The sequence below is a fragment of the Salvelinus fontinalis genome, chromosome 11 (genome assembly GCF_029448725.1).
Source record: "Salvelinus fontinalis isolate EN_2023a chromosome 11, ASM2944872v1, whole genome shotgun sequence".
In the NCBI taxonomy this organism is placed as follows: Eukaryota; Metazoa; Chordata; class Actinopteri; order Salmoniformes; family Salmonidae; genus Salvelinus; species Salvelinus fontinalis.
The window spans coordinates 27,448,360-27,570,255 of record NC_074675.1 but is presented as its reverse complement, the minus strand read 5'-3'; the positions used below and the strand labels follow the sequence as shown (position 1 = coordinate 27,570,255).

The window sequence follows — 121,896 nt, the reverse complement described above, 5'->3', positions numbered from 1 at the left end:
CAGCCGCGAAGCGGTAGGCCACACAAGCTCATCGAACGGGACCGCCGAGTGCTGAAGCGGTGCTAAAGTGCGTAGTGCTAAAAATAGTCTGTCCTCAGTTGCAACACTCACTGCCAAGTTCTAAACTGCCTCTGGAAGCAACGTCAGCAGAATAACTGTTCGTTGCGGGCTTCATGAAATGGGTTTCCATGCTCGAGAAGCCGCACACACAAGCCTAAGATCACCATGGGCAATGCCAAGCGTCGGCTGGAGTGGTGTAAAGCTCGCCGCCATTGGACTCTGGAGCAGTGGAAACGTGTTTCTGGAGTGACGAATCACGCTTCACCATCTGGCAGTCCGACGGACGAATCTGGGTTTGGCGAATGCCAGGAGAACGCTACCTGCCCGACTGCATAGTGCCAAATGTAAAGTTTGGTGGAGGACAAATAATGGTCTGGGGCTATTTTTCATAGTTCAGGCTTGCTCCTTAGTTCCAGTGAAGGTAAATCTTAATGCTACAGCATACAATAACATTCTAGACGATTCTGTGCTTCCAACTTTGTGGCAACAGTTTGGGGAAGGGCCTTTCCTGTTTCAGCATGACAATGCCCCCATGCACAAAGTGAAGTCCATACAGAAATGGTTTGTCAAGATCGATGTGGAAGAACTTGACTTGCCTGCACAAAGCCCTGACCTCAACCTCATCTAATACCTTTGTGATGAATTGGAACACTGACTGCAAGCCAGGCCTAGTTGCCCAACATCAGTGCCTGACCTCACTAAAGCTCTTGTGGCTGAATGGAAGCAAGTCCCTGCAGCAATGTTCCAACATCTACTGGAGGCTGTTATAGCAGCAAAAGGGGGACCAACTCCATATTAATGCCCATGATTTTGGAATGAGATGTTAGACGAGGAGGTGTCCACCTACTTTTGGACATGTAGTGTGTCTGTAGTCAATTCAATTGTACTAGTAATTTTCAGAGGTTATACAACAAAATAAGAAAACTGAAGAAAGAAAATCTCCCAATAAAAGAAAGTATTTATTCAGCTATTACAGTTAAATTCTACATAAAGTCAGAATTAATTGTCTGTTGTTTAAATTATATAATCAATCATGACCTCGAAGGTCTCCAGCTAAGCCTGTATTGTCTGGTAAACGCATATTTGTGTTTTACAGAAAGATTGTTGGACAAGACTAAACCACTTTACCTGTTTCTAAACCATGACCCTTTCTTTACATGACCACAACTTCTACTTTAAAACCTATATGCACACAAAATTCATAAGCATGGTCTGCTGGATTGGCATGGCATTGATGTGCTTCTATAGTCTAGAGACTATGGATGTAAACTGTCCAGGGTTACTGTCAATTCCATCAATTCCGGAGACTAAATGAAATTCCAATTCAAGAATAAAAAAAATATTTATTTTCAAATAGGATTTTCCTGAACTGACCCCAACCCACCTCCACCACCATACAGAAACGTATTAACATTATTCATTATAAAACAAAACAGTAGCTTAATAAATACAATTATGAATAATTAAAAAAGAATATGCAATGTGCCTAAAGACCCAGATCTGTTGAATGAATTAGAAAAGCTATAGGCTATGATCTAAAATGCTATAGAGCATATATCAATTCCCTATAACCTATACTCATATAATATAGTTTATCATGTGTGCTTGTTGTACCGCATTCGTGGACAGATGCTTATTCTAAACCGGATTAATTAAAAAAAGTGTCCCCTAAAGATTGATTAATAAAATCAGAAAGGGATTGAACCCATGAAGCAGGATTATATAATACCGTGTCCCCGAGTAACACTGCCGTCCATCACCCTGCCTCCAGAGACGTTTCAAAAAAACGATCCTGACCCGTGGACGGACCGGGGTGGCGGAGGATAGGTCTACGGTATGAGTGTCCACTTTAATTAAAAGGCGATTACTTTTGTCGGGAGCGTTGAGAGGATGCTTAGCAACTTTGCCAAACATGCATCTCGGAAATTTCACCGTGGGCAAATGGAAGCGGGCGCCGGGTATGTGATACAGATACAGATTGCCAAGGCCTAAGCACGGTAGCTCTGGCGCTCAGATTCAAACCTCATTAAAATCAGAGTATACACTATAGCTGTGAAGCGGTCTGTCATCTATAACCCATACATGTTATGAGCCAGGGTGCATCCATCCACCAGGATTAAAGAACAACAACAAACAAAAAAACACATCTGAATACAACTACTTAGGTTTGGGTTAGGCCTATCTAAAATATACTCACAATTTACCGAAGACCTATAATAATTTGTTGACAAACTGTAAACTAAAACTATACGTAAGAGTCAAATATAGATGTTTTTAAACCAAACATTTTTTCACATTATTATAAACACAACAATAATATGTCACTATTCTACTATTCCAATTATCAAGTGATTGGTTATAGAAAAGTTATTGATTATGTATCACTTCATTATATTTAGGTGATTTAACTTTCTGGTAAATACCAACCAGGCCAAATGGGTCAAAAAAACGCTTGATTACACACAATTTCCTCATCTCTTCTCTTCTCTTCCCCACATCCTCCTCCCTGTCCTTTGGCCTGTAATGGATTTCCCCCGGCCGGCCAATCATGCAGATCAGACCAATTAAATATCTTTGTTGTTAGCTTCCCAATCATCCTGACAGTCAATGTATCCCTAGGCTAAAACAAACAATCTGATCAGGCTGTCACCTCTATACACATTACCCCCCGCTAAGTGGCTAATGACTGCGAGGCGCATAATCCCTCTCAAAACATCTACAAAGATGCTAATTGTTTCTATCTATAAATACAGGTTGACTCCTGGCGTTCTTTCGTTCTTTCTTTCTTTAGCCTACTAGAACCGACCGAACTCCAGGAAGTGCCTGGCTCCGACGCGACTGTTGTCAAATATAGCATCACTTGCCAATACCGGGAAAAGACAGGAGAAACAACTTACATAAGGAACTCGCTGCCAATCAGATTTATTTTTACTACAAAACTATATTTGATTCAACTAAACATCCGCATCACTGGGAGGCTCACTGGGACGTGGTGCGTAAAAGGACAATTCACGCACCAGACAATTGGAATAATATGACCATTGGCCATGTCCATTTAGCTGAACCAACATTTATTTTTTAGACATATGATAATATAGACTATTTTATTTGTTGACAAAGTCTGAGAAGAACGAAAAAGGGGAAAGATGTTCCCTTTGCCTATGTTCACCCCGGAACAAGTGGCTCGGGTGTGCGAGAACCTCGAGGAGACCGGCGACATCGAGCGCCTGGGGCGGTTCTTATGGTCCCTGCCTGATGCTGTCCCTGGCTCCGCCGGGGAGGCTCTCAACCGCCACGAGTCAGTGATGCGCGCCCGGGCGCTGGTCGCCTTCCACGGAGGAAACTTCGAGGCGCTTTACCAGATCCTCCAGAGTCACCGCTTTACACGCGAGTCTCACGCCAAACTCCAAGATCTGTGGCTGGACGCGCATTATCGCGAGGCAGAGCGGCTCCGGGGCCGTCCCCTGGGACCGGTGGAGAAGTACCGTATCCGGAAGAAGTTCCCACTGCCTCGCACCATCTGGGACGGCGAACAGAAGACGCACTGCTTTAAGGTGAGACACCAAGCTGTAAGTATGATTCTTTCGCACCATACCTATAGTTACGCACCTTCATCATACATATGCCTATATACACTAACTGGCTATAACTAATATCTGACTGTAACCAATAATGTATGTAGCCTACTGGGCTGACTCACTGTTAATTGTTCATTTGTAAAACATTTTGAAATTCTTACACTGAAACATCTGTCGTTCTGCCCCTGAACAAGGCAGTTAACCCACTGTTCCTTGGGCGTCATTGTAAATAAGAATTTGTTCTTAACTGACTTGCCTAGTTAAATAAAGGTTAAACTAAACAAAAAAATCGGAAATAACTTCAGATGGTCCCATTATGGCACCTTGGCATATCAAGTCCCCAATAGTTCCTGAACGCTTCAGTTGCTAATGACACTGAGTCACTGACAAGGGTTCTCTCTTTTTCTCCAGTCCTGATCTCTGTTTACTCAGACTATAGATAATAAGGTCAATACCCTCCTGCAAGGTTAGGTTAGACATAGTAAAAGTTTTTCACATAAGAGGCTGTGTTTCCCTATTTCTATAGGGAAACACATTAATGCAATGGTGTTTCCCACAGAGATCCTGTTAAATGATGTTCTAATATGTCATTTTATAGCGTTTCACTTTCTACCATTCACTGCTTTGAGTTTGATGGCAAAGTTCGATGGCAAAGTTTCAAACAGGACATATCTTGTCTGTAGTAATATGGCTGCACATGTCACTTCCTTTACTGAGAGACAGACCAATACACGATTGTCTACAGTCTCTCTGCTGAACCACTGGCAATATGCATTAGCGTCTTTGTGTGGATTCACAAAACAAAAAAACATCACCGACCTTATGAATTACAGGAAAATGTTATAGCCAAGAAACAAGCGATGTCCGCCAAATCAAGACTCAATAGGCTACACAAAATATATATTTGTTTTTTAAAGTATTTTCATAAAAAAAAAAAAAAATCTACATCTCAGCATGTAAATGACATAGGTGAGAAGAGTTGCTTCTCCTCTTCAACCTTAGCCTGTGTAACAATCTTTTTGTGACAACAATCCATTCTTCATACGACACAGAGTACAAGGAGGGGAACTGTTAGCACAAAACAGGTCTAGATTTCAGGCTACTTCAACCTGCAGTAATCCTGTGGTTAAAGAGCTCCATAAGAGCATGGTGAATGGGGACTGTGCTGCTATAGGCTGTGGGCTATAGTGCATGTGTTCTGTCCCAAATGGCACTCTATTCCCTATATAGTGCACTACTTTTGACTCAAGCTCTATGGGCCCTGGTCAAAAGTAGTGACTACATTGGGAATAGGGTGCCGTTTGGGATGCAGCTATATAGTGCACTACTTTTGACTCAAGCTCTATGGGCCCTGGTCAAAAGTAGTGACTACATTGGGAATAGGGTGCCGTTTGGGATGCAGACACAGAGGGAGTCAGTTTGCAACAGTATAAACCTTGTGTGTCAGGGACCACCTGTGGCGGTATAAGCCAAGCTCCCTTTTACTCTGGAGTTTCTACCAGAGCAATCACATAGCCTGGGATAGAATAGAATAACTTTATTTTCCTGCAAAGGAACTTCTTTTTGGAGTGGTTCAGAGAAATAAGTAACGTAAACGTTGGAGGTTATGCTACACAGTAGACCTAGCTACTAGGCTACACTCGGTTACACAAATAACAGAGGACAGGACAACGATAATACAACGTCAAACAAAGTTTAAAAAAAGAAGTGCCACTCTCCTTGGTGCTGGATGGCCAGTGTCTTTGATATTGCTTAGGAGGCGATTCCACTGAATACCGGAACCTTTCACTATTGAAGTGAAACAGTAGTGAAACAGAGAGGTATTCCGTTTTGGATCCCGCCCAGGTTACTGTAGCAGTCAACATCACTCCAACGCAAAGGTCTGTGGAACCAAGCTGGCAATCATTAGGTCTAGGGGGAAATGTTGGGCGTAACAGTGTGTTACCTTTTGGATGTCAGTATAGACATCATCAGTTATCTTTGGAAAACAAAAAACACAGGCATAAGGCATCCCTATTCATGTTAGCGAAATGCACTTCAACCAACAAAATCACTATTAAATGCATATGAAATCACTTGCATCAGAGCAGGGAATAGGTAATTTTAGAAGATACAGTAGCTACACACAGCACAAAAAAGATTGTGACTGACTAAGTAGCCCTAGACTTAACCCTGGGCAGATACACACTTTGAGCAGGTCACATTTCCACAGAAACAACCTATGTCACTCTCTGGCCCAGGATGTTGTTGACAATATTGAATGGTTAATGTCTGTGCAAGACCATTAGGTGAAGGGTCTGAGGCTGAGCACTGACTTTTGCTATAGATAGTACAGTAGGTCAAGTGGAGTTTAGTTAATGTCCCAACTCCCCCGTTACATTCCCCTCTTGTGGTAGAGTCAGGTACTGCAGGCAAATCATCTTGCGGCCCCACAAAGTATAAACCTCTACTAATCGTAAGGCATCTAGCCCTCTCTCCAGTACTAAGCCCTTTTATCCTGAGCCAATATACAGTATAACATCTTTATGTTAATAATGTAGATTATAGTTATTATCCCTTAAATCCATTTAATACGATTCTTTTCAGCATGGCTTAGGTCCCCTGCAGGAAATCGTCTCTTAACAATATCAATGGAGTAGCCTAATGAAATATATCACACCCATATGCTGCATATGTCATTTCTGATTGTGAAATATATAGATTATTAGGAACACTGTTGGTCACATGAAGCAGGGAACTGACCATTGTTGTGTCCTTCATGTCTCCAAGGAGAGAACTCGTAGCCTGCTCAGGGAGTGGTACCTCCAGGACCCCTACCCAAACCCGTCCAGGAAACGGCACCTGGCCCAGGCAACGGGACTCACGCCCACGCAGGTCGGCAACTGGTTCAAGAACCGACGCCAGAGAGACAGGGCCGCGTCGGCAAAGAACAGGTACGTCAAGACTCAAGTCAAGGCAAGAGAGGAGGTTACTCAGCTTGAACCTTTGACTTGCTGTGTCTTGTTGAAGATGTTCTGAATTCTAAACTGAAAAATGAAGCAATTTATCAAAAGACTGCTTTTTCAGTGTGAGCCAATTGTTTATTGTTTTACCTCAAGACAAAAGCGCCACGATTAGTCACAGAGTGTACCACTTAGGTAACACTTCAACCAACCATGTGTCTCTAAAACTAACTTCACGATCTCCTTCTCCCTGTTCCCAGACTGCAGCAGGACCCCACCCACCTGCCTTCCGGATGCTCCCCTGAGGGTTCTGTCCAGGAGCACCACGCCCACCACCCCCGCCTGCTGGCTGCATCCCCCTGTCACCCGGGCAGCCCCGAGGCCAGCGACTGCAGCACTGGCACCGGCCCCCGGGGCACCGGAGCCTCCACCCCCGACATCTCCGTCAGCAGCGACAGCGAGTTTGAATCCTGAGGTCGGATCATTGAGCGCAGCTGGAGAGAGGCTCTAATTGGTTGAGTCCTCAAGAAAGATGCTATAATTGGTTTTCAGCCAGGAAGCCCCGGCCCCACAGATATAGAGACAATATAGACACTGTAGAAGTACTATCTGTCTGTGAGTTGGGATTGAACACTTTGACAAAAGACTTGATATGGACACTTGATGTGGTTGCTAGTGGAAGAATGGGGAGGGGTGGTGGGTTGGGGATTGGACCATCCACAAACACATGCACTTAAAATGCACCATCGCACATGACTGTGAGGTACACGGTTATTTACAGTGCCTTGCAAAAGTATTCACTCCCCTTGGCGTTTTTCCTATTTTGTTGCATTACAACCTGTAATTTAAATAGATTTTTATTTGGATTTCATGTAATGGACATACACAAAATAGTCCAAATTGGTGAAGTGAAATGAAAAAAAATACAAAAAAATGGAAAAGTGGTGCGTGCATATGTATTCACCCCCTTTGCTATGAAGCCCCTAAATAAGATCTGGTGCAACCAATTACATTCAGAAGTCACAGAATTAGTTAAATAAAGTCCACCTGTGTGCAATCTAAGCGTCACATGATCTGTCACATGATCTCAGTATGTATACACCTGTTCTGAAAGGCCCCAGAGTCTGCAACACCCCTAAGCAAGGGGCACCACCAAGAAAGCGGCACTATGAAGACCAAGGAGCTCTCCAAACAGTTCAGGGACAAAGTTGTGGAGAAGTACAGATCAGGGTTGGGTTATAAAAAATATCCCAAACTTTGAACATCCCACTGAGCACCATTAATCCATTATTAAAAAACGGAAAGAATATGGCACCACAACAAACCTGCCAAGAGAGGGCCGCCCACCAAAACTCATGGACCAGGCAAGAAGGGCATTAATCAGAGAGGCAACAAAGAGACAAAAGATATGCAAATCTCCATAGCGGAGATTGGAGTATCTGTCCATAGGACCACTTTAAGCCGTACACTCCACAGAGCTGGGCTTTACGGAAGAGTGGTCAGAAAAAAGCAATTGCTTAAAAAAGAAAATAAGCAAACCCGTTTGGTGTTCGCCAATAGGCATGTGGGAGACTCCCCAAACATATGGAAGAAGGTACTTTGGTCAGATAAGACTAAAATTGAGCTTTTTGGCCATCAAGGAAAACGCTATGTCTGGGGCAAACCCAACACCTCTCATCACACAGAGAACACCATCCCCACAGTGAAGCATGGTAGTGGCAACATCATGCTGTGGGGGTGTTGTTCATCGTCATGGATTGGGAAACTTGTCAGAATTTAAGGAATGACGGATGGAGCTAAATACAGGGAAATTCTTGAGGGAGACCTGTTTCAGTCTTCCATAGATTTGAGACTGGGACGAAGGTTCACCTTCCAGCAGGACAAAGACCCTAAGCATACTGCTGAAGCAACACTCGAGTGGTTCAAGGGGAAACATTTAAATGTCTTGGAATGGCCTAGTCAAAGCCCAGACCTCAATCCAATTGAGAATCTGTCATATGACTTAAAGATTGCTGTACACCAGTGATCCCATCCAACTTGAAGGAGCTAGAGCAGTTTTGCCTTGAACAATAGGCAAAAATCCCAGTGGCTAGATGTGCCAAGCTTATAGAGACATACCCCAAGAGACTTGCAGCTGTAATTACTGCAAAAGGTGACTCTACAAAGTATTGACTTTGGGGGGGGGGGGGGGGGGGGGGTGAATAGGTATGCACGCTCAAGTCCTCCACTTTTTTGTCTTATTTCTTGTCTGTTTCACAATGAAAAATATTTTGCATCTTCAAAGTGGTAGGCATGTTGTGTAAATGAAATGATACAAACCCCCCCAAAATCTATTTTAATTATAGGTTGTAAGGCAACAAAATAGGAAAAATGCAAAGGAGGTTGAATACTTTCGCAAGCCACTGTAGTACTTTATGACTGTGCTGCTGACTTGTACAAAGAACTATCAACTACAATTCTCTGTCCTGTAGATTTGGGCTAGACCGTGGGTAGTCAGTCAGTCAGTCAGTCAGTCAGGAGCAATAACATATTCTATAACAGCAAGAACTATTCTCAGGCACATTATTTATAGAAATACTATACATAGTCACAGTCTTAGAGTTAGAGTAAATACCAAACCTGAATTATAATATCATATGTTTTGACCGGTTTCAACTCATAGAGGGTCTATTTTTTAGTAGTCTATCATTGAGTACTAGCTTTAATCCCGTTTCTTAATTTGCCCCTTACAATGAACAATGCCTTCGGTAGGCTGTTGGTTTCTTACATGAGCAGTCGTTAGTCAACTCAGAACTGCTTATGATCAGTGATTGGAACAGACAGGTCTGCATTTCTCCTCATAGGCCTACACGTCACTGCCTTAAAAAGGAACAACAGATTCCCATTCTACTTTCATTCCGTGGGTATCATAGTTCTGTGGGCATCACAGCCACACGGAACTCTTGTAAGTTCCACTTCCATTTAGCCACCGTTGTAAACCATTACTGTTCCCGAAAGCTAACAGAACAACAAATAGACTTCGGCTCCAGACAATGTTGTTAAGTATGGAAAAGAGATCCCACGTCATCACCACACATTTGCATTTAGATTAGATAGTTTAACATTCTTCTTCTGTTATGACAATGTAACAACTGTATAACTATGCTGCTTTGTATGATGTGTCCAAAACGTCCCCATTATAATACTATTCAAACCTGGTATATTCTTTAGACTGTTGAATGAGGCATCATTCAGTGTGTGGAATCCTCTGCACTGCTCTCTCTATAGATGTACTTCATACATGCATGGCCTTTCAGAGCAAAACAGTAAGTGAGTGAATGGGAGAGGAATGACATGAAACTACGAAATATAAAAGCAAGATCGATTAGCCTACGGGTGAACGTGAAGCACAACTCCTCGATGTGCCTATAAACCTTTGAGGACAGCATAACGACCTGGTTCATATATATATGACTGTTGCATCTTTGTATGTATACCCATATTAATATCGCCAAACAATACATTGTTGTGCGATGTATTCATTGGAAAATAAGTATTTTGTAGAAATGTGTCTGGTTGTGTATGAATTTGGAATCAATGAAACAATGTTGATCCAAACCTGATGTCGAAGTCTGCACGAACGAGGCGTTTAAAGGTGAAAATGAGCGAATATTGGACAGTGATCAAGAGGATGAAGCCATAGGTTGTTTGTTTGTTTGTTTGGGAGGACGATTCATATGCGCTTGGTTTGACGGCATCATCCTCTGACTTCACTTTTTAATAATTTAACAATTAGAGTTGATTTGTGACCAACAATTAGACAGTGAGATTGACACATAGCCTACCTGTAGACCTACGCCAATTCCTTGTCTTTTCTCCTGCCCCCACTAGTCTCGACCCCGCCCACACTTCACGTTATTGAAGGAAGAAGAATTTGCTGCAGTCACTCGTATTTTGCATTTTGCAAGAATCTTTCCCCGTATGCTTAGAAATAAATTAAGTGTTGCTTAATTGGACTAGCCCGCCTGCGTTGAGAGCCCCAACGGGAGGGAATATATAGAGGTACCTTCACTCAGCATCAGTGGAACATGGACAGCGAGGGCAGAAAGGTTGTCGTCTGTGACAATGGCACAGGGGTGAGTGAACATGTCGACAGAACGTTGTTTTAATTACTTGAATTGTTTTATCACTACCCCACCGAGTAAAACAACAATTTAACAACATGCAAGAAGTAATGTAGGTGTGTGACGCTATATCTTAATCAATTGTATTTGTCCCTGACCCCCCCCCCCCCAAAAAAAAAGCATGTCAGCTAACAATTTTCAGATTGGTAAATTAATCTAGACAGTTATCTTAACTTGTAGTAATCATGGCCGAATCCTGACCGGGCAATCAGGGCACGTGCCCAGGGTCCCAGACCTCCAGGGGGCCCTCACTGATTTTGTTAGTCACTCTCACTCAGATATCATTCATATGGAATAAGTAATGGAAAAATGTGTAGAATTGCAGGAAATGTGCTGTAAAACTGCAAACATTTCTCTCCACACCATGGCAAATTGGGTAGAATGGCTGGAAATTCTCTTTAAAAATTAAGTATCTTGGTAGGATTGCAGGAAATTTGTTATGACATTGAAATCAATTATCTCCCTCCGCCCCATGGCAATATGTGTAGCACTGCAGAAAACCTATTTTAAAACAGCAAAAATGTATCTCTGCCCCACGGTAAAATAAGTAGAATTGCATGAAGTCTGTTATACAGTTGCAACCATATCTCACTTAGGGCCCCTAAAATGCTGTGTTGTGTATTGATAACAGCACAGTTAAGTTATTTTCTAATATCCTGCTACAAAGTTGCAACATTTAATTCATAAATGTGGTAACAGAGAGTCACTTAAAACAGTATAATGTAGAAGCTTATGTAGAATGCTGCTCTCTGCGCAGGTAGTAGGTTGGGGTGTGGGTCTGTTATGAGTGCACATCTGTCTGGACTTGTCACAGCCGACTCCTCTTATTCACACAAACTGCCATATATGGTGGTGATGTGTTGGAGTGAGCTGTTATTGGAGGGGAAGCAGGAAAGGAACACAACCCAATCCTTTCTGTGATAATTCTCAATTCCTCATGCTTCTTGCTTCTTGAGTTCATCTGCACGAAACAAATGGATATTGAAAGACCCTTTAAACTTCATGTCCTGCAGAAGTACAACATAGATTTATGAGCTACAAGAGTTTACTTGCCCAGCCTCCACACTTGCGGCTGGTGCTAGTGATTGGAATAGAGGTCTAGGCGGGACTGATTTCTTAATCCCGCTCCCGCCCGCAACCGCAGTTTTTAATGCTGCACCCGCCCACTCTCTCTGGCTTTATGTCCGACTCCCACCTGCTCCCGCAAGAACTGGCCCCGAACCCAACCTAAATCGCGCAATGTTATTTTAGGTGTGTGACGCAGCTCGTTTGGCAGCTATTGTCCCAGCAATTGTGCGCCCTATAGGTAATAAACACATCAGCAGAAATAATCTAAGAAATAGGTTAGATTAAATGACCAGAGATTATCACGTGGCCCATTATCTCGCATGTCCAAGAGGATATGTTAGGCTACTGAACTTGAAGCAGCAAGAATGATGACAGCGGACACTTGCACTTTCTCTTGAGCTACATATACGATATAGCCTACATTTTAGGAGAGGGACTATTTGTAGGTAGAGACAAATACATGGGCAATTAATATTTAGCCTATTGAAAAGGAAAAGGCGCGACGCTCGCTCACCATGGTATGCGCAGGTTGCGCCTTTTCCTTTTCAGTGATGGTCATATTTTTGGATTGCACCTCGAATCACGTTCGTTGTCCGCCAACCACTTCTTTCCATTATCAATATTTATTTACAGACACTGTAGTAAACTATAGCATAATACTATTTAAGTCAATTTCCTTGGAAAGATAACAGCCACGTGATTCTCTGCCCATGCATACACTGTAAACCCCAATGTGCTGTCATTACAATGTTGGGGGGAGGAAACCAGTTGCACTTAAGTGAATACAGTTACTTAAAGTGATTTTGTAGTCATTACCGATAGAGTCATTATGACACTGTAAGGGGTCCAGATTTGAGTTGTATCAGTTTATTTTTTGGGCCACAGCTCCAATATACTTTCCCAGTATGCCTTGCCTTTTCGAGTGAATTGTAGTTACCACCAATGACTGTATTTGGTAATGACATAAACTAGGTTTCCATCCAATTGGCTACAGATTTTCATGCGAATATTCTAAAATCTGCATAGAAACAATATACCCATTTTCACACCTGGGATGTGTTTTCATCAAATTAACGTGTTGCATATAAAAGGCTGTGAGTGATGATGTAGTGCACATAAAACATTTCTTTTGCTGTTAAATTCCCATTTACTGATTAAAAATTCAAAACTAAATGAGTTTCTATCATATTTTCCCAAAATGTTGCGTTTTAACTGCATTTTGGTATTGGCACGAGCCAACAATTTGCATATAGCCTACAGTGCAGGTATAGGCTACATGATGATATTGTAATGACCCGGCTGGGTCATAAAGGGAAAAGAGACGGACTCTAGGTGTGCAGGTCAGAACACAGGTTTATTCATAAACTGGGCTATTGTTCCGGCCACAACCCACGCCGCTAAATGCCGAACGTACACAATGTTAACCTGTCGGGTCAAGAGTCACTCTCATAGGAACAGATCAAGGCACGAACAGAAGAGAGAGAACAATGAGACAGTAATCCCTATTTATGCATTTCCAAATCCCGCGGTATTACCCATCATACCCCCCCAACCTTTCCATCTGTCCTGACATATTCAACCCCTGCTAGTAGCCATGAGAACCATAACACACCCACAAACACAGAACACAATACCGGGTCGTTACATAGCCCCCCCCTTTCTAAACCCTAGCCCCTAGGGTTACTCAACAAAATCCTTAAAACGACCCGGAGGTCGCATCAGTCTCTTGGGCCTCCCCGTGACTCTCAGCGGTGGCCCCCCAGAACGCTCCTCTGCCCCAATGTCATTTCCAGCGCCCTCCGAAGAAGCAGCCCCCTCCCCAGGCTCAGGTTGTGCTAGAGTCTCCTCGTTAGACTGTTCCCGTGGGCTCACATCAGAGCCCTCACTCCCATTCCCTACCGTTTTCCTCCCTCTGTAGGGTGCCAATCGATCCCGGTGGACCACCACCTTCCTGCTCCGTGGGGGAACCTCCACCCGGTACGTCACCTCCCCCACTCTCTCTATCACCAGACACGGCCCCACCCATGCACTGTCCAGCTTTGGGCACCGCCCCTTCTTGCGCGTGGGGTTGTGAAGCCACACACATTCTCCCGCTCCAAAGTGCCTCCCCCTAGCGCGCGAGTCGTAGTGGCGCTTTTGGCGCACCCCTGCGTTTTCGAGTTGCTCTCTTGCGAAGGTGTGAGCCGCTTCTAACCGGTTCTGCAGACGACACACATAGTTCGGGCCAGGCAAAACCCCGTCGTCATTATCAGGAGGGTGGCCAAACGTCAGTTCGGCTGGGGTGCGCAACTCACGACCTAACATTAGTAGTGCTGGGGAGCACGCAGTCGATTCTTGAACAGCCGACCTACATGCCATAAGAATAAACGGTAAGTGGGTGTCCCAATCTCTCTGGTGTTTTGAGGTAACGATGGCCAGCTGCTGTGCTAATGTTCTGTTAAATCTTTCCACCAGCCCATCGCTCTGCGGGTGAAGCGGAGTAGTGCGCGTCTTCTCCGCGCCTAACCGTCTACACAACTCTGAGAACACCCGTGACTCGAAGTTTCTTCCCTGGTCGCTGTGAATAGACTGTGGCACCCCAAACCGACTGATTATTCCCCCCACCAACGCATCAGCTATTGTCCCCGCCTCCTGGTCTGGGAGAGCGTAAGCCTCCGGCCACTTGGTGAAGTAGTCCATGGCGGTTAGAATCCACCTGTTACCGCTGTCTGTGGTTGGAAACGGCCCTACTATGTCTACCCCCAGTCTCTCCATGGGCTCCCCTACTGGGAATTGTTGTAGGAGGGCGTGTGACTGACCTGGAGGTCCTTTTTTAGCAGCACACTCGTCGCACTGCCTACAAAAGTCCTCAACATCCCTCCTGTGCCTTGCCCAATAGAAGCCTTTACGCATGCGCTTTAACGTTTTGGAGACCCCAAAATGCCCTGCGCCTACTCCCCCATGAAGCTGCTGTAACACGCTCCCCTGCAGCCTTTTGGGCACCACTACCTGCCACGTAATTTCTCCAGTCGCTGGCTTTTTCCACCCCCTCTGGAGCACTCCCTCAGCCACTCTAAGGACTGTGAATTTAGCCCACAGTCCTTTGGTGACTGGTGATAGAGGGGCTACTTCCCCCCACGGCGGTCGTCTTCTCTCTTCCACCCACCGCAGCACAGGACGCAGCTCTGCGTCCTCCTCCTGGCGACGCCTCCACTCCCCAACGTCCACAGCCTCAAGCTCCCGGCACTCTGTCACACTCAGCTGACTCACCGTGGCGGTGACTCCCTCCTCCCTGCACAGTTCTCTCTCTCGCTCCACCCGTTTGGCGCAGTACCCACAGCCATCCTCAGCACACGGGCGGCGGGACAAGGCGTCTGCATTGCTGTGGCGAAGGCCGGCTCTGTGCTCCACCTGGAAGTCGTAGGGTTGTAGCTCCTCCAGCCAGCGGGCAATCTGACCCTCTGGCTCCTTGAAGGAGAGAAGCCACTGCAGGGCGGAGTGATCCGTCCGGACCACAAACGGCAGGCCCCCCAGGTAGTACTTGAAATGGCGTACTGCTGCCACGACAGCCAAAAGCTCTCTCCTTGTCACGCAGTAGCGTTTTTCAGCCTTATCAAAAGTCCTGCTGTAATAAGCTACTACGTGTTCCCCATCAGGACCCCGCTGAGCCAGCACAGCCCCCAACCCCTCATTGCTTGCGTCGGTGTCCAGGATGAACGGACGGTTCGGGTCTGGTGAGGCCAGGACAGGGGCCTCCATCAGGGCCCGTTTGAGGGCCTCAAACGCCCGCTGGTGCTCTTCGGTCCACTGAAAAACAGTGTCCTCCTTGAGTAGCTGGTTCAAAGGAGCCGCTACCCCCGCAGACCCCTTCACAAACCTACGATAGTAGGATGCCAGTCCCAGGAAGCTCTTAACCTCTTTTTTTCCCCCTGGAACTGGCCACCCCCTCACAGCCTCTACTTTGTCTGGCATCGTGCTGATGCCCTCACCACCCAGCTGATGCCCCAGGAACGCCACCTCCCTTTGCATGAAATGGCACTTTCCCGGATGTAATTTTAGCCCCGCCCCCGAGATTCTCTCCAACACTCGCCTAATTGCCCCCAGTGCCCCCTCAAACGATGTGCCGTGCACCAATATGTCGTCTAGGTACACAACACACTCGTCTCTCGGAACCCCCGCCAGTACTCTGTCCATGAGCCTCTCAAAGGTGGCAGGAGCATTACAGAGCCCGAAGCACAGCACCTTGAACTGCCAATGGCCCCTATCTGTGGAGAAGGCCGTTTTTTCACGTGCCCCTGGCGAGAGGGGCACCTGCCAGTAGCCACTGCGCAGATAAAGGGAGGAGAACCACGAGGACCCTCTCACGTGGTCTAGCGACTCATCAATCCTCGGTAGGGGATAAGAGTCTTTAGTGGTGACAGAATTTAGGCCCCTGTAGTCAACACAAAACCTAAGTTTACCCCCTTTCTTAGGCACCATGACGACCGGCGCGGACCATGGGCTATCTGATGGCTCAATGAAATCAGCCCGCAACATGTCAACAATAGCTGTGTCTGCTGCTTCCCTCCTGGCAAGGGGAATACGACGGGGCCGAATTTTAATGGGTCGGGCGTCCCCAGTGTCTATTTCGTGCTGAACTAGGTGCGTTTGTCCTACCTCATCTTCCCCCCAAGCGAAGCTATCTTTAAAGTCCAACAGCAGCTGCTTTAACTGTCTCTGTTGCCCCTCATCCAGACCCTGACAGTTCTTCAGCCACACAGCCTCGACGGCGTCGATAGCTTCCTCCTTCCCCCCGCCGGGCTGATGGGTTGAAGGGGCCAGTGTGTTTTGGGCTACTGGGCTGCCTGTGCTTGCACCATGATGGGGAGTGAAGGCCGTCGCCGCCGGAGACAGCTGCTGGGATGGCACAACGACCAAGGGAGCAGCCGGGATGACCGGTGGAGTTTCTGCAAGCTTGGAGGAAGACGGAGGAACAGCCCTGCCCCCTGCTGGCCCTCCCGAAGGCGACATTCCCACTGTGGGCCCCCCCGACAGCCTCAAAGTACCTGACGCTAAGTCCAACTGAGCCCCACAGTTTTTCAAAAAGTCCATTCCCAGTATACAGGGGTCCTGCACCGCTGCTACCCACACCGGACACCCCACAGTTCTCCCCCCCACAGTCACAGATAGCTGACACTTCCCTAACATGGGGGCTAGCTCCCCCGTGACAGTCCGTAGCTGGACATGGGTCGGCTCCACCCGCACCCCAACAGGTAGTATGTCTGGTCTCACCAGGGTTACTGTAGAGCCCGTGTCGACCAGGGCCAAACATTCCACCCCCTCTACCTTGACGACGACATTGCAGAAGTCCCCAACGGTGGTACGTCCCACCACAACTACCGGACTAGGAAACACGGCGGCAGCTACACCCTGGGGGAGCAGGACCCCACCCTCTTGTCTGCGCTGCTGGGTACCTCCTTTGCTTACAGTGGGTTCGGGGGCGGGGGGGTGGGCCCGCGCTGCCCCCTGCGCGAGAACCCGTTGTCGTTTCCCTGGTGACGGGGGAATCTGCCACACTCCCGCTGAATGTGGCCAGGTTGGCCACAACCCCAGCAGACAATAGGAGTTGAGCTGACACTGCGACGTTGCCTGGAGCCCCTCTCCATGACAAGCGAAGCAGTCTTGACCAGCCCGCCCAACTCGTCAACCCACTCTGGCTTTGTGACCCCTGGCACCCCAGCCACCGCTGCTCTCACCTCTGGTTGACTGGTGACTTCCACTCTCACTCCCTCACCCCAGATCAGCTCCCTCTTCCTGGCTATCTCCACTGCAGCCTGCAGAGATGGTGGGTCCGCCATCTGAACATGCTTACCCAGTTCGGTGGAAGAGAGCGCTCTAATAAAACTGTCCCGTGCCAGCTCGTCTTGCACCCCAATCGGCATAGTTGCATAAGCCCGCCTGGTCAGGCTCAGAATACCACTTGCCAACGCCTTTAATGATTCCCCCTGAAGTCTCTTTTTGTTACACAGTTCAATACGCAGCATGTTGGGCTGCGCGTCGCTGCCGAAACGGCCCCCCAATGCCTCCACTAGCGCACCGTAGTCGCCCCTATCGCCCGGGGCTAGCGTTAGCAGGCATTCCGACGCCTCCTCCGCCAGGCTCAGGGCAAGCTGTAACGCTTTCGTCTCGTCAGACCACCTCCCGGCTCTAGCCAACAACTCGAATTGAGTGAAAAAAACTTCCCATTTACCTTGTCCATTGAACTTTGGTAGTTTAGCCGCTACCGTGGCTAATGGCAATAGGTCGCCGCCATCTCTGTTTACCTTAGCAGGCCCAGCCATTTCCGCACCCGGTGACGTCGATATCCCCGTCGCCGTGACGTCAGCTCTCGAGCGATGCGAAGGAAAACCCGCCAGTTCTGCCATCTTGCTGACTGACAATTTAACTCCCGCCATGTGGCTCTCCAGCTTCCCTACGGCAGTCGCCGCCTGACCCTCCCGACCGGGTACCCCGAGCCCACAACGGACACTTTGTCCGACTCTTCCTTAATTTTCCGCCTCGCCCCAAGCGACATGACCGTAGATGCGAGTCACGCTAAAGCCAACCCGGCCTATACTGAACAGCTAACTCGCCTAGTCACGATCCCGTAGTTCGAAAGCACTTCTGACACCAATGTAATGACCCGGCTGGGTCATAAAGGGAAAAGAGACGGACTCTAGGTGTGCAGGTCAGAACACAGGTTTATTCATAAACTGGGCTATTGTTCCGGCCACAACCCACGCCGCTAAATGCCGAACGTACACAATGTTAACCTGTCGGGTCAAGAGTCACTCTCATAGGAACAGATCAAGGCACGAACAGAAGAGAGAGAACAATGAGACAGTAATCCCTATTTATGCATTTCCAAATCCCGCGGTATTACCCATCATACCCCCCCAACCTTTCCATCTGTCCTGACATATTCAACCCCTGCTAGTAGCCATGAGAACCATAACACACCCACAAACACAGAACACAATACCGGGTCGTTACAATATTATTATAGACAAAAGACGATACTTTTTATTTGTCAAACGGCAGCCAAGCATCGATCATTATATCAACAGAGTGCAAGACGATGAGTTTATCTGAAGTTCATGATAATTTACATCTGTAGCCTAATAAACGGCATGCTTTCCCTAGTCGCAATGGGAGGACCTCACAACATGTCATCGCGTGACTCCAAGTTTACGTCGCTATGATGTTTATTATATCAATATTTGCGCATAAAAGCGTTTCCTCTGTCATTTATTGCATAATTAATTTTACTGACACAAAAAGTTCCCATAATTTATAGCATATTTTGTTTTGTCGACATTTGAAAAGTTTACTGACAAATTAGCGGTTTCCATTTTACTCACATAAAAAGGTTGAATGGAAACCTGATTGGAGACATGGTTGTTGAATTCGTTAATTTTCAGTCCTGTGGCCTTCACCAAGTGAGTTCCTAGTCAAGTGTTGTCATTATAATTAAACTCTTTATGACAATACATTACATATCTGGAACCCTGACCTGTTCACCGGACGTGCTACCTGTCCCAGACCTGCTGTTTTCAACTCTCTAGAGACAGCAGGAGCGGTAGAGATACCCTTAATGATCGGCTATGAAAAGCCAACTGACATTTACTCCTGAGGTGCTGACTTGTTGCACCCTCGACAACTACTGTGATTATTATTATTTGACCATGCTGGTCATTTATGAACATTTGAACATCTTGGCCATGTTCTGTCATAATCTCCACCCGGCACAGCCAGAAGAGGACTGGCCACCCCTCATAGCCTGGTAGCCTCATAGCCTAGGTTCCTCTCTAGGCCTTTCTAGGGAGTTTTTCCTAGCCACCGTGCTTCTACACCTGCATTGCTTGCTGTTTGGGGTTTTAGGCTGGGTTTCTGTACAGCACTTTGATATATCAGCTGATGTAAGAAGGGCTATATAAATACATTTGATTTGATTTAATATCTCATAAGGCCTTATTTTTAGGCCTAGCGTTACCTTAATACAATGGCCTGAAACTGATGGTTTACAGGCCACATCAGGTTTGCAAGTATTGTTGCAAAATTCCAGTAACTTTCCCAAAATTTCCAGATTAAAAAAAAAATCCTGGTTGAAGGATTTCCAGGAATCTTCAAACCAGGATTACTAGATAACCTGAGAAATGTAACAGAATTTTGCAACCCTACCTACAAGTCAGATTAGACTGGCTTGCAAAGTGATGTGTGATTCCTATTGGAATCTAGCCATAGTTAGGAAATTCAACAGACATTTTTATTCACCTGCAACCATAATGAGTTCCAGATTTAGGAACAGTGTGAGGAGACTACCTACGCCATTTAAACTGGAACAACCAAATCTAACTAAATGATTGGATTGGTTTAGAAACAGTCTAGTTATTTATCTTTGTGTAGCATAAGATTAATCAATCAATCACCCAATGTTACTTTCGGTTTTGAACATCAGCTTCAAACAGCTGAAAATACAATATTTTTGGTTATGGAAATTATATTTCACAGCGGTTTAGATGGTACAATGATTCTCTACACTACACTTGCTTGTTTAGTCACATACACTGAAATTAGGCGAACTATAAACATTTTAGCAACAAGGAAATGGCAGAGCAATTTCTGCATAGTGCTTCTTTAAAAAAAAAAAATTCATGTGACTTCTCAATTAGTTTTGAGTCAGTAGCACAAATATTTTAAGTAATAATGACTTTCCATTGACTTTGAGTTCAACGTACTAGAAGTATTTGAGTAAAAAAGGCCTTGGGCTTTACAGGGTAGGCAGGCTACTCTATTTAATTGAGACCACACGTATAGGCACACTTGATCTCATATGTCCAACTAGGAGAGGAGAGGTAGGCTACTGAACTTGAAGCTGCGAATGCTGAGAGTTTGTGAATAATGCGACAGAGGTGTTTCTAATACAATATTTCTGATCGCCTGCAGCATGAAAAATGTAGACCGCGCCGCAATGAACTCTGTTGGGGCATCCCGCGGGAATGATTGGAATGTATTGCACTGTCACGATTGTCTTGAGGATAATGAGTTGACCAAGGCGCAGCGTGAGAGAAATACATCTTCCTTTCATTAGACGAAGACATAACACAAAACGAAACACTCTTACAAAACAATAAACGACCGTGAAGCTATAAACGAAAGTGCACACACAAGCTACTAACGTTCAACATAGACAATTACCCACGAAAGCCTACTGTCTATGGCTGCCTTAAATATGGCTCCCAATCAGAGACAATGAATGACAGCTGTCTCTGATTGAGAACCATTCAGGCAACCATAGACTTGCCTAGACAACTATACTAAACCCAACCCCATACACTCAACAAAACCCCCTATACAATACAACCACCCAAGACGAGACAAAAACACAAACATTCCCCATGTCACACCCTGACCTAACCAAAATATTACAGAAACAAAGAATACTAAGGCCAGAGTGTGACATGCACATCTTCAGGTTATGGAATGTGTCTTGGCCAAAAAGACTTGTTAGGACATTTAAAGAAATACACTGAATAAAACACTGTACAAAAAGACCAGTCTGTTGAAAAAGTCATACATTTGTGCATTGACTGGAAATCAAAATGTGACCACAGAGAATGTCACTCATGCTAAACTTCTGCAAAATATTTTCAGTTCAACTTTAAAGGCTGACGTGTCGAACAACTGTATCAAGACAGCAATAACAATAGTGTAAAATGCATATTGAAATAGTAAATTATACATTATATTGCTGTCTATTTACCTGTGTGCTTACAACACACACAAAACATCCTGTGGTTCTTACAGTAACTTACTGGCAGCCAGTTACCAGTAAGTTACTGTAAAAAAGGTACTGTATGTTTCCGTAAATTCCAAAGAGTTTCTTTGGTACCTTTTGTACCTTTTTTTTTTACAGTAACATACTGGTAACTGGCTGCCAGTAAGTTACTGTAAGAACAACAGGATGTTTTGTGTGTGTTGTAAGCACACAAGTAAATAGACAGCAATATAATGTATAATTTACTATTTCAATATGCATTTTACACTGTTGTTATTGCTGACTTGATACAGTTGTTTGACACATCAGCCTTTAAAGTTGAACTGAAAATATTTTGCAGAAGTTTAGCATGAGGGACATTCTCTGATCACATTTTGGTTTCCACTCAATGCACAAAAATGTATGACTTTTTCAGCAGACTGGTATTTCCTTAACCTCTCATGTTGAAAGGGTATTGAACGTGTAAGCTACCAACACCATGTTTCTTTCATATTGGTTTCCATGCAGTTTGTCAAGTGTGGCTTCGCTGGCTCCAACTTCCCCGAGCACATCTTCCCTGCGTTGGTGGGTCGGCCCGTCATTCGTTCAAACACCAAGGTCGGAAACATCGAGATTAAGGTGAGGTTAATTAAAGAGACAGTTGACTTCCAGCCTAAAGATTAACCCTGACTCTTATGTGTCAAGGGAATAGTTATTCTCCAAACATGATTGCTCCTCAGCTGAGCATATTCTCCTTTGATTGTACATGACTGTAAACTCCCTCTCTGACAATCACAATATAGAGGTAATATCTCGAAGTGCCATGTCTGGAGCCTCTGTATATTTCGGAAAAATCAAAGAAATCCAAACCAACTCCCCTGGTGACCCCCCAAACCTAAACCTAGGACTTGATGGTGGGTGATGAGGCCAGTGAGTGTCGCTCCATGCTGGAGGTGTCCTACCCCATGGACAACGGCATCGTGCGCTCCTGGGAAGACATGCTTCACCTGTGGGACTACACCTTTGGCCCTGGGCGCCTCAATATCAGCCCCCCAGACTGCAAGGTCAGTTATTGTATATATGTTAGTTTAATTGAGGTACAATACAAATAAATTGCAAGAGAGACCTAGGTATGAAGTGCATTTAGTCTGTTAAACTTCCAATGTTTTTTTCTAGACTATTACGTTCTAGACATTCTATAAAACGTTAGGATTGCGTCTTTAAGTTAAAAAAAACAACAGTTTTTACATTCCTCTGCCCTCTGTGTATGTTGTGTGGTGATCAATACAGTTGAATTTGATTCAAGGTGCTGCTGACGGAACCGCCCATGAACCCCACTAAGAACCGGGAGAAGATTGCTGAGGTCATGTTCGAGACCTACCAGTTCCACGGCATCTATGTGGCCATCCAGGCCGTGCTCACACTCTATGCCCAGGGTAAGGGGAGACTAGACCCAAAGACATGGCTCTCCCTGTTATATATACTGTAAATAAGAACATACTATAGTGTAGACTTTAGCTCAACAGGATAACAGATTCTTGTGGGGGCGCAGGTTCGAACCCAGTCGGTCACCATCATACCGTCTGTTACGTGACCCTGTGTGTCCTGCCCTGTCCTGTCTCCAGGGTTACTAACGGGTGTGGTTGTGGATTCGGGTGACGGTGTGACCCACATCTGTCCCGTATACGAGGGCTTCTCTCTCCCCCATCTCACGCGCAGGCTGGACATCGCAGGGCGTGACATCACACGCTACCTCATCAAGGTGTGTACAAGGGCCGCGTCCCAAATGGCACCATATTCCCTATGCAGTACACTACTTGGGTTACCACCTGGGACGCATTCAAATGAACTTTATCGGATATATGGCAACGTTAATTCTCTCCCTCGTGTCAATCATCATGCAAAATCTTTGCAAATATATAGCCTATAGGACTAAACATTCCTCATGAACTATTTTGTAATGAAAATTACTTTCTGGGGATGAATATAAAAGACTCCTTTGTTTTTTTCCCCACCTCTGACCCATCTCTCAGCTGCTGTTGCTGCGCGGCTATGTCTTCAACCAGTCGGCGGACTTTGAGACGGTCCGCATGATGAAGGAGGAACTATGCTACGTGGGATACAACATAGATCAGGAGCAGAGACTGGCCACAGAGACCACCGTGCTAGTGGAGTCATACATAGTACCGTAGCTAACCCTATCCTCACATGTCAATTAGAGCCGAATGCTTATGAATGTGATCAATGCTCTTTTAGCTTGGGTAGCAATCTGTTTCTCTGTTAACAAATGGACTGTGGCAAGGCAACGATGTAGCAAAGTTGCAAAACTCAGAAACAATCTGACACCCAGGATAACCTCATATAAATCTCTCTACCCCGTGCCCATAGCTACTGTAAATCAGTGACATAAAATACTTCAGAAAATAAAGAGGAATGAATTTGTAATTATTCACTAACTCTCTCTCTGTTCTAGCTCCCTGATGGTCGTCAGGTGATGGTGGGAGGGGAGCGGTTTGGGGCCCCTGAGGCCCTCTTCCAGCCCCACCTCATCAACGTAGAGGGAGCCGGTGTGGCTGAGCTGCTGTTCAACACCATCCAGGCTGCTGACATAGATCTCAGGTCAGCGATACACCACCCTGCTGCTGGTCTCCATATGGTTTAATGGCTGGACATAACGCCACTAGCTAGCTTTGTCTCATACTGTATGTGTTGTAGTAAACCTTTCTATTGTGTGTTTTAATGTCGCACAAGTATGGGAGGAGGCTAGGCTATAGCTTCAGGTCAGCTATACAGTACAATACACTGTTGGCCCGTGTTAAAGTTAGAGATCTGCACAATAGTCGTTACATAGTTGTAATATATATGTGTACATATGTTTACACACATTATATATTGTCGTTACATACGTGTAGGTTATTGTAGTTGTTTGGTAGCTGTATTAAATGTATAATATAAGCCATAATATTATACATCTATAGCTGGATGACCTCAATCTCCCTCACCCACCCGTCAAATGAATGAGAACTGTTCGCACATGTTACGGTTTATGTCTGATTCCATGTTGTATGTGCCTCTCCCTCCGGAAGGTCTGACTTCTACAAGCACATTGTGCTGTCTGGAGGCACCACCATGTACCCCGGCCTTCCCTCCAGACTGGAGAGAGAGATCAAACAGCTCTACCTGGAGAGGGTGCTGCAGGGGGACACCGAGAAGCTCTCTGTAAGCACACACACATACATGCACGAACGCTTGCACACACACACACACACACACACACACACACACACACACACACACACACACACACACACACACACACACACACACACACACACAGACAGACACACACTACAATAAGTAAACCTGTGTAAATGTTGTGTTCCTTCATTTTAGTTTACCATATATCTTTCGACCCACTCCCCTTTCCCGTTACTTTCCTCCCTCTGTACAGAAGTTTAAGATCCGCATTGAGGACCCTCCACGGCGTAAACACATGGTGTTCATGGGTGGAGCAGTGTTGGCCAACATCATGAAGGATAAGGAGTCCTTCTGGCTGAGCCGGGCTGAGTACCTGGAGAAAGGCCTAAGGGTTCTGGACAAACTGGGAGGAGGCGTGAGATAAAGGGGAAATAGGGGTTAGGTAGGGTCTCACACACACAAGGTCTGGGGGTGCCGGACAAACTGGGGCGCGGCAATAGATAGAAGTCCTCGGCCGTATTGACTTGGCACAAATGGAAGAAAACGCTGTGCTCTAATGAACACGACACTGGATAAAATGGGGGGCCGGGGTCAGCTAGACTTAATACAAAACAAAGAGTATATGATACTGTGTTAAAAACTGTGATTCTGTAATTGAGAAGTGATAATGCTTTCCTGGATGCATAGGGGCCAGCCATTAGCTCGGATTAGAAATCTCTGTTATAAGTCTGTTATAAGAAGCATGACATGGAATAGCATTTTCCTCTTCGTAACGATCAACTTTCCAAGATGTCTTCATTGTCAAATTGACATATTGTATTGCATACAATACAACAATTACACAGTACAATTCCACAATAGAAGTGTGCAATTGTAATGTTTCACATTTTTACCATTTTAATTCTCACTGTGTCAAATTGAACCGTTTTGATGTAGCTCGTCATGTTGTTTCAAATGCATATGAAAAGAAATACAACTGACTTTAATCTAACTGCCAAATTGAATAAAGTGAATGTTATGGTCTTTCATGACTGAATTGCCCTTCAGTATTGGACTATATCTTTGTGTCTTTAAAGAATGTTAGTTATCACTTATTCTCGGTCACCAATCATTTGTGTAAACACAGTTGGAAAAATAGCCATATTTGTTTATTCCGACAGTGTAGAGAACATGATTAGTCAAAGATTTTGTGACCGTTGTGGTTTGAGGTTGCCAGAATCTGTCTGATATATAAGAATAGTAATTAGCTGTCTCCCAGTTCTGACTTGTAACATTTCCTCTGCATTATAACTTCATCATGATATTACTGTACATATTTTAGGCAGCAAACACTGATAAACAAAGAATAAATCATGTAACAGCACTATGAACAGATATTGCAATTTTATTGCGATTTTGTAATTCTGGACATAATACAGCAATGTGTTATACATTAAAAGAAGTAGTGAATGCCATAATGTTGCATTTTTCAACACAATTAACACATGCATCACATACGAAACCTGCAGGTTCTTTACGTAAAATTAAATCAGCATGCAATAGTCTTCAGAGAACGTGCCATTGTTCGTCTTTAAATGAACCGTCGTCCAATGAAAACTCACAAAGTAAAATATTTCACTTTCATAAACAAACTTGTGATTCATATTAAATATAACTATTCCACATTTTAAACAATTATTGTAATAATACATTATCATAAGTGTTTTTTTTTAAAATAATAACATTGAGTTGAACAGTCAGTTGACAAAGATGACCTGCAGCAGGAGTCACCATGGTAACTTTACATTCAACCAATCACCATGAGGTATAGCGTGGTCCCATTTTTATTGGCCGTTGTCACAGATTGTCTTTTCTCTGAGAAGCTCCTTTTTTCATGGAATGTTATAGCAGTTCCATAGAAACAATAATTGAAAGTAAAACATAAAAAAAGGTATTATTCTGATATATGTCCCTTTCTTATCATAAAGTGAAATTCAGTTGGTAAAACAAGGAAATATTGTGCCATTTAACAAAAGTCCTCATACATGTTGTCTATTTGTAAAGTTTAGAATATTTTCCCCCACCCTGTCAACTGTCGACAATATGTGACGAGAGATGGCAGCGTCAACATCAACAGTACCTCAGACCCAGAATCACAAAATGGCTTCATGGCGTTTGCTTGTATTGGCTCTTATTTACTCCTATATCCGTAACACTGTAAATAAGTCAAAAGAACCACGTCCAACTTAAGTTAAAGTAAAGATTATCCTTTAAGCTTCACACATTCCTATGTGTATGACTTTACTTTCTTAACTTTGGTATTGAGGTTTGGTCTTGTAAAAAATATTTATGTTGCTTGTACAGTAGCAATACTTCCAAAGGACATACTGGTAGCTAGTGGTTTAGCACCCCACCCCAACCCTCAATAACAGGGTTCCGAACATAGACATAGAATTCATTCTAATTCTATGGTTCCAACCAGGGAGCAGCAGACTGATGCACAGAAGTGATGTGAATAATAGACTACCAACCTCCCCTTTATCTAAGGCTGTATCAAGTGACACCCTATTCTCCGTATAGTGCACTACATTTGGCACCATATTCCCCATACAGTGCACTACTTTCAACCAACATGTAGTGCAGTGCACTACCTTTAAACCTCCACTATGGAATAGGGTGCCATTTGAGACTTGCCCCTTAGTCTTTAGTGTGGGCTGTAGTTATGACAACACGTCCAAGACACAACACAGCTTTTTTAATCAATCAACCAATCGAAAAACGCTGAGATCCGAGAATTACCCTTCCCTCTCTTCCTCTCTCCTTCCCTCAATCACTCCTCACACATAGACTCCCCCAGGTCCACAGCTCCCCCCCTGGTCAGCCGCCGCATCTTGCTGAAGTCGTGGTCCGTGCGGAGGTAGGAGAGAGAGGGGCCTCCCTCGCTGTGGCTGGCCAGGTCCTTAGGCTGTGCCTGGGTGGGAAGGGTCCTCATCTCCCCCCCGGACCTCCAGTAGAGGGTGTAGTCCTGGGGCTCGGAGACGGCGAAGGTGGAGGCACAGAGCTGGGCCAGGGCCTCACTGCTCTCGCCGGCTCTCCACTGCAGCGTCCGCACAGCACTGCGCCCGCCGTCCTGGAACAGTACCCGAACGCACCTCTGCAGACACACACACACACACAGAGAGAAACACACACAGGCATAAACACACACACGTATAAGCAGACACACACATACATATGAGCACCCCACCACACACAACCAAAAAAAATGCACACACACAAAATAAGTTACAAAATGTATAATCTTATTAACTCACATAAGCAGCCTTTATAACACAGCCCTCCGAGACCACACAAAGCTCAGAGAGGTTCAAAATAACAGATCATTTCCCATTCATTTGAACCAAGCTAACAAATTCAATACTGAACACAGTACATAATACACACAGGCTCAATAGGCTACTGTTCATTAACACAGCTTTACATACTGTAGGCTATATACCATCAATTCTCATTCCTCAAAATAAATCTATACCAACCACTCTCAAATAGCCTACACTGCATACAGTCTTCACTGTTTATTCAACAGTATTCATAGACATGTATAGTCTTCATATTCTACAAATTCTCTACTTTTATATCTTTACGTTAAAACACACCCACTTTAAAACGCACACACTGTAAACATACATTTAACCAGCTCCATTAAGTCATACAGTCCCTTCATCTTGACAAATATAATCCATACACTGGCACATAACTAGTATACGTGAAAGTACAATAATATACATCTCCACTAAATGTGAATACAGCGTACGATAATACACATAACACTGTCTGAATGTTCAGTACTGTTCAATGTATTACATAATTGGAGAAGCACCTACAGTACCAGCGCCATATAGCGCGCACACACACACACACGATACAGCCCCAGCAACAAGTTTCCCATTACCCACTATTATAACCATGTCATTAAACAACATTAAAAAGCAGCAACTTACAGAGTCACTGAGCTCCTCGCTGTCCGTGTGCATATTGTGTTTGCTCTCTTCAGTGGGTTTCTGCTGCTCAGTAAATTTCATGTTATCTGACCGCCCACTTCTTCATAGCACTTAGCTAGCTCACTGATCTCCCTCAGTGCCAGTACTGCAAATCTGTTGGCGGGTGTGCGTGTGTGTTATAGCTATTTGAATAGAGTGAGCAGCCCACGTGACTGAATAGCTAACCACAGTATTTGTACCATTTCATATGGTGAATGGTGGTCATCATTTGTGGACGCTTCAAATACTAGGAGAATGGTGTGTGTGTGTGTGTTAGAACTAGCAGCTATTTGAAGGGAGTGAATATACTACACGTCACTAATCAGTAATCCACTGTACTATGTTAACTGGTGAAGGGTGGTCAGAATTTAGGGAATAACAAGCACGAGGAGGGTGCGCCTGTCTGGAGTACTAGATGGGCGGGGTTTGTTCTTTTGGGACTATTCCATTGGTTCCATTGCACCAGGCATCACAATCCAGCACGGCTAAAGTATTTGAAGGAAAATGAATGCTATTTGAACCCAGGTCTGGGTGACCAGAGGGAGAGCGGACATGCTGACTCGCCCGATGGGAGAGTCTATTATTCACACCACTTCTGTGCATCGAAAAATGTCTTGGTGTCACAGGAGGTCCACTTTATCTTTGTCTGTTAAGCTGGACAAGCTTAATCAAAGTGCCCCTTTCTCCCCACTGCCTTGGATGGCGTACGGGAGGTGCGTAGGTTGAGATCTGTAATCATACAGATCTCATCCCCAGGATCCAAATCCAGTTGCTTCCCCACCTCCTCCAGTAACTTTGCCTGGTAGGCCATCAATAAAGAGGTCACGTTGAGTGCTCTGATTGATAGGGCTGAGGTTATGTACGTCTTTTGGAAAATACAGACAGAAAAGTGCTCCGTCTTTACAAAGAGGGAAGTACTAGTAGAGTGTCAATAGAACGCCATGTGGGGTGGAGGTAATCAGCCAGTGACGGCTCCACCATGGGAGTGTTGCAAAACCCCGATTCCTCCATATTGTGCATGCTAGGGGAGTCCCTAGCCAGGATCTTGCTGTTAAGGGACTCGTTCCATAAGCTCCTAGCCTCCCTGAGGCAAACTGGGACCGCAGGAAGCAGTTGCTTAACGGGGGCCATGCAGGATGGGAGTCTTTTCCCATCGTACAGGTCCCTTCTTGGGTCCTGGCCCCCTAAGGGAGCCGGCCACTCGATGCCAAGTCTGGCCGTGGCTCACTTGCAACTGCTGAGGAGCCTAAACTCCAAGCGAGGGAGATTTGCGGCTCTTCCGTCCTGGCGGCAGGGAGACCTATGGACTTGAGAGGGGAACAACAACAGTGTCTTCAACCTCAATCTCAGTCTTAAAGTTGAGGACACCCACAACATGTATCCCCGTTGTCATCCCCTAGCTCGCTTTCACGACACCATATCGTCAGACAGTGAGGGGCTCGCCCCAGCTTACCTCGGTTGTTGGGGGTTGAGCCTCAACCTCGGTTGGTGGCTGCGAGGTGAGCGAGGGGGTAGAGATAGCGGAGCATTTTAGCCTCCTGATACCCCCTCTAGTCAGGAATTTACAATGATAACAGGACTTGGGGTTGTCGAATGCTTCCTGAGCATGTTCCCTTCCGAGGAAATTGATACATAGAAGGTGAAAATCATTTTCTGCAATCATGGAGCCGCAAGCGCAAGAACGTGGGGGTTTGAGTGCTTGGCCCAGCTAGCCTTGGGATGGGGCAGCAGTAGCCATTGTATAGAACAGGGATAGCTGATGACAAGACACCTTTTGTAAAAACATGTAAGCCCTGGGCTTTTGATAGGCATAAGCTAGCTAGTAGAAGCTAGCTTATGTCATGCAGTCTCTCTCTCATCCTGGGATTTAAGGTATTACCGGCATATCACACAAGGGGGCGCTAAAACACAAGAAAAGCCCATTGGTTCTCTATTATCAGAATGCTAACAAAATTAGCACAAACTAATAGCGAAATAACTAAATGCCAACAAGCGATAACGAACATAAACTAATTGCAATGACAAGTAAATCCAACTCATAAAGTTATGCAAGCATAGCTTAGTAGCTACCAATTGTGATTTTCAGTGAGTGTGGACACTTACAAGTGAAAGTGAATCAGAGAAATTGTGCAAATTAACAAAGTTGTGATGCATGCTTTTCTGAAAGAAGAGCAGCTTGTGTACACGGAGCAGATGTGAGAAGAATGGAGGAGAAAAAATGCTAATAGGAAGCACAGGGGAAAAAATGGCAACTGTACAGATAACTCATCCAGAGATCTGTGACTTCTGGCAGAAAGATATTATAAAATATCTCATGGCAAACATTTAGTAGTGAATTCTATAGAACGCTCTAGATATAGAACACTATGTCATCGGCTCCCTCTTTGTTGTGCTGTTTACAAACAAACAAGTGACTGGCTCAACTGGACTTTAATGCAGGGGAACTTAAATCCGTTTTACCTAATTTCTACCTGCATGTTTTATGTGCAACAAGTGTCACCCAGTTCGTACCGGGTCCTGACAGAAACAGAGAGCCAAATGAACCCAGAGGCAGCCAGTTCCCAGGACCTTTTTGCCACGCTGTCCCACCATGAGGGGGCTGTCCAACGCCACGAAGCCGCTCTGGTTCAGCAAGAGATGAGGGCGATGCATCGTACAGGACCCCAGAAGGGACCTGCACGATGGGAAAAGACTCCCATCCTGCTTGGCCCCTGTTAAGCAACTGCATCCTGCGGTCCCAGTTTGCCTCAGGGAGGCTAGAAGCTTATGGGACGAGTCCCTTAACAGCAAGATCCTGGCTAGGGACTCCCCTAGCATGCACAATATGGAGGAATCCGGGTTTTGCAACACTCCCATGGTGGAGCTGTCACTGGCTGATTACCTTTATCCCACATGGCGTGCTACTGACACTATACTAGTACTTCCCTCTTTGTAAAGACGGAGCACTTTTCTGCTTGTATTTTTCTGCCTGTATTTTAGCCTTAATGGCTAGACATTCTCAACTTCTGTCGGAGATGCTGACTTCCATAAAGCAGATATCTGATCGACTTCCCTCGGCAACCGCCCCAGTACCTCAGATTCAAGTGCCCGTGGTAGTTAACCCCCTGGCTGAACCTCGTCTTCCGCCTCCCCAACGGTTCTCAGGTGATCCGAGTGCTCGTAAGGGGTTTTCACCCAATGTTCTCTCTCCTTCGAGCTGCAACCCTCGTCGTTTCCCACCGACCGGTCCAAGATCGCATATATCATCACCCTGCTGTCGGAAAAAGCCCTGGCCTGGGCTACTGCTGTGTGGGATGCTCAAAGTCCCTGCTGTGCCAGCTACTCTGCCTTTGCTGAGGAATTCAAGCGAGTGTTTCAAGGTCCTACCAGCGGCCCTGACTCAGCCAAACAGCTCCTGACTCTCCACCAAGGTCGGCGCAGCGTGACGGACTATGCCATCCAGTTCCGCACGGTGGCAGCAGCGATTGGCTGGAACGACGAGGCGCTCACAGTGTGCTTTCTGAAGGGTCTTTCCGACACCATCCAAGATGAACTGGCCACTCGGGAACCACCGGACAACCTCGAGTACCTGATCAAGTTGGCCTCGCGCATAGACCAGCGTCTGAGAGAAAGAGAACTCAACCGTAGACCTCTCGCCCTAGCTCCTATCGGTCCCAGCTCCGAGTCCCCACCTCTATCTCCGCTGGCTCCACCGGAACCCATGCAGATTGGACGCATCTCCCAGGCTGAGAGAGACCGCCAGATGAGGGAGCGATGCTGTCTATATTGCGGCAAACCGGGCCATTTCCGCTCCACGTGTCCCGGGCTCCAGGGAAACGCACTGTCCCGTGCAGGCCTGGGGGGACTGTAACGGGAAACATAACCTCCTCCCATCCGTCCAACTCCCGTCTGCTCATTCCATTCACCCTTTCCTGGGACAACCACGAGCTTCCCCTTCAAGCCTTGGTAGACTCTGGAGCTGCAGGAAACTTCATGGATGGTATCTGGGCGAAGGAGAATGGCGTCCCCTCTGAACCTCTAAGGGACCCCATGAGGGTTACTACGTTGGATGGAAGCCCTCTGGGATCTGGACTTGTCACTCGCGTCCCTACCCCCTTGCGACTTTCAGTTTCCCAACACCAGGAAGTGATGAACTTTCATCTGATCCCCTGTTCCGAGTTCCCTCTCGTCCTTGGCTACCCCTGGCTTCACAGCCATAACCCTCACATCGACTGGTCTGTGGGCACTGTCAAGCAGTGGGGTCCTACGTGCCAAGCCACTTGTATCTTCCGAGTTCCCCGAGTTCTCCTCCCGAGTCTCTAGAATCCATCGACCTGTCCCGAGTTCCCGAGAGTTACCATGACCTCAAACCGGTATTTAGCAAACAGAGGGCCACCATGCTACCACCCCATAGACCTTACGATTGCCCCATCGACCTGTTTCCGGGCACCTGCTCCCCCCAGGGGTCGGATCTTTTCCCTATCTCCTCCCGAACGAGCTGCTATGGATACCCACATCAAGGACGCTCTGGCAGCAGGCCTCATTCGTCCGTCCACCTCGCCCGCGGGAGCAGGTTTTTTCTTTGTGGCCAAAAAAGACGGTGGATCGACTACCGGGGACTCAATGCCATAACCGTCCGTAACCTGACCAACGCCCCGGCTGTGTTCCAAGCGCTCATAAATGATGTGCTTAGGGATATGCTTAACATCTTCGTGTTCGTTTACTTGGATGACATCCTCATCTTTTCGAGCTCCCTTCAAGAACACACAAAGCATGTCAGACAAGTACTCAAACGCCTCCTAGACAGCCATTTGTACGTTAAGCTGGAAAAATGTGAATTCCATTCCTCCCGAGTACAATTCCTGGGATTTGTAGTGGAACCCGGTCGAGTCCAAATGGACTCCAGGAAGGTAGGGGCGGTAGCGGATTGGCCCACCCCCAAGTCCGTTAAGGAAGTTCAGCGTTTCCTGGGCTTCACAAACTTTTACCGCAAGTTCATCAAGAACTTCAGCTTGGTGGCAGCCCCTCTCTCAGCTTTAACCAAGGGTGGCAACGCAAGGTTTCTGCGGGGAAAAGAAGCTGAGACGGCCTTCCAAGGACTCAAGCAGCGCATCCTCTCTGCTCCCACCCTGACACTACCGACTGCGGATGAACCTTTTGTGGTAGAGGTAGACATCAGAGGTTGGTGTTGGAGCTGTCCTGTCTCAGAGGGGTGAAGACAAGAAGCTCCACCCTTGCGCCTTCTTCTCACACAGGCTTACCCCCCTGAGAGGAACTACGATGTGGGGGATCGTGAACTCCTAGCGGTTAAGATGGCATTGAAGGAATGGAGACACTGGCTCGAGGGGGCTTCTCAACCGTTTCAACCGTTTCGGACCACAAAAATCTGGAGTATATCCAGCAGGCGAAGCGGTTGAACTCCAGACAAGCTCGATGGTCTCTTTTCTTCAATCGATTCCAGTTTATCCTCACCTTTCGGCCCGGGTCGAAGAATCTCAAACCGGACGCCTTGTCCCGAGTCTACGCTCCTACCATTCGAGAAGATACTGACATGCCTGTCCTTCCTGCCGCTAAGATTGTGGCCCCGATCTCGTGGCAAGTTGAGGATACCGTGAGACGAGCTCAAGCGATCCCACCATAAAATAAGACGTTTCCACTTTCGTCAAGGCCTGTCCCGTGTGCTGCCAGGGCAAATCTTCTCACCTCCGCCTTCAAGGACTCCTTCACCCTTTATCTATTCCCCACCGACCCTGGTCCCATATCTCGTTGGACTTTATTACTGGCCTTCCTCCGTCCCATGGTAATACTACTATCCTAGTCATCATCGACAGGTTCTCTAAGGCGGCCAGGTTCCTCCCCTTGACAAGTTACCTTCTGCCAAGGAAACGGCTGAGTTGGTAATTAACCATGTGTTCCGAGTTTTCGTCATTCCTCAAGATATGGTTTCCGACAGAGGTCCCCAGTTCGCCTCAAGGTTTTGGAAGGCCTTCTGCCAACTCATAGGGGCCACTGTCAGTCTATCTTCAGGGTACCACCCGGAGTCCAACAGCCAAACCGAGAGGATGAATCAAGAGCTGGAAACCGCCCTCAGATGTATGGCCTCCAACAACCCGTCCACATGGTCGTCCTTCATTGTTTGGGCCGAGTACGCGCACAACACCTTGCGCTCCTCCTCCACTGGTATGTCCCCGCACGAGAATCCGTTTGGCTATGCCCCTCCATTGTTCCCGGATCAGGAGGCAGAAGTCGGAGTGCCTTCAGCCTTGAAGTTCATCAGACGCTGTCGGCTTACGTGGAGGAAGACCCATCTTAATCTTCTGCGTTCCTCACAGCGGTACCAACGACAAGCCAACAGCCGACAAGCCTACACCCCGACAAGCCGACAAGCCTGCACCCCGGCCAGAGAGTCTGGTTCTCCACAAAAAACTTTCCGCTACGGGTGGAGTCTCGCAAGCTGTCCCAGAAATACATCGGTCCCTTTAAGGTTGCCAGGAGAGTGAACCCCGTTACATATCGCCTGCACTTACCCAGATCCCTTAGGATTAATCCCACGTTCCACATTTCCTTATTAAAACTTGTTGTTTTTTCTCCCCTTGTCCCGGCAGGCAGACCTCCCCCTCCGCCCCGTGTCATCGGAGGCCAGCCGGCTTATACCGTCCATCGGATACTGGATTCCCGCCGGGTGCAGCGGTCCTGGCAGTATCTGGTGGACTGGGAAGGCTACGGTCCCGAGGAGCGCTCCTGGGTTCCTGCCAAAGACATACTGGACCCTGACCTCATTCGACAGTTCATTGCCCTCCACCCCGAGAAAGCTGGTAGGAACGTCAGGAGCCGTTCCTAAGGGGGGGATTCTGTCAGGATTTGGCCAGGATTGTTCCGGTTTTGACCACTAGATGCCCCCTGTGTGCTTTTTTGACCCTTTTGTTTTCCCTTGTTTCCAGTTATTATTTGCACCTGTGCCTCGTTTCCCTTTAATGTATTTAAACCTGTAGTTTCCCTCAGTTCTTTGCTCTGTGTTTGAATGTTAGCACCCAGCCCTAGCGATGCTGTGAACATTTGTTGCTCCAGTTGGACTCTCTTGTGGTACTCTGCTTTTGTTCTCGTTTATTTATTTTTGATTATCTTTTGAGGCTTTTTCCTGCTGTACCTACCACTTTGTGGATTTACCTTTTGACTTGGAGGATTACCTTTTTCTCTTGGAATTACTTTTGACGTTGTGGATTTATATTTTTGCCTGAAGAACTTTCCTTTTTACTTTATTAAAACACCGCCTCAAGTACTGCTGTGTCTGCCTCATCTTCTGGGTTCTGCCGACTATTAGTGTCTCAGTTTGCTAAGTGACTGTTTCTCACACCGGAGACCCGAGTTCGTACCGGGTCCTGACAACAAGAGGTGGAAAAACTCTAGACCACCTTTACTCCACACACAGAGACGCATACAAAGCTCTCCCCTGCCCTCCATTTGGCAACTCTGACCATCATTTTATCCTCCGGATTCCTGCTTACAAGCAAATATTAAAGCAGGAAGCACCAGTAACTAGATCAATAAAAAAGTGGTCAGGTGAAGCAGATGCTAAGCTACAGGACAGTTTTGCTAGCATAGACTGGAATATATTTCCCGGGATTCTTCCGATGGCATTGAGGAGTACACCACATCAGTCACTGGCTTCATCAATAAGTGCATCGATGACATCATTCTCACAGTGACTGTACGTACATACCCCAACCAGAAGCCATGGATTACAGGCAAAATCCGCACTGAGCTAAAGGTTAGAGCTGCCACTTTCAAGGAGCGGGACTCTAACCTGGAAGCTTATAAGAAATCCCTCTATGCCCTCCGACGAACCATCAAACAGGCAAAGAGTCTCAATACAGGACTAAGATTGAATCATACTCCACCGGCTCCGAGACTCGTCAGACGTGGCAGGTCTTGCAAACTATAACAGACTACAAAGGGAAGCACATCCGAGAGCTGCCCAGTGGCACGACCCTACCAGACGAGCTAAATTACTTCTATGTTTGCTTCGAGGCATGTAACACTGAAACATACATGAGAGCACAAGCTGTTCCGGACGACTGTGTGATCACGCTCTCCGCAGACGATATGAGTAAGACCTTTAGACAGGTCAACATTCACAAGTCCGCAGGGCCAGACGGATTACCAGGTCATGTACCCTGAGCATGCCCTGACCAACTGGCAAGTGTCTTCACTGACATTTTCAACCTCTCCCTGTCTGAGTCTGTAATATCAACATGTTTCAAGCAGACCACCATAGTCTCTGTGCCCAAGAATACTAAGGCAACCTGCCTAAACGACTACCGACCCGTAGGACTCACATCTCTAGCCAAGAAGTGCTTTGAAAGGCTGAAACCCTAGACCCACTGCAATTTGCACACTGCCCCAACAGATCCACAGATGATGCAATCTCTATTGCACTCCATACTGCCCTTTCACACCTGAACAAAAGGAGCACCTATGTGAGAATGCTATTCAATGACTACAGCTCAGCGTTTAACACCATAGTGCCCTCAAAGCTCATCACTAAGCTAAGGACCCTGGGACTAAACACCTCCCTCTGCAACTGGATCCTGGACTTCCTGACGGGCCGCCCCCAGGTGGTAAGGGTTGGTTAACAACATATTCTCCAAGCTGATCCTTAACACAGGGACCCCTCAGGGGTGCGTGCTCAGTCCCCCCCTGTACTCCGTTCACTCATGACTGCATGGCCAGGCACGTCTCCAACACCATCATTAAGTTTGCCGATGACACAACAGTGGTAGGCCTGATCACCGACAACGATGAGACAGCCTGAAGGGGGAGGTCAGAGACGTGACCATGTGATGCAAGGACAACAACCTCTCCCTCAACACGATCAAGACTAAGGAGATGATTGTGGACTACAGGAAAAGGAGGACCGAGCATGCCACCATTCTCATCGACGGGGCCGTAGTGGAGCAAGTTGAAAGCTTCAAGTTCCTTGACTTCCAAATCACCAACAAACTAACATGGTCCAAGCACACCAAGACAATCGTGAAGAGGGCACGACAAAACCTATTCCCTCTCAGGAGACTGAAAAGATTTGGTGTGGGTCCTCAGATCTTCAAAGGGTTCTACAGCTGCACCATCGAGAGCATCCTGACGGGTTGCATCACTGCCTAGTATTGTAACTGCTTGGCCTCCGACTGCAAGGTACTACAGAGTGTAGTGCGTACGGCCCAGTACATCACAGTGGCCAAGCTTCCTGCCATCCAGGACCTCTATACCAGGCGGTGTCAGAGGAAGGCCCTAAAAATTGTCAAAGACCCCAGCCACCCTAGTCATAGACTGTTCTCTCTGCTACCGCACGACAAGCTGTCTAGGTCCAAGAGGCTTCTAAACAGCTTCTACCCCCAAGCCATTAGACTCCTGAACATCTAATCAAATGGCTACCCAGACTATTTGCATTGCCCCCTCCCCCTCTTTTACACTGCTGCTACTCTCTGTTATTATCTATGAATAGTCACTTTAATAACTATACCTACATGTACATATTACCTCAATTACCTTGACTAACCAGTGCCCCCGCACATTGATTATGTACCGGTACCCCCTGTATATAGCCGCACTATTGTTGTTTTACTGCTGCTCTTTAATGATCATTTTTTTAGGCGTTTTTCTCAAAACTGCATTGTTGGTTAAGGGCTTGTAAGTAAGCGTTTCACTGTAAGGTTTATTCGGCGCATGTGACAAATACAATTTGATTTGTTCTGGGGAACTACTGTAAGCTTCATAATGTCAAATAATGTGACAGATGAAATGAAGAACGCAATCTGCATTACCTCCTAATGTATTGCAAAAGTTGACTGCAAGTATTAACTTAAAATTAGCTGCAAATATTCACACATTTAAAAAATTTAAAGAAATCATTTAGACGTCTTTGAAAAACTATCTTGTGGCTTTTTCCAAATACCCCTGTATACGGTATATACGGTATACCGCCCAAGCCTAGAGGCAATCATGCGTTAGCTAGTTAGCAGCTACCTCATAGCAAAGGCATGCTGTAGCTAGCACAGTGCTAGCCGGAGGGAAACACGTGGTGGCAGTTCGACTTCGGGTAGGTATTCTCCCACGACCGTAGAGCCGCGAGGCTAACCAGTCGGTCTAGTTAACACAAACATGTAAACAATACATTTAAGTCATTTAGCAGACGCTCTTGGCCAGAGCGACTTACAAATTGGTGCATTCACCTTATGACCTCCAGTGGAACAGCCACTTTACAATAGTGCATCTAAATCTTTCTAAGGGGGGGGGGGGGTTCAGAAGGATTGCTTTATCCTATCCTAGGTATTCCTTAAAGAGGTGGGGTTTCAGGTGTCTCCGGAAGGTGGTGATTGACTCCGCTGTCCTGGCGTCGTGAGGGAGTTTGTTCCACCATTGGGGTGCCAGAGCAGCGAACAGTTTTGACTGGGCTGAGCGGGAACTGTACCTCCTCAGTGGTAGGGAGGCGAGCAGGCCAGAGGTGGATGAACGCAGGGTTAAACTAGACGAGAGAAGGGAGCTAGCAATATTACCGTGTTGCAGGTAGTGATGCTGGTGTGGTTAGCTTGCTTTCCAGCGAGCTAACCAGGTTAGCTTAAGCCTTGTGGAGTGAGCTAGCCCTTTGTTAGTGTGGTTAGCTAGCTTTCCAGCTAGCTAGCCAGGTTAGCTAATGTCTTGCGGCGTAGCTAGCTGTGTAACGTTAGCTACCACCGGAGACTGAGGAGTAGAAAATGTATTCTACTCGAAGCAAAACTTTCCTTACAGTCAGTACTCAACATTATTGACGGAAGCTGATCGTCCTATGTTCGGCAGCGTTAACCTCGCAATTTGCCTGAGAACAGTTCAGTAGGAAGACAGGGATCTAGTCGTGCTGAGGGTAGTGGTCTCTTCCGCAAGGAAGAGAGGCGAGAATGACTAGCGGGCAGACATCCAAGAGATGTGATCCTCTGAGCCAATCACATTGTGAGATATCGTATTTGAAATATAACTGTAAATTGCTTTGTGACAACTGCTGATGTGAAAAGGGATTTGTAAAATAACATTGATTGATTGAAATAGTGTCTTACCTGGTTCTGTTGTCTCTCCTGGTGGCTCTTGGCTTCCAGGCTGCGTCTGCGGCCCCACTCCCTCAGCCCATCCTGTGCCTCACGAGTCAGACCTCCTGGGGGGACTTGGACCCCCTCCGCCTCTGGGCTCTGGATCAGACACAGGCTGGCATAGACGCTGGTCAGGTAGTACCCACCTAGGAGACGGGGTGGGGGCACAGAGCACAGCGAAATGTCAATACAGTGACTTTGAATGCCATCTAAATATCCATTCACCCACATATGTCTTCATTATCCCCCATGTTATTTTAAAGGTGGAGGGGTGTATGAGGGAAAGGGTTGTAGTGGGTGTAGTTCATAGTGGGTGTAGTTCATAATGGTACTCTCTCCTTTGGGGTAGAAGTAATGTGTGTGGCAACACTTTATTTTAATGGTCTGTAAAAAACATATATTAATTATTACTCCCACATTTATAAACCATTTACTAATCAAAGTAAAGCCTTTTTACAGTCCCCAATCTAAAGTGAGTGCTATTTAACCTTAACCCTTCCCTAACCTTAAACCTAAATGGTGTGCCATCTTTTTGTTAATGCCTTATGAATGGTTTATAATGAAGCGTTAAAATAAAGTGTAACCAGGTGTGTATTGTGGGGTGTAGTGCATAAAAGGGGTGGAGTAAGTGTGTGGTCTGTACCATCTCCCCTAGGGGTGTAGTTAGAGGTATAGGTGGATTGAAGGTGGACAGGGCGTAGGCTATAAAGGGTGTAGTAGGGGTGTAGTGCGTACCCTCCCCAGTGAGCCAGGAGGGCTCCAGCAGCTCCATCATGTACTCCACCTCCAGTAGGATCTGAGGTGTGTTACACATCACTATCACATAGGACAGCGCCGGCAGGAAGTCCGCCGAGCTCACTTCCTGTCCTGGGAGCATGAAGAGGATGGCAAGACAGCTTTAACAGTTAATTGATTGATTGATTATGACAGTGGATAACAGCTCCTAGTTTATAACAGTCACATCAATTGTGTTATTAAAATGTTTATATTTATAATAGATAATGACTGGCTTTATCTACTTTATATTAAATCAAGCAAAGTGAAGGCCCACTCACCACCGTCGTGGAGGGCCCCCATGGCTTTCTGGACCGCCTTGCACATCTGCAGAAGCAGCAGCATCTTGTCTATGGGCGAGTGGGTGCGCTGCATGAGAGCCAGCTTCTGCCTCACCCTCTCCACGCCACGGGTGTCGGGCACGCCCACAAGCACCCCAAGGTGCTCCATCGCCCCCTCTTGGCAGTCCAGGAGACTGCAGGCCAGGCGCTTGGTGGAGCCGTCCTGTCTGTGGAGGGAGAGGAGGGCCTGGCCAAGCAGCACCCTCAGAGGCTTCAGCACACAGCCAAACATGGCCTTCTCCAGGGCTAAGTCTGCATGGGGGAAAACACACACATACGTCGGTAGGCACGCACACACAGATGCATGCATGAGCAAACACAAACAAACGTAAGTGCACATAGACACACACACACACACACACACACACACACACACACACACTAGCAGTTAAAGATTGAGGAAACACATTGTATAAAGTTACACTTTATTTCTGAGCACAAACTCTTATCTCAAACATCTCAAAGTACCAGTTATATATACACATACCCTTACACACACCAACCACTTTACAGAGGAAATGATTCTTCATTACTGAGGGACTGGGGGAAGTGGCGGTATACAGGCTTGCCTGACTAGACTGACATTGTCCAACACACATAAAGCTAACCTCAGCTCTACATCAATACCCAGCCCCCGTCTTCCCTCGATCTCTTCCTCTATTCCTCTGTCTCCCTCCCTTTCTCTCTTTCTACCTTTCTGTTCCTCTCCCTCTCGCTCCCTCCCGAGCCACTGAGAATCGTGCTGCTCTTCAAGTGCGCGTGGGACTGCGATATCTTTTTATGATAAATGATGAGTGAGGGAAAAAAATGCAAATGCCTCCACCGACGCAATGTGTGTGTGTGTGTGTCTGCGCAAATCGTAGCAACGGTGGACTAAAATCAGCAGAGTCTGCTCCACTCTCTCCAAAAGCCTCAACACTCACTGCTCAACCAGGCAACAGTGTATCACACACATACACCAACCATAGCCCTATATCTCCTATCCAGCAACATACTTTTTGGCTGGCTCAATGTAGATGGGTTTCTCTGGCGTGGCTAGCAAAGCTTTTAAAATCCTAGTGACAATATGAACTCCACTGGATGAAGAGCTACCCCTACGCACTAGCATTGTGGTGATAATGCCTTTTCACTAAAATCCTCTGCGGACAGTCTACTCCACGTCTCATCGAAAGCTAGTCTGTTGTTTCCATTATCTCTCTGCCACCGTCTCCTCTGTGTAATGGTGGGTTTACTGTGCATTATTATGTATCCTGTAAATCCAATGGACAGTATCTGATTGCCAATCTGCTTACATCTAATAACATTTGTGTTCTTGTCATCTATTATGTGACACCTCTGTACTGCTCTCAATCTCACGATGACCAAAGTAGTGGTTGGAACTTAAGACAGCTGAAGTTGAAAAAGGTACCTTTCTCATTGTCAGGCACCAGGGTCTCTAGGGGGGGTGACAGCTCTCCGCTGTCCAGCAGGAAGCAATTGGCCTGGGACAGGAAGCGCCGCAGTCCCCGGAGCACCCCCACGGAGGTCGTCGATGAGAAAGACGATGATGAGGATGCCGCCTGCGCCAGGACCTCTCTCAGCTCCTCTCTCTGTCTCTGGATGAAATCCTGGACCAGGGAACCAAACGCAGACCTCCAGAGAGAGAGAGTTTATACCAAAAAACGTTACGATGCATTTACACAAGGGTACACAATTCCACGGCAGTTCTATCGACCAATATCACTGAATTTTCTGAAATGTTTACAATGCAACGTAAATTTGTGTAAATAAATAGACAATTTGAATGCTCAACGGCGCTAATATGGCGTCCAGACAATGTAAAAGTTGGCCAAAGTCCCTCTATATGTTTATATATGGCTCTGCCAACCTCCGATCCCTGGACAGCTCCTCCACCAGCCTGGCGAGCCTCTTCTCTGGAGCGAAGAAACACACAAACGCCGCACTCATCCTGTGCAGGCCTCCGTGGCCCCCCCGTGAGCGCACCATGGGCGGACGGTGCTGGGGGTTGTGGTTTGGTTGTTTAAAGAACTGGTCCTCTGGTTCTGGTTCCTCTTCCTCCAGGCTGCTGAATGAGCTGCTGCTGTCCAGTTCGGCCAGAGAGGGGGCCGGGCGGCCCTCCAAGGCCAGGCACGCCACCTCGATGCTGGGCTCCTCTGGAGCAGGAAGGTCCTCCTCTACCTCCACCGCCGGAGGTTCTGTTGGAGCCTGGGGAGAGATGGCGTCAAGGTCATATCGTCATTCGATGCATCAATTTGTCAGTGTGATGAGTGTGTGAATGTAAGTTTGTGTCAATAAAGGAGAAAAAGAGAGTGAGACGAAAGAAAAGAGATAAAGACAGAGGAATATGGAAAGAGAAGAGACAGAGAGAGATATATCTCATCAAGTTACCTTTACCGGTGGCGGTACATTTATTGGCACGAGATCCTCATCCTCTGCCGACGTCGGGGACAGTGCAGGGATCCTCCTCAGGACGCCAGCCCCAGGATGGATCTTCCTGTGTGGGTTGGGACTGGGCTGGAGGGGTGTGGGCTGGATCCTCTCCTGGTCCTGGGGGTCTTCTGGGACTGAGGAAGGTAACGACCCAGCCCCCCCACCACCAGACAGAGTCATGGAGCTCTCGGTGGAGACACGGACCCTCATACTGCGTTTGAAGCGGTGGCGTTTGTGTGACGCCACCTGGGTTGGCTGCTGTTGCTGCTGTTGCTGCTGCTGCTGGGGTGGGGGGGGGGGGGGATCAAAGTTAGACATAACCACTGATTCAGGATCATATCTTTGTTCACTCTTCTAATGGTTATGGTTAGGATTGGTGGTAGGGGTAAACTGATCCTAGATCTGTGGTTAAAGGTAGACTGCAAGATGACACCATCCTAAACAATGGGCTGGCTGACTTGTCACTTACAGCCATTTTGTTGTGTATGAGTTTGAACTTCAAGCTGGAGGAAGGCAAGTAAACTGATTCAATAGTTATGGTTAGGAATTACCTCCACCTGTAGGAAGAGTGGGTTGATGAAGCATAGAGACTCCTGTCTGCCGCAGGACAGCAAGTAACACAGGTCCTGGGACAGACCTGCCTTGACCTGGGTGGCACTGATGGGTGGAGCCTTGGTGGTGCTGGGTGGGGCCTTAATGATGGTGGGTGGAGCCTGCCACCCTGGTCCATTCTGGGTGTCAGACAGGGGACACCAGAACTCTGTTGGGATGTGGGGCAAACAAGAAGTAGAAAGACAATGCAGTCTGGTTCAGACTCTGGTACTGAAGGTTTCCATAGTTTAGTGTTCAGAGGATATGTCAGTGATTAACCCCATAAAGAGATAGATATTGAAGTGCTTTGAAGACCATATCCTACTGTGGTGGACATTTAGACCTAGTCCAGAAAACCAGCCCTAGACACTTTCATCCACAGTCTAATGTAATGCTACACTATAGATCCGTCGAATGAATCCCTACCTAATCCCATATGAGAGATGGCCTCCAGCTTTCTGTGGGAAGAGGCCTGAGCAATGGCTTCTGGGAGCTCCAAAGGGAAAGGCAGCACATCTCTGGAGACAACACACACACATAGTTATTTAGGATCAAATGATATGGTGGTTCCCAAGACATAGTGGGCTGGAACAGCATGTGGGTGCCCTGTTTTGTAACGGGAGTGTCATTACAGAGTATTTTTAGTTAGTCGACAAAACAGACCAAAGCAGTGGCAGTGTTATTGACAGGTACACAGGTGTAAAGGTAGTGCTAATCACCTGCTGATGCAGTAGAAGGCCACCAATCGGCAGAGGTCTGGGAAGCTGAGGGCGGAGTTCTCCAGGGCGAAGGCTGGTGATAGGACAGAGAGTTTAAAACGAATCACAGCGTTGTAACATTTGGCAGCATTCTTCATTGTTCATGTGTTTCATTGTTAGTTTAGGAGGAGTGTTTCTTAACTCCAGTCCCCTCAACAGTACACATGTTTACTGTAGCCCCGGACAAGCACACCTGATTCAACTAATCATCAAGCCCTTGAGTTGAATCAGGTGCGTTTGTCCTGGGCTAAAATCAAAACGTGTACTGTTGGAAGTACATCAGGACCGGAGTTTTAGTGTGTGTGTTGACTTTGAGGTACACATGGTACTCACTTGAGTCCTCCTCACATATGAGACACTCCTGGATGGAGGACGCTGCCCTGTCAGGTGTCACTCGGACACACAGCATCTTCCTCTGGCTGGAGCTGCATTTACGCACCAGGAACGTCTACAGGGGCCATCCATAAACATTGCCAAAGAGAACAATAATTATGTACCTAATCAAAATGCCTTTATTTGTATGGCATGTTCAATGGAAACAAAGATTTGAAAACTCACAGGGCGTTTCGGCTGCATGGCGTTACATTTTGTTCCCATTGAACACGCCATACAAATAAAGACATTTTAATTAATTATATGAAGAGTGCCTTGGACCTCCTTTCTTTTTGGTGACCAATTTACGCTTTTTTACCAATGAGAACCTTCTTTTTCCAAAGACCTACTATTGTGTACATTAGCAGCGCTTCCCTTCCTCCCTTTTTACTACAAATAATGACCGTTAAACAAGTACTGTTGTAAATGTTCGATAAGTAACAGTAAGTCATGGCTGAAGTTGGATTTTATGAGGGTGCTTTGTGAACGTTACAGTAAGTTCCTGAATATCTTGTATACTACTCCATTGGAAAGCTATACTAAATTGAACAGATGCGGTTCGCCTGAGAGTGAGGGTTAGTTCATTAATTGATGGAATGATCTGATTGGCTCTCCTCACCCCGACAGGTTCTCTGAGCAAGATGTAGAGGGCGGAGTCAGCGTTGATTGACAGCTGCAGCCAGATAGGGTGTGTGTGGAGGAGGCGGTCCAACACACTGAAACTCCTCTGGGAGCCCAGGTCCCCCTGCATCTAAATAGAACACAGGAAGGGTTTTAGGTATCTCTCTTGTTTTCCCCCTCTCCCTCTCAAAACTGCAGGGTGGATGTCACAGTGGTGACATTGTGTGGGCTGCCGAAGAGCATTGCGAGCGTAGCAGCAGATGGTTGCCTTGGTTACCGAGGCCTACACATCCTACCAGGCATTCCCGCTCAGTAACAGCACCCATCTCTTCCAACACGCGGAGACACACACACACAACACACGCAAGCGCACACAAACACACAAAACACTTCCAACACATACCCCTCCAGGAGTGCATGGAAACTACTGACAAGGTGAAGAGTCTTTGGTATATTTCTAGAAAGTACCATGACTTTCCACTGTGGCAAGTGTATTTATACCCTTTGTTTTATTGGCAATTCCTCTCTACTGGTAAACACAACACCCTCATCCCTCGTATCGTAGAGAAAGGTGAGACGTAGTTCTGAACAGGAAGGAGCCTTTTGTTGTTGTTTTCTTTTACGACTTGATGATGATAACATTAGTCATTATAGGAGTCAGCCACGTAGGGGAAATCACTTAGAAACAAGGAGGATAACACGTTCATGTTGTCTAATCACTACATCACAGCAGATTTAACACTTCAAAACCCTTCTCGTCCTTTTCTGTGAGAGATACAATATTTTCCAGTACGAGTGTAAGTCTCATAAACGCCATTATCAGCCGGAGGCATAATTGAGAAAACTCTCAGTCTCTATATTATCATTCAATCTGAAGGGCTCAATTCCCTGGTCTTTACAAACTGATTTAACATGGTAATATAGTAACACAAGTGACACACATCCTGTGTCCTCTATGACTAACATAAACAACCTCCCACCTCAAGTGAGTGTGCAGGGCAGTGTAGGGGTCAACCATACCACCCAAAGCAAGGCCGACACACACACAACGCCAAAGGCGAGAGATAAACCATGCTGGTTACTTCCAGGTCCCACTTACATAAAACACAACACGGCCCCCCGCCCCTCCACACACACACACACACACACACACACACACACACACACACACACACACACACACACACACACACACACACACACACACACACACACACACACACACACACACACGTAATGCCCAGAGAGGGAGCAAGGGAAGAGAGAAAGAGAGAAAGAAGGAGAGGCTCATATGCAATATCCTAAATCTACTAGTAGGATGTAATTGATTTGTGTTGTTTGTCATGTATTCTTACAGACTTGAAAAGGTAAACATGTATTATGGTCTTAAAAGAAAAATCCACTCAAAAAACTATATTTTTGTATTTTCTTTTCATTAATCCACTTAATATATTCTCAACATCTTTTGCATGTCAGCAGTCAAGTGAGGTGGCACACAATTGGCCCATCATATGATGCAAAGTACATCATCATGATGATGTGGCAAGTGACACTTTGCTCCTTGAAAATCCTGTATCTTGAAAACTTGACTGCTGACATGCAAAACATTTTGGGACTGTATAATAAAAAAAAAAAAATTTTTCTTCCTTTAATAGGTCAACTACCGCCTCTCGAGCCGTGCAGCGGTCTAAGGCACTGCATCGCAGTGTTTGAGGCGTCATTACAGACCCGGGTTTGATCCTGGGCTGTGTCGTGACCGGGAGACCCATGAGGTGGCGCACAATTGGCCCAGTGTAGTCCGGGTTAGGGGAGGGATGTCCTTGTCCCATCGCGCTCTAGCGACTCCTGGCGGGCCAGGCGCATGCACGCTGACACGGTCACCAGTTGTATGGTGTTTCCTCTGACACATTAGTGCGGCTGGCTTCCGGGTTAAGTGAGCAGTGTGTCAAGAAGCAGTGCGGCTTGGCTGGGTTGTGTTTTGGAGGACGCATGGCTCCCGACCTTCGCCTCTCCTGAGTCCATATGGGAGCGATGGGACAAGACTAACTACCAATTGGATATCCCGAAATAGGGGTCAAATAAATAAATAATAATAACAATAAATAACATACAAAAATATAAATAAGGAAACTGCCCTTGAAAAACAAATTTTCGGATCAATATGATACATTTATTCTAGTGTCAAAATTTACTACAAAGTGTAAATAGGATAATTTTGTCCAAAACTGTGGTAGCTATTGAGGCTACCTGCTACTTGTTAAACAAAGTAAGTTAGCTAAATGTATTTAGAAAAGAGACACATATACCCATAATATATTTATCCAGTGCTGTTAATCACAATTTTAAATGTTCCCTAACTCCACCTCCAACTGACAGAGCAGCAATTTAAAATGTTCTTCAGATGAAGGAGAAGAACAGCTGTCAGCGCCCAAAATCTTTCTCATGGATAACGGCCTTTTATTTCATTATATAATCATAACATTTATTTTAAATATGTTTTTCCCCTGACGGGTGACAGAGGAGGAAGATATTTTCCTCAACTGCCTACAAGCAAGTTTTCACCGAGCTAGCTAACACAGCTAGTTAGCTAGCTAGCTCCTTTAGCTTGCCACCACAATATGCAGAGTGACTGACCAAGGTAAGAATTATTTTGGAAATTAAAGCTCTGACTTAATATGTCATGTATGTGTTAGATATACAGTTGAAGCCGGAAGTTTACATACACTTAGGTTGGAGTCATTAAAACTTGTTTTTCAACCACTCCACAAATTTGTTGTCAACAAGCTATAGTTTTGGCAAGTCGGTTAGGACATCTATTTTGTGCATGACACAAGTAATCTTTCCAACAATTGCTCACAGACAGATTATTTCACTGTATCACAATTCCAGTGGGTCAGAAGTTTACATACACTAAGTTGACTGTGCCTTTTAACAGCTTGGAAAATTGCAGAAAATTATGTCATGGCTTTAGAAGCTTCTGATAGGCTAATTGACATAATTTGAGTCAATTGAAGGTGTACCTGTCGATGTATTTCAAGGCCTACCTTCAAACTCAGTGCCTCTTTGCTTGACATCATGGGAAAATCAAAAGAAATCAGCCAAGACCTCAGAAAAAAATGTGTAGACCTCCACAAGTCTGGTTCATCCTTGGGAGCAATTTCCAAAAGCCTCAAGGTACCATGTTCATCTGTACAAACAATAGTACGCAAGTATAAACACCATGGGACCACGCAGCCGTCATACCGCTCAGGAAGGAGACGCGTTCTGTCTCCTAGAGATGAACGTACTTTGGTGCGAGAAGTGCAAATCAATCCCAGAACAACAGCAAAGGACCTTGTGAAGATGCTGGAGGAAACAGGTACAAAAGTATCTATATCCACAGTAAAATTAGTCCTATATCAACATAACCTGATAGGCCGCACAGCAAGGAAGAAGCCACTGCTCCAAAACCGCCATAAAAAAGCCAGACTACGGTTTGCAACTGCACATGGGGACAAAAAACATACTTTTTGGAGAAATGTCCTCTGGTCTGATGAAACAAAAATAGATCTGTTTGGCCATAATGACCATTGTTATGTTTGGAGGAAAAAGTGGGTGGCTTGCAAGCCGAAGAACACCATCCCAACTGTGAAGCACGGGGGTGGCAGCATCATGTTGTGGGGGTGCTTTGCTGCAGGAGGGACTGGTGCACTTCACAAAATAGATGGCAACATGAGGGAAGAAAATTATGTGGATATATTAAAGCAACATCTCAAGACATCAGTCAGGAAGTTAAAGTTTGGTCGCAAATGGATATTCCAAATGGACAATGACCCCAAGCATACTTCCAAAGTTGTGGCAAAATGGCTTAAGGACAACAAAGTTAAGGTATTGGAGAGGTCATCACAAAGCCCTGACCTCAATCCTATAGAACATTTGTGGATAGAACTGAAAAATCATGCGTGAGAAAGATGGCCTACAAACCTGACTCAGTTACACCAGCTCTGTCAGGAGGAATGGGCCAAAATTCACCCAACTTATTGTGGGAAGCTTGTGGAAGGCTACCCGAAACGTTTGACCAAAATTAAACAATTTAAAGGCAGTGCTACCAAATACCAATTGAGTGTATGTAAACTTCTGACGCACTGGGAATGTGATGAAAGAAATAAAAGCTGAAATAAATCATTCTCTCTACTATTTTTCTGACATTTCACATTCTTAAAATAAAGTGGTGATCCTAACTGACCTAAGACAGGGAATTTTTACTAGGATTAAATGTCAGGAATTGTGAAAACTGAGTTTAAACATATTTGGCTAAGTTGTATGTAAACTTCCGACTTCAACTGTAATTGAATTGCCAAATCTAGCTAGTTAATGTTAAATGTTGCTTACCAAGGAATGTGTTGGAACCTCAACTGCCTATGGACAGACCCCAGCCAATGTAAGTTAGTCTTTTGTATAATTTAGCTAGCTCGTTTCTGAACATGAATTGCCTGGCTACCCAAACTCCTTGCTCTGGCGAAACGTTATACCATGCCCACAGATGTTAGTTTCTTTTCCTCAATGAGTCTGGATCTGAGTACATCCTTGATGATTTCTGGATTGGAAATTCATTCTAGACCATCTGATTGGGCCCAGAAACTGATCTGTTGGACTAAAGCAAGAACACAGCAATGGTTAGAAAATTTGGCATTGGCTTTGATACTTTGATTGGTTAGAGATGATCCAATCGCTGATGACTTTGTTTTGTACAAAACCCCTCATTTTGACGTAACCACAAACGACTTAAAATATATCAGCTTCTGACTGAAGTATGCAAACGATAGAGCAGTGGAAGAATTCCGTTTGAGTCGTCAGGCAAGAACAGTAATCCATCTTGTGCGGAATTGTTTCACTGACTCTGTCTCTGCATTATCCACAGGGCAACTGTCAACTTGTGAGTCTGAAAATTGACATTGGAGGTTTAAGGAATCTGCATTGTAAGTATGAATTTGATGTTCATGAACATTTGTCACGACCTGATTAGGTCGGGCTACCTGATTTATCCGGGGTGCATTGTAGTTAAGCCTTACCTACCCTAACCCTTTTCCTAACCTTAACCTAATTCTCCTAACCTGCCACGTAAATTCACCTAATCTGGCACGCTAATTCACCCAACCTACTATGTTAATTATCCATAACCTGACAATTTGGTTATCCTAACCTGTAATTCACATAACCTGCCACTGGGGCATACGGAACCTTTGCTAACAGTGGAGCCCAACCAAATCAGGTAGCACAACCTCATTTTGTCCCGACCACACATTAACCCCTAATTCTTCATCTTGTGTGGATTTTATTTTCAGTGACTCTTGTCACATTATCCTCAGGATTACTGTCAACTTGTTTAAAAGAGCCTATTTTCAAATAAAGATGATAAGTGCACCGAGGTAATTTGTACATCATATTTTATTTTTCAGATGCAACCTTTCAGTGACTTTATGAGCTCACAAAGGGGAAATGCTTTCGCCATTCTTACTTGTTTTGCGTTGTGTGCCTTTAATAATTAATAACTTACATTTCTTGCACATATATCACAAGATATTATGAACTATGCATTACTCATATATAAAATATGTATTATTCATATATAAATATATTGACCATAAATAATCATGCATACTGTTAAATATATTTTAAACGAATACATGTAATGGATAGCACATGTATGTAAAATGCATACTACCACATAAAAATAAAACCTGCCAAAATCGAATATGTAAATGTCTGAAATATATTTGACATTCTGTTTATGGACATATGAGTAACACATGTATTTAGATATACAGTACTTCTTTAAAAATATTAGTACATATATTACATAAATATATTTGAATGGTATGGGTAGCTTCTACTTGGGCTGTCAACGACAAACCTGAGACTGGTGTGTTGTTGGTAAGTTGTTTTTTTATAGCTAGCTATGTCATTATTTGGATAGGCTATGCCACTATGACACTAGGATATGATACTGTGATGTAACTAGGTAAATACAGTGCCTTCTGAAAATATTCAGACCCCTTGACTTTTTCCACTTTGTTCCGTTACAGCCTTATTTTAAAATGAATTAAATAAAATTAAATCTACAGAAATCTACACACAATACTCCATAAAGACAAAGCGAAAACAGATTTAAATTATTGATTTTTTAAACTTTTTTACATAAGTATTCAGACCCATTTGCCATGAGACTCGAAGTTGAGCTCAGGTGCATCCTGTTTCCATTGATCATCCTTGAGATGTTTCTACAACTTGGAGTCCACCTGTGGTAAATTCAATTGATTGGACAGGCACACACCTGTCTATATAATGTCCCACAGTTGCATGTCAGAGCAAAAACAAAGCCATGAGGTCTAAGGAACTGTCCGTAGAGCTCCGAGACAGTATTGTGTTGAGGCACAGATCTGGGGAAGGGTACCAAAACATGTCTGCAGCATTGAAGGTCGCCAAGAACATTGGCCTCCATCATTTTTAAATGGAAGAAGTTTGGAACCACCAAGAGTTGGCTGCCCAGCCTTCCTAGAGCTGGCCGCCCAGCCAAACTGAGCAAACGGGCAGGAAGGGCCTTGGTCAGGGAGGTGAACAAGAACCCGATGGTCACTCTGACAGAGCTCTAGAGTTCGTCTGTGGAAATGGGATAACCTTCCAAAAGGACAACCATCTCTGCAGCACTCCACCAGTCACGCCTTTATGGTAGAGTGGCCAAACGGAAGCCACTCCTCAGTAAAAGGCACATGACAGCCCGCTTGGAGTTTGCCAAAGGGCACCTAAAGACGCTCAGACCATGAGAAACAAGATTCTCTGGTCTGATGAAACCAAGACTGAACTCTTTGGCCTGAATGCCAAGCCTCACATCTGGAGGAAACCAGGCACCATCTATACAGTGAAATGGTGGTGGCAGCATCATGCTGTGGAGATGTTTTTCAGCGGCAGGGACTGGACGACTAGTCAGGATCGAGGCAAAGATGAACGGAGCAAAGTACAGAGAGATCCTTGATGAAAACCTGCTCCAGAGTGCTCAGGACCTCAGACTGGTTCACCTTCCAATAGGACAACGATCCTAAGCATACAGCCAAGACAACGCAGGAGTGGCTTCGGGACAAGTCACAATGTCCTTGAGTGGCGCAGCCAGAGCCCGGACTTGAACCCGATCAAACATCTCTGAAGAGACCTGAAAATAGCTGTGCAGCAACGCTCCCCATCCAACCTGACAGAGCTTGAGAGGATCTGCAAAGAAGAATGGGCGAAACTCCCCAAATACAGATGTGCCAAGCTTGTAGCGTCATACCCAAGAAGACTCAATGCTGTAATCGCTGCCAAAGGTACTGAGTAAAGGGTCTGAATACTTATGTAAATGTGATATTTCAGTTTTTTATATTTAATAAACTGTTTTTGCTTCGTCAGTATGGGGTATTGTGTGTAGATTGATGAGGGGGAAAAAACTATTTAATACATTTTAGAACAAGGCTGTAGAGTAACAAGATGTGGAAAAAGTCAAGGGGTGGGAATACTTTCCCGAAGGCACTGTACATAGCCTCTCCCTAAAGTGTAATGTGAGAGGAAGATTTGCATTGCCAACGTTGTTCCTGAAGACATGTTTGATCCCTGCTAGCTAACGTTAGCAAGCTAGCACATAATCAAGCAAACCTGAATACATGTTTAATACACGTAGTCAACTTGTTTTGAATAATGTTTCAATTCGAACTGGCTAGCTAATGTAAGATCCCTGCTAAATAATCAAGCAAACTGGCTAGCATTTGAGGGCGTCAGCTAACCCCCAAAAAGATGCCAACAAGCAACAACATTTTGTATTTTCTTGGGCTGGCACGTACGTCCCTTGTGAATTAGCTGTGAATCATAATCTCTGATTGGCTATGTTCAACTGTGTATTTACAGAACTTTTGGCTTCCATGACTGTATGGTGACAGTCTCTCTCCCTCCCTCTCTTTCTCTGCGATAGGAGCTGGGTCGGATCTGTAAGTCATTGCTCCCTCATGACCAGTATCTGTGACGAGAGGGGCCTGGAGCTGATCTACTGGTGCTGTCAAACACATCAGAAGGGACAAAAGGGGATTACTAATAAGACATGACATCACAAGTGTTTAGTATTCGCCAAATACATTTGCATGTACAGGAATTTGACTCTGAAATAGTGCTGCCACAATAAACAGAACTTACGATCAAGATAACACCGCCCTTTCAACACGTGTCACTTATCAACTCTCCATAGTTTTTCTAGAGATAGAGGAGTGGAGTGAGGCTTTGGTCATGGAGTCCACTGACTTAAAGACAGGTTGATACTGATGTCTGAATTGGGAAAGACATGGCAAGGTATCCCCAGCAACACCAGACACAATGTTGATAGGTACAGTATCAGTATCATCTGTGATAAGACAAGAGTAATATTTGCACATTGTTATATTAGCACAACACTGCTTCTACAGTATTAGGTGAAGGATGGTTTATTCTACATGGAACTGTTACACTTGAAAGTTATCAAAACACATATCTATATGTTCAGAAATTGCATTCTTCTCATATTACTATGTAGGCTACTCTCAGTATGAGAAGAGTGCCATCCTCCTGCATTTCACATCTGCCTGTAGTTATTTAACTCTTCCTGCTGGACCCATGAGGCATGTCATGCACTCCACCCCTCATGACTGTACATGTCCATAACCTGTAATACATTACATAGATGGAAGAGACTTCATCACCCACGGGGGACTTTAAGACAGAACCTCACCCAGAGAGCTGTGCATGTCAGTGTGTTACACAGCTAGATCCTTAGATTTGGGGAAATAGACCATAGAAATGCCATTCTAGTTTTGTTTAGACAGCTGAAGTTGTACTCTACACACAACTGATTTTGATTAGTTAGGTAAAGTGTCGGCATACTTTATTTATAAGCACATCAATATGATATTTACAGCAGAAAAATGTGTTGTCTTTAACACGAACACATCAATATCTACACTCAAGCTGGGCAATGTTTGTGCAATGTTCAGATGTAGCCTACACCTGTTGGGATATTAGTTCTGGGATTTGTCTCCCGGGAAATATCTAACAACGGACATAAGGAGAGACGAGGCAAAAACTAGCCTGTTGGGTCATTCCTGTTATGAGGTGCTTTTACTCTCCCCAGGAAATAACACCTATTATTTAGTGTAAAATGTGGATTCCAAAGGGCTTGAAATATAAAATTAGATGGCCTTTACCATAAAAACACAAAGATATGAATCTCAAAGGGAATTTTATGCATTTTGACCATTGTGTTTTCAGTGGATGTAGGCATTTTTGCCATGTCCCTGGGCGCTATTCTTCGACTTCCAAGAGAAATATAAACCATTAAATAATAAAATATTTATTCATTATTTTATAGTCCTACTTAAAATATCTGTCATCAATACTATTTTTCTCATATTGTATCGATTGTTACTGTAGTTCACAGGAGGTTGGTGGCACATTAATTGGGGAGGACTGGCTTGTGGTAATGGCTAGAGCGGAATGGTATCAAATAAATCAAACACATAGTTTCAATGCATTTGATGTGGACTGGGACATGTTTCGGGTAGCCTCAGAGAATAATATAGATTTATACGCTGATTCAGTGAGTGAGTTCATAAGGAATTGCATAGAAGATGTTGTACCCACTGTGACTATTAAAACCTACCCTACCCAGAAACCTTGAGTAGATGGCGGCATTCGCACAAAACTGAAAGCGCGAACCACCACATTTAACCATGGAAAGATGACTGGGAATATGACCTAATACAAACAGTGTACTTATTCACTCCGCAAGGCAATCATACAAGTGAAATGTCAGTATAGGGACAAAGTGGAGTCGCAATACAACGGCTCAGACACGAGACCTATGTGGCAGGATCTACAGGAAATCCCGGACTACAAAAAGAAAATCAGCCACATCACGGACACCGACGTCTTGCTTCCAGACAAACTAAACACCTTCTTTGCCCGCTTTGAGGATAACACAGTGCCACCGACATGGCCCACTCCAAAGGAACATGGGCCCTTCTTCTCCGTGGCCAACGTGAGTAAGACATTTAAATGTGTCAACCCTCGCAAGGCTGCCGGCCCAGACGGCATCCCTAGCCGCGTCCTCAGAGCATGCGCAGACCAGCTGGCTAGTAAGTTTACGGACAAATTCAATCTCTCCCTATCCCAGTCTGCTGTCCCAAAATGCTTCAAGATGGCCATCATTGTTCCTGTACCCAAGTATTCAAAGGTAATTGAAGTGAATGACTATCGCCCCGAAGCACTCACCTCTGTCATCATGAAGTCCTTTGAGAGACTAGTCAAGGATCATATCACCTCCACCTTACCAGTCACCCTAGATCCACTGCAATTTGCTTACCGCCTTTTCAACCTCAGGAGGCTGAAAAAATTTGGCTTGTCACCTAAAACCCTCACAAACTTTTACAGATGCACAATTGAGAGCATCCTGTCGGACTGTATCACCGCTTGGTACGGCAACTGCACCGCCAACAACCGCAGGGCTCTCCAGAGGGTGGTGCGGTCTGCACAACACATCACCGTGGGATTCTATCTATAATGCTTCTATCTCAAGGCCATCAGACTGTTAAACAGCTATCACTAACACAGAGAGGCTGCTGCCTACATTCAGACATGAAATCATTGGCCACTCTAACAAATGGATAATGATACTTTAATAATGATGTTTACATATCTCGCATTACTCATCCCATATGTATAGTTGAAGTCGGAAGTTTACATACACCTTAGCCAAATACATTTAAACTCAGTTTTTCACAATTCCTGACATTTAATCATAGTAAAAATTCCCTGTCTTAGGTCAGTTAGGATCACCACTTTATTTTAAGAATGTGAAATGTCAGGATAATAGTAAAGAGAATGATTTATTTCAGCTTTTATTTCTTTCATCACATTCCCTGTGGGTCAGAAGTTAACATACACTCACTTAGTATTTGGTAGCATTGCCTTTAAATTGTTTAACTTGGGTCAAACGTTTCAGGTAGCCTTCCACAAGCTTCCCACAATAAGTTGGGTGAATTTTGGGCCATTCCTCCTGACAGAGCTGGTGTAACTAAGTCAGGTTTTTGTAGGCCTCCTTGCTCGGACACGCTTTTTCAGTTCTTCCCATACATTTTCTATAGGATTGAGGTCAGGGCTTTGTGATGGCCACTCCAATACCTTGACTTTGTTGTCCTTAAGCCATTTTGCCACAACTTCGGAAGTATGCTTGGGGTCATTGTCCATTTGGAAGATCCATTTGCGACCAAGCTTTAACTTCCTGACTGATGTCTTGAGATGTTGCTTCAATATATCCACATAATTTTCCTCCCTCATGATGCCATCTATTTGGGAAGTGCACCAGTCCCTCCTGCAGCAAAGCACCCCCACAACATGATGATGCCACCCCCATGTTCTTCGGCTTGCAAACTACCCCTTTTCCCTCCAAACATAACAATGGTCATTATGGCCAAACAGATCTATTTTTGTTTCATCAGACCGGAGGACATTTCTCCAAAAGTACGATCTCTGTCCCCATGTGCAGTTGCAAACCGTAGTCTGGCTTTTTTATGGCGGTTTTGGAGCAGTGGCTTCTTCCTTGCTGAGCGGCCTTTCAGGTTATGTCGATATAGGACTCGTTTTACTGTGGATATAGATACTTTTGTACCCGTTTCCTCCAGCATCTTCACAAGGTCCTTTGCTGTTGTTCTGGGATTGATTTGCACTTTTCGCACCAAAGTACGTTAATCTCTAGGAGACAGAACGCGTCTCCTTCCTGAACTGCGTGGTCCCATGGTGTTTATACTTGCGTACTATTGTTTGTACAGATGAACGTGGTACCTTGAGGCTTTTGGAAAATGCTCCCAAGGATGAACCAGACTTGTGGAGGTCTACAATTTTTTTTCTGAGGTTTTGGCTCATTTCTTTTGATTTTCCCATGATGTCAAGCAGAGAGGCACTGAGTTTGAATGTAGGCCTTGAAATACATCCACAGATACACCTCCAATTGACTCAAATTATGTCAATTAGCCTATCAGAAGCTTCTAAAGCCATGACATTATTTTCTGGAATTTTCCAAGGCACAGTCAACTTAGTGTATGTAAACTTCTGACCCACTGGAATTGTGATAAAGTTAACTATAAGTGAAATAATCTCTGTAAACAATTGTTGTAAAAATTACTTGTGTCATGCACAAAGTAGATGTCCTAACTGACTTGCCAAAACTATAGTTTGTTAACAAGAAATTTGTGGAGAGGTTGAAAAACGAGTTTTAATGACTCCAACCGAAGTGTTTGTTAACTTCCGACCTCAACTGTATATACTGTATTTTATACCATCTATTGCATTTTGCCTATGCCACTCGGTCATTGCTCATTCATATATTTATATGTACATATTCTTATTCCATCTCATTACTTAGATTTGTGTGTATTAGGTAGTTGTTGTGGAATTGTTAGATTATTTGTTGATATTGCTGCACTGTCGGAACTAGAAGGACAAGCACTTTGCTACACTCGCAATAACATCTGCTAACGATGTGTATGTGACCAATAAAATGTTATTTGATTAATTCGGTTCCAACCATTATTATAAGCTGTCCTCCCCTCAGCAACCTCCAATGCTGTAATTAAGATTTTTTGTCCCTGATTTCACTTTCCACTCTGTTAGTTTGCAGTAATACCCCTTAAAAAAAACAGCCCTTCCCACATTGACATTATACAGGAAGTGTCTATAATTTTGGGGGGCGGGATAACAACAGCGCAAAGCTAAGTAAATATCAACACGTGGTTTTTTCTATATTTTAATGTTTCATGACGTTAGTCAGTATGTTTCACTCTGTCACGCCCTGGCCTTAGTTATCTTTGTTTTCTTTATTATTTTAGTTAGGTCAGGGTGTGACATGGGGGATGTTTGTGTGTTTTTGTCTAGTCGAGGGTGTTTGTAGTGTCTAGGGGGTTTTGGTAGAGTTTGTGGGGTTGTGTTCAGTGTAGGTGTTTGGGTATGTCTATGGTTGCCTGAGTGGTTCTCAATCAGAGTCGTTTGTTGTTTTTGTTAGTTTGTAAAAGTGTTTAGTGTTCATCTCCGTCAATAAAAGGGAAGATGTATTCGTATCACGCTGCGCCTTGGTCCACTCTTTCACCAGAAGAGGATCGTGACACACTCTTACATTTCCGCCCAGTCAGGCTACATTAGATGAACATGTTATTCAATTTTAGAATTTCTAAATGTTTGACAGAAAAGTACAAATTATCTTCAAGTGTTAACAATTATGCTAGCTGGATCTTGATCACTCACAGTGCTACGGCTAACTTAGTGTCACGAACATCGTAGTGAGGAGACCAAAGCGCAGCATGATGTGAATACATCTTCTTTAATTATAACGAAGAATAATAACTAAACTAATACAAAATAGCGTGACGCTAAATATAACGATTGCAGACATGCAACATCACATCACACAATCACCCACAAACCAAACTGGAAAATGGCAACCTAAATAGGATCCCCAATCAGAGACAACGATAAACAGCTGCCTCTGATTGGGAACCAATCTAGGCCACCATAGACCTACATAATGCCTAGACTATGTAGGTCTATGGTGGAGATAACTAAGGTCAGGGCGTGACACTTAGCCTCCAAATTTCAACCCTGTTAGGTTCCATATTAGGCATATGGGTGGAACATGCATCTAACAGGGTGGAAATTTTGGCAGAAAAGCTTATGTCAATATTTTTTACCATTTATATAATACATGTATATTTAGATACATTTGTTTCGAATTACATTACAATGACTAGGCCTATTTACATTTACGTAACTGTGATATGTCATTGTATTGCAATGTATATGAAATTCTAATCATTAAATTGCAATGTAATTAGCAACTATATATGTGTGTATAACAGCCGGCTGGTGGCACCTTAATTGGGGAGGACAGGTTCATAGTAATAGTGTCACGCCCTGGCCTTAGTTATCTTTGTTTTCTGTATTATTTTAGTTAGGTCGGGGTGTGACATGGGGGATGTTTGTGTGTTTTGTCTAGTTTAGGGTGTGTGTATTGTTTAGGGGTTTTGTAGAGTGTATGGGGTTGTGTTCAGTGTAGGTGTTTAGGAAAGTCTATGGTTGCCTGGTTTGGTTCTCAATCAGAGACAGCTGTCTATTGTTGTCTCTGATTGGGAGCCATATTTAAGGCAGCCAAAGGCATTAGGCTGTTGTGGGTAATTGTCTATGTCTAACGTTAGCAGCTTGTGTATGCACTTTTGTTTGTAGCTTCACTTTTGTTTAGTTTTTTTTGTAAAAGTGTAAGTTTTGTGTTTCTTCTTCATTTTAAATAAAATATGTATTTGTATCACGCTGCGCCTTGGTCCACTCTTCCTCATCAAGACGATCGTGACAAATAGCTAGAACGAAATAAATGGAATGGTATTGAACACGTCAAACATGTTTTCGATGTGGTTGATACCATTCCATTTACTCTATTCCAACCGTTATTGTGAGCCGCCCTCCCCTCAGCAGCCTCCTGTGTGTGTGTGTGTTATAAGAAATTAAAACAATTACATGCATTTGTTAGGGAATGGCATCATCACTCAGGGCTCCTGAAATGCAGCGGTGTTACCGAGCACACCGTGATGCAGACCCAGAGAAAAGACTAAAGTACTTTGAGAAAGAGAGACAGATGTCAGAGAAACAGGGAAAAGGAGGATAGCAGATTTCAGTGAGAGAGAGAAGTGTGTTAAGGGGAAAAAAATGGAGAGAAGAAAAGGCCAGAAAGACTCAAAAGTGAATGCCATGCTGAGACATCATCCTTTCCATCCAACCATTAGAATAATCCTTCTGTTGCACTCATCATTGGTCGAAACATTAGAACTAAATGTCGCAACGCCATAAAAGAAAAGGAGAGGCAGATGATTGCAAGAGTAACTATTGGGAACATAGTGAAGAAATACCGATTGCAAAGGCTCGCCCAGACTACTCTTGTAACGATCTGAGTGTCGGGAGGTGCGAAGTCAGACGCAGGAACAGCAGAGCTTCAATAGGTTGAGTCTTTAATACCCAACTAACAAACGAAATGTCCAACACGGACGTACTGGGTGTCATACACAACGGTCCAATGACACGCGAAACAAACCCAGTCCACAATAATCATAAACACTCCCGAAATCCCAAAAGCTACAATGAAACAATCCCGCACAAAGAAGCGTACGGGCTGGCTGACTAATAAAGCCACACTAATTAACAATTAACTAAACACAGGTGATACAAATAAACACATAAGGAGGGGGAGGAAAAAGAGTCAGTGGCAGCTAGTAGGCCGGTGACGACGACCGCCGAGCGCCACCCGAACGAGAAGGAGAGCCTGCCTCGGTTGAAGTCGTGACAGTACCCCCCTTCTGACGCGCGGCTCCCGCAGCGCGCCGACACCGGCCTCGAGGTCGACCCGGAGGACGAGGCGCAGGGCGATCCGGATGGAGGCGATGGAAATCCCTTAACATAGATGGATCCAAAATGTCCTCCACCGGTACCCAGCACCTCTCCTCCGGACCGTACCCCTCCCAGTCCACGAGGTACTGCAGGCCCCTCACCCGGCGTCTCGAGTCCAGAATGGCCCGTATCGTGTACGCCGGGGACCCTTCGATGTCCAGAGGGGGGGAGGGACCTCCAGCACCTCACCGTCCTGCAGGGGACCAGCTACCACCGGCCTGAGGAGAGACACATGAAACGAGGGGTTAATACGATAATAGGAAGGGAGTTTTAATCGATAACACACCTCGTTTATTCTCCTCAGGACTTTGAAGGGCCCTACACACTGCGGCCTCAGCTTCCGGCAGGGCAAGCGGAGGGGTAGGTTTCGGGTCGAGAGCCAGACCCTTTCCCCCGGTACAAACACGGGAGCCTCACTGCGGTGGCGGTCAGCGCTCCTCTTCTGCCTCCTAGTGGCTTGTTGAAGGGACTCCTGGACGGCCCTCCAGGTCTCTTTGGAGCGCTGTACCCACTCCTCCACCGCAGGAGCCTCGGTCTGGCTCGGATGCCATGGTGCCAGGACCGGCTGGTACCCCAACACACACTGAAAGGGGGACACATTAGTAGAGGAGTGGCGTAGTGAGTTCTGGGCCATCTCGGCCCAGGGAATGTATCTCGCCCACTCCCCTGGCCGGTCCTGGCAATAGGACCGCAGAAACCTACCCACCTCCTGGTTCACTCTCTCCACCTGCCCATTACTCTCGGGGTGAAAACCGGAAGTCAAGCTGACCGTGACCCCCAGACGCTCCATGAACGCCCTCCATACTCGGGACATGAACTGGGGGCCCCGATCAGAAACGTTGTCCTCCGGCACCCCGTAGTGCCGGAAGACGTGAGTGAATAAGGCCTCCGCAGTCTGTAGGGCAGTAGGGATACCGGGCAACGGGAGGAGACGGCAGGACTTAGAAAACCGATCCACAATTACCAGAACCGTAGTGTTTCCCTGAGAAGGGGGAAGATCGGTCAGGAAGTTTACGGACAGATGAGACCATGGCCGTTGTGGAACGGGGAGGGGTTGCAACTTCCCTCTAGGAAGGTGCCTAGGAGCCTTACTCTGAGCGCATACCGAACAGGAGGAGACATAAACCCTAACGTCACGAGCTAAGGTGGGCCACCAATACCTTCCCCGAAGGCTCCCCACTGTCCTCGTCACCCCAGGGTGACCCGAGGAGGGTAGGACATGAGCCCACCGAATCAGTCGGTCCCGAACACCAAGCGGTACGTACTTACGGCCCGCCGGGCACTGAGGAGGCGCGGGTTCCGCCCGTAACGCCCGCTCGATGTCCGAGTCCACCTCCCATACCACTGGCGCTATCAACCTCGAGGCGGGGATGATGGGAGTGGGCTCGGTGGTCCTATTCTCCGTGTCGTAAAGGCGAGACAGTGCGTCAGCCTTTACGTTTTGGGAACCGGGTCTGTAGGACAACGTGAACCTAAACCGGGTGAAAAACATGGCCCACCTTGCCTGACGCGGGTTCAATCTCCGAGCTGCCCGAATATACTCCAGATTCTGGTGGTCGGTCCAGATGAGAAAAGGGTGCTTAGCCCCCTCAAGCCAGTGTCTCCACACCTTCAGAGCCCTGACCACCGCTAACAACTCCCGATCCCCCACATCATAGTTACGCTCCGCTGCACTGAGTTTACTAGAGAAGAAAGCGCAGGGGCGGAGTTTTGGTGGCGTACCCGAGCGCTGTGATAGCACGGCACCCACCCCAGCCTCGGACGCGTCCACCTCCACTATGAATGCTAAAGAGGGATCCGGATGCGCCAACACGGGAGCATCCGTGAACAGAGCCTTCAACCTGTTGAAAGCTCCGTCCGCCGCCGCTGACCACCGCAACCGCACCGGGCCCCCCTTTAGCACTTTAGCAGTGAGGTAATGGGAGCCGCTACCTGACCAAAACCCCGGATAAATCTCCGGTAGTAGTTGGCAAAACCCAAAAACCGCTGCACCTCTTTCACCGTGGTTGGAGTCGGCCAATTACGCACGGCCTTTATGCGGTCACTCTCCACCACCACCCCCGAGGTGGAAATGCGATAACCCAGGAAGGAGACGGCTTGTTTGGAGAACACACACTTCTCAGCCTTGACGTATAGGTCATGCTCCAGCAGTCTGCCAAGCACTTTGCGCACCAGAGATACATGCGCGGCTTGAGTAGTTGAGTAGATCAGAATGTCATCGATATACACAACTACCCCCTGCACGTGCAGGTCCCTGAGAATGTCGTCTACAAAGGATTGGAAAACAGCTGGAGCATTCTTTAACCCATACGGCATGACGCAGTACTCATAGTGGCCCGATGTGGTACTAAATGCGGTTTTCCACTCGTCTCCTTTCCGAATACGCACCAGACTGTACGCGCTCCTGAGGTCCAGTTTTGTAAAGAACTGCGCTCCGTGAAATGATTCCACCGCCGAAGCGATGAGAGGTAGTGGGTAACTAAACCCAACTGTGATGGCATTTAGACCTCTATAATCAATACACGGACGCAAACCTCCCTCCTTCTTCTTTACAAAAAAGAAACTCGAGGAGACGGGTGAGATGGAGGGCCGAATGTACCCCTGTCCCAGAGACTCCGCGACATATGTCTCCATAGCCAACGTCTCCTCTTGGGACAAAGGGTACACGTGACTCTTGGGAAGCGCAGCGTTAACCTGGAGATCTATCGCACATCCCTACCCGGTCGATGTGGTGGTAATTTCGTCGCTTTCTTTTTACAGAAAGCGATTGCCAAATCGGCATACTCGGGGGGAATGCGCACCGTGGAACCCTGGTCTGGACTCTCCACCGACGTGGCACCAATGGAAACTCCCAGAACACTCCTCTGACCACCCCTGGAGAACCCCCTGTCTCCACGAAATACTGGGATTGTGCCGGGCCAACCAGGGAATACCCAGCACCACTGGAAACGCAGGCGAATCAATAATAAAGAGACTGATACGTTCCCTATGATTCCCCTGCGTCACCATGTCCAGGGGAACTGTGGCCTCCCTGACCACCCCTGACCCTAATGGCCGGCTATCTAGGGAGTGCACGGGAAAGGGAGAATCTATCGGCACAAGCGGAACGCCCAACTCTCGGGCGAGTCCGCGATCCATAAAGTTCCCAGCTGCACCTTAATCGACTAGTGCCCTATGCTGGGAAGAGGGGAAAAAAATCAAGGAAAAAAATTGAGACAAACATGTGACCGACAGGGGGTTCTGAGTGAGTTTGGTGCTGACTCACCTGGGGTGATCGAGAAGCGTTCCGCCTGACATCTCGACTCCCAGACAGACCCCCCCAGCACCGATCGGCCGTGTGTCCTCTCCGACCACAGCTGGTGCAGGGGAGGCCTCCTCCGATACCCCTAGGCGCGGCCCCTCCCAACTCCATCGGGATGGGAGCCGGGGCGCTGGGTGGTGGAACGCACAGGACCCTCTCCGAACGCCCGCGGGCAGCCAGCAGATTGTCCAGTCGGATGGAAATGTCGATAAGCTCATCCAAAGACAGAGCGATGTCCCGACACGCTAGCTCCCTGCGGACGTCCTCCCGGAGACTACACCGGTAGTGGTCAATAAGGGCCCTGTCGTTCCACCCTGATCCCGCGGCCAAGGTCCGGAACTCCAGCGCGAAATCATGTGCGCTCCTCTTCTCCTGCCTGAGATGGAATAGTCTCTCACCCGCCGCTCGGCCTTCTGGGGGGTGGTCAAACACGGCACGAAAACGACGGGTAAACTCCGGGTAGTGCTCCCTCGCTGAGTCCGGGCCATTCCAGACTGCGTTGGCCCACTCCAGAGCACGACCCGTTAGGCAGGAGACGAGGACACTCACCCTCTCCGCTCCCGAGGGAGTGGGGCGAACAGTGGCCAGGTATAGCTCCAGCTGGAGTAGGAACCCCTGGCACCCTGCCGCCGCTCCATCATAATCCCTCGGGAGCGTAAGACGGAGCGCGCTGGAGCCGGGGGATGGAGAGTCCTGAGGAAGGGGAGCCGAAGGTGGAGAGAGGAGCCCACTCCTCTCCCATCGCTCCATTCTCTCCATCATCTGGGAGAGGGTGGGAGAGGGTTGGGAGGGTGGGAGAGGGATGGGAGAGGGTTGGCTGCTGCTCCTGCTGACTCCATTTAGTGGTGCGGGATTCTGTAACGATCTGAGTGTCGGGAGGTGCGAAGTCAGACGCAGGAACAGCAGAGCTTCAATAGGTTGAGTCTTTAATACCCAACTAACAAACGAAATGTCCAACACGGACGTACTGGGTGTCATACACAACGGTCCAATGACACGCGAAACAAACCCAGTCCACAATAATCATAAACACTCCCGAAATCCCAAAAGCTACAATGAAACAATCCCGCACAAAGAAGCGTACGGGCTGGCTGACTAATAAAGCCACACTAATTAACAATTAACTAAACACAGGTGATACAAATAAACACATAAGGAGGGGGAGGAGGAGAGCCTGCCTCGGTTGAAGTCGTGACAACTCTAGGTTTTTAAAAGAAGAGGGCTGGATTGGATGGAGATCTTTGTACCTTTGTGTGGACGAAGAGAAACCGTGCAACTGCTGAATCCAAGAAGGAATGATGTGAGTCGCATGACTCCAGAGAAGAAACAAATGGTCACGCGAAACAATCAGAAAATGCAAAAAAAACAAGGAAGAATGTAAACAGGAGAAGGCTCGATCTCCTACTCTTTCTTTTGCACCTTCAGGCCATTTTGGGTTGCGGCACCAACGGAAGCCTTTACAGCCGTGGGCTTTTATCGTCCAAAAACTGCAGTGAAAGGCACAATGAAGATGCATCAAGTGATAAGTGTGTTGCCAGGTCACATCAAGTACAGAGACATAACCTGTCTCTGCCAAAGAGATGAGGGGTCATGGCCTGTCCCTGCTTTGAGTTACAATAAACAAATCTAGAAGCTGCTGAGGCTCCAATATCTACTCTAGAAGCTGCCGAGACTCCAATATCAACGCTAGAAGCTGCCGATCTCCAATATCAACGCTTGAAGCTGCCGAGGACCCAATATCCACTCTAGAAGCTGCCGAGGCTCCAATATCCACTCTAGAAGCTGCCGAGGCTCCAATATCAACTCTAGAAGCTGCCGATCTCCAATATCAACTCTAGAAGCTGCCGAGGCTCCAATATCCACTCTAGAAGCTGCCGAGGCTCCAATATCCACTCTAGAAGCTGCAGAGGCTCCAATATCCACTCTAGAAGCTGCCGAGGCTCCAATATAAACTCCAGAAGCTGCCCAGGTGACCAGAGGCCATTCACTCTCAGCATATTGGTCAGTGGTGTGTGGTGTCCTACGACAATGATCCATACCCAGGAATCATAAGAGATGTGGATGAGGATAACATCCAGGTCAAGTGCATGCATAAAAAGAATATTCGGGCCAAGCCCACGCAACGACATCAGCTGGTTCGCTGACCACCAGGTAGTATGCCTGATCCCAGCGCCACAGGCACTTAATAAAAGGTCTGTACAAATGGAAAAGTCTACTTGGAGGTAAATAAAAGACCACTTCGGAAACAATTGAGCTACAACTGGAGCAAAGGGACTTGCAGTATGTGGAGGGGGGGTGGAGTGGAGAAAAGGCGAGAGGGGGTGAAGTGGGAAGGGTTTCGGAAGGGAGTTAAGTGGCGAGGAGGTGAGATGGAAGAAGTTGGGAACCTTTTTAAGGTTAAAGTATCCTTTTATGTATGACATATTTTATAAATTCTGTTAAACTTTTTGAATAACCATTTTATTAAGCTTGAACCGTGGAATTGGAATTGTTGAGCAACATGAGTAGTGTCATTCAACTTGAACTAACAGTGATTTTCAAATAGAATCCAATTGTTTTACATCTAGCTATGCTGTTCTAATACACGTGTTTTAGGTTGACAATGTTTTTAAAAAGACAAAACATTTACTGAAATTAAATAAATAGAAAGTGGTTCTAATTATAAATGTAATGTTTTTTTTTAACCATTTCACAGATTTCAAAGTTCATAAAATATCTTGGTGTTAAGTTCCACCCTGTTATGGCTGTCCACCCTGTTATGCTTTATTCCACGCTGTTAGGTCAGTTATTTAAAATCATAATTGAACAATACCATCAAATGTTATGCATATCTTTTGTGGTATTTGTAGAGATAGAAGGGGTCAACTACATATGCAAAAATATTGACCAAATTCTGTTGTTATTCACTCTTATTACAACAAATTGTGATGCACATGAAGCAAGCCCAGGTTTTGAAAATAACACGTTTCGCTCAGTAACCATTGATTTATAATTATTTGAAGAAAATAAATGAACGTAATAGAGTAAGGGACATTTGATGTCTTAGAAAATCTAAATCTAGATATATACATGCATTGTTAACACACTTTCAGATAGTTATGTGTATGTCCCTAACAGGTGTGAAATAGCCCATGGTCCATGTGTGAACATCCTACCTATATTTATTAGGATTTAACATGATAGAATATTATGCTGTTGGACATTTTGAGCTGATTGAAGACCAGGGGCATTCAACACTCAGTAGTTTGTATCGTTTCCACGGTCATATGTATTTACATGGCGTGATGAAACCAGAGTTCCTAAACCCATACTTCCAGGAAAGCTTGCGAAACAGACCAGGCCGAGGTTTGAGGGAAAAAAAGTATTCCTTAGTTGTTCATTTTCTTGAAATCTGAAGGCAAGTGTAAATTTGAGCCAATGTCTTAAGTAGTTGAACATGTTATTACTCCAACCTTGTGAAAGCAACAAACAACAAAAGCAACAACAAACTGACACATTTGTGTCAAAAACAACTTTTATCGAATTAGTGTCAGTCAGGAGGGGAGAAGTCCTCAACTTCAAAACTTTGTTCTCTCCCAAAGCAAACGCTATTTTACCTCGCTGTACAACTGCACTTGTTTGTTGTGATTGAACGACACATCCACATAAAACCACACCCCTATGGCAACTCTTGTTTGCCTGGCTTTCAGTCATGGCCGCTAGCATTTTATAATGAAAACTAGCGCAGCGGTCTAAGGCACTGCATATCAGTGCTAGAGGCGTCACTACAGATCCTTGTTCGATTCCAGGCTGTATTTCAACACCGGCCGGGACTGGGAGTCCCATAGGGCGGCGCACAATTGGCCCAGCGTCGTCTGGGTTAGGATTTGGCCGGGGCAGGCCGTCAGTGTAAATAAGAATTTGTTCTTTAACTGACTTGCTTAGTAAAATTAAAATACATTTTTAAAGAACGAGTCCAGGCAGGAAGGGAAAGAATAATGACAGTGCAAAAACGGTGGTTTCATTCACAAACTAATGGTTGTGATGGTAGCAGTGGTTAGGATAAATCATCCTTTAGGCAGAAAGGGTCAAATAAAATTCCAAATTAATTCCATCCAACAATCAGGATTCGGCCTAGGAAACAGGAGCGGCTAGGTTACAATTAAGACAAAATCCTCTTCCGAGTTTACAGAACAGCGGCAAAACCAGGTAGAAATACCTTGAGATTCTGTGGGCAAAACCATTGCCTCAACAAGCAGGGGTGCACATAACCAAAATTGTAAAACCCGCGGGAAAAAGGGGAGCAACCGCGGATATAAACGCACATGTTAGCGGACGCTCCTCATAGTAGAACGAGGACCAACAAGAATGGAGCATCAAGCACATGACAAACACAAAGTAGGCAGTCGAAAATAAATGCACAAACTGAAGAAAAAGTATTTCCCTCTACTTACACAGCTAATTGGGCACTTGTTTAGCTTGGGTGCCAGTCTGTTTCTGCTTTCAACTCCTAATGGAATGTTAGTGTAAAAACAATGACAATGGAGTAGGCAAAAGCACAAACAGTTCTGGGAACATGTTGCACTTTTAGGCATATTTAAAACCAGACTAGGAATGTTTAAAAACTGTTTAAAAAAGTTGGTATGACACAATTCACTCAAAAGCGCACAAGAACGCCTCACCGTCACAAGACTATGCTATTAAATCCAGTTTTTAGATGATACACCCCCCTCTCCAAATCAAAACCAAACATGGATATCATGTTGTGTTCTCACGTCGCGCGCACACCAGTCTGTGTTTCACACCTGTTTGTGTATCTAATCAGCCTTGCAATATGGGCACCATGCTGCCCCAGATGGGAAGTAGAGCAAATGTGTGTGCACAAAGCCAGAACAAAACATTGGCATCCATATTACATTTTGATTTGGGAGGGGGTAGCCAACTGGTCTATATGAAATGTAATCGACAGAGAACAATGACAAGCATATAATCTACTTAAAGTGGTTTCCACTCTTCAACAGAGGTCGACACGATGATGTAGTAGAGCCGTCCTCCCAGGTGGCGCAGTGGTCTAGGGCACTGCATCGCAGTGCTAGCTGCGCCACCAGAGTCTCTGGGTTCGCGCCCAGGCTGGGCTGGGTTCGCGCCCAGGCTCTGTCGCAGCCTGCCGCAACCGGGAGGTCCGTGGGGCGACGCACAATTGGCATAGCGTCGTCCGGGTTAGGGAGGGATTGGCCGGTAGGGATATCCTTGTCTCAGTATGTATACAATGTATGCACTCTACTGTAAGTTGCTCTGGATAAGAGCGTCTGCTAAATGACTAAAATGTAAAAAAATGTCAAATGTAGAGCAGCTTGCTAACGAGGGAGAAGAGGCGAGGGAGGAGGAAAGGAGAGAATGCGTGGATGAAAGAGCGGCAGGCCTGGTAGGGGAGACCCCTGGGGAAGCAAGGGAATGTAAAAAGTGGAGCGATAGAGTGAAAAGGAGACCGGGAGAGACAGAGAAGAGATGCATGTCTGTCTACAGCACCACGGTGAGAAAGTGAGCAGCAGGCAGCAGTGACAGCGACGGAGGAGAGAGAAAAGGAAATGAGGGGGCTGAGAAGAGGAAGGGAAGAAAGAGAGAGAATAAGAAAACCTGGCAGTGAATGTCAGGCATGGAGAATACAGTTGGCAGTTAGGAAGAAGATGAGGGAGACACTTGAGTATTATTTACAGTCTATTGGAATAGAGTGGATAGCACCTGGTAGAAGTACCTTGTTTTATTATTCTGGAACTCTGACATTTGGAGTGTAAACAGTAGATTCTGGAATACTGTTCATTTATGATGACCGAGAATACGTTCTGAATAACAATGCAGGCTTTCTAATGTCTGCGGGATGATCATGGCGAAGTCATCCGCTGACTACGGAGAAGGAAAAGTGAAACTGCTCGTCAGAATAGGGACATACTACATCATATCTGGTCATTTTCATGTAAATGGGCCCGTGAGCACCAATGTGAAGTTTATAGGAGCATATCAAATTGGGTGTCAAATGAAAGCAAGAGTCTATATTTGAGAAATTAAGGCATATACATTTTTCAACCACTTTCCAATTTAAAAAATAAAATAAAATAAAGCAAATGCTTTGATTTCTGGTCAAACGGATGGAAAAGGGATCTTACAAAACATCTTACAAAAAAAGTCTTAAAACACATTAGAAATACATCAAAACCAAATAATATTGAAGACCCCTTCCAACTAATATCAATACTTATTATTTAGTTTTGGAGAAATGTTCTGCCTTCTGTAAGTTTAAGATACATTGTGTTGTACCTTGAAATTCCGTTCCCAAAAACCCACATATCTTTATGATCTTTTCTAACGATAATGAAAGTAAAGGTAGACCTATCAGTTAGTTCGTGTTTTTACTGATATCAATTTTGTTTATGAATTATTAAGTGATTAAAACTGGAAAAATCAAACTGAATTTCTGCAATTGAATGGTCTACAATCGAAAATCATTGTAGTCACAAACTACAGACGGCTTTACAAGTTTGGACAGTACAGCACTGTTAAGAAAAGTAGAGTATAGTTCAGTACAGCACAGTTCAGTGCAGTAAAGAAAAGTAGAGTATAGTTCTGTACAGTTCAGTACACAGTAGAGCACACTAGAGTTGAGGACACTAATGTACTGTACTCTGCTGTACTATACTCTACTTTACTGAACTCTACTCTACTGTTCTGTGCTGTACTCTACTGAGCTGTACTTTGTCCAAACTTGTGAAACATAGACATCTATGATTGGTTCAGATTTGGACCAACCAAATTTGGTCTTGTTTGGGGGCAGAAGCTAATTAAAATAATAGCCAGTGTGTAGAATAATACTCAAATATGCAAAGGAGGATATTGCATATTTACACTTGTGTGTACATATTTAGGATACAGAAGAGAATAATATTCATATCCATAAATATGTGTTTCTGTGTAGTACAGATCAGTGACCCATGATGCAATTCTGTTACCGCAATTCCATTACTGGATGTAAATCCCCTTCACTTACTGTCGTTCAATAACAAAAGGCTCAATGCTCAAGTCAATGTGTCACGTCATATCATTCTATCTGCAGACATTGTTGAATCTTCACTCGGAGCAGATATTTAACAGAGTTTTTGGAAAAGGTGGACTCGTAAAAAATGGAGGGAAATTTAAAAAAAATTCTGTTACCAAACTTTGCATATGCACAGTTCTTCCAGTAAATGTGTTTTTGTAAAATGTTCAGTGTAAATTGTTAAAAGTAATCCTTGTGCATAACAATGGCTTTGTTTGGCATACATTTTAAGTGACAAATCTGAGTCTCAGCGCAATTCCGTTACCGTGGAATTGCCCATCTTTAGATCGGATGTCATCACTTTCTAGCCAATTAAGTCAAAGCCATATATAAATAATCTCCAAGTAAGGTTGTGGACATGAAGTGAAACCAGTCAATATGACTAATGCAATTGAATAATTACTGTAGGCTGTGTGACTCCGCTGTGTGTGTGTGAGGAGAGTAGGGGGGAAAAGGGGTCCGTCAAACAGGTGTCTGTTTGAGTGCCTGAAGTATAGAGCTGTTGTTGAGGAGTTTAAGGGAAGAGTGACAGGAGAGAAAGGAAGAGAGAGCGAGAAAGGGGGGAGAGGGGGGCGCTCATGTGCAATACCTCTACGAAGATCATTTCATTTATTTGTCTTTGTCATTTTTTCTAACATGGACTTTTCTGTAATTTAGAGAGAGAGAGCGATAGGGAGGCAGGCAGCAGTAGCAGAGTGAGTCAGACTATCCCTTAGGCTGTGGGGGAAGTAGCGAGGAGAGAAGACCTGCTAGCATAACTGTGAATCTTCATAATTTTAGACCTGAAATGGCCAACGGATAGGACAGTGATTCAGACCAACCAGGCATTGTGATGATAAGTACCCAACTCCATCTCAGCTTATCTCATCAGATCAACAGTTTTAAATCTTCATTGATGGCTGGCTAACATTTGTTATGTTTGTCTGTGAGTGAGTGAGCGAGTGGGAGTTATTGAGTGAGTAGGTGTGTCAATGTTTTTGATCAAGAGAAGCTCATAACAGCTTATGGTGTGTGTAGACTATACATTTTCCCTGTGCACTGATCTATGATCAGGTTTGCTTTTTCTCCATCCAAGGGCTAAGGACAGGGCTGAGGTACTTGTAGTTATAAACTGGTCCCGGATCAGTGACGACAGCCCCATATGCAGTCATTACAAACCCCCCTCCCCCTTTTACTTAGTGCTCAGAATGGACCAGGCTGCCTGGCTGACGCTTGTGTTAAGAGAGGGAGAAAATAGCCAACAGGCCTCTTGAGATAAAGTGATGTGTCACTAAGTGATGTGTGGAAAGATCTCCAAACTCACAGTTAATGGATGTTCAGACCTCTATCTTATGACTTGGTCAATGAATAATACTGTGATGGACAGGAATGGGCTCTAAAGCACTAGGAACAATTTTTAAAATTTTATTTTATGGATTGTTAGATAATGTCAGATGATTTTGACTTAATGTGAAGTGAGAGTGAATATTATATTTATCTGAAACAAATAATTTTTCTAAATTGCTTTTCAGGACATCTTAGGAAAGTTTCAGCCCTTACAGAAATAGTAATGATTTTTTGGAAAATAAATGTACAGAGGAATAGAGATAGGAAAAGCACTAGAAAGTGAGAACGTATGAACATGTTGTAAACTCCTGCACCTTGTTGAATGATCTGTGTTTTTTTTAATTGAGCTGCACTTCTTGGCCTGGTCTCCCTTGATAATGGGACTTCTTGGTTAAAGAAAGGTTCAAAGGTCCAATGCAGACGTTTTTAGCTCAATATCAAATCATTTCTGGGTAACAATTAAGAACCTCACTGTGATTGTTTTCAATTAAAATGGTAAAAAATTAACAAAAATAGCTTCTGAGCGGAGACATTTCTCACGCAAGAATTTTGCTATGACTGTCTGGGAGTGGTCTGAGTGGGGAAGGGAAAACTGTAACCTAGCTGTTATTAGCAGAGAGTTTTGGAACTCCATTCCTTATTGGTCTATTAATTAACTCATTTACTGACTGGTGATGTCACAAGACAGGCCAAAACTCCACCCCACCAAAACAGGCTGAAATTTCAGGTGATCTTTTCAAACAGCTCTTACACTAAAAGGGTATTATCGTTTTCACAATATTATTTCAACCTCATAATGTGGAAAGTCTGTGTAGCAGTGTGATGTTGTTCCCCTAGATTATGCACCAAGTTGCACACAATGACCAATTCAAATAGGCCAGGTCAAGAGGGGATGTTAATAATTTGATAATAATAATTCAGTGTCTTTTTAGAATTTAATTACAGCTGCATAGCTAATGTTTTTATTTCGTGTACAAACACTTTTTCATATCAATATTGTACATACATGTGATTGTAAAAGTTTTGTATATTTTGGTTTGGCCCATCGCGGGTTGTCTGTATTTCCCTACCCCATTATTGTTCTCTTTTGCCTGACCTTCGGCTAGTAAGGTATGTTGTCCTTGGCTCCGAAATTGTTTAACATAAAACCGTCATAATGTTACACAATGTACTGTTTTGCAACCATAAGTTTGTTACAATGGGGATAATATAAAGATTTATGCTAACAAGTTTCACAAAGCTTGCTAACTAGGGTATCTATTTTAACTTGTGAGTACTTGGGACAGTGTTTGAGTGAGTGTCCATGTGCTCGCGCAGGTGCCTGCGAGCTGTGACTGCGCCAAGGGTTAACATAATGTGTGTTGTCTCTTCGTGTGCAGGGCAAATAAAAAGATTTCAACTAGCAGACCGTCAGTTGTGGCAGCGTCCTAATTAAAAGTACACAACCCAGAACGAACCACGCTACATCTGCACTGGGCCTTTAAAATGTTTTGTCAGTCATTGGCTCTTCAACTACAGTGGTAGGTGTGACACCAGCCATGGCTATGATGATGTCAGTCAGAGTTGTGTGTTAGTCAGAGTACATACTGTGTGTTAGTCAGAGTATATTAGAGTACAGTACACTAGAGTGTTCATGGAGGCACCACTTGTAGAACAGCAGACTGCACATTAGTGTGTGTGTGTGTGTGTGAGAGAGAGAGAGATCAGCATTTTGCCTTTTCACACTGCTATCACACTCACACTCCACCCCCACAAAACAGGCTGGGATGAAGCCCCATCCTCCCCCAGTACACACACACACACTGGGACTCTAGGGGTTGACATGCCTCTCCATATATTAACATAACATCAACCCGCACATTCACTCTCCATACGACAAAAATACGTTGTGACAGATGCTCAATATTGATCAATTATAGTGTATCAACTTGATTTCAAAAGGACTTTTTGGTCAGAGTGATGTTTCACACCATGATGCAGAGCAGAGTAAAACATTTTAAAGCACATCAAATGTACATGGATTTTTACAGCAACGATAGTCAGGAGAGGTGGAACAGTAGAGGCACTCCTACGCAGACAGGCAGGATGGATGAGAGGAGGATGGCACTCTGCTAAACTTATATAACAATCCAATCGTGTGAAATTACAATCTGAGGTACCCGGTGAACAGAGACAATAGCCAGTCTGAATGGAATGGCACCTATAGCACCAGCCCTATAGGTCCTGGTCAAAAGTAGAGGCACCCATAGCACCAGCCCTATAGGTCCAGGTCAAAAGTAGAGGACCTATAGCACCAGCCCTATAGGCCCTGGTCGAAAGTAGAGGCACCCATAGCACCAGCCCTATAGGTCCTGGTCAAAAGTAGAGGACCTATAGCACCAGCCCTATAGGTCCTGGTCAAAAGTAGAGGACCTATAGCACCAGACCCATAGGTCCTGGTCAAAAGTAGAGAACCTATAGCACCAGCCCTATAGGTCCTGGTCAAAAGTAGAGAACCTATAGCACCAGACCCATAGGTCCTGGTCAAAAGTAGAGGACATATAGCACCAGACCCATAGGTCCTGGTCAAAAGTAGAGGCACCCATAGCACCAGACCCATAGGTCCTGGTCAAAAGTAGAGGACCTATAGCAGCAGCCCTATAGGTCCTGGTCAAAAGTAGAGGACCTATAGCAGCAGCCCTATAGGTCCTGGTCAAAAGTAGAGGACCTATAGCACCAGCCCTATAGGTCCTGGTCAAAAGTAGAGGCATTTGGGATGGGCGCGTTATTCCCGAGCTGTTTTTAGCAACGCGGGTGTATTTACATATACTAATGTTGCTTTCAATTGTATTGGGTTGCACAAAATCAGTCCACAGGAAGACAAACGTTAAATACAATTCCATTTCAACTTACCGCGCCGATGGGCAGGAAGGTCGGCGATTTCCTCTCTGTTTAACTCGTGTCAAAATAAAAGTCCTGCACGTGCACCATAGGTGGACAAAAAAAGGGAACACTTGTGGGGGACTTATTTTGACATGAGGTAAGCAGAGGACCCACGTTTGGAAAGTCTGTTCAATAATACGATCGTTTTTAATATTTTGTCTCAAATCCCCCCCGTCATAATCATCTACCTTCCTGCCAACCGGCACAGTAAGTTTAAATGGAATTGTATTTAACGTCTGGGTTCCTGCTGACTGTTTTTGTGCACCCAAATACAATTGAAAGCAACGTAAGTGTATGCAAATACACTTGCATTACTAAGAGCAGCTAGTTATTCCCTAGACAATGTTGTGCACTTTAGGGTATCAATAAGGACGCAGACAATAGCCAGACTAGCTGACTGTCCCCTGAACAGCGGACGTCCAAAATATCACTGTTGGTTGTTTGTTTTCAATGTAACACACCTCTATTTTGATGCGTGATACCATAACAGTCCTGTTTTTCTGTCTTGTTTTATTTGGTTACCAATCCAAAACAGATTGCTTAAATTTGGCCATTTCCTTATACTTCTACATGACCAAAAGTATGTGGACACCTGCTCGTCAAACATCTCATTCCAGAAACATGGGCATTAATATGGAGTTGGCTCCCCCTTTGCTGCTATAACAGCCTCCACTCTTCTGGGAAGGCTTTCCACTAGATGTTGGAACTTGCTGCGGGGACTTGCTTCCATCAAGCCAAGAGCATTAGTGAGTTTGGACATGGATGTTGAGGGGATTAGGCCTGGCTCGCAGCCGGCGTTCCAATTCATCCCAAAGGTGTTCGAAGGGAAGGGGTTGAGGTCAGGGCTCTGTGCAAACCTGTCAAGTTCTTCCACACCGATCTCAACAAACTATTTCCCTATGGATCTCGCTTTGTGCACCGGGGCTTTGTCAAAATCATCTAGAATATCATTGTATGCTGTACTGTTAAGATTTCCCTTCACTGGAACTAAGGAGCCTGAACCATGAAAAACAGCCCCAGACCATTATTCCTCCACCAAAACTTTACAGTTGGCACTATGCATTTGGGCAGGTAGTGTTTTCCTGGCATCAGGGAAACCCAGATTTGTCAGTCGAACAGCAAAATGGTGAAGCATGATTCATCACTCCAGAGAACGAGTTTCCATTGCTCCAGAGTCCAATGGTGGCGAGCTTTACACCACTCCAGCCGACGTTTGGCATTCCGCATGGTGATCTTAGGCTTGTGAGCAGCTGCTCGACCATGGAAACCCGTTTCATGAAGCTCCCAACCAACAGTTAATGTGCTAACATTGCTTTCAGAGGCAGTTTGGAACTCAGTAGTGAGTGCTGCAACCGAGGAGGACAGACAATTTTTACACGCTATGCGCTTCAGCACTCGGCGGTCCCGTTCAGAGAGCTTGTGTGGACGACCACTTCGCGGCTGAGCCATTGTTGTTCCTAGACATTTCCACTTCACAATAACAGCACTTATAGTCGACCGGGGCAGCTCTAGCAGGGCAGAAATTTGACGAACTGACTTGTTGGAAAGGTGGCATCCTTTGACGGTGACATGTTGAAAGTCACTGGGCTCTTCAGTAAGGCCATTCTACTGCCAATGTTTGTATATTGAGATTGCATGGCTGTGTGCTCAATTTTATACACCTGTCAGCAACGGTGTGGCTGAAATAGCCGAATCCACTAATTTGAAGGGGTGTCCACATACTTTTGTATATATAGTTTATTATCAAATAGACAAGGATACAGGTCTGAAGCTACATACCTTTGTGTGTCATCAGACAGCTATTTTCGTAATGTGACAACAATAATAGCAAAAAACAACCAATAATTATTGTACATGACTCATAGTTGATTATGGTGGCCTGGAATAGATAAAGGTAGACACAAAGTGTGCATAAATTACTGCAAATAGCCGAGAGGTAGCCTAGTGTCCGGAAACGCTGTTTACACCAAAACAATTACCGCCAACGCGACTTTAACTCTCCGGGCATGAAGATAGGGAAAGGAACGGTTCTTGAGAGCGAGGAAGAAAATGAATGAACAATATAATTACACCCCCAGGATGATGCGCGTGGCAGTTGCGACTGAGTAAGTTCGAGTAATTACCAATTCCCCGTAACTTCTCTTTCTTAATGATAGGTCTGACACTTCATGGCACTCCGCTCGCTCTTCAGGTGATTTCGAAAGAGCAATTCAAAGGTGCCCCCACATACTTACATTTAATGACTTACCTTTGCTATCCTATTTTTATATTCTTCTTAAGATGCTTAACTTGATGTTCGTTGGGTGTTTTTTCTTGTTCAGTTAAAAATCCATGGGATTTTGGGATACAGGTAACCGCAACATTTGCCCTTTGGCGTAAGTCTCTTTCAGTGCCATGCTGTGAATGGTCTTTTCAGGAATGCGCCGTTGAATCACAGCGTGAGGAGTTCTGTAGTGATTGTGTTCCAATCCCCCCACGGACGGACTGTTTCCCCAAAGGTCCGCTCAAACCACGCTCTCTCTCTCTCTCTCTCCCCACCTCGTTCACATTCTATAGAACTCTAGTAAAATATCAGCCAAGTCTTTAGTGTCCTATACCTAGAGAATGTGCCTGTACTCGTTTTAAATGTAGGTGGTCGGCTTTTGCATCCAATTTGTATAATGATGACTTCAATAAAGATAAAGATGATTAGTATTTTCCTCTACTAATTTTAAATATATGTAGTTGTTGTCTAGTTGTTATTAATTCGGAAAGGGTGGGGTAACATAAGGATGGGTGGACATCCAAATTGGAATAATGCATGCGTTTGTTTTCACTTCTGGACGCATATATGCCTTGAAAAATGCGTACACACATCTGAAGTTGATTATGCATAGTACTGCAGGGGATTGGGAAAAGTCGTGTCCTAAGAAGGGATGCAGCCCGGCGCACATTGAGATTTTGGAGACGTAGATAGGTGCGCAATGGGTAGCTTACACCTTGTAATCCCTCATTCATCCGCTGGAGGTCGCAATATACCACATTTAAGACACGTATGGTATAAATGTTATTGTTATTGCTAGAAAATGTCAAGTTTACAGTTGAAGTCGGAAGTTTAGGTTGGAGTCATTAACTCGTTTTTCAACCACTCCACAAATGTCTAGTTTTGGCAAGTCGGTTAGGACATCTACCTTGTGCATGACACAAATAATTTTTACAACAATTGTTTACAGAGATTATTTCACTTATAATTAACTGTATCACAATTCCAGTGGATCAGAAGTTTACATACACTAAGTTGACTGTGCCTTGGAAAATTCCAGAAAATAATGAAATAAAAGAAGCTTCTAATAGGGTAATTTACATAACTTGAGTCAATTGGAGGTGTACTTGTGGATGTATTTCAAGGCCTACATTCAAACTCGGTGCCTCTTTGCTTGACATCATGGGAAAATAAAAAGAAATCAGCCAAGACCTCATTAAAAAAATTGTAAACCTCCACAAGTCTGGTTCATCCTTGGGAGCAATTTCCAAACGCCTGAAGGTACCACGTTCATCTGTACAAACAATAGTATGCAAGTATAAACACCATGGGACCACGCAGCTCAGGAAAGAGATGCGTTCTGTCTCCTAGAGATGAACATACTTTGGTGCGAAAAGTGCAAATCAATCCCAGAACAACAGCAAAGGACCTTGTGAAGATGCTGGAGGAAACGGGTACAAAAGTATCTTTATCCACAGTAAAATTAGTCCTATATCGACATAACTTGAAAGGCCGCTCAGCAAGGAAGAAGCCACTGCTCCAAAACCGCCATAAAAAAGCCAGACTACGGTTTGCAACTGCACATGGGGACAGAGATCGTACTTTTTGGAGAAATGTCTGATGAAACAGAAATAGAACCGTTTGGCCATAATGAACATTGTTATGTTTGGAGGAAAAAGGTGTGGCTTGCAAGCCGAAGAATACCATCCCAACCGTGAAGCACGGGGGTGGCATCATCATGTTGTGGGGGTGCTTTGCTGTAGTTGGGACTGGTGCTCTTCACAAAATAGATGGCATCATGAGGGAAGAAAATTATGTGGATATATTGAAGCAACATCTCAAGACATCAGTCAGGAAGTTAAAATCTTGATAGCAAATGGTTCTTCCAAATGGACAATGACCCCAAGCATACTTCCAAAGTTGTGGCAAAATGGTTTAAGGACAACAAAGTCAAGGTATTGGAGTGGCCATCACAAAGCCCTGACCTCAATCCTATGGAAAATGTATGGGCAGAACTGAAAAAGAGTGTCCGAGCAAGGAGGCCTACAAACCTGACTCAGTTACACTCGCTCTGTCAGGAGGAATGGGCCCCAAAAAATGATCCATTCACCCACTTATTGTGGGAAGCTTGTGGAAGGCTACCTGAAACGTTTGACCCAAGTTAAACAATTTAAAGGCAATGCTACCAAATACTAATTGAGTGTATGTTAACTTCTGACCCACAGGGAATGTGATGAAATAAATAAAAGCTGAATTAAATCATTCTCTTTACTATTATTCTGACATTTCACATTCTTAAAATGAAGTGGTGATCCTAACTGACCTAAGACAGGGAATTTCTGCTCGGATTAAATGTCAGGAATTGTGAAAAACTGAGTTTACATGTATTTGGCTAAGGTGTATGTAAACTTCCGACTTCAACTGTATGTACATTCAACAGCCTAATGATTTCTTACCTTTACCTGTAAGTTAGTTGTTAGTATTGAATACGTTTTTCTTAGCCAATCAGGATGCCATGGGAAAATGTAACAGCATATGGATAAGATATGACATTTGAATGGAACAAAGTATGTCGTTGTATACAGTCTCTTTTTTATTTTAGAACAATCAAAGTTTTTCTTCATCCACCAAGTAACCTCCAGTCAGACCCAGATGTTAATAACAACGTTATGTGTCCAACAGTGAACTTTCCCCGGGTGTGTGTCATGACAGGACAGAACCAGACCCTGCTGCGTCTCAAATGGACACCGGTCAAAAGTAGTGCACTATTTAGGGAATAGGGTGGCAGTTGGGACACACTCGTTCTCTTCCCCTTCACTGCCAGTAGATCACTCTGTGCTCCATATCCACCGAGTGGAAAAATAACCAGCTTGATGCTTCGTGCTTGGCACGCACAACCAAACACACACACAGACAGCGGCTGGGAAACCAAACCCATCTAGCCGGTTATTAATTAGTCAGCTGGAGCTGACAGAGAGCCCCGAGCACACGCACGTCGCAAGTGTGAAGTATGAAATAAAAGGAAAGGGATGCTATTCAGTCTGAACGCTGGGGTAGAAGTCTCTCACTCTGACTGATAGCAAGGACATGAACATGGCTCACATCAAATTCAATACAAGGGTTGGGTGGGGATGAGGATGTGCTACTGGAGCTGTTCTGGCTATTCGGTAGCGTCCTGAATGGCACCCTATTCCCTATGTAGTGCATTCCATGGGGGATAGGGTGCCATTCATGATACCAATTCGGAGAGCTAATGCTCAAATGATGGTGGAATGGAGAAGATTATAGTAAACAATGTATTACAGTGTTTGAGAGTGATCAAAGGCAAAGGCGTGGGGATGGATGTGTGTGTAGCTGTGTGGGAATACCCGTACTTGCGCTCTAAATAGTAGGTATTTGGGGTATCTTTGGGGTGTGCTTGAAAGCCCCCATGCCGTCTTTTACATTACATTTTTAAATCACTGTATGTCTAATATATCAGTGTGCTAAATTCATGAAAATAACTTCATGTATTTTTTAAATAATTTATTTCCCTGAGGCTCCTTTTACCATTGAAATGCTCAGTCTGATCGTGTGGCGGCGTGTTGATGCAAATGTCAATATATTTACATACACAGTCCTGATTGAACGATAGGATCGTCTCTACCCCAGAGCACATGTCAGACTCGTTCCACGGATGGCCCGAGTGTCTGCGGGTTTTCGGTTTTCCTTTGTACTGGATTGATTAAATTCACTAATTAGTAAGGGACTCCCCTCACCTGGTTGTCTAGGTCTTAACTGAAAGGAAAAACCAGAAACCAGACACACTAGTAGGCCCTCCATGGAATGAGTTTGACACCCCTGCTCTAGAGCCTACCCCTTCAAAGTAGGAAGATACATTTGGCATATAAAAGATCATTGGTCAGAATAATCAGATCAGATTGTGATTTCATGCTGTGGGCCAAAAACTCCATCCTACATGAACAGGCTGAAATTCCAGTCGGAGCTAGTATTCTTTCCGAGTTCCCAGTTGTCTTGAAAGTACTGAAGTCAGAGATTTCAAATTTGAAATGTCTCTATTCCTACACTTTTGTGAGTGTAATGTTTATTGGTCAGCTGCAAGATTTGTGACCCGTTGCCACAAGAAAAGGGCAACCAGTGAAGAACAAACATCATTCTAAATACAACCTATATGTGTTTATTTATTTTCCTTTTTGTACTTTAACTATTTGCACATCATTACAACACTGTACATAATATGCCGTTTGAAATGTCTTTATTCTTTTGGAACTTTTGTGAGTGTAATATTTACTGTTATTTTTGTATTGTTTATTTCACTTTGTTTATTATCTTTTTCACTTGCTTTGGCAATGTAAACATATTGTAGAGACCCGCACAGACAGCTGTGTGTTATGAGTTATGCTGTTCGTTTGTTGTGTTGTACTGACCAGTACCCAGTGTTTGCGGGTTCCGACATGCCGGTCAACCTACTATCTGCCAACCACGGGAATGCCTGGAGTGTTCCGGTGGCGGACATCCTTGTGGTTGGTGGAGCGGCGGGGGGAGCACCGCAAATGTAAGACCATGCTTAGCCATTGTTCTCTCTCTTTACATCTGGTCTTAACAAGAGATGGGTCACTGTTGTTTGATACCGTTTTCCTTGGTTTATTTGGCGTGGGCTACGGCAAACAGTAGCCTGTGTTGAGTTTGGTTAATAAACCGGAAATGTATAAACGCAATCATCTGTCTGGACGTGTTAATTTATAATCTAGCCAGGTCATTACAATATGTTTCACATGCCAATAAAGCCCTTTGAATTGATTTCCGAGTTCCCAGTGTTTTGAACGCTGCATTAGGGTTGGACGTCTCAAGGAATCAATATAGCACGGCATGTTTGACAACAGTTGATAATTAGATAGGGGGATTGCGCTAGTTTAACTAATGGCAGGAAACAACGCAATTGCGCATTGATCCTCGTCGTGAACCAGGCTTTCCTATAACGGGAAGCCTGGGGAAGTCCCATGGTAGAAATCAGCTGAAGAGGATCGGAACCCGGTGTAGTGCCGCGTTGAAATCAACTGGGAACTCGGAAATATCCGACTTCCGAGCGTTCAAAACCACGAGCTCCTACTGGGTAAAATCGTTTTAACGGTCATCCAATTTAGAATTCCAACTCCGGCCTCTTTCTAGAGATCCCACTTTCCGACCTGAAAATCACTGACGTCATGACTTTTGTTTTGATCCCGGCAGAAATCAGTGACGCCTCGCAATACGTCAACCCAATCAAGTGCCCTGTTTGGGGCGGAGCTCTAAACCTGCTCAGCAGATTAGTGCGTGAGGCAAAACATTTTTGTTAGCGTTTGTAGCACGCTGGTTTTCACAGTATTTCTCTGTTATTTCGAGATGAGCTAAATCTGCATCAAGGGGGGAGAAATGGTCTTCAATAATGGCCATATAGATATTTTTAATTTGGACGTTTCTCTTCTGATATGTGACTGTAAAGTCTAGCATGAGGAACATTAAGTAGCTCGGCCACAATTATTTTTTTTTTGTTGAGAAAAATCAGCAAACCTTTCAATTTGTTATTTAATCTAGGCAAGTCAGTTAAGAACAAATTCGTATTTACAATGATGGCTTACTTGTAAAGCCCCCCCTGGCCAAACCCGGACGATGCTGGTCCAATTGTGCGCCCCCTATGGAACTCCCGATCATGGTGGTTGTGATACAGCCCGGGTTCAAACCCGTGTTTGTAGTGAGCTGCGTCACTCGGGAGACAGAGCTACCTAGGTAATAGGTATAACTAACCTACGAGTTCCATTTCTCTCACGATTTATAAAGTCAGCAAAATTTTCATAAAAACAGCATATTATTGACCTAAAAGGTTAGCTGTGTTAGCCCAGCCGCTAGCTTATCCAGCGTCAATGATACATATAGCAAACATGCTTTATATTTATGGGAACAACTTCAAATATTTTGAAAGCAATATTGCTAAAAGGAAAATATATTAAATTAAACCTCGTAAAATGTTACCTGTAATGCTCATAACCCGTAGCCTAATTGTCATATCCTTATTTTCATACTGTACCTTTCATACTGTGGATTTGAATTAAACAATTTGATGTCAACACTCAAAAGGCATTTACAAAATCTGATATGTTTGCAGCATACATTGTCTACTGTTATCAATAACATAAAGAAACTGGCTTCATTATCCTCAATTTGACAGCACTGAATATTATGTTGCTATTATCTCTCTGTCCTCAAAGTTTAACCCTCTATGGACTGGAACTGGAGAATCTATTCACAATGTCCTCACACAAAGTGACCTGCCCTATCCAGTAGTCTACACTCTCCCTTTACTGACAGTTGCAGCTGCAATTTCACTCTCTTCCATGGCTGTTATCTACAAATGCATTTGGAGACTGACTTTAATTTACAATGATTACACCAAGATAGCTAGCTAATAGGAAGTTAGCTAGCTGATATTTAATTCACTTAGCTAAACAGTGCCTAAAATTGGCTAGCTAGCAGCTCAGTTGAGTTAGCTTACAAAGTGGCCTACTGTAGTTAGCTACATTGTTTTATTTACATAGAAAAAATGTATTTACTTAACTAAATAGGTTCTCCCACTTCCTCTGTATTTTGGGGTCTTTACAAAAACAAAATAATGGTTCATCTTCTCGATATTTTAGGTGGTAACATTAGCAAAGAGCAGCCATGGCTCCCGAGTGGCGCAGCGGTCTAAGGCACTGTATCACAACAGGCCGTGATCGGGAGTCCCATAGGGAGGCGCACAATTGTCACAGCATCGTCTGGGTTAGAGGAGGGGTTGGCCGGGGTAGGCCGTCATTGTAAAATAAGAATTTGTTCTTAACTGACTTGCCTAGTTAAATAAAAAAATGTTTATGAGTGGAGACAAGGAAAAAACACTGCGCCCCATCTACAGGCGTGTGGGGGGAGGGTTCTTGAAATGTAACATCCAGTCATCTTGGATGTTATTATAAGCCGTTCAGCAGCCTACTGTGAGGCGAGCCTAGTATGTTGCTATTTTTAGCTTACTGCATTCGTTTGAACTAAATAGAACATTCTAAATAGTATGTAGTAGGATTATTACACAGCATGTTGTTTTAGTAAGTAATAGACATATTTTGGACACGGCCAAGGTGCCCGTGTGCATGTCTGTGTGCATAAATGTTTCAATTACTTTTTCCCATCTCTTATGTGCCAAAGGGCTGCTTAAGACTTTCCAACCACATTAACAGTCTGTATTACTCAGCATTAGTCATCTCACTGTGCCACCTCAAATAATAAACACACTTAAACACCACACACGCTCATAATAGGTTTCTCACCCAATTTCTTTAGACCTTTAAGACTCCTCTGATGAAGAGGGAGAGAGAGATGGAGGGATCTGAGAGAGTGAGGGATCTGATGAAGAGGGAGAGAGAGAGAGATGGAGGGATCTAATGAGATGGAGGGAGAGAGAGATGAAGGGATCTGATGAGATGGAGAGAGAGAGAGATGGAGGGATCTGATGAAGAGGGAGAGAGAAAACACAGTACAGATAGTAAAAGAGCATGATTGGATGAGATAGAGGGAGATCTGAAAGTGAGACATCATCACACTGTCAGGCAAGAGTGTGTGTGTGTGTGTATGTGTGTCAGCCAGTCAGGCAAGCGACTGATGGGAAATATAACCAAAAACATGATTGTGACAAGTCATGTTGGGGTAATCCCTGTGCCGCTACCAAATTAATCTGTCAGAGTAGGCTTGGATAAAACACAGCCTCAACAACAGTAATGCAATATTATTTAAAAAGCAATCGCAAATTTGTACGATAGTTACAGCTGTATAATCCCTCCTCCATCCATTTCACCCTACCCACACCGAGAGGGACAGAGAGAGCGAGAAAGAGAGAGAGAGCAGTGGAAGTCTGTCAGGGAAAAGAGTCATGCTAATCAAATTAACCACACACTTTCTCATAGGAGTGAGACAGACGGTACAACAGATAGTACAGATATCATCGTAGATACTGTCAATAATAGAACATTCTTATTCAATTAAAATAACTTTCTTTTCCAGTGAGGATTCTTGGTGGGGATTTAGAACAAAACTGGTACAATGATACAATATACTGGTACAATGTGGTTCTTTACTGAATTCTCTACTGTGTCCCAAATGGCACCCTATTCCCTAGTGCACTTCTGTTGACCAGAGCCCTATGGATAGGTTGCCATTTGGGACGCAGAGCTTGCTTTGGGTTCAGCTGTCAAATCCTGTCTGTTCTGTTGGCCCTGTGAGCGAATCACTGGATTTTGTTTCCTCCAGACCCACAGTAGAGAATCAGTCACTTTCAGATTTCCGTCCTTCTCGGCTAATCCTGCCAATCTACGATCAGGTCCATATAATAATATTCATTATGATTTAAAAAGCAAAACTGATCCTAGATCAGGACAACTATCCTGAGAAGCTTTATGAATACAGGCCCTGCAGTACAGAATCGTGCCACTTCCAGATTCGGTCCCAGCGTGGTCCGGGTTAGGGTTTGACCGGGGTAGGCCATCACTGTAAATAAGAATTTGTTCTTAACTGACTTGTCTAGTTAAATAAAGGTTAAAGAAAATAAAGAAAAGAACAAGGCCTCCTTCTTGACTGCTGTTCAAGGATTAGGTCTATATAATAATATGCATTATGGTCTAGAAGGGCCTGTAGAGAATAGGGCCACTTTCAGATTCGGTCAACAGGGCATAACAAGGGTTCATTGACTGTGATCACAACACAAGTGTTGTCATTATTCCTCTAAGAGGGATGTTCAGTCTCAGACAATGGAGACAACATGAATATATTTACCCTGTTAATGAAAGCATGGCTGCCTGGAAGAGAGGCAAACACACAAACACACACAGGAGGGGGGGTCTGAACAAAAACACATCGAAGGGGGAACAAATCCCATTCAGTCTCTGTAATCCAATTCTCAAAGCTGTCTTCCAGAGGGAGGGGGAATGGAGAGAGCCTCAGACAGAGGGAGAGTTCTTTAATGTGAATAGGGAGTCAAATTACACATCGACACAAAAACAACCCATGACCCCCCCAACCCCTACCAATCCCCTTCGTTTTCAAAATCCCAGCAGCACCCAGTTCGTCCATGGTGGACAGCTGAAACGACTCCCCTACTTCTCCGTCCTCCCCATTCGATAACCCAATAACACAGTGCTTTTATCAGAGTCTAGAGTTACATGCTTTTACAGGGACCCTATACAGCCAGAGAGAGAGAGGGAGAGAATGAGAGAGGGAGAAGGGGGGGGGGGGAGAATGGCTTTGAAAAGAGCTGCAGGGATCCTGTACGATGGGCCATTCTGTCTCTCCGAGGGCCAGTTGAGGTATGGACAGGGCCGACAACAGTGAGGCCGTTATTTGCTTTGTGAGTAGCTGGTAACACAAGATGCTCCCGCTCGGATAGTGAGTGACATCAAGTGTTTGGATAGAGAGAGTTTTCTCTGGCACAGATACACGCACGCACACATGCCCGCACGCACTCTCTCACACACACTGTCCAATTGGTACAAAGACTACTTATCTCAACTAGGTTCTTGCCAAGCGGTGATTTTTAAAATCGCTATAAACTTGCAGAGTTTGCAACCTCTGCCAACGCAAACCTGCTGATAAAGTGGACTTTCTTCCCACCAACAGCTGAGGTGAAGGTTCATGAAATGTATATGAAGAAACTCCCCCAGACAGTAGCCTACAGAGTACAGACCATAATAATAACTTCAAAGAACAGACCCTGGCTGCATCCCAAATGGCACCATATTCCCTGTATAATTTTCTATATAGTGCTACTCTATAGGCCCTAGTCAAAAGTAGTGCACTATGTAGGGAATAGGGTGCCAGTTGGGATGAAGACCATATATCTTCACATCTCTCTCCTGTATAGACATTGCTCTTTAGCAGTTCAGCTCTCTGAACCCATATTCACAAAGTGTCTTCGAGTAGGAGTCATCATCTAGGATCAGATCCCCCCCTGTCCATGTAATCTTATTCATCATGATCTAAATACCAAAACATATCTTAGACCTGAATATGGACCCTAGTCCCATATCACTAAGAGTTGGAAAAACAGCACAAACAGATCTGGGACCAGGCTATATGGAGCTGAACTGCTCTCTGTACCAGAGTGAGCTGTGAAGATATACAGATATAGGATCTACAGTTGACCACCTTGTTGCATGAGAACTCTCCTGCAATGCAGGACATTTTAAAAGTGTAGTGTATTTGTGTCATCCCTGCTCCCGCTCTTCCCCCCGCTGCCCTGCATTACGCACTCCTGCCACCATCATTTACGCACACCTGCCTTCCCTCGTCACCCGCATCAGCGATATTGGACTCACCTGGACTCACTCAATCACCTGTTTATTACCTCCCCTATATTTGTCAGTTCCCCAGCTCTGTTCCCCGCTGCTGCATTGTTTGTCACATGTCCGTGTTACCCGCGTGCTGACGCTGTTCCTGTCTTGTTCTAGGTCTGTTCCCGATTTAAATGTTTGACTCCCCATACCTGCTTCTCATCTCCAGCGTCATTCCTTACATTTTGAGGTTTAATAAAAAGGCTTCGGATGTTTTTAATTTCCGCCTTGAAATTTCAGACTTCATTTTTCCCATACGAAAAATGTATCAACCTCTACAAAAATTGCCATTAATTATAATCCTGTTGCTGCAGGATTATAAATTCATGCAATGCTGCTGTGTCTAAATCTACATCCCAAATGGCACCCTATTCCCTTTGTAGTGCACTAAGTAGGGAATAGGGTGCCATTTGGGAAACAGCGTAAACCTTAAATCATGACGCCCCGGCGTCATGAGGACTAGAACTGCTGCCGTCATCGATTTAACTTAGTTACTGGCAAAAAGCTAAATTAAATGACAGGCTCTAAAGAAATAATCTGTCTGCCTTCCATGCGTGCCTGGGGTATCTCGGTGTAAGGGGAGGGGGCGATGTGTGTGCGCATGTGTGTGATGCTGCCAAGAGAGGGCAAAAACAGAGCTATAAAAATTATAATAATAAATAATAATAATAAATATAGCTGCGAGCAACAATGAACGGGGTTCACAGGATGACAGAAAGGACACAAGATCAGTTGGATAACAAAGCAAGCACTATCATGTAGAAACTAACTTCCTTTATGTGTAATCAGTGAACGCATTACCATGTTAATTGAAATCTCAGATGGAACACTCCAAATTAGTGTTCCAAAATACTTCAATACACTCTCACAGTTGTAATACAGGACTTACAGTTTCTCATTTTACCAAATAAATATCCACTTTTCACGACATTCAGACCACATAATAGGGCAACAATATGTGATTATACAGATATACTAATCATGATATTTTACATTGTTCATCTGCATAATTAAAAATCTAACATTCATTTGCATGAGACAAAGTCCAATTTATCAAAAGTGATTGCTCTAGTATCCTATGGAGTCACTGGTACCAATAACATCTATAGTGCCAACAACTGGTCCGGTACAGCCATCTAAGGTTGCAGTGACTTTATATTAATTTCACACAGCTTCTAATGACATATACTGAGTATACAAAACATTAGGAACACCTTCCACCTTTGGGTGGTGGACCATTGTTAATACACACGGGAAACTGTTGAGCGTGAAACCTCCAGAAGCGTTGCAGTTCCTGACACAAACCGGTGCGTCTGGCACCTACTACCTACACCATTCAATGGCATTTACATATTTTGTCTTACCCGTTCACCCTCTGAATGGCACACGTACACAATCCATGTCTCAATTGTTTCAAGGCTTAAATATCCTTCTTTGACCTGTCTCCTCCCCTTCATCTACCCCGATTGAAGTGAATTTAGCAAGTGACATCAATAAGGTGATTATAGCTTTCACTTGGATTCACCTGGTCAGTCTATGGATGTCATACTGGATGTCATAAGGTGAATGCACCAATTTGTAAGTCGCTCTGGATAAGAGCGTCTGCTAAATGACTTAAATGTAAAATGTAAATGTATGTCATGGAAAGAGCAGGTGTTCTTAATGTTTTGTATACTCAGTGTTCATAAGGTTTACATACCAAATGTCATTGCCCTATGTACATCGGTTCAGTTCTAGTAGCCAGTTGTTGTTGCCCATGGTGGAATCATCTAACCTGCTGGCTCCTACAGTCACGATGAGCTCCCGAGTCTAGATGCAGTCTAGCTAACAGTATGTCTTAACTGGTTCCATTGGGGGCGGTGAAGCCACGGAGTCCCACTAATTTCCAATGAAAGGAAGCAAAGTGGTCAGTGGGACCGTTGGGCTAAGCGAGCATGGGCAAGGGACGTGAACAGTGTGGGACCAAAGTTGGGGAAAGCTGATCTTTACGCAAATACTCTGCGACATCGCAGTGTGCCTGAACAATCGAAGGTGGATTGGCTGTTGATACCTATCACTACCTAATTTGCTCGCGAGCGCCGACACAATGGTAAAGCTAGCGTGGCGAGGTGGAATACAATGTCCCACCGCGGAATATTTAACATTTTGAGCATGTTAGCATATGTACTTATATGCATCTACTGGTATATAAGCACATACGCTAACATGCTCAAAATGTAAAAGGGCGGGACATTGTATTCCGCCTCGCCACGCTAGCTTTACCATTGTGTCGTTGAATGCATCAACGTTATTTTCTCAAACTCTTTAGAGACTATTGTGATGATTCCAAACACCAAACTTGGAGTGAATCTGACTTTTCGTCCATGAGAAAATATTTGTTATGCTTATTTTAAGCATTAGCGTTACATAGTCAAAAAAGTTAGTTGTTAATAGTTTCCTTATTTTTTAAGATATCAATGCCAAACTTAACATGGTTCATCATGGTAATGTCTTTGAAGACATTATGGCACCAACGGAGATGGCAGCATCGTGACTAGCTTTGAAGCAACTCTGCAGTATTTAGTTGTTTATGTAATATATTTTTGAACGTTATTAGCTCAGGAATTGTTTTGTGTCATTACATACAGCCGGGAAGCACTATTGGATATTAGAGCGGCGGTAACTCACCAGAACTTCACGCATTACGACCAGGTTTATGACTTCCCTGGAGTGGATCCTTTGTTTATTCTCCCGAGACAATCAAACTTATTCCAGAGGCTGAACCAAAACAACGCCGGTGAAGGAGAGGTACCCGAGGCAGTCTTCTGGTCCGACTCAGGAAGCGTGCACACCACCCACCGCTCCCGAGTATTTTACTGGCTAATGTCCAATCTCTGGATAATAAAATTGACGAGCTCAAGGCGAGTGTTGCTTTTCAGAGGGACACCAGGGATTGTAACATACTCTGCTCCACGGAAACATTGCCCTCTCGAGATATACTGTCTGACTCCATAAAGCCAGTTGGGTTCTGCTTCACTCTGGGAAGCAGAAGGGTGGAGGTGTATGTTTTATGATAAACGACTTATGGTGTAACTGTGATAACATACAGGAACTCAAGTCCTTCTGTTTACCCGACCTAGAATAGCCCACAATTAAGTGCTGACCGTACTATCTCCCGAGATCATTTTCGGAAATTATAGCCACAGCGGTCTATATTGCCCCCCCCCCCCAAAAGCGGATACCACGACGGACCTCAAAGAACTTCACTGGACTTTATGCTAACTGGAAACCACATATCCTGAGGGTGCATTTATTGTAGCTGGGGATTTTAACAAACAATTGCTCCCAAAATTCTATCAACATATTGATTGCTGTACTTGTGATGCTAAAACCCTCAACCATTATTCCATCTTGCTCCTCCCCTCCTAATAGACAGACACTCAAACAGGAAGCACCCGTGGTGAGGACTATTCAACGTTTGTCTGACCAATCCGAATCCACTCTTGAAGATTGTTTTGATCACGCGGACTGGGATGTGTTCAGAGTAGCTTCAGAAAATAATATCGACACATCTACCGACACGGTGAATGAGTTTATCAGGAAGTGCATAAGAGATGTTGTACCCAATGTGACTATTAAAACCTACCCCAACCAGAAACCGTGGACAGATGGGAGCATTCGTGCAAAACTGAAAGAGCAAACCACCGCATATAACCAGGGCAAGAAGACTGGGAATATGGACGAATACAAACAGTGTAGTTATTCACTCCGCAAAGCAATCAAGCAGGCTAAACATTGGTATAGGGACAAAGTTATGTCCCAGTTCAACGGATCAGACATGAGACATATGTGGCAGGGTCTACAGACAATCAAGGATTATAAAAGGAAAACCAGCCACATCACGGACACCGACGTCTTGCCTCCGGACAGGCTGAACACCTTCTTCGCTCGCTTTGAGTATAATACAGTGCCACTGACGCGGCCCACTACCAAGGACTGTGGACTCTTCTTCTCTGTGGCCAATGTGAGTAAGACATTTAAACGTGTAAACCCTCGCAAGGCTGCCGGCCCAGATGGTATCCCTAGCCGCATCCTCAGAGCATGCACAGACCAGCTGGCTGGTGTGTTAGGAGATATATTCAATCTCTCCCTATCCCAGTCTGTTGTCCCCACATGCTTCAAGATGGCCACCATTGTCCCTGTACCTAAGAAAGCAAAGGTAATTTAACTAAATGACTATCGGCCTGTAGCACTCAACTCTGTCATCATGAAGTGCTTTGAGAGACTAGTCAAGGATCATATCACCTCCACCTTACCTGCCACACTCTTCAAGTTCCTTGGCGTACACGTCAATGACAAACTGAAATGGTCCACAATTGAGAGCATCCTGTCTGGCTGTATCACCGCCTGGTACGGCAACTGCACCGCCCACAACCGCAAAGCTCTCCAGAGGGTGGTGCGGTCTGCTCAACGCATTACCGGTGGCAAACTTCCTGCCCTCCTGGACACCTACAGCACCCAATGCCATAGGAAGGCCAAAAAGATCATCAAGGACATCAACCACCCGAGCCACTGCCTGTTCACCCCGCTATCATCCTCCACCAAATTGCACAGGGGGTGCGAGACCTGGAGAGGCCTACAAGCCACAGTGTCTTGCACCCACTGTGAAAATTGGTGGAGGATCAGTGATGATCTGGGGGTGCTTCAGCAAGGCTGGAATCAGGCAGATTAATCTTTGTGAAGGACGCATGAAACAAGCCATGTATAAGGTTGTCCTGGAATAAAACTTGCTTCCTTCTGCTCTGACAATGTTCCCCAACTCGGAGGATTGTTTTTTCCAGCAGGACAATGCTCCATGCCACACAGCCAGGCCAATCAAGGTGTGGATGGAGGACCACCAGATCAAGACCCTGTCATGTCCAGCCCAATCTCCAGACCTGAACCCCATTGAAACCTCTGGAATGTGATCAAGAGGAAGATGGATGGTCACAAGCCATCAAACAAAGCCTAGCTGCTTGAATTTTTGCACCTGGAGTGGCATAAAGTCACCCAACATCAATGTGAAAGACTGGTGGAGAGCATGCCAAGACGCATGAGAACTGTGAAAATCAGGGTTATTCCACCAAATAGTGTTAAAACATTAGTATTGTGTTGTTTTAAAAAGGAATATTAACTTTTTGTCTTTGCATTCTTCGAGGTCTGACCACTGCATCTTTTTTGTTATTTTGAGCAGTTGTCATTTTCTACAAATAAATGCTCTAAATTACCATAATTATATTTGGAATTTGGGAGACATTTTGTCAGTAGTTTATAGAGTAAAACAAAAAATGTAATTTTACCCAAACACATACCTGTAAATAATAAAACCAGAGAAACGGATAATTTTGCAGTGGTCTCTTAATTTTTTCCAAAGCTGTATATTCTTAATCCATTCCTTACTTAGATGTACGTGTATTTTGGGTATATGTTGTGAAACAGTTAGATATCACTTGCTAGATATTGCTGCACTGTCGGAGCTAGAAGCACAAGCATTTCGCTACACCCACAATAACGTCTGCTTAACACGTGTATGTGACTAATACATTTTGATGTGATTTGATAGGCCATCGTGAATAGGATTTACAAAGGATTTAAATGGGCACATAAAATCAGATTTTCTGATTTGTTATAAGCTCCGCCTTCTCTTAAAGATGGAATATGAAGAATACGCTCTGCCATTTCCTGGTTGCAAAAATTCGAATAGTTCTCCAAGTTTCAGTTTGTGACAAAACAAGCAGTCATTGTGTACAGAATCATTGTACTATCTAAACTGCAGTGAAATACATTTTCCATACAATATTTTTGGTTATTTTCAGCTGTTTGAAGTTGGTATACAAAACCGAAAGTAAAAGACGCAAAAAGAAAAGTTAAGCACGGGAATACAATATTTTTGGTTATTGAAAATAGATTTCACAGCGGTTTAGACGGTAGAATGACCTCTACACTATGCTTGCTTGTTTTGTCACATAAACGGAAAGTTGGAGAACTATTAGAATGTTAGCATCCATGGGTCTACATACTGAATGTGGTGATATTTGGACTCAAATGTTTTCAAACATTTCTAAGATGGAAAATCTATCCTGACGGAGCGTATGGGTCCTTGAGGCAAATTTGTTGAACATGAGGAAAGACACCTACACATAAAGTTTAAGTCTCTAGGTCAAACAGGCGGTGGATATGAGGCTTCGCTGTGAATCCCTAATAATAAAAAAATAACTGTATTTATATAGTGCTTTTCAATACAGGTAACAAAGTGCTTCACATCATAAAATAATAAAATAAAAGTACTAACAAAGAAACAGAGACAGGAGGATTGAGAAGGAAAAAAAGATAGCTAATTCAAATAATTCAAATCATACATTTAAAGCAATCTTGAGATTCAGAGTGTCTTCGGCGGGGATTTAAAAAGAGCCACTGAGTCTGCAACCCTGATCTCCTCTGGCAAACCAATTCCAAAGTCTAGGGTCCCTAATGGCAAATGCTCGGTCTCATTTTATTTTCAACTTAGACTTAGGAATGGTTAACGGTGACCTGCCAGAGGATCTCGTAGTTCAATCCTGGCTTGTTGTGAGATAAAAGATGAGACATAGGATGCGGCTAAACCAAGCCTAGCCTTAAACGTGATTAATACAATTTTTAAATATATTCCAAAAGTGACTGGTAGCCAATGTAGAGAAGCTAAAACAGGTGTGATATGGTTACGTTTTCTGGTCCCTGTTAAAAGCCGCGCTGCAGCGTTTTGAACTAACTGTAGACGACGGAGTGATTTGTGATTGAGACACGTATACAAAAGGTTACAGTAATCTAGGCACAACGAAATAAAAGCATGTTTAACTCTCTCCAGATCAGCGACTGAAATAAGAATGGCCTTTAGCTATATTTCATAGATGATAAAATGCAGGACTGGACAGCCTTCTTTACATTTAGCTTGAGGTTTAGGTCAGGGTCAAAGAAGAAACTAAGGTTTCTGGCCATAGGCTTTACATTGGTGGACAAATGACCAAGGTTAAAACAACCTCTGATTTCTTATCATTAAGCAGGAGAAAATTGTCAGACATCCAACATTTGATGTCCGCAAAATACTTGTGAAGGGTAGCTATGCCAGCTTGTTCACAGGGTCTGGTAAACAATAATGCTTTTCATCCGCACAGCAGTGACACTGAATGTTATGATTGTGGATGATGTCACCAAGGGGAAGCATGTACAGGGGAAAAAGGATAGGGGCCCAGAATTGAAATCTGAGAGACACCATAGTGAATAGGTGCTGGAGACGATACCGAGCCACCCATGCTCACTGAGAAAGGTCTGCCACATAGAGATGACCTGAAACAGTCGAGGGCAACGACAGAGATTCCCACCCACCTCTCCAGCCGGTCAACAGAGATGTTATGATCCATTGCCTCAAATGCGGCACTGAAATCCAAAAGAACAAGAATAGAGCGTTCGCCGGCATCGGCAGCCAACAGAATGATAGTTTGAAAAATGTCTAATCGCCCAATGCTGTGTGTGTAGCGTGCGTGTTTGTGTGTTTGTGTGTGTGCGTGTGTCAAGGCTGGCTGTCATCTTTTGAGTTTGTAAATAGTATTTGGTTCTATCTTCCCTCTCACCTTCTCTCGCTCCATGCCCACTCCTTCCCCACCTACGTCTCCTCAATATTCCTCCTCTCCACCTGGTCCTCCCACCAGATTTCTCCATATTATACTCGTCCGTTTGTGTCAGCTCATTTGCATCTTATTCAAAGTATCTCTCTTCTTCAACCTCATTTTTTCCCTCGCAATCTCTATCTCTCACTTTTGTGTGTGTTTGTGTGTGTGTGTTGTTTATTCAGAGTCCTTTTAACTTCTCAAGCTATCTCCCCCCACACATGCCTCTAGTGTCCTCTTGATGTGTGAACTAATGTGTTCGGTCACAGAGCCATGGACCATAGCCCACTTCAATCGCTGATGTAAACAGCCACTTGAAGCCCCTGAAGCTACTGTTCTATCTGCCTACTGTTGACGAGTCTCGTCTACTCTCTCTCCCACGCACTGACCCTGCCTGCCGCACACACTGATACACCATACCACCTGGGTTCAAACAGTATTGGAAATCTTTTTAAATGACGTTGAAAAGATAGTTTCGCTTGAGCTTGATGCCTGGAGTGCCAGATGGGCGACAGGGTTTGGGGTCTGCACTTCTGGGACAATTCCATTGTCTTTATTGCGGCCATACAAGCTCAATGGAGCACAGATTAAGTATTTGAAAGGAAACGAATCGTGTTTGCACCCATGTCTGACGGATAACCCATCACGACCACCCACCACCGGCAGAAAAAGAGAGAGCGAGAGAGGGGGAAAGAGAAAGAGCGAGTGATCCAGAGCCAGCACTCCAAACGGCACCTCTGGTAAACTGAAGTGTTCAGTAGAGAGAAGGAGAACATGATCAGGTACACTGACAAAACTGTGAGTTAAGTGTGGGGTTCTTGACGTGGCATCTTCAGAATTCTAAAAGGTTCTTGAAATGTATGGAGGCCTGCAGATGTATCCCTTTTGTAGCACACAGCAAACCTTTCATAGCACAACAAATTGGCCAGTGATAACTAGTGTTGATTTTTCCGTCAAACATTTCTAGTGTTGATTCAATAGTTATATTAACACTTAGTGTGTCACGATCGTCGTTAGGAGAAAGAGAGGAGGACCAAGGCGCAGCGTAATAACAATACATCTTCCTTTTTAATGAAGATGAAACAAACACTTTTACAAACTAACGGTATACAAAACAAATAAGTGCAGACACTGGGAACTTACACATAGACAAATACCCACAACCTACCTTATGACTATGGCTGCCTAAATATGGCTCCCAATCAGAGACAACGATAGACAGCTGTCTCTAATTGAGAACCAATCTAGGCAACCATAGACTTACATAAACACCTACACTGAACACAACCCCATGAACTCTACAAACACCCCCTAGACAATACAAACACCCTAGACGAGGCAAAAACACACAAACATCCCCCATGTCACACCCTGACCTAACTAAAATAATAAAGAAAAACAAAGATAACTAAGGCCAGGGCGTGACATAGTGGTGTAAAATAACTCCAGTGTTGGTGTTAATAACCAGAGTTGAACCAAAAATATGGCCATCATTATTATTTTTCTCAGCATGCTCTATTGCAGGTAGATTTTTTACAATTGTTTGTTTCAACATCTATGTTTTTGCATGTACATTGATTGATTAATTAATATTATGCTACTCAAATATAAATTACACATTTTTTCTAAAGTTTTCCAGTCTGTTACTTGGACTTATTGCATCCGTTACTGAAATGGTTTTCCCAGTTTAGATTATTAAAGCAGTCTCATTTTAGTTTCCCAAACTCTGGCAGTCATTAAGAATAAAACATTCTAAAGGTTGGCTATCCCCACTCTGGCTGGATTCCAATAGGAATTACACATCACTTTGCAATCCAGCATAATGTGACTTGGATGCCTAATGAGACCTGTAAACTACGAATTTCAAGCAACACTTTTAGGGTAAAACTAGGTCCTCAAAAGGCCTTATGAAATATGTATTGTATTGTCTTTAATAATTTTTATTTTAATGACAACATATTCACTTAGGATCTCACGTGGTGAAGGCCATATAGTGAAAATGTATCAATGTAACAACCAGTCACTAGCAACTAGCACTAGCAACTCTTACAGCAGTACAACTGCTGTAAGAAAAGAAAACCCTGTGGTGCAGACACGCACCCCTAGCAGGCAGCGGAGGTTAATAAACCCACCGAAATCAACTAATAGGACACAGGTGTAAACAAAACAGACAGACACAAACGAAAAGGAAAAATGGATCGGTGGCAGCTAGTAGGCCGGCAACGACGACCGCCGAGCACCGCCTGAAAAGGGAGAGGAGCCACCTTCGGTGGAAGTCGTGACATTTGCCTTATAGATCATAATGAATAAGCCTTGTAAGCACTGGTCAAAAGTAGCAAACTAAATAGGGTATAGGGTGCCATTTGGCACAAAACCAGTATCAATAACAGAACCTCAGTCAGTCACTCAGTTTAAAACACATTACTTTAGCCTGACAGTGTGACACCACATTATCCTCTCTATTTTTCTCTGTGTTTGTGTTCCAACTAATTCATGTTAGATTGTCGCAGTGTCACAAGGGACTCCCTATTTGGAGGAGCGCTTTCTCTCTCTTCCTCTGTTTCTGTGTTTGTGTGTGTCCTTATTATCTGTTTGTGTACATCTGTGTGAGTGTGTGTGTGTTTTTCTCTATATGTGTGTGTGTTTGTGTTTTTTCTGTCTGTATCTACAGTCAGGTCCAAAATTATTTGCACCCTTGATAAAGATGAGCAAAAAAGACAGTATAAAATAAATAATACAAATACTGAGATATACTACACGCTAAAAAAGGGGAAATGATATTATTCTAAACTAATACAATTGCTCAGAGAACAAGATTTTGTTTAACAATATTAAAACAAAAATCTAAAAGAGATATATCAAAATGATTGGCATCCTGTTTTCAATAATCCGGCACCCTCCCCTTGCGAGCCTTTAAAAAAAATGTTTTACGAGATTGGAGAACACATTGGGAGGGATCTTAGACCCTTCCCCCATACGAAATCTTTCCAAATCCTTGATATCCTTCAGTCTGCGCTTATGGACTGCCCTCTTCAATTCAAACCACAGGTTTTCAATGGGGTTCAAGTCCGGAGACTGAGATGACCATTGCAAAATGTTGATTTTGTGGTCAATGAACTATTTCTTTGGGGATTTTGTTGTGTGGTTGGGGTTATTATCTTGCTGGATTATCCTTTTTGTGTGATTTCATTCTTTTTTGAGAAATTTTACCTAAACAGAAAATAACTTCCTCATCCCCCTTATGTAGTATTGGGGCCCCAGGAAAAAATCATGAACAATGGAATATAACGTTCCGGATAAAGTCCTGCATCAATATACAGAGAGTTGTCGTTTCTGACAGGCTATATGTGGGTGTTTTTGGAACCTTTTTTTAATGTTTTTTCTGGGGCCCCATACTACACAACGAGGATGAGGATGGAATTTACTCTTTGCGGTAAGTTTCTCAAAAACGTGATATCCCACAAAAGGTGTCTGGACCCTTCTATAACATTCCATTTACATAACAAATTGAGAATTGGTTGTAAAAAATAAAACTTCTACTTTAACAAGGGCTCCAGGACCAGTGGAAGCAAAACAGCGCCATAACATCAAAGATCCACCACCATATTTTACAGTAGGTGTGAAGTTATTTTCTGCATATGGGTATAACGGGGCGGTAGGTAGCCTAGTGGTTAGAGCAAAAGGTTAACCCAAAGGTTGCAAGATCGAATCCCTGAGCTGACAAGGTAAAAATCTGTTGTTCTGCCCCTGAACAAGGCAGTTAACCCACTGTTCCTAGGCCGTCATTGAAAATAAGAATTTGTTCTTAACTGACTTGCCTAGTTAAATAAAGGTAAAAAAATAAATAATAATTTATAAATAACAGATGTGATGCCTCTGTTTTTTGTCCATGATGGCAAACACAAATATAACTTAATTGGCTAAAACAGTGATATAATATGCAAAGCTTTTTTATTTGGATCATGAGTAAATTCATGCAGTGTATTATTTGTTTTCTTACCATTTTTAACCAAATGTGACAATTGCCCAATGGTGTGACTGTCCCAGGAAAGGTTGTGGAGCTTTGAACTTAAGTAAATTACAGAAAAAATGAATAAAAGTCCCCTCACCTACTCTTTTAGTTGTAACACTGAAGTTTATTTCAGGAAACGATAGTCCCCAAGTCTATTAATGATATTTCTAAATAGTGTTCGATTGATTAAAAGATGTCCCCAAAAGCAATGTCCACTTGGTGTGACACAATTACTTGATTAAATAATGAGCCAGCGTTTGGGCACCATTGCGCTGAGGGAGGGTTCTCTTGCAGTGAGGAAGTACAGAAGACATGGCTGGAGCACATGGCCTGAACAGATTGGAAGCTTTATCAAAAATATTTATCAAAATATTGCACTTCCCTGCCATTGCCATAAAAGGGGTCCGTTTCTTGGTCCGTTTCTTAGTCCTTGGTGTGATGCCTTTGGAATGTATACAATGCCTTCGGAAAGTATTCAGACCCCTTGACTTTTTTCAGATTTTGTTACATTATAGCCTTATTCTAAAATCCTCTGCAATCTACACACAATACCTCCATCATGACAAAGCGAAAAACTTTTATTTGCCAAAAATTAAAAACAGAAATACCTTATTTACGTAAGTATTCAGACCCTTTGCTGTTTCCATTGATAATCCTGGAGATGTTTCTCAACTTGATTGGAGTCCACCTGTGGTAAATACAATTGATTCGACATGACTTGGAAAGGCACACACCTGTCTACATATGGTCCCACGGTTGACGGTGCATGTCAGAGCAAAAACCAAGCCATAAGGTCAAAGTAATTGTCTGTAGAGCTCAGAGACATCTTGTCTGTAGAGCTCAGAGACATCTTGTCTGTAGAGCTCAGAGACATCTTGTCTGTAGAGCTCAGAGACATTTTGGCATCCCATCGCATGGGAAAGGGTACCAAAAAATGTCTGCAGTATTGAAGGTCCCCAAAAACACAGTGGCCTCCATCATTCTTAAATGGAAGAAGTTTGAAACAGCCAAGACTCTTCCTAGAGCTGGCTGCCCGGCCAAACTGAGCAATCGGGGGAGAAGGGCCGTGGTCAGGGAGGTGACCAAGAACCCGATGGTCACTCTGAAAGAGCTCTAGAGTTCCTGTGTGGAGATGGGAGAAATGAAATCAAATGTTATTTGTCACATGTGCCGATTACAACAGGTGTAGTTAGACCTTACCGTGAAATGCTTATTTACAAGCCCTTAATCAACAATGCAGTTCAAGAAATGGAGTTAAGAAAATATTTACTAAATAAACTAAAGTTAAAAAAATAATAATTATAATCAAAAACGACATCAAAATGACAAGGCTATATACAGGGGGTACCGGTGCCGAGTCAATGTGCGGGGGTACAGGTTAGTCGAGGTAATTTGTAAAGTGACTATGCATAGATAATAAACAGTGAGTAGCAGCAGTGTATAAACAAGGGGGGGGGGGGGGGTCAATGTAAATTTGATTAATTGTCCAGCAGTCTTATGGCTTGGGGGCAGAAGATGTTAAGGAGCTTTTTGGTCCTAGACTTGGCACTCTGGTACCACTTGCCATGAGAGAACAATCTATGACTTTGGTGACTGGAGTCTTTGACAATTTTTGGGTTCTTCCTCTGGCACCGCCTACTATATAGGTCCTGGATGTCAGGAAGCTTGGCACACACTACCCTCTGTGGCGCCTTACGGTTAGATGCCGAGCAGTTGCCATACCAGGCGGTGATGCAACCGGTCAGGATGCTCTCGATGGTGCAGCTGTAGAACTTTTTGAGGATCTGGGGACTCATGCCAAATCTTTTCAGTCTCCTGAGGGGGAAAAGCTGTTGTCGTGCCCTCTTCACAACTGTCTTGGTGTATTTGGACCATAATAGTTTGTTGGTGATGTGGACACCAAGGAACTTTAAACTCTCGACCCCCTCCACTTCAGCCCCATCGATGTTAATGGGGGCCTGTTCGGCCCTCCTTTTCCTATAGTCCACGATAAGCTCCTTGGTCTTGCTCACATTGAGGGAGAGGTTGTTGTTCTGGCACCACACTGCCAAGTCTCTGACCTACTCCCTATGGGCTGTCTCATCGTTGTCGGTGATCAGGCCTACCACTATTGTTTCGTCAGCAAACGTAATGATGGTGTTGGAGTCTTGCTTGGCCACACAGTCGTGGGTGAACAGGGAGTACAGGAGGGGACTAAGCACGCACCCCTGAGGGGCCTCAGTGTTGAGGATCAGCGTGGCAGATGTGTTATTGCCTACCCTTACCACCTGGGGGCGGCCCATCAGGAAGTCCAGGATCCAGTTGCAGAGGGAAGTGTTTAGTCCCAGGGTCCTTAGCTTAGTGATGAGCTTTGTGGACACTATGGTGTTGAATACTGAGCTATAGTCAATGAACAGCATTCTCACATAGGTGTTCCTTTCGTCCAGGTGTGAAAGGGCAGTGTGGAGTGCAATTGAGATTGCATCATCTGTGAATCTGTTGGGGCATTATGCGAATTGGACTGGGTCTAGGGTTTCTGGCATGATGGTGTTGATGCACTTCATGGCTACCGATGTGAGTGCTTCGGGGCAGTAATCATTTAGGCAGGTTACCTTCGCTTTCTTGGGCAGAGGGACTATGGTGGTCTGTTCGAAACATGTGATTCTGAGTGCAATATTTATGTATTTATTCTCTCACGCCTGGTTTCTCATCTGCGACAGGTGATCATTGCTCCGGCGACCTCTGGTTCTGTCTCTGCCCTCTGGGGAGGGTCTAGTTCTTTTACCTGGCCCTAGTGAGGGTGCAGGCAGATATTGGGGCTGGCTGTAGTGCTCCCATTCCAGGTTGTCACTCCCTGCATTAGACCATCAATCCCATTGTTCCCTCTCTGCCCTACCAGTTTCACTCCTCCTGACTAATTGGCATTTGTGATCCACCCTGTCGGGGTCCCATCACCCATGCCTCTTTTAAAGACTGCCCCCCCCCCCCCCCCTGCTCTAAGTCTTAGTACACACGGTCGGTTCAGGGAATCTATGAATGGTTCATTAAATCAGTTATGGTTCCATATATTGCTCCAATGTTACTTGGATAGCTGTGGCAATTCTTGTGCTAAGATATGCCAACAAGTGCTGACCTTTGGGGACATGTGTATTTATTAGACCCAAAGTCCATACGGGTTCTGTCGGGGGCCCTGGATGCTGTTGGTGACCCTTTGTGGCACTGGCGTCTCATTCGAACGTCTGGCCTATCAACTCTCAATGGTAGTTTCTGTGCCTACCGTGGTGACCACGGATAACGGGGAATCGGGGTTCGATTCCGGAGAGGGAGACTGAGAAACGGCTACCACATCCAAGGAAGGCAGCAGGCACACAAAAGATCCACTCCCGAGGTAGTGGTGACAAATAACAGTAGAGGAATCTTTCAAGGATCCATTACTGATGTTTGGAATGGATGTTTAGAAGCATTTTTTATTTGGTCTGAAACAGTGTATTGTCCATTGGTGGAACATAATGTCCAATGGGGTGAAGCCAATAAATGAAAGGAAAAAAGGGTGTTGTCTTGGACAAAATAAAACAATAATTCTTATGCATGAGGCAGGTAACATTATAATAATACACAAGTAAGATCAGTGCTTTTTATCTAGATTTAGTGAAATTACTGTGAATCTTACCCAAAATGAGACACTTGATTATCATCATTATGCAAAGTAATAATGTGTTTTTCATTTTAAATGAAAGAATATGATTACTGATTTAAAAGACAGAAGTAACTAAATAATGAGTCAAAATATATTTATTGTCTTTTTGGGAATCATTAAACCTTTATAAACTCAGCAAAAAAAGAAACTTCCCTTTTTCAGGACCCTGTCTTTCAAAGATAATTCGTAAAAATCCAAATAACTTCACAGATCTTCATTGTAAAGGGTTTAAACACTGTTTCCCATGCTTGTTCAATGAACCATAAACAATTAATGAACATGCACCTGTGGAACGGTCGTTAAGACACTAACAGCTTACAGATGGTAGGCAATTAAGGTCACAGTTATGAAAACTTAGGACACTAAAGAGGCCTTTCTACTGACTCTGAAAAACACCAAAAGAAATATGCCCAGGGTCCCTGCTCATCTGCGTGAACGTGCCTTAGGCATGCTGGAAGGAGGCATGAGGACTGTAGATGTGGTCAGGGCAATAAATTGTAATGTCCGCCTAAGACAGCGCTACAGGGAGACAGGACGGAAAACTGATCATCCTCACAGTGGCAGATCACGTGTAACAACACCTGCACAGGATCGGTACATCCGAACATCACACCTGCGGGACAGGTACAGGATGGTAACAACAACTGCCCGAGTTACACCAGGAATGCACAATCCCTCCATCAGTGCTCAGACTGTCTGCAATAGGCTGAGAGAGGCTGGACTGGGGACTTGTAGGCCTGTTGTAAGGCAGATCCTCACCAGACATCACAGGCAACAACGTCGCCTATGGGCACAAACCCACCGTTGCTGGACCAGACAGGACTGGCAAAAAGTGCTCTTCACTGACGAGTCGTGGTTTTGTCTCACCAGGGGTGATGGTCGGATTCGCGTTTATCGTAAAAGGAATGAGTGTTACACCGAGGCCTGTACTTTGGAGCGGGACCGATTTGGAGGTGGAGGATCCGTCATGGTCTGGGGAAGTGTGTCACAGCATTATCGGACTGAGCTTGTTGTCATTACAGGCAATCTTAACGCTGTGCGTGACAGGGAAGACATCCTCCTCCCTCATGTGGTACCCTTCCTGCAGGCTCATCCTGACATGACCTCCAGCCGGGCAATGCCACCAGCCATAGTGCTCGTTCTGTGAGAGATTTCCTGCAAGACAGGAATGTCAATGTTCTGCCATGGCTAGCGAAGAGCCCGGATCTCAATCCCATTGAGCACGTCTTGGACATGTTGGATTAGAAGGTGAGGTCTAGGGCCATTCCCCCCAGAAATGTCCAGGAACTTGCAGGTGCCTTGGTGGAAGAGTGGGGTAACATCTCACAGCAAGATCTGGTGCAGTCCATGAGGAGGAGATGCACTGCAGTACTTAATGCAGCTGGTGGCCACACCAAATACTGACTGTTCCTTTTGATTTTGACCCTCCCTTTGTTCAGGGACATATTATTCAGTTTCTGTTAGTCACATGTCTGTGGAACTTGTTCAGTTTATGTCTCAGTTGTTAAATCTTGTTATGTTCATACAAATATTTACATGTGTTAAGTTGGCTGAAAATAAACGCAGTTGACAGTGTATTCACATTAAGTGTAATGTCACACCAGAGGACAAATTCAAGGCACTAATGCATGAAATTATTAATTAAATTTGATATAAATTCAAAGTTGAAGCTAGCCATATAACAGTTAGAGTTGTTTAGACATAGTTTATTGTAACTATATGTTTTTTTTACTTTAATGTTAGACAAAATACTTTTTCCATTTTATTTTGGGCATATGGCAACTACCCATATGCATCCTTCTTTTGAAGCCAAACCCACCACTGGTGTGTGTTGGCAAATAGCTCTACATTCGTGTCCTCTGACTATACAGTAGCACCGGTTTTAATTCAAGTGCCAATGCCTATTAGCAAACTTACTCCACACACAGAGACGCATACAAATTTCTCCCTCGCCCTCCATTTACATTTACTCTTAATAAAGGCTTTTTTTTCTGGCAACCCTTCCAAAGAGCCTATTGGCATGGAGGTGGCATCTAATTGTAGATTTAGAGCCCTGGTGACCCTAAGATGCAACCAAGTTCTGTAATTCTCCAACTTTAGACCTTGGATTTTTCTTTGCTTCCCGAACCAACCAGATACACTTCTGACCAATACCAGGCAAGTACACCACTGTTCCAGTGGTTTTAAACTTCTTAGTTGTTGCCCTAATAGTGGTAAATGGTATATTTCAGATATTTTTTCAAATTTTTTTGTACCCATTGCCTGTTTTACAAATGTCAACAACCGTTTGTCTTTTTTTGTTTGTGAGCTCTTTGACTTTTCCCATAGTGATGTGTGACAAAGGGATTGTAAATGTGTTACCTAATTGTTATACCGCAGTGAAACAAGAAGCCATGGAAGGCCACAATTGTTACGGCTCTCGTTTGTGGAATGACCGGACCAAGGTGCAGCGTGGTAGGCGTACATTGTTATTTTTATTGATGACACCAAAAGCAAAATAACAACGACAAAAACGAAAGCACACAGTTCTGTAAGGCAAATAAACTATACAGAAAACAAGATCCCACAAAACCCAAAGGGAAATTACTACTTATATATGATCCCCAATCAGAGACAACGATAGACAGCTGCCTCTGATTGGGAACCATACTCAGCCAAAAACACAAAGAAATAGAAAAAAGATTTTCCCACCCGAGTCACACCCTGACCTAACCAAACATAGAGAATAATAAGGATCTCACAGGTCAGGGCGTGACAGTACCCCCCCCCCCCCCCCCCCCCCCCCCCAAAGGTGCGGACTCCGGCCGCAAACCTGAACCTATAGGGGAGGGTCTGGGTGGGCATCTACTCTCGGTGGAGGCTCCGGTGCGGGACGCCGACCCCACTCCGCTTGAGGCTCCCCCCACTTCGGTGACGCCTCTGGTGCAGGGATCGTTGCCGTGACCTCAGGACCGTAGATCGTCGCCAGAGGCTCTGGACTGGGAACCCTCGCTGAAGGCTCCGGACTGGGAACCCTCGCTGAAGGCTCTGGACTTGGAACCCTCGCTGAAGGCTCTGGACTTGGAACCCTCGCTGAAGGCTCTGGACTTGGAACCCTCGCTGAAGGCTCTGGACTGGGGACCGTTGCTGGAGGCTCCGGACTGGGGACCGTCGCTGGAGGCTCTTTTCCCTGGATCGTCACTGCAGGCTTCGTGCCATGGATCATCACTGGAGGCTTCGGGCCATGGATCATCACTGGAGGCTTCGGGCCATGAATTATCCCTGGAGGCTTCGGGCCATGGATTATCCCTGGAGGCTTCGTGCCATGGATCATCGCTGCAGGCTCCGGGCCATGGGTCATCACTGGAGGCTTCGTGCCATGGATCATCACTGGAGGCTTCGTGCCATGGATCATCACTGGAGGCTTCGGGCCATGTATCATCACTGGAGGCTTCGGGCCATGGATCATCACAGGAGGCTTCGTACATGGAGCCGGAACAGGTCTCACCGGACTGAGGAGACGTACTGGAAGCCTAGTGAGTGGAGCTGCCACAACACATCCTGGCTGGATACCCACTTTAGCTCGGTGATTGTGGAGAGCTGGCACAGGACGCACTGGGCTATGAAGGCGCACTGGAGGCATAGTGCGTAGAGCCGGCGCAAGACACACTGGACCGTGGAGGCGCAACGGAGGTCAGGAGGGCAGAGCTGGCACAACGCGTCCTGGCTGAATACCCCCTGTAGCACGGCAAGTGCGGGGAGTTGGCACAGGACGCACTGGGTGGTGCTGGCGAACTGGGGATAACGTGCGTAGAGCTGGCGCAGGATATCCTGTACCGAGGAGACGCACTGGAGACCAGGACCGCTGAGCCGGCACAATCCGTCCTGGCTGGATGCTCACTCTAGCATGGCAACTGCGAGGAGCTGGCACAGAGCGCACCGGGCTGGGAGTGCGCACTGGAGACACAGTGCGCATCACCGCATTAACACGGTGCCTGACCAGTCACACTCTCCCCACGGTAAGCACGGGGAGTTGGCTCAGGTCTAAAACCTGACTCCGCCAATCTTCCCGTGTTCCCCCCCCCAACAATGTTTTGGGGCTGCCTCTCGTGCTTGCTCCGTTGCTCTAATTCCTCATATCGTCGCCGTTCCGCTTTCTCTGCCTCCATCTGGTCCCTTGAACGGCGATACTCTCCTACCCGCGTCCAGGGTCCTTCTCTATTCATGATCTCCTCCCATGTCCACTCATCCTGGCCACGCTGCTTGGTCCGTTTTTGGTGGGATCTTCTGTTACGGCTCTCGTTTGTGCAATGACCGGACCAAGGTGCAGCGTGGTAGGCGTACATCGTTCTTTTTATTGATGACACCAAAAGCAAAATAACAACGACAAAAACAAAAGTGCACAGTTCTGTAAGGCAAATAAACTATACAGAAAACAAGATCCCACAAAACCCAAAAGGAAAAGGACAACTTATATATGATCCCCAATCAGAGACAACGATAGACAGCTGCCTCTGATTGGGAACCATACTCAGCCAAAAACACAAAGAAATAGAAAAGAGATTTTCCCACCCGAGTCACACCCTGACCTAACCAAACATAGAGAATAATAAGGATCTCTAAGGTCAGGGCGTGACAACAATACAGTTCCTTAAACTGAGATGAATTTAAAAAAGTAGAATGTTAATCCAGATTTTATTTTGTTAGATTTTATTCACAAGAATCATTATGGGTGCCAATCAAGTAATACAAATATCTTTCTCTGAGCAATTGTATTAGTATAAAATAATATAATGTTCACATTTATTAGATCATACAAAATAACTCAGTATTTGAATGACTTATTTTATACATTCTTTTTTGCTCATCTTTATCAAGGGTGCCAATAATTATGGAACTGTCTTGATTAGGGGGGCGGTTGAATGAGATTGTGGTTGCGTTCCAAATGTCACCCTATTCCCTATAGTAGGGAATAGGGTGCCACTTGGGATGCAGATGGAAGTTCACCGGCTCCTTTCAATTAGCGTCTCATTAGAGCCCTGGCAGAGAGTGGCTTTGTCGTCCGTTTGAAGTGACACAGATCTGAGCAGTGCAGTCAGCCAGGCAGACACACACACACACACACACACACACACACACACACACACACACACACACACAGCTTCACCACTTCAGCTCGTGATAAAACCATGACAACAACAGCGGTAATAATAAGACATTGGCAAGGGAACAGCTGATTGCTGTAATCATAGTAAACATCAAACACATTTGATTTACAACGGTTTTTCCCATTGAAACGGAGAAAGATATTTGTTGTTGTTTTTTAATGGAAGTTGGATGTGATTTGGGGTGTATTTGCATATTAGGCTGCTTCATGGCAGCTTGAGACTCTTGGGGATTTGAATCACTTCTTGTTATATTCAAATGTGTCTTCTTAATGATGTACATGTGTATTTGCATGTAATAGCTTTCATTAATAAGTCATATAAAACTACAACTAGTGTTTCCTATTATTAATGCATATTTCAGCATTTATAACCATTTATAAACATGTACAAGCATTTCTAAACAATGTATAACCATTTATAATGGCTCATCAATTCAAGTAATTAAAAACCGATACCCCATGTAAAATGAAAAATGACAACAAACAACATTGATTTGAATCATTCAACTTTTAAGTGTTGCTTTTCCCCCATCATCCCTCAGTACAAAGCTTTGGGACATCTAGCTCTGATTGTCTCTAGCTGTATGATCTAGGGTAAAGTTTCCCCTAGGTACAGATCTAGGATCAGCTCCCCCTCCCCAATCCTATCCTTAACCATTAGCAGAGAAAATGCTAAACTGTCCCCAGATATGCGTCTAAGGGAAACTTCACCTTACTTCTGTATGATCAGAGCCCCCCAGTCAAAAACAGAAACACCCCTTTCAGTTCAAATACATCAATAAATATCGTATGAGAATGAATTAATGCCATGGAAAGAGAGACAATGTCATTGGAAATATAGTCACGGAAAAAAGATCAAGCACATCATTTTGTGTCACATTGACACTTTCTCTTAACAAAGACACAATTTGTTGAGAAAGACACCCTAAAAACAGAACACGGTTCAATCTAAAAGAACACTTTTGTTCCACGTTGTTCTAAAAGAGAATAAAGTGACAAGATGTACAGTAGTAAAACAGCTATTCTAAACTGGTTGGTTCGAGCCCTGAATGCTGATTGGCTGATAGCTGTGCTATTTCAGACCGTATACCACATGTATGACAAAACGTTTATTTTTACTGCTCTAATTACGTTGGTAACCAGTTTATAATAGCAATGAGGTACCTCGGGGGTTTGTGATATATGGCCAATATACCACGGCTAAGGGCTGTGTCTAGGCACGCCGCGTTGCATCGTGCTTTAGAACAGCCCTTAGCCGTGGTATATTGGCCATATACCACACCCCCTCGGGCCTTATTGCTTAATTCTAGAATTCCTAAAAAGGCTGGCTAACATTGACTTGTAGGTGACACAACCACCATTCTGTGCTAGTTAAGTCTCTCAAAACCGAGAAACCAGCCTAGATTTGGTACCTTGTGTCCCAAATGGCAACCTATTCCCTATTTATGGGCCCTGATCAAAAGGGTGACATTTGGGATGAAAAATAGAGTACAATCAAAGAGCTCTTTAAAAATGAACAGCAGTCGAACATGGAGGATTTCACGGGGTCAAGGGCCCTTCTGAAAGTTATCTTTCTACCCTGTCCTCTTTCCACGAGTCTAGGACTGAGTCCCCAATGGCACCCTATTCCCTACACAGTGCACTACAAATAATGCACTATGTAGGGAGTAGGGTGTCATTTGGGATGCAACCTAGAGCATTAGGAAGCACTTAAAACACAATAAAATTCATGCTAAAGTGATTACACTTGGTGCTGTCTGAGTGGCTTTTGTGGTTGGCCTATGTAGAAAATGTAAATTTTATTCATCAGAACATGCCATGTACAGTACAGTGTGTATTGCCATAAGTGGTTTGGTCCACAATACCAAACCAAACCTGTTCCAAAATCGGAAATATACATTGAAGGTAAACATAAACAGACCATTTTTTTCCAGTGATGAAGAGAATAAATAATATATACTCAGAAACACAAATACGCACGCACGCACGCACGCACACACACACACACACACACACACACACACACACACACACACACACCCCCTCAAGGACACCCAGGTCGAACCATACCATTTAGGTCATTCGAGTTAAACATACTTAACACATTAAACATGAACAACCAACTGCATAAAAAATGTACCACATAATGAAACGAGTGGCAAAAAACAACCTCCACATGACAGCCACCACACCAGTGCCATGTTCATTAGGCACCAAATGGGAGACCAAGGACTGAAACAGGAAGGGAATAGTATATGGAGTTGTCAAAGAGGAAACACATATTTTTCAAATTCCATTGCAAAATGTTTTAAAATGTTTTCCGCAGTGTGTCCAAATGAACAGGACCCAGACTCTCTCTTCTTCTACTGCTTTCCCTTAGTATCGTAGTTATTTCCTCCCTATGCTTTGCTTCGGATAGGTAATCTACTTTGGCATGGCCCACACTGCTGTGTGTGTGTGTGTGTGTGTGTGTGTGTGTGTGTGTGTGTGTGTGTGTGTGTGTGTGTGTGTGTGTGTGTGTGTGTGTGTGTGTGTGTGGGTGTTTCACTGTGTAACCCAAGTGGAAGGTCTCTCCAAAGAGAGCCTCATTATGATTACATAATTAAATATTCAAACACTGTAGCTCTCACTCATCATGTCTTTTAGCAGGCTTGCATAACCAACAATGGGTTGAGTCCAGTGTGTGTGTGTTGTGTGGTTATAAGATCCCTACCTTTACATAAGACTTCACATAAAACTTTATTGCGATAACACCCCAGATAAACAAAATATATAGGAAATACGCTCTCACACACACACACACACACACACATACACACACACACACACACACACACACACACACACACACACACACACACACACACACACACACACACACACACACACACACACACACACACACACACACACAATTCCCATATCTAAAAACACCCCATTTGTCAGCAGCAGCCGCCATGGTCTAGTTCAGTTGCTGGTGGAGGAGAGAGAGATGTGCTGGGGTCGGAGAAGCAGAGAGAGATGAGCTGGGGTCGGAGAAGCAGAGAGAGATGAGCTTGGGTCGGAGAAGCAGAGAGAGATGAGCTGGGGTCGGAGAAGCAGAGAGAGATGAGCTGGGGTCGGAGAAGCAGAGAGAGATGAGCTGGGGTCGGAGAAGCAGAGAGAGATGAGCTGGGGTCGGAGAAGCAGAGAGAGATGCTCTAAAGCAGGGTGGGCAGGAGGGAGAGAGTTGGTGTAGGGCTGCGAGTGTGTGTGTGTGTGTGGGGGGAGGGGGGGGGGGGGGGGGGGCAGGGGTCAGTCGAATTACCCCTGGCCTAACTTTTGACATTTGACCTCTGTCCTGGGGTCTAACACTCAGTGGGAGGGGGTAAAGCCCAGAACTGGATGATTTTCCTCTCTGGAGAAGACTTGGAGGGTTGGATTCTCAGAGGACACGGACCCGGAGCGGTGACCCTCTCTCACTGTCATCATCAAGATCTTCTCAAGGTTTGGGAGGGGGGGTGGGTGGCATTAGAGAGTGAGAGAGATAAAGTGAGAGTAACAGTTCTTTATTGTTCCATACAGAGTTTGTAATTAATGAGAGTGCTCTGCCTGTGCCCATATTGATGGGGTCCTACCCCAATCTCCAGCCCCAATCTGGGGGTATCCCCCCCCTCTCCCTATCTCCTCCAGAACCCCCTGATACAGTCCCTGGGGACAAATGACTGAAGTCTGGAGGACAGTCTGTCTGTCTACCTGCATGCCTGTATTTAGTCTGTCTGCATTCAGTCTGTCTGTACTCAGTCTATATTCAAGGCTGGTGCTGCAGTCTTAAGTTATGGCGTCTGCCTCTGGGGGCCCGAGGGCCTTAGCCCCACCCTGGTGGCCCTGCTCTGGGTCCCTGCAGGTCGAGAGGTGGCTGTGGGGCTAGAGGCGGGACCAGGTCCTGGAGGAAGGGCCTCCCGGGGAATCTGCTGTATCCCCACCTGTTGGTGGCGTGGCAGGACCGACCGTACGGGCTGCTGCGGCTGGGGCTGAGGGGAGCGGAGCGGGTAGCTGCGTCGGTAGCGTAGCGACTGCGATCGAAGCAGGACCCTGGTGTACTGGACCTCTGGCATGATAAGCTTCAGACATAGCTCGTGGGCCAGACTTCCGGGCCAGGTGGCGTTGGTGTTGGTCGGCAGGTCGTAGCCCACGATGTCCACCTTTGCGCTGGGCTGCCACGGCCGCAGCTCCTTGTTCTTGATCTGGGCAGCAGAGCGGAGCTGGGGAAGCCGTCCTCCAAAGCAGCCCCTCACCAGCCTCTCCTGGGCCCTGCGGAGCAACCGCACCTCCCTGGCCACGCACGCCGGGCCCAGGGCAGTCAGCTGGCGCCACAGGGAGGCGTTGAAGTGATCATAGAGGCGTGCGTCCAAGGCGTTCCAGGCGCGGATCTTGAAGGGGAGGCCTGGCGAGAGGCTGTGCTTGGAGCCGGACATCCGCATGTTGAGCTTGACGTAGAGCACGTCTTCCAGATCCCAGGAGAGAAGGTGACGGAGGAGGACCAGCGACTCGTCAAAGTACTCGGCGATCATCACCAGGGAGAAGACACGTTCTGTCTCGGCCACAAAGGCCCGGGCGTATGCTGTCGCGTCTGCCGCCGGACGGTCCTTGTCCCCACCAAGGTCAAAGGTCAGTGTGTTACGGGCGTACATGGAGTCCTTTTCGTCCGGACGGTAGTACCGCCACGGCTCGTCCAGAAATGCCTCCAGGGACCCATTGGGAACTCTCTTGAAACTCTGACAGTACTGGTTATAGTAACTGAACAACGATTCAAACATGGACCCTGGTTCTCGAAGTATGGTCACGTAGATGGTATCGTTAGGCATGAGGCGCTGCATCTCGGCGCGGTTGAAGCGCATGTGGCTAGTGACCACGTTGGGTGGCAGGGTGTGCGGGTGGACGAGGTGGGCGTTGAAAGTGCGCGGGTAGCAGAACTGGTGTCCGCAGGCCTGCACAGGGAGCGCCACTGTCAGGTTGTTGCGCTCTGCGAAGCGGAAGAGCAGATTCTGCATGGTGGTGCTGGCCGTCTTGTGCGTCTTGAGGAAGGCCACGTTGGTGTGTTTGGGCTTGAGAGAGGAGGACAGGTGGGTGCGTAGTGACGGACAGCCGAGGTGAAAGGCTTCCATCGTCCTAGATGAGAGAAATAGAGAGGGGGGGAGCTTTAAATACGGGATTTGCAGCTCAATCTCTGTGTAATGAGGAACTTTAAGGTGAATAAAATTCCTATTCAGTTTTGACTGATTAACACAATGGTTAGCATAATTATATATTTTCCTTTAATACACGTGATTGGGTGTGGGTTGACGGTCACTAGATTCGATACTGTATGTTACGGATTAAATCTGTTGATCGTGATTGATGCCAGACTAGAGGTACAAGGACTGTGACAATGATTATTATTGTATTCTGTGAAACAAGGCGGGCCATACATGCGAACAATAGAAAAGGTTTAAGTACACATCAGACAATTAAAATCATTGACGCTACATGTTAGCTGTTCCCATTTCATTACCTGGCACATTTAGCCCTATGCTAACCTGAGCAGGTGGCATTAATTATTTCCTGTAACAAATTCTGTGTGTGTGTGTGTGCGTGTGTGTCTCACCAGCTGAAATGGCCCCCATGGTGCAGCAGTAGACTGACGGTACTAATTGCCACAAAGACCAGAAATATCTTCTTCTGAGACATGATCCGCCACTTCACTGAGGGAGAGAAAAAGGAGAGTGAGAGGAGGGAGGGACAGAGAAAAAGGGAATAAGTAAAAAGGGAGATACAGAGATAAGAGGGTGAGAAAGGGAGAGCGATAGAAAAGGGAAACATACTGTACATGCAAAACCAAAGGAGAGAAAGAGGGAGATTTATTTCACGTATAATTGGCCGCATCCATAAGCAAGAGCGTGTATAGTGACTTGACTTTTGTCACATTTGAATGATAGTGGCATCGCGTTCTTCTTATTAGCCTCTTTGAATATTCATAATAGGCAGTGGACTGGATGTACCTAGCTAGAATACTGAGAATCCATTAGCTCATTCCTCTTAGGACTCATCAAGATGCGTACATTACTTAAAGCAGACCCTGTTGATGGCCTCCCAAGTGGTGCAGTGGTCAAAGGCACTGTGCTAGCAGTGCTAGCGGTGCCACTAGAGATCCTGGTTCGAGTCCAGGCTCTGTCGTAGCCGGCCGCGACCGGGAGACCCATGGGTCGGCGCACAATTGGTCCAGCATCGTCCGGGTTAGGGGAGGGTTTGGCCGGCAGGGATGTTCTTGTCCCATCGCGCACTAGTGACTCCTGTGGCGGGCCGGTGTGCAATGCACGCTGACACGGTCGCCAGGCATACTGTGTTTCCTCCGACACATTGGTGCGGCTGGCTTCCGGGTTAAGTGGGCATTTTGTCAAGAAGCAGTGCGGCTTGGTTGGGTTGTGTTTCGGGGGGACGCACGGCTCTCAACCTACTCCTCTCCCGAGTCCGTACGGGAGTTGCAACAACGGGACAAGACTGTAACTACCAATTGGATACCACGAAATTGGAGAGAAAAAGGGGGTAAAAAAAAACAGGTCCATCCTGCAGGTAGAATAGAATAGAAACATAGAACATTAGAACATGTTCTCATTCAATGGAATAGGGTGAGTGAGAGTGGTACACAATGACAGCTTCCAGGTTGCCTATGTCACCTCGCCTCAAGATTCCAAGCCAACCTCCTCTCCTCCTGCATTTTAATGGACTCCTGCCAATGTCGCCTCTTGATTACACTATCCCATTCCTCAGCATGTCAGGTCGGGTTACTTACTGACATTGTAACCACATTTCCACAACTACTTTCTCTAGTCCAGCAGTTCTCAATCCTGCTCCTGGAGACCCAAACGGGTGCACATTTTTGTTTTTGCCCTAGCATCTAACACACCTGATTCTATTTGAAAGGCTTGATAATGAGTTGATTAGTTGAATCAAGTGTGTTGGTGGTGCGAGGGCAAAAAACAGAAATGAACATCCCTTTGGGTCCCCAGGGCCAGGGTTGAGAAAGACAGCTCTAGTCTACTCCAGGCTCTAACTGTCCTTCGGATGGGAGGTTAATCCGAGGTCTTGACCCATTGTGGTCACTAAGGATCCCATGGCACTTGTCGCTAGTGTAGGGGGTGTTAGGTTCTATCTGAACCTCATAAAAGCTCACGGACGATTAGTAAAGCTCAAACCAAGTTTATTCACCCATTGGGTCATACAGCTGCATAAGACAAAGGGTGGGTTGCACCAACATGGTTTAAATTAATCTAGGATTAGAGCTAATATAGGTTTTGTAAATCTAGGTTTATAATTCATCAGAGATGTGTTGCACCACTTAATTTAAAATCTGGATCAGTAAATCTATGATCAACGGTTTTAAACTATGATTAGTGACATGTTACACCAATATATGAGGCATTTCGTGAGTTGAAGCGAAGTAGCTAGCTTACTTGACAAATGAGGCCACAAAATTGCTGTTCCTTGATGAAATAATAACAATGTAATGTTAGAACTACTGCAACTCCAACGTGAAAGGTTCTCATGGGTTTGCTGATTTGAAATAAAATCTGTTATTTAGCCAGTACTAGACAGAAATCTCATTCGTTAGCTAACATTAGCTACTGTAGCTAGCTAGTTTATAAACCATGCTAGCTAGCATAAAAAATAATTTATTATTATTGTTACTTATTTAGGCATTTATTATTTGTCCGCAAGCCACCTGATCATGGCACGTCCAAGAGGTTCAAATGTCTCTGCTTTTGAAAAAAAAAACTATTGTTGGCTCTGATGGAGGAATTTAGATAAGTACTGGAGGATAAAAAGACAGACAACAAGACTGTCAAAAAGAAGAACAGATTTAATGGATCGACACGGATTAAAAAGAAGAGGGACCCAAATCGGATGAAGGAGTGCTGGAAAAACTTAAAAGCCAAAAAGGATGCATGTTGCATAACATCATCATTCGTACCAAGGCTGGACACATCATAAGCCCCAATTCAATTGTTGTACAAAATGGGCACGTAAATAGCCTAGTAATAATGAGGTAATTTTCTTTCTTTCCTTTCCTTTAGTTGAGCTGAGACCCTGTGCTGCGGAGAAACAGCAGTGCCTGGATCTTGAACCAGCGGAAAAAACACCAAACACGCCAAGCAAACGCCCCAGAACTGACATGAACCAAGCTCCTATTGATGTTTTGGAGCTGGAGTGAGAGAACAATCTACTGCAGATTGGGTTCCTGAATTTACAAAAAGAGCTACTGCAAATTCAGAAACAGAAGCTCCTTCAGGGAAACAAATGCCCACTGTGTAAAGAATGCTGATCTTTTTACTTCTTTAAGCAATTATTTAAAACAATGCTTTCCTAAGCAATTTGGTATCCTCCAGTCTTGTCCCCACTCTTGTGTTCTGGTGCGTCGAGTTCCACCCTGTATGGTATTGAGAATAACAAAGTCTTAATAATAGATTTAGCCTGATTAGGAATTGTATGTGCCAATGAAAATATAATATTGCTTTTTACATGTTACCAATGTTACATTATACACACCTAAGGCTGCAAAATGGTTCTCAATCAAGGTTCTCCTCACAGCATTCCCATTTGCATTGGCAGCATGTTGCACCTGGCCATCTTCTGCATTCTCCGCAGGTAGGTCCTCCTCAGCCTCCTCAGGTAGCTCGTCTTCTTGTCTCTTGCCAAAGTTATACAGTACCGCCACTGCAATAATGATTGTCAGTGTAGTGTCCATCTTCGTGCGGAGGCCATCCTTTAGGCAGGGGAAATATTTTTTCCCACACTCCAAAAACTCTCTTTATGTGACCTCTTGCCAGGATATGAGAGGTGTTGTATTCTCTCTCTTCAGGTGACTGGGGGTTTAAAGGGGGAGTCATAAGGTACCCACAACAGGCATATCCATTGTCACCCAGTAGGTGGCCTTCATATAGCCCCCTTTCCAGAATTGCATACAGACAACTATTGTCAAAGATTGTGCTGTCATGGGTGGATCCTGGCCATCTAGTTACGATGTTGGTGAGCTGACCTTGGTCATCACAGACAGCCTGCACGTTGACGGAGGAGTAACCTTTACGATTACGGAAGAGTTCTCCATTCTCACCACCAGGGTTGAGAATAGGAATGTGTGTACAGTCTATTGCCCATAGTACACCTGGGAATCTAGCTCTCCTGTAAAATCCAGCTGCTGTTTCCTCTGTAGGCTTGAACCTTATGTACTAGAAATCATATATCCCGAGGCTGCATTTATTGTAGCTGGGGATTTTAACAAAGCAAATTTGAGAACAAGGCTACCTAAGTTCTATCATATTGATTGATTGTAGCACTCGTGCTGGCAATACACTGGATCACTGCTACTCTAACTTCTGCGATGCATACAAGGCCCTCCCCGGCCCTCCCACCATCTATCCGCGCGAACCACCGCATTTAACCAAGGAAAGATGACTGGGAATATGGCCGAATACAAACAGTGTAGTTATTCCCTCAGCAAGGCAATCAAACAAGCGAAATGTCGGTATAGGGACAAAGTGGAGTCGCAATTCAACGGCTCAGACACGAGACGTATGTGGCAGGGACTACAGACATTCACGGACTACAAAAATAAAATCAGCCATGTCACGGACACCGACGTCTTGCTTCCAGACAAACTAAACACCTTTTTTGCCCGCTTTGATAACACAGTGCCACCGATGCGGCCCGCTACCAAGGACTGTGGGCTCTCCTTCTCCGTGGCCTACGTGAGTAAGACATTTAAACGTGTTAACCCTCTCAAGGCTGCCGGCCCAGATAGCATCCCTAGCCGTGTCCTCAGAACACGCGCAGACCAGCTGGCTGGTGTGTTTATAGACATATTCAACCTCTCCCTATCCCAGTCTGCTTTCCCCACATGCTTCAAGATGGCCAACATTGTTCCTGTTCCCAAGAAGGCAAAGGTAACTGAACTAAATGACTATCGCCAGGTAGCACTCACTTCTGCCATCATGAAGTGCTTTGAGAGAATAGTCGAGGATCATATCAACTCCACCTTACCTACCACCCCAGACCCACTTCAATTTGCATACCGCCCCAAAAGGTCCACAGACGATGCAATCGCCAGCACACTGCACACTGCCCTATCCCATCTAGACAAGAGGAACACCTATTTAAGAATGCTGTTCATTGACTACAGCTCAGCATTCAACACAATAGTACCTTCCAAGCTCATCATTAAGCTTGAGGCCCTGGGTCTCAACCCCACCCTGTGCAATTGGTTCCTGGACTTCCTGACGGGCCGCCCCCAGGTGGTGAGGGTAGGAACCAACATCTCCACTTCGCTGATCCTCAACACTGGAGCCCCACAAGGGTACTGTATTTTATACCATCTATTGCATCTTGCCTATGCAGTCATCGCTCATCCATATATTTATATGTATATATTGTTATTCCATCCCTTTACTTAGATTTGTGTGCATTGGGTAGTTGTTGTGGAATTTTTAGATTACTGTTCGATATTAGTGCACTGTCGGAACTAGAAGCACAAGCATTTCGCTACACTCGCAATAACATCTGCTAACCATGTGTATGTGACCAATAACATTTGATTTGATTTCCGACTGGGAATAACATTGGACATTCTGACTACAATCCTGTAGACGGTTGACTTGTGGAGTCCAAAAAGATCCTCATCCATCATCTGGATAACATCCAGTTGTGTAGAAGCGTAGGGTCACCAAGATCTAAAGTAGTGGGGGTACAGCTGCGTTTCTATCACTCCTATGCTTAACGGTCGGTCCAACCTTTCTTTCCAGTTGCATTACAGAGTCCTTGGAGAAGCGGTACCTCCTTGAAAACGCATCGTTATCATAAAACTCAACAGGATTAAACCTGTCTCTAATTATTCTCTGAGGAACTCTGTCATTTTGGTCTCTCCACAGTAGTTATGCTGCCATTTGATCAGTTAAACCACCTCAAGTGTCAGTTTAGAATTAATCTCCAATCTAAGTTTATATTTTTTAACAAGAATTCATTGAGCAACAGGCTTAAAATGTATCTAGGTTTGAAGTGAAAACTACATTTAGATTAAAGGAAACATTTAATTTAACTATGATTAATTTAAAACTAGGTTTAACATTTGGTGCAACAAGATTAATAGATAAACCTTGATTCAACCCAGTTTAAGAGTTAATCCATGTTAGTGCAACCCACACACAGACATGTTTCCACCGGTGGTAGTGTATATAGCCACATTTTTGCCGGAACTTCCGCCTTGCCTCTGAACAATACATGTTTATTGCTAGGCAGGAAGATAAGTACTTCTCCCTTAATGTGATCCGACCTTGGCCTCCTTCCTCACTAAACTACATCTTTCCATCAGTGCTTTCCAACATGTGGTTGCCTTTCCTCGGCACATTCCAAGCTTAATTGCCTCCATCGTGTCAAATCAAATCAAATCAAATCGTATTTGTCACATGCGCCGAATAAAACCTTACAGTGAAATGCTTACTTACAAGTCCTTAACAACAATGCTTCAAGAAGTTTTATTAAAAAAGTGTCAAGTAAAAAATAGAAAATGAAAGTAACAAATAAATAAACAGCAGCAGTAAAATAGCAAAAGCAAGGCTATATACAGGGGGTACCGGTACAGAGTCAATGTGCAGGGGCACCGGTTAGTTGAGATAATTGAGGTAATATGCACATGTAGGTATTGTTAAAGTGACTATGTATAGATAATAAACAGAGAGTAGCAGCAGCGTAAAAGAGGGGTCTGAGTAGCCCTTTGATTAGCTGTTTAGGAGTCTTATGGCTTGGGGGTAGAAGCTGTTAAGAAGTCTTTTGGACCTAGACTTGGCGCTACGGTAACGCTTGCCGTGTGGTAGCAAAGAGAACAGTCCATGACTAGGGTGGCTGCAGTCTTTATGACACGACTTCCGCCGAAGTCGGTCCCTCTCCTTGTTCGGGCAGCGTTCGGTGGTCGACGTCACCAGTCTTCTAGCCATCGCCGCTCCACCTTTCATTTTCCATTTGTTTTGTCTTGTTTTCCCACACACCTGGTTCACATCCCCTCATTAGACTAAATGTATATTACCCTCTGTTTTCCCCGTGTGTAATGATTGTTGTAAGGAGTGGACCAAGGCGCAGCGTGGTTTGGGTTCATCATCATTTATTTAAATGTGAACCAGCAACAAAACAATAAAGAGTAACAAACAAACGAACGTACAGCCTTGTAGGGCTCAAAAGCAACAAAACAAAAACAAGATCCCACAAACAATAGGTGGGAAAAGGCTGCCTAAATATGATCCCCAATCAGAGACAATGATAGACAGCTGCCTCTGATTGGGAACCATACCAGGCCAACATAGAAATACAAAAACTAGACTACACATAGAAATAATAAACTAGAACACCCCCCAGTCACGCCCTAACCTACTCCACCATAGAAAATAAAGGTTTTCTATGGTCAGGACGTGACACCATGTCTGTGTGTGGAATTGTTCTTTGTGTAGGGTGTTACGCTACAGGCTGGCTTGCGCTAGGTTTGTTTCAAACCTAGGTTTGTTTGTTTTGTTTAATCCGGTTCATGTTACCGTGGTTGTGCTTTGTGCTGCCTCGCCTGTGCCTTTGGGCCAGGGTGTATATTAAAGTTTTCCTGTTATCACCCATCTCTGCTCTCCTGCGCCTGACTTCCCGGCAACCAGTCACTCACCCCGTTACACTTTACCAATTATTTGGGCCTTCCTCTGACACTGCCTGGTATAGAGGTCCTAGATGGCAGAAAGCTTGGCCCCAGTGATGTACTCGGTCGTACGCACTACCCTCTGTAGTGCCTTGCGGTCAGAGTCCGAGCAGTTGCTCTCGATGGTGCAGCTGTATAACCTTTTGAG

General features: G+C 44.9%; 4 protein-coding genes across 6 annotated transcripts in view; 2 read left to right on the top strand and 2 right to left on the bottom strand.

Moving 5' to 3' along the window:
* The first annotated feature begins 2,878 nt into the window (after positions 1–2,878).
* LOC129864810 (homeobox protein SIX6-like) lies at positions 2,879–8,731 on the top strand. Its single transcript, XM_055937096.1, has 3 exons — positions 2,879–3,614; positions 6,408–6,571; positions 6,841–8,731. The coding sequence occupies exons 1-3, from the start codon at positions 3,207–3,209 to the stop codon at positions 7,052–7,054; spliced, it is 786 nt and encodes a 261-aa protein (XP_055793071.1). The 5' UTR covers positions 2,879–3,206; the 3' UTR covers positions 7,055–8,731.
* A 1,553-nt stretch (positions 8,732–10,284) lies between these two features.
* On the top strand, positions 10,285–25,804 carry zgc:101810 (uncharacterized protein LOC493612 homolog). The gene is made up of 9 exons (XM_055938213.1): positions 10,285–10,695; positions 22,094–22,204; positions 22,471–22,629; positions 22,872–23,001; positions 23,191–23,327; positions 23,599–23,748; positions 24,039–24,184; positions 24,652–24,784; positions 25,017–25,804. The coding sequence occupies exons 1-9, from the start codon at positions 10,648–10,650 to the stop codon at positions 25,185–25,187; spliced, it is 1,185 nt and encodes a 394-aa protein (XP_055794188.1). The 5' UTR covers positions 10,285–10,647; the 3' UTR covers positions 25,188–25,804.
* Positions 25,805–26,131: 327 nt separating this feature from the next.
* LOC129865417 (ras and Rab interactor 2-like) lies at positions 26,132–78,421 on the bottom strand. Of its 3 annotated transcripts, none has more exons than XM_055938210.1 (13): positions 78,139–78,421; positions 45,761–45,892; positions 45,103–45,217; positions 44,731–44,803; positions 44,438–44,529; positions 43,972–44,180; positions 43,379–43,702; positions 42,858–43,195; positions 42,399–42,622; positions 40,931–41,242; positions 40,611–40,742; positions 39,846–40,021; positions 26,132–27,896 (listed from the first exon to the last, which is right to left on the bottom strand). In XM_055938210.1, the coding sequence occupies exons 2-13, from the start codon at positions 45,890–45,892 to the stop codon at positions 27,573–27,575; spliced, it is 2,451 nt and encodes an 816-aa protein (XP_055794185.1). In that variant the 5' UTR covers positions 78,139–78,421; the 3' UTR covers positions 26,132–27,572. The 3 variants fall into 3 exon arrangements, with proteins under 3 accessions (XP_055794185.1, XP_055794186.1, XP_055794187.1); XM_055938211.1 differs by having other exon boundaries at positions 43,379–43,699; XM_055938212.1 differs by lacking the exon at positions 45,761–45,892.
* Positions 78,422–112,297: 33,876 nt separating this feature from the next.
* gal3st3 (galactose-3-O-sulfotransferase 3) overlaps positions 112,298–121,896 on the bottom strand; it is a 34,306-nt gene continuing 24,707 nt past the window's right edge. Inside the window, exons 2-3 of the mRNA XM_055938209.1 lie at positions 114,636–114,732; positions 112,298–114,160 (exon numbers count right to left, since the gene is read on the bottom strand). Coding sequence (XP_055794184.1) covers positions 112,825–114,160; positions 114,636–114,718 — 1,419 coding nt within the window. The 5' untranslated portion in view covers positions 114,719–114,732 and the 3' untranslated portion in view covers positions 112,298–112,824. The remainder of the gene's footprint in view (positions 114,161–114,635; positions 114,733–121,896) is intronic.

What these genes read in the sequence shown, in the direction of transcription:
- LOC129864810 (XM_055937096.1), top strand. Translation starts at nt 3,207, where the DNA reads ATGTTCCCTTTGCCTATGTTCACCCCGGAACAAGTGGCTCGGGTGTGC. An exon ending in AGAAGACGCACTGCTTTAAG is followed by an intron (nt 3,615 to 6,407) that starts GTGAGACACCAA and finishes CATGTCTCCAAG; the next exon opens with GAGAGAACTCGTAGCCTGCT. An exon ending in GCCGCGTCGGCAAAGAACAG is followed by an intron (nt 6,572 to 6,840) that starts GTACGTCAAGAC and finishes CCCTGTTCCCAG; the next exon opens with ACTGCAGCAGGACCCCACCC.
- zgc:101810 (XM_055938213.1), top strand. Translation starts at nt 10,648, where the DNA reads ATGGACAGCGAGGGCAGAAAGGTTGTCGTCTGTGACAATGGCACAGGG. An exon ending in TCAGCCCCCCAGACTGCAAG is followed by an intron (nt 22,630 to 22,871) that starts GTCAGTTATTGT and finishes ATTTGATTCAAG; the next exon opens with GTGCTGCTGACGGAACCGCC. An exon ending in TCACACGCTACCTCATCAAG is followed by an intron (nt 23,328 to 23,598) that starts GTGTGTACAAGG and finishes CCCATCTCTCAG; the next exon opens with CTGCTGTTGCTGCGCGGCTA.
- LOC129865417 (XM_055938210.1), bottom strand. Translation starts at nt 45,892, where the DNA reads ATGCAGGGGGACCTGGGCTCCCAGAGGAGTTTCAGTGTGTTGGACCGC. An exon ending in TGCTCAGAGAACCTGTCGGG is followed by an intron (nt 45,218 to 45,760) that starts GTGAGGAGAGCC and finishes TGGCCCCTGTAG; the next exon opens with ACGTTCCTGGTGCGTAAATG. An exon ending in CATATGTGAGGAGGACTCAA is followed by an intron (nt 44,804 to 45,102) that starts GTGAGTACCATG and finishes TCCTATCACCAG; the next exon opens with CCTTCGCCCTGGAGAACTCC.